This window comes from Podarcis muralis, chromosome 10, assembly GCF_964188315.1.
Source record: "Podarcis muralis chromosome 10, rPodMur119.hap1.1, whole genome shotgun sequence".
In the NCBI taxonomy this organism is placed as follows: domain Eukaryota; kingdom Metazoa; phylum Chordata; class Lepidosauria; order Squamata; family Lacertidae; genus Podarcis; species Podarcis muralis.
In genome coordinates, this window is record NC_135664.1 from 52,566,782 (window position 1) to 52,673,630 (window position 106,849).

Below are 106,849 nucleotides of genomic sequence, written 5' to 3' on the forward strand. Positions count from 1 at the left end.
AGTGCAGTACCCACAAAAAAGTGATCAAAGGGGGACACCGATTTTCAAAGAATTTTCATATTCTAATTTATAGGTGTGAACACAGATTTAAAAATAAATCACTATCGTTTAGATAGAAATGCAGTACATCACCCAATAGTGGGGAAACTGGCATTGGTTCTCATAAAACGAGCATTGTGGTACCTCGGGTTACATACGCTTCAGGTTACATACACTTCAGGTTACAGACTCCCCTAACCCAGAAATATTACCTCGGGTTAAGAACTTTGCTTCAGGATGAGAACAGAAATCGTGCAGTGGCGGTGCAGCGGCAGCAGGAGGCCCCATTAGCTAAAGTGGTGCTTCAGGTTAAGAACAGTTTCAGGTTAAGAATGGACCTCCGGAACGAATTAAGTACATAACCAGAGGTACCACTGTAGTTGTATCATGCATAGTCTCAAAAGCTATCAAATCTAGATTCTCACCATTATCTTTCCTTTGTTGGGGTATGCTAATCTTGTCACAATTGTGACTTCATTGACACAAGAGGTAGTGATGACTACTATAATTTGGTGTGCATTGGGGGGTTCCTCCAGATGTCGATAGAGTCCAACCCCCATCGCCCCAGCCAGCATGGCCAACGGACAGCGATGAGGAGAGATATAGTCCATCAACATTTGGAGGGCCACAGTTTCCTCATCTCCAAATCAGACAAATGAATGGAGAATAGGTTTGGCAGTGCTTACTAGCAATGACGGCTATATGGCAGCATGTCTCTGAACACCACTTGCTGGAGAGCAAAACCAAAAGAAGGCTATTGCCCTTATGCCCCACTTGTGAGATTCCCAAATGCATTTGGCTGCTGCGAGAAGCAGGATGCTGAAATTTGGTCTGATCCAGCAAGGGTTATTATACACACCCCGCCAACTGTGCAGAGGTTCCCATACTTACTGACTGTGCCATCTCAAAATGAACAAATGCACAGAGTGAAAAAGAAAAGGTGTGTCATTGTGTGTGTGTGTGTGTGTGTGTGTGTGTGTGTGTGTGTGTGTGTAGGCAGCATGCCAAGAACAGTGTCTGCCTCCAGGTATGTCCCATGTGCCCGTTATAATGTTTAATCCCTGTCTTTTTAAATCCAGGAATGAAATAATTTATGGAATGAGGTTTGGATCACAGTGTTCTTGAGCAGTGTCCTTGACTCATAATATTGCTTTATAACCTGTCTTTCCCATTCTCCAGGGCAAGCAAGCATTCAGCATTCTGAATTTCCTGTCCTTTTCATCATTTCTTGTCTCTCTCACAGGGTTTTACATTTTTTTAAGTTAAAAAATAAACAAACTAGAACAGAGAACATAGCTTGCTGGCTGCATTTGCAAAGCTATTTTTTTCCTGCTTGCATGGAAAATGCATGCTCATAGCCTAGAACATAACCACAGAGCAATAAATCAGACTGATGACACATCCTGACACACCCTGGATTTTTGCAAATGTAAGAAAAACACAAAGGGCAGCCTAGCTTTAATACTTTTGGAATAATTAGCATACCAGAACACCAATTCTTGATATGCAACTGTCAACAGATCAGCCTAGGAATAGCATTTTCCACGATGAATAATAATGCATTCTGTTTACATTTTGAATACTAATAGGGGGGTTTTCTTTCCTGAAAGTGTTGCACAGTATGCTACTTTAAATGTATGTTGTTTAAGTATTTCTATATCTAAAACTGTTCGTAATAGCCATTAAAATTTCTGTTAGGCCACTGGTGGGCCAGCTGTAGCTGTGGTGGACTGTAGCTGCATTGTCTTGGAGTGATACTGTGTTGGGGGCATTGTGGGAAATTAAAATGTGACTCAGGCTCAGCTGCCCTTTGTGGGGTTGCAGGGGCAGTTTCTTGATTCATTTGAACTGGGAAGCTATGAGTACCAGTTTTGGAGTATGCCAGGATCAAACAACTTCATATCATGGCTTAACATTATGGTTTGTTCCAAAGCTAGTAACCATAGTTTCCCAGTTCAGATGAAACAGGAAACTATGGTTAATTGAAGGCTTCCTGGTTTATTTGCTTGTGTCTTCAAGGAGTGAAGAGGTGTTGCGAGAAGGGCAAAGGGTTCATTCATATCTTTTTTAATTGAGATATGCTTGCCTGAGTGCAGCAACTGTTTTGTTTTGTTTCTCTACCATATCTTTCACCCGTGCCCAAGTGGGAGAAAAGAGGACTAGGTAGTTTGGAAGGGATGGTTTCAAAATGAAATTAAAAAGGAAATAGGATGGTTATGCAAGACTGAATTATGTCTGCCTGAAAAGAACTGGGATAGTAACTCAGATTTAAATTTCACTGAGTTCCATTGGGATTACTCCCAGGTGAGTAGCAGGATTCCAGCTACAGCCTCACCTTACCAATGGTGTTAAAGAGGGAGAAATATTTAAATCAAATGTCTGTAGAGTTGGGGGAAGCTTGGAGGGCCACGCAAAGGGCCTACCCCATTGTGCAAGAAGGAACCCTTGTTCTGGCTTCCGCTAGCATATTGAGTTAGTTGAATCCAACCCTATACATTTAGGATCTACCTCTTGACTCTAATCTTTTAAAACTGATTTTAATGTTCTATTTTTCTATTGTTATAGTTGACCCTGGGACCTCTGGTGAAGGGCAGTAAGAAATATTACTATGACTGCTATTAATACGAAATCCATGCCATATGTTCTTGTGTGTTAAATAAGAAGCAGGTATAGTTACTTTGTGCAAAAAACTATAAAAACGCGTTTGCCTCAATGGAAAGATTTGCTATTAAAAATAATCAAATACAGGCTGCATGCTGTTCCTTTGCTCAGTTTGCAATAGACTCTGCATTCCAGGTGGGATAGTTTTGGAGGAAGTAGCTGACGTCCTAAATGCAGACGTTCCGTGCTGTGCTGACCCAGCAGATCCACCCAATAATTATAGAGGCAGAAGGAACCAAGAGACATCTAATCCTCAGTGCTCAGATGAGGCCATCCAGTCTTCCTCTCTTGATCATACTGTACAAGGGAAACCACTGATCATTCTGGGCCAAATCTGGTTTCTTGAGTTGCACCTTGTATAATCCCTCTCCCCAAATTACACTTATGAGGCTGTGGCATACAGAGCCAAGCCATTGCACTATCTTCTAACCCAGAATGGCATATACCAGGGGTCAGCAAACTTACCGTGCTTCGGGCCAGTGTCTCCAGCGCCGATTGCACGGCGGGCTGGAGGGCGGGGAAGTGCGTGCCCATATGTGTGTGCACCCACTATTTCCAGTGCACTTCCGGTTCGGAGGAGCACCCGAAATAGCTTGTGCGCATGTGCACGGGCCTCCTCCAACCCGGATGTGCACTGGAAATAACGCTTACGCATGCACACAAACTATTTCCGGTGCTCCTCCGACCCGGAAGTGGGCAGCCCCACAGCGCAGCACCAGAAAGAGCGGGTGGCGGCAGTGGGTGTTGCCACGGGCTGGATAAAGGAGTCGCTCGGGCCTTATCCGGCTTGCGGGCCTTAGTTTGGGGACCCCTGGCGTATACTGAGTGGCGGCAACTTCCCCAGGTCTCAGATAGAGAAGTCTTGCTTGAGATTCTCCTAACTATAAATGCCAGGGATTGAACCAGGGGATTTCTGCATGTGAAACATCTGCTCTACTGTAAAAGGCAGAATAGGAAAACGGATGGGCACATACCCTCCAACATTCCTTAAGATGCAAATGGGGACATTTCCCTCAAAACTAACCCTCCTTGGCTCCCCATTTTTGTACCCTCACTCACAGAGCATTTCCTGTCAGAAGAGAGTCCTACCACCACTAAACCAACGGGACACAGCACACATGCCTTCCACCACCCTGAGAAAACCCTTTACTGATTTTTTATTTTATTCATTGGTAGATTTACACACACACACCAATAAATGTTAGAAAGGGGCAAGATTAGACGTGGACAAAGCACTGAAGAAGTTGAACCTGGGCAGTCATAAACAAGCACCAGTTAGTTCTATGGAGATTACCTCAGGAAACCATGCATAGGATTGCAGTCGTGATAAACCTAATAAACGGGGTATTATGCCAATTATGTCAACACAGCTGCCTGCGGTTTTTATTATCTTTGGGGCATGGCTATGGGGCTGTCATGATGAGCTCCTGTTCTTCAAAATATCGCACTACACCACATTTTGCTTGTATGGTCACAGCTACTTCTCATGGCAAGTTTTAGACTGGACAGTGGAAAGCCACTGAGTATTTCAATCCCACAGAAGAATGAGAAAGACATGCATTCGTAATAGCTACTAGTAGCAGATCACATTTCACATGCAGGCGGCAGACTGACCAAAGAGGTCACGCTCACAACTGCTAATGATGAGTGGCTTAGAATTAATCTTGCAAAATGTGAATCTGGCCAGATAGCAACAAAGACTCCTAATTGACTTGCGGAGCTTGCTAAAATTGCTGAATTGCCATAAATGTGACATGAAATATCTTCGGAGAAATCTGGCTTGCATTCATTGGGGAAATTTTTTAAACATGTTAATATCTAATAAAATCAAGAGCAGAGGAGGGGCAGAATGCAAATGCCATTTAATTTATTACATCTGGCGCCTCACATTTGATTTGCTATCAAGTCTCTCTTTTGGCAGGCAAGAAAAAAATTGCTTGAAGTGAAGGGTAGTGCTGTGCCTTCACTCACAAAACACACAGCAAATTTTTAAATCCCTTTTAGAAATAGTAATATTTGGAATGCTCCAAATATGCTACTTCTATTATATTTAAATTCAGTTAATTCAGTCTGAAAGTGCAAGTGGTTTACATTTTCCAGTGAATTAAAGAAGCATCTATGTATTTAACACTTATAGAACATAAAGGTATGTTGAATATTCACCATCATAATCCCCAAGCACTTGTCTCTACCATATGGAATAGAGAGGTAAAGGAGAGAACAGGTCATGTACGCTAAAAAGGTGGGGGAGAGGGGAAATTTCAGCTGGGACAGCCTTACATGTAGCGTCAAGAATCACAGAATCGTAGAGTCAAAAGGGACCTCGAGGGTCATCTAAGTCCAAACCCCCACAATGCAGGAATCTCAACTAAAGCATCCATGACAGATGGCCATCCAACCTCTGCTTAAAAACCTCCAAGGGAGGAGAGTCCACAACCTCCTGAGGGAGTCCATTCCTCTGTCAAACAGCTCTTGCCGTCAGAAAGTTTTTCTGATGTTTAGCCAAAACCTCCTTTGCTTGTAATTCCTGAAATTCCCTCTTGTACGCCTGTGGACCTAAGAGCAGAGCTTCTGGATCAAGCAAAAGGCCTGTCTAGAACAGCATCTTCTTTCTCAAAAGCAGGCTGAGAGCAAAAGCGTTTCCCCATGGCTGCTCCCAACAACTAGTCTTCAAATCCCAGCAGGAGACCATAGACATCATGGAGCTGCCGCTGATTCAGTTTCTCCTCCACAGATTTCTCTATGCTTCTCACCCTAACCTACCTCACAGGTTTGTTGTGAGGATTAACCATATGCCACCTTGAGCAACTTGGAAGAAAAAGGTGGGATTTGATGCAGTAAATAAATAGCAAGTATCTGTGGATAACTAAACTTACCACGGCCTGGGCCTATTACGTCATATCATTACACAATCCTCATTACAGAGTGATTGTGGGCAAGTAGTGCTTGGTCGGTTAAGGCTCTTTTATTATTTCGTTTAACAACTTTTATATGCCACTTAATTCTTTTTTTAAAAAAAGAAGTCTAACTAAACAGCTTACAAAAATACTCAGATTTCTTGAAACTTGTATCTAAGGGCTCATCTACAAAGCTCCCGTTTTGAGCTCAGCCTGTGCATACACAATCTGAGTCCAATTGAACTCAATGGACTCACACCCAGCTCAATTATACATAGGATTGCGAACATTGTCCCTGAGCTCCAGCAAACCCAGTGTGCACAATGAAGGCTTAAAAGAGTTAGTTTGTGTAAATAACTATGTCAGTCAATCTAAGTTATTTGCTGTATCCTGTATTTACAAAATCTGCCTACAAAATCTGCAGCTCAGCCAAATCGATTGATTACCGGAAAAGCTGTTAAAGAGATAGTCCCAGAATGGAACTGCTTGTAAGCTGCAGCTGCCAAATGGGTTAGGATCTGTAGCTAATCCATGATTTACATGTCCTGCCTTTGTGGCAGAGGCTGTTGCTAAACCACTCCTCTTGCAAGAGGAAGCAAGGTCTGGCTTGCTTAGAGCCGTGGCCGGGGGGAATCCAGATCACTAAGTAGGCAAGCTGTACCTTGTTAGATCAATACCTAGCCCGATAATGTGCTTTTTGCATTAGTGTGCTGTTTTGGATACAGCAGTGAGTGAGTGAGTGAGTGAGTGAGTGAGTATCCATCCCTGGTCAAATAATCCCCGACAATACCAATTTGTGCTATTGCCAGTTTTCTGACTAGGTCTTTGTGGGTGCAAGTCTAGCAGTGGGACTGGACTGGTCCAGTGAGCAACTTTTTACATGGTTCTTCCACCAGCTAAGAAAGGTTTGTGCACAAGTAATTGGCCCGCAGATGGATTAGGGTACATGGCTAATAGCCATAGCCGTAGAGGACAGTTCCCAACCCCTTTCCATTTAACATCAGGAAACTTCAGTATGAAGCTGTAACAACAGCTGCCCATGGAAGATTGTAATAGGTTTTGCTCCACTCTTCTCTCCAGGAGCACAGCATTAAGGCAGGACCTATACGGTAGTCTTATAAACTTCTCTTGCTGCTCAACCTGCCTGGAGGATAAGGGGATTAGTGGCTACGAATCATGATGGCTATGTTCTAGCTCCACTGTCAGAAGCAGCATGCCTCTGTATCCCCGGTTGCTGGAAATCTCATGCGGAAAGAGTGTTGTTGCCCTTGGGTTGTGCTTGCAGGCTTCCCACAGACATCTGGCTGCTCTCTGAGATTCAGGATGCTGAATTGGGTGGGTCTCTGGGCTGATGCAGCAGAGCTCTGCTTATGTCCTTATAGGAGTGTGCTCTCTACCTAGAGACTGCAAGGCACACAAATGCATGCTCCTTCTCATTCGGAGGGTAACATGAATCTGGGTCCTTTATGTAGTGCATTTTGCGCAGCTGCTCCCATAGGGCTATCGCACCACAGATCCCACAACTTCTCCAAATCACAGGTACAGGAGAGTCACTATCTGAACAAGCTGGTGCAATGAAGTAGATTTTAAAAGATCGTGCCCATTTCTAAAAGACAGTTTTACTTTTTGCTTTCGTTAAGTACACATGAAGTACACAAAGTTTTACCAACAACAGTGGCAGTATTCAAGAAAACAGTTATAGGGTATCTCAAAATAGATTTTATGATCCAAATAGATTTTGTTTATGATCCATTATATACAAACAGAAATTTAGCTGTATGAAAAGGAGGGATTTCACTTGAGAAAGAATTCAACAATGTAGCTGACATCATAAAACCAAACCAGTAACACCCCTTTCTCACAAATTTTAAATGGCCATAGAATGTTATCAGTGAAAGGCTTAGTGATAAACATTTTTGCCAGGCACCTAAAGTTATGTAACAATGGCGCCAGGTGAGTCTCCCTGGGGAGAGCAGTCCACAAGCGGGGAGCCATCCCAGAAAAGGCCTCTCCTCCAGACCTCTCATGGAGGAGACACTTGAAGGAAGGCCTCATATGATGAGGAGGATTGCAGGGTCCAGGTCAGTTCGTATGGGGAGATGCAGTCCTTGAGGTATTGCGGTCCTAAGCCATTTAACGATATTGGTTAAAACCAGCATTTAGAATTGGGCCTGGATGGGTGTAATGTGCTCAACCCGTCTTGCCCCGGTGAGTAACCTGGCCACTGAATTCTGCACCAGCTGAAGTTTCTGAACTGTCATCAGAGGCAGCCCTACATAGAGCTCATTGCAATAATCTAACCTATCAGGGATGGGAGTATTTAATCTTTGATTTATGGACTTAGGGGAGCCACACCAATCTGCAGCTCTGGGTAAACAGAATAAAGGAAGGTAAGTGAAAATTAGTTGCTTCTTAGAAACTGCACTAAAAAAATCCTTCACAGGCTTTGTTGCTCATTTCTGTACAAGTCTGGAGAGGTGATGCATTGCGTGCCCCCCCTACAGAAGAGGGCTTGCAATGAGGCTGCTACATGCTGCAACTCTTGGGCTATTTCATAGCAACGATCTGAGGAAGTGGGGAAACAAATGGGAGGAACGCCTTCATTCCAGGAGAGGAAAAGTCTCAAGCTGTGCCAGCAAACTTTCCATCACTGCCTACCAGAAAAGGCTGGTTTTAGGCTGCGACTTCATGGAAGCATCTTGAGCAATGCCTTGCCAAGCAGCAGCTTGATATGGGAGCCCAGCCCACTGTTGGATCCGTTGCCGTAACATTCAGTCACCGCCAGGAACTAAGCAGTTCTTCACTCGCCCCGTCGACAGGGGCGGAGAGGTAATGGACGCATTGGCTGGTTCTTGCTTCCTAGGCTGCTTTGCTTGGTCCTTCGGGAGTTGGTGACGAACGCCAGTCTCTGGCAACGGGCGAACAGTGGGAGGGCTTAACCTCAGCATCCGGATTGGGTGATATCTCCACCTGACCTCTTCGTCACAGATAACGTGGTGAATATCTATAAAACAAAGAAGGACGGGGGTAATAAAACAATTGGATCATGTTGGAGAGGACTTTTATGTTCACGTCAAAACTCAGGGCTACCCTCTGCCATTGGCTGACCCTAGGATGTGTGGTCTTGGAGAACCACTGCTAACAACTCAGTGGATGTGAATCACAAGAGGGAAGGGGACCGCTGCATTGAGATCCTGCCTGCAGGCCTCCATTAGGCATGGCTGGCCACTGTGAGGACAGCCCACGGGTTAGATGGCCCTTTGAGCTGACCCAAGCTGGGCTCTTCTAAATTCTAGACTTCTTTATTAGTGTGCATTATAAAGCTGCACCAGATGTTTGGGGATGGGAATGACACTCTACCATGCAGAACTTTTTCTACCCTCCATTATTGGAAGAGCCGTTAAAATTACACTGGATGCTCTTGCATCATAACAGTCCCGTTTTCTTGCCCTCTTTCAAGGCTTCGGACCCAGCAAATTGAAAGAAATGAAGGGGAAGTCACGTGGCTTCCCACCACAAGTGCCTCTTATCGTTGTGCAGGAAATGAAGGGGGGGAGGCAGAGGTTTTATTGCACTGCCTGCAGATAATTAATGAGCAGATATGAGTCTGCGGCTCAGAGATTATTTGCCCTCTGGGAGGATGAAGATCTACCAGAGACAGAAAAGGAAGACTCCTGAACAAGTTCAATTGAAATGAATGGGAACTGTGCCTGAGTAATAACTATATTTCTAGTTAAAGCAGGTGTAAGGAGCCTTTGGTTCTCCAGATGTTGCTGAACTACAGCTTCCATCAGCTCTGGCAAAACCAGGGATGATAGGAGTTATAGTCCAGCAACATCTGGAGGCCCAGACTTCCTCCATGGTCTGAGTCACGGCAGCTCTTTGCTGGCTACGAACGGCCTTCACAGGTGCCATCTTAAGACTTTTGCACTTCGGATGAGTTTTAGCTCCTAGTTTAGAGAGCAAATCGAAAAGCAAATTACAGGAAATGTGGTAAGCTGCCTTTAGTTGAGGTTTATCAGACAACTGCTAGCTTTGTTTTGCAGACATATAAGTCTAGGTAGGAGGATTACAGGAAATCAAATCCACTCCAGTCTAAATGGTTCAAAGCAACAGTAATTAGCTAGCATCAAAGTCATCTCTAAGGGGGAATAAATTGAGAGCAGAACAGAGCGCCTGTACATGTTAGCCATGCAAATAAGCCTGAAGCTCCTGCAGAAAAAAGCAAGGATCTCAATGTTCAGCCGGCTGAAAATGCTCTGTATGCAAGGAGAATCATGAATGCATCCACCCTTTGAAACAGAAAAAAAAATCCAAACTCAATCAGTTTTTAAAATTCCATTATTTGTATTATTAATTATTATTATTATTATTGCTGTTGTTGAATGGGCCATAGCTTAGCGGTAGGCTGTGTGCTTTGCATGCGTAAGTCTCCAGTCTCCATCCCCTACATCTCCAGGCAGGCATGGGAGAGAAGGCTGCCAGAAACTCTGCCCCTGGCCAGTGCAGACAGTAATGAACTAGATGGGCCAGCAGTCTGACTCTGCACAAAGCAGCTTCCTATGCTCCTATTATTATTTTAATAGAAACTGCAATCATTTTCGTGAAACCTTTCGTCCTTTAATTTTTGTGGCTTGCTCAACATATTATGAGGATGATTATAGTGATATATTAGAACAGCTTCCTCTGCACATTTTGTAGCTCCCTCTCCCCACTGTGTTGTTTTTAGATACAGAGGGTTATGAGAGAGAAAAGTCAGTGTGTACAAATGTGAAAGGAAATACTGCAAGTTATTTCTAAAGCTGGAGCTCTGAAGGAAAGTCCTTGCCTCACTGCTGAAGGGTTCTTGCCCTGGCGTAAGAGGCTCAATTGTGCTTTTGCACCTGATATTGTGGCCCTTCCAATCCAATCCAACCCATTCGGATTATGAGTGCCTGGCGTTGTTTGGGAATTCTAAGAACCACCCACCAAAAATCAGTACATTTTTGAAAGGTCTGGTCCACCATCTTGATTCAAAATGGCATCCAACTGTACCTAAACACAGATAACTATGGGACAATCAACTTTCTAAAATATACAGTAGATTCTGTTGCAGCTCTCCAGGGTTTTACAAATGGAATCTTTCCCAGCCCTACCTGAAACTGGGACCTTTTGTTTGTTTCGCTTGTGCCCTGCCACAAAGCTATGGTACTTCCTATCTCAATGCAGCTGCTCATACAGAAAGAGTACATAAGACTGTTGCCTTGAAAACAAAATTGCTCCAGCAATCCTAGGAAAGGAGGCAGCTTTTTGTAAACCAATGCCACATACTCACCTCTGCACAGACTGGATGGATTCCTATCGTGCTGTCCAACTGTTCTTTTGTTATTCCACATTTTATGGCTGCTGCAAATCCCTGGGTTATTTCTCCTGCATTTGGACCAAGCACATGGAAGCCAATCACACGCTCCTAAGGAACAAGGGGGACAACAAAAGCTTTTTAAAAAAATATTCTTTGAGTTTTTACATTGATTAATTGAATACACTGTTCCATTCGTTCTTCAAAATATGCTATCTTACACACAAATGTAAACCAAAATAAATCAAAATTTCTTCGCACATGACTTCCCTCCATCTTATTGTGGCTTCTTATTTCTTCCTTAGCTTTGTAACTGTGTTGTTTTCCTTACTGCACTTATCTTACATAATATATGCTATCTGTTATTTACTTTGCAAAGTTTAATCGAAACACATCCAAGATTTTGTTTGAGACCAATGTTTTTCCAGGTACTCTTTAAAACAGTCCCACTCCTTTTTAAACCTTTGGGTTTGGTTGATTTCTAATTACTTCTATCATTTTTGCTAATTCCAAATATTCACACAATTTGATTTGCCATTCTTCCTTCGTTGGTGTCCTATTCCCCTTCCAGTTTTTAGCAATCAGCATTCTTGCTGCAGTTGTAGCATATAAGAACACCCCCCTTTTATCATTTGAGATATCAATTGTCAGAATGCCCAGAAAAAAGGAACAAAAGCTTGACTCGCTGTGGCCTGAAACAATTACTTTCTTCAGACTGTCCAATACCTGAGAGAACTGGCATTAAATATGTTTCAACCCCTTTTTTTTGTATTTTCATACCTGTCTTAAGAGACACATTATAATCCAACTGTTATAAATCCAGAGGTTCAAGTATACCAAAAATGTCAACAATAAGCTTGTGTGTATGTGTGTAGCTTGCTCTGTTATAACTTTCCACTTTTAACACCTATCTGTTGGAAAATAAATTTAATTTTGAGGGGAAAACCCATGAACAGCAGGGGTCTCAGCTATTTTTTTCACTACCGTTAAAATATTCTACAGCAAAAGCCACTTGACTGCCAAAACTACAATGTGGTGACTTAGATCATGATCTATGTGCATTAGTTGGCTTAACCAAGGAATGGATTTTTGTGAAAGAAACAACTTCTGTTCAGTTCTGCTATTGAAAAATCCTTAGGCTAAGCATCAGCTCAGAGACATCCTGTTGTTTAATCCTACCATTTTGGTTTTTCCACTTGGCTCTTTGGTTCCAGTGAAGGATAAACGAGATCTGACCAGCCTGAAATCTGGCACACTACTGGTTTGGATGAAGCATCAACCTATGGTTTGGTGCTATGTGATCAAGACAGACTGGACCTTCAGTCTAGCACAGTCCTTCCTGCCTGACTTCCCTGGGGGTCGAGGCAAGCCACGCTTTGCCTATTTGTACGCAACCCATTCTGCCTAATCAAGAAAGGAGCGGGGAAAGGGCATGTGAGAGCCTCAGGCTCAGATCTGTAACACTAAGCTTAAACTAGGGAGTGGGGTGCACTCATGGAAGCAACCCCCTTGTCCTTTGCCCCTGCACGTCCCTGCTTCACCCCTGAACCTCCCAGAAGGAAGAGCCTCCTCGTGAATAGGAACCTCACCTTTACAAGCTCCCTTCAGAACTTCCTGCTGTGCAAAGGAAGGGCCAGGGGTGAAGGGAAAACGCCCAACAACATAAGTTCTCCTTCCCCAGCTTAAACCCTCAAATGCTCTTTTTGAATGCTTGGATACGGCTTATGGCAATGTGTGGAGGGGAAATTCTAGTACAGTGGTACCTCGGGGTTACATACGCTTCAGGTTACAGACTCCGCTAACCCAGAAATAGTACCTCAGGTTAAGAACTTTGCTTCAGGATGAGAACAGAAATTGTGCTCTGGGGGCGCGAGGCCCCATTAGCTAAAGTGGTACCTCAAGTTAAGAACAGTTTCAGGTTAAGAAAGGACCTCCGGAACGAATTAAGTACTTAACCCGAGGTACCACTGTACTGACTGCATCTATTGTCTAGTTTTCAACCCAAGCAGCTGGGCCTGAGGAAGGGATTCAACATAGCGCTATGGCAATTGCCAGCACAAGCATTTCAGCTTGCCAGATGGAATGATCCTCTGCCTCTCCTTTCCCTACACGCTGCTCTGGGGGAGGTCTCTCAACTTCACCCCAAGCCAACTGGGGGGAAGGGAGCCCCATTGTGCTAGTGGAAGTCCTTGCACAGGGCTCATTAACTGAATCCAGCCCTGAGTACTTGGCTTTGCATTCTGAAAGCAACACTAGATATGGACACATATGAACAAAATCATGGACCAGTAACCCTCCAGTTGTTGCTGGACTCCCAACTCCCAGCAGGCCCTGACAGTATGGCTAGGGCTGATGGGAGTTGTGGTCTAGCAACATCTTAAGTGCTACAGGTTCCTCACCCTGTAAGCCTAAACATATCGTTTATGTTTTTCACTGTAGCCCATGTTTAAAATGAGCAAAATGAAGGCTATGGCTAGGATCCAGGGCCTAAAAAGGGGGTTGTTTTTTTAAAAAAGAACTCCCCCCCCCCTTTAACCAATATGGTTCTCTGGCCTGTCAGAAATTGCTTGTGAGGCATCCCTCAGTTTCAAAAGCAGCTTGAGATAAGAACACAAGCATCTGCTTTCCCCACAATCCTTTGGACTCCAGCCATTATTACAACACGAAAACTAAGGCATCAACAACTATTAACCAGATATTATCTTGAGCAAAGATAAAAGAGGACTGCCGCTTAATGAGTGTTAACATCTAGCCAAGGTGTTATTAATTCAGCTACAAAGGCACTATAATTTAAGAGTTGGATTTGTGGGTGTTTTTAAAAACAACCAGTGCTTTCAAGATAACATCCGTGTTTGCCGCAATGAAAGGGAAGCGCTTTATCCCCAAGTCCAAGTGTCATTATAAATTAAGATGCATGAAGTTCACACAAATTCTGTCAGCATTCCCAGTACCGTTTTGTCAGAAATTATATTGTAATATATTACAATGCATACAAAATCAACACTTTTTTTTAAAGAAACCTCCTTGCTCCTCTAAAATGCTGATAATTCTGAAAAATAGTGCCATGCTATGGTTACCTGATCAGGAATATTGCAGATGACCTTTGCATAGCATCTGTTGTTGTCCCGGGCTGGGACAGTCCATTCAAGTGGCCAGAAGTAACTGTGGTAAACCTGGGAAAGCAATGGAGACATTTAAGTGTCTGTGGAGATTTTTTTAGTTTCTGAAAGGCATTATGCAACAGCAGTCCAAGGGGACTGGGAAGAGCAGGCAGGGCAATGGCACTCACCTACCTTCCCAATGCTAAGCATCGATGCTACTTCCAGAGTGGGAGTGAGGCATGAGGAGCTCAGTTTGGTACAGGTGTGGCACTTTGCCCCTCTCGGGAACTGGCCAGAGACACTTGGCACTGAGAAGGCAGCTGATGAATGTCAACAGTGGCAGAATAGGACCTCTCCCTGAACACTCACAACCCCTGGACTAGCGAGATGCTTGCCAAATGGTGAGAATGCACATCCAAGTAGGGTCTCATGTCGGGAGCGTTCAGCGCATTATAAGCAAAATGCATCTCCTTCCTGTTGCTGCAGCTTGATTCTGTGTTGTGTCAAGAATAAATTTTTATTCTTCTTCTCACAGGCCTCTGACTAATTAAACTATCTATGGCCTTTTAAAGTGAGAGGGGCATTGTTTTGTTTGTTACTTTGTTATGCATTTTTGTGTTTTTATATTGTAAACTGCCCTGTGATCCTCTGATGAAGGGGGGTATAGAAATTTTAATAAGAGGTGCACTGATAAGTTTGCTTCTATATGTCCATACTGATTCTTTGAATTTGCTTCCCAGGCTTATTAAATATGGGGTGCAGGGCTCAAACATGGCTCCCTCCAGCCAGCTCTTAGGCACGTTTGAATTTACACAATAGCCTGTGCAGCAGCTACTTATCGGATAGTGTTAGGTGCAGAAATACCAACAAGGTGTGAGAAGAGGGATGGGATTGGTATGGTGTCACAAAAGGCACTGGAGTCTAAAGCATGTCAGGGATGCTTCTAACATAAGCACCTGACCAAATATGCAAGCTTGGTTAGGGCAGCTCCACACTGTAAACAGCACAATATAACTTTTGATACATACACCTGTGTTTTGCAGGCATTTCCCTCAATGAATAGATTTAAGTTTGAGTAACTTGCATCAACATTTCCCCGCATTTTTAGGCCTTTTATCATGTCAGACCACTGGGTGCACTGGGAGCAGCGCTACCTGCTTAGGAGTGGCAGCAGTTCTTCGAAGTGTCAGGCAAGGGCCTTTCCCAGCCTTACCTAGAGATGGGGGGAATTGAACCTGGGCTCTTCTGCATGCAAGGCAGATGTTGTACCACTGAGCCATAGATACTACTCTGATGCATTCCTGGACACTGGCACAGAGATGTTTATAAAGATGCAGGCCAGTCATCCACACAGGCTCATGGCTATTGGCACCAGGCTAAGTGACGCAACTGAATGATATGATTGTGCAGCCAACCTTGAGAAGGACTAGCTTATGGTAAAGGTAAAGGACCCCTGGACAGTTAAGTCCACTCAAAGGTGACTATGCGGTTGCGGCGCTCATCTCGCTTTTCAGGCCAAGGGAGCCGGCGTTTGTCCACAGACAGCTTTCCAGGTCATGTAGCCAACATGACTAAACCGCTTCTGGCACAAAGGGACACCGTGAGCACATGGAAAAGTTGTTTACCTTCCCGCCACAACGGTACCTATTTATCTACTTGCACTGGCGTGCTTTCAAACTGCTAGGTTGGCAGGTGCTGGGACAGAGCAACAGGATCTCACCCCATCGCGGGGATTCGAATCACTGACTTTCTGATCGGCAAGACCAAGAGGCTCAGTGGTTTAAACCACAGCGCCACCTGCATCCAAGATGATGGTCCTACATACACACACACACACACACACACACACACACACACCAAGGGGCACAAGATCGGCCTTGTGTTACACAATATATTGATACTATATTTTATACAGGATTGTTAGGCTCACCTCAATGTTATCCACCCCAAATGTCTCTATGGCTTTTTCTTCCGAGTAACCACAGGCGCCATATTCCAGAGGAGTGAATACCGTGGTGGGAACATTCACGTAGTCACACTGTCAAGGAAAAGACGCTTTTATATGAGTGTCACACTTCTGTTGGCATCAGTAACAAAACACTGGGGTAGCTTCAGCAAAGGCTGGTGGAGCTTACAAGGTGCTTCTGTGCGGCTCACCTGGGCTGCCGCTTTACTGAGATGGAGGAGGGGGAGGTGAGGGGAAGGCAGCACATGGTGTAGGTGAAGTGGTGCCAATCGGCTGAGCTCCCCCCCGCCTCCAGTAAGCTGTGGAAACACTCACTGCCAGGAAACCAGGTACACAACACCACTCCCCCTTTGCTGCCCCCGCTAATGGTGGGTGAACGTGCCCTGGAAGCAAGGAAAACACTTTTGTTTGCAACAGGTTTTTTAAAATTCCGTAAGACTAAGAAAACCCATACGGATAACAAGGCAGACTCTCACTGGGCCAATGCACTATCAATCATGTAAACAAGAGTGCATGAGGGGAGACGGGGTGGCAGCTTGCATTATTATTCTGACTGTGGGGTGGGGAGAGGTTAGTTTTCTTTAAAATGCATGAAGATAAACCTCTTGCTCACCTTTGTGTTTGCGCCACCATAAAGCCTCCGTACCAACAGCCTCCCTGCATGGATTGCCACTGGCGTCAGTTCCAGCTTGCCTTCCAACACATCTCCAATGGCATAGATATAAGGTACATTAGTTTGCTCCTCGTCGTTGACAGGGATCTTTCCTGTTCTACGAGAGGGAGAAAAGAGGAGAGGTTCTTTCAAATCAAACTTTGTACTATTCAGACTGTTCCAATGCCAGGGCAAGAGTCCATGCTGTGTTCATATTGGCTGTGGCAGGATCTGTGATTCAGATAGCAAAACCTGATGCATCTCGCAGACTTATCCCAGTGTCCTCAGAACAATGTTTCATGTCCACAGAGAACAGGCTTGGACCCAAATGGGAATGGATTCAAATTACATAGCCATTTGCACATAAATTCAGGCAGAATGTGGGCTGCCAGACCACTAACTGCACAGATTATTGTCAAAGTAGGGAGAGATCACTAGGGATCCAGGACCTCAGTGCCTTTTAACAGCAGCATGGAAATGAGAATTTTGCAAAGCCCCCGTTTCCTTTTATTGAAGTGCTACGATGGAAGCATCACCTTTCACATCCCCCCCCCCCCTTTACATAACTGCTAAAAACATAGGAGCACAGGAAACCAACATATACTGAAGTCAGGCTAATGGTCTCTCTCACTCAATATTGTCTGCAGCTACTGGCAGTGGCAGCAACCCCAGGGTTTCAGACAAGAGTCTCTGCCAGCCCTACCTGGGAGACGACAGGGACTGAACCAGGGACCTTCTGCATGCAAAGCAGATGTTCCTGAGTTATCTCATTCACATTCACACACACACACACACACACACACACACACACAGGAGCCCCATTATGCAACCAAACCGGAAAGAGTACACAGTACAAAGGGTATAGTTCACGGTGGTAACCAACATGAATTTTTTTTAAAAAAAATCTGGACCACGAAACCAGCAAGAGCGAAATAATGCAGAACCCTAGATTGCAGAGCTGTTAATCATTTACATTCCAATTACTGCAAAAGTCCACCCTCTTTGCATGTTCAGTAATGAGATATAGACATATATCAGGCATAGAGGGTAGAGTTCCTCCTTATTTATTTATTTTATTTATTACATTTATATACCTTTTCCTCCAAGGAGTTCAAGGTTCTCCTCCTCCCCATTTCACCCTCACAACAACTCTGTGAGGTAGGTTAGGCTAAGAGATGGTGACTGGTCCAAGGTCACCCTATGAGCTTCATGGTTGAGGGAGGGGATTGAACCCTGCTCCCCCAGGTTATAGTCCAAAGTCTAACCATTATGCTGCACCGGCACTCTTATTGCAACAGAACTGCATTGGAAATTTACCCCCCCCCCAATTAAATGCTTTAAGTCAATCCAATTGATGTCGTAAAAAAACACCACATAGCCACAGTACGTAGACAGTCAAGAGATTAAACCTTACTTTTCATTGATCTTCACTCCAACTTTCTCCAAGCCAATTTTTCTTGTGCAAGCATCCCTCCCTATAGCCAGCAACACCTGCAGAACATCAGTTTTTGTGTTAGTCATATATCTCCCAGGCAGTGACAGCAGGTGCCCATTGGGGCTGGTTGAGTAGAAGGCAGGGAGGTCAACAGTAGGTGGCGCCAGAGGCAATGGAAGGTGGTGGTAACTAATACTTTTGCCCCCAACCTCCTCCCTGCTGAGTTCTATAGAGCCTAAAGAAGAAGAAGCTGATAGCCAGTGTCAGTCTCTGGGCTAGTAAATAGGAAGGGGAGGTCAAGTGAGGGCAGACTGAGGCTCCTGGGGCAGTGCTTCATTCTCACTTATGAACCAGCCTCCACTGCTCCTGGAAGCTTAGGTGTCTTTAGTTTTTTAAAGTATATTAATTACTGCATTAGGATAACAACCAGAAGATCAACCAGAATCCAGGATCCCATGCTACAAATTTCAGTGTGAAAATTGTTCATGGAGGGCTGGTTTGCGCAACATCAACAGATGAGAAGCTGCAGCCTTGCAATCCCATAGGGAAATGACTATGCGGACCCAGCTGTACCTAGCCGCAACCAACAGCTAATTCCACAGCTGTACCAACATCTTCTGCAGCAGCTGCAATCATGTGACTAGCTAAACACCCCTCCAGGTACAGCCCAGTTCACAGCTAGCTGTGTTCCCCCACAGAATCACAAGCATGCTCTTCAAGTGCCTTTAGTGGCTCATGTGATGAGAAAACCTGAGCATCTGAATCAGCAAGTAAACAATCTCTCAAAGCCATTCAACGTACGGCCAAATTTGCAACAGAGAAGACCAGCACAAATTACTTACTGTATTGTATTCCCCTTGAAGTACTTCAGAAGAGTTTTCTGTGGAGTGAGAAGTGACTCTGAGTATTCCGGGAGTTCCTTCCTGGATCTGTTCAATCTGCAGAATTTTGAGCATTAAAATATTACCTTGGTGTCTCAAGAAGTAGATGCATTGGATCAAACCACAAATGCATCCAATACAAGTGTATTTTTAACTTGGGATGTTGTTGAAATAAAAGGGAGTTGTTGAAGAAGGCTCACTAGATTTATGGAATGGATCCTACCTATTTACTAGAGCTGTTTCCCCTGAACAAAAACAAGAGATTTAACGAGAAGGAAACAGACTTTTAAGCTACTCACATTTAACCTAAAGGCCAGTGCATATTTTATTATTATTCTAGTCCGTGACTTATTAATCGCTTTCTAAACGCCGCCTCAAGGTGATTTATGCAAAACTAGAACACAGAAAAAATACATACATTTAACACAAGATTTAAACCCTAACAAGTAGACACGCATGCTAAAGAACCATTTATGCAGTTGAGAATGTCATGAATGCTAGATATCTTTATCTATATCTGATCAACATGATGGCAGCCATGTTTGTTGTTTATGTGCCTGCCCTGGTCAAGTAGAAAGTAGATATGTTAATATCAAAAGGACATGTGGGTTGAACGGTGCCAAGACCATTCTCCATTTTACCTCCCCCTACAGATCCAGGCACATAGAAAAGCACCTGGGATAACCAACAGCAGCGATGTTAAAATTAGACCTCCTCTTCCGGTGTTAATAAAATCACACTACCTGCATTTAATATGTGAATGGGAAAGATCCATGATTTAACAAACATGGCTGCTCCCATCACATCTCATGTGACCTTAAATGTGATCATGAATCAACTGAAAAAAGATGTTGCAGCTTTGAAGTCAAGAGGACTCAGAGAATTAGCCCTACATTTACACCACAATCTCCAATGCAATCTGCAAACATCCATCCAGGGAAAATAAACGGCTATACCTATGGCTTATGAAAAATATAAACTTCTTTGCTGCAGCAGTTAAAGGTCCTCAAATTCTAAGTGACGCGCAACCTCTTTCTCTTTATAAATAAGTCCTTTTTATGACAGCTCTATGGCGGTTCTTTTATAACACAGGAAATGAAAACAATGAAAGTGCTGCTGCCACTTATATCACTGATTCATACCATAGAACTCAAAGGCAATAAAGGACAAAGGGAGCTGAGTTCTCGGAACAATGCGGAAATTTAAAAAGGTGTTAATAAATGGAAGCATCACCTTGCGTACACAAGGTAGCTTACTTCCTCCAGTCAAAGAGAGTTAACTTCCTCCAAGTGCCAAGCTTTGGTCTAAAGGAGTTCCTGCACTATCAATAGCTTTGTGCCAAGAAGCTGGTTGGCAAATGCCCTTTCTCCTGTCATTCTATTCAGAACAAGTGTCCTCCTTGGTTGGTAGGTGGAGCAGCCCTTCCTATTATTGAGCCCATTTCACAGAACATTTTGTCTGCCATAGGTTCACTTACTGAGGTATCTTGTTCCCTGCATCAAACACAAACACACACACAAAATCACCTATGTTGAAAAGAAAAAACCCCACAGAAGGAAAACCACTGCCAAGTCTAGCAAATGCAGAGTCAACTCACATGATTACTTCTGCAGGAATTCTGAAGTAGTTCAGATTCCTACAGTCTACACAGGGCTAGAATTATGCTCACTACAGGGCCAGCCCTATCATTAGGCAGAGTGAAGCAACCTCCTCAGGTAACATTATGGCTGGTAGGGAGCAGTGATGTGGCACTGCAAGGGTTGTGTGGGCCTCTAGGCTGGTCCTATGTCCTCCCTAAGCTAGCCTGCTACCTTCAAGTGCATATGTGGACATCTTGTAGCACAGAGGGAGATTGGGTGTTGTTTTTTTCCTGAGGGGAGCAGATAGAGAGGGAGAGGATTAACCTCCCTTCCCCATTTGCTGTGATCCAAATAACATTAAATATAGCACATATAGTTTGACACAGAACTGCACTGGCATTTTCAGAAAAGCTTCCTATTTCAGAACTCAACCTGCTCTGCAAACCACACGCAGACATGCAAACTGGCTAGTCCTTCATTTTTTTCGGGATCTGAGCACATCTATCCCATTTCAGAAACACAGCACACCTCACTGCAGAAAGGACAATAAAAGGGTGGGGCTATACATGGGTGGCGCTGTGGTCTAAACCACAGAGCCTAGGACTTGCCGATCAGAAGGTCGGCGGTTCAAATCCCCGCAATGGGGTGAGCTCCCGTTGCTCGGTCCCTGCTCCTGCCAACCTAGCAGTTCAAAAGCACGTCAAAGTGCAAGTAGATAAATAGGTACTGCTCCGGCAGGAAGGTAAACGGTGTTTCCATGCACTGCTCTGGTTTGTCAGAAGTGACTTAGTTATGCTGGCCACATGACCCAGAAGCTGTCTGTGGACGAACGCCGGCTCCCTCGGCCAGTAAAGCGAGATGAGCGCCGCAACCCCTGAGTTGTCCACAACTGGACTTAACGGTCAGGGGTCTCTTTACCTTTATATGCTGCTTAAATGTAGCCAATCTCCTACTTTCTCAACCCAAGCAATGGATTTAATTTATGCACACAAAAAAGAAGCATTCACGTTCTCTTTGGTTTGTTTGCTTAGCAAAAGATGACCAGGTAGTGTTTTTAAGAAGTAGTAGTAGTAGTTGTTGTTGTTGTGTGTTTTACTATCTGGTGTGCTTAATAGGAAGCACAGAGGAAATTTGTTGCATTTAATGTTCTTGTCTTTGAAAAGCTGAGAGCATATCCTAACACCCCACAAAACAATTATCTGCTATAGGAAAATAATTCCTGATTAAAGGAAATGCATGCTAACAATATCTTTTCCTCTCTCTCTCTCTCTCTCTCTCTCTCTCTCACACACACACACACACACACACACACACACACCCTCTGTGAGAACTCCCTCACAATTGCAAGAGCACAGATGGCACAAGTCATCTTTTAGCAATGGAATCTCATGCATGCCTACTCACAAGTAACCACACTGAGTTCAATGGGGCTATTTCCTAGGGAAGTGTATCTGAATGAAGCAAAAAAATTAGCCTTTTTAAAAAAATGTTCTTTTGCTGCACCTTGGGCAGAACGGAATGGCTTTTCCAAATGTTTTAAACATCTTTAAAATATTTTCTGGTGCTGCTCAAGAATTTTGTTGTGCTGATCTTATTTCTTGGCTGCTGGAGCTTTTATGCTGCATTATTTATATTTTTTTTTGTTTCCATCATGTATGGCTAAATTACAGTAAGCAGCTCAGAGTGTTTTGCTATTGAGCGGCATGAAAATATTGATAATGCACAAATTGCACGCATTTTAGAGGGAGACAGAGAGAAACAACTAACTGCTGGTGCTATTATTAGCATGGGGGGGGAATGTAATTCATGCTTTTTGTGCTGTTGCAAGGGGGGGCATGTGTGTGTACATCTTTTGATGTTTGTACTGAAGAAAGAAAAATGAATTTAAAACAGATGGGAAAAAATATGTGTTGCAGTGGTTACAGTACAGAACGGGAAGCTGGGAGACTGGGGTTCAAATCCCCACAGCTATGCTACTCAGTAGGTGACCTTGCACCTGTCACTCAGCTCAACCTACCTCACAGGGTTGTTGTGAAGGCAAAATAGGAAGTGGGAAGAAACATGCATTTCCCCCTTGAAGGAAAGGCGGGGCATAAATGTAATTGTAGAGATAACAGATATATAATAATGATGATAATTTTAAATGGGAATGTCAAACTCCAGGTAGGTTCAAGGGGGAAACTCCCCATGAAGTAGATGTTTTAGGGCCCCCAGACAAAATTCTGCACCGAGATCCGTCTGTTTTGATGGGGGAGGGGTCAAAACAGGAGGGCCAGAGGCCAACTTCTAAGAGTACCTCCAAGCCTGACAACATCCTGCACAGCATGCCAAAAAATCCGAAAAACCAACAGCTATTGCACTATAAATGTGGAAGGCCCTCACAAACGTCAGTGAGATAGCAACCTAATACAGTCGTACCTCGGAAGTTGAATGGAATCCGTTCCAGAAGTCCGTTCAACGTCCCAAATGTTCGGAAACCAAGGCATGGCTTCCGATTGGCTGCAGGAAGCTCCTGCAGCCAATCAGAAGCCCCGTCCAACGTTCGGGTTCCAAAGAACATTCGCAAACCGGAACACTCACTTCCAGGTTTGCGGCGTTCGGGAGCCAAAACAGAACATCACAGCAATGAATCACACACATGCTCAGTGGCAGAGCATGTTTAGTAGGCAGAAGACCCCAAGCTTACTCTCTAGTTCAAAGGATCAGATAGCAGGTGATGCAGAAGCCCGAGACTCTGAAGAACTGCCACATAAATGCAGCAAATACTGGGCTAGAGTGCCCTGTGTGCCAAGATATATAGGCTTTGCAAGGAAATGGTGAAACATGCGCTTCTGAAGTCATAAAACAGAACCCGGATTTATTTGAACATGTTTGTATTAAAGCACATTTTAAAATTACGTGTTTATTGAATGGGTGAGGGCAGCATTTATTATTAACATTTGTTATAATTGCTTTTTACCCTCAAAGTCTCAAAGCAACTCACATGACAAAATGCAATGGACAATAACTATAAGGCCAGAATATTTAAAGCAATGTATAATGCAAAATACCTAAAATGCTTATCCAATAATATAATAATAAGGACAAGTGCTATCCCTCCACCCCTCTTACCTGGCTAGGCACATGCTTCCGAATGAACTTGACACCATGTTCTTCCATGTGCTCCCCTATTTTGTTTGCCATCTCTTGATCAAAGCCCCTCAGGAGAATGGATCGCACCATGACAGTCACATCTAAGCCAAGGCCTGCAAGGAATCCTGCACACTCAAGGGCGACGTAGGAAGCTCCGACCACCAATGTTTTCCCCGGGCAGTAATGCAGGGAGAAGAGATCATCACTGGGAAAACAATAATATGAATGAATAGCCGAGTCAAAAATACAAGGGAAATCCATACAGCTGAGATGAACACAACTGACACTGTTCAAATTACAGAAGGGGCAATAGCTTATTCCATTATGTTTTATCTCTACTTTTATGGTTCATGAAATTTTACACATTGTTTTGCACCCCAGAAGGCAGGAGATATATCTGGCAGCAAACTAACTGGAAGATGAAGTCAGAGCACAGAAGTAGTAGTAGTAGTAGTAGTAGTAGTAGTAGTAGTAATGTAATTTTCAAGGAGAATGTAAAGAATCTCAGAGCATTATCTAAAGCAAGTGGTCACAAATCAACCAGTTTATGAGCTGGTGATGAAATTAATGCATAGTTTACTACATAGTAACCTACATAGTCTACATAGTAAACAAGGAAGACCACAAAAGTGGTACAAACTGACTTCCTTTCTGCACATTCTGCTCTGCAAATGGAAGATTTCACATCAGGAACTAGAAAGTCCAGGGCTATGTCTCACTCCAAGCCTTTCCTGCCTCCATTCTTAAGAGTTACATATGAAGAAGCTCAAATCTCTTTTGACTGGCTGTGTATTTTCCACAGAGAAGGAAGTGGAGAAGAGGCATTTGCTATGCAAAGAAGCCCTCCTGTCACAGTAGATCTTACACATGCCAAAAAATCGAAACCAAAGCAAGAATGGCTCGTCACTTGAAAATTGATATTTTGCCCAAGGAGGAAAGGAGATGCGAGTTTTAAGTGGCTAGCTGTTCTGACACAAAAGTGCTTTTAAGCAAGCAATACATATGTGAAAACTGATGCTATGCCACTTCAAAACTCTATGTTTGAACCAACCCAGAATCACTTCACTCATAACACCTGACACTTACTTTGAGTGACAGCGGGCACTTCCCCCGGGACATACAATAAGACACATTTTAACAGGTTATCTCACCTGGTGATGCAATATTCTTCGTCTCCAGGGATGCCCAGATAACGGGGCCTCTCTCCAGTGGCAATCAGAAATCTTTCTGCTGTGTAAAACTTCTGTACTCCTTTGTTATTTGTTGCCTGTAAATAAAAATGCCAGCAATTTTTAACTGTAAAAGCCTGTGGCTGTGAGCTCTCATTCCGTTAAGCCAGAGGAGGATGGGAGATGTTGCTGGATGCCAAATGCTCTGGGCTAGCAGCCAGATCTAGCAGAATTCTTCATTTGAAGTAGACCACCCAACCTTCCCCAGGAAAAGAAGGATAAAGGCGGCAATTTCCATTACCTTAATTTTGTGCGGCCCGACAAACTCTCCATAAGCGTTTTCGTAGGTGACTTTATTCTCTCGAAGAGAAACCCTGTAGCCCCAGTTCAGAGAGCCAATATAATTCTGAACTGCTTCAGTCATAGTATCCCAGCTGTGATTTATGGCTGAGGATTTAAAAACAAAACAAAAGTTAGATGGCAGTTCAGTCCTCAGCTTCCCAAGGCCTTCATTTTCCATTAGCATGCTATGCAATAACAAGACACACCTGATGCACGGCTGTGTCTCTCCTATTTATAATTAATTTAATTCCCCAAGGTTTGTGGAGTTTTGCCGACACTGCATGGATTTAACAATGTTGGTGAGTGTGGTCCAGCATATTTTGCAGGTGCCGCTGCATAATGCTCTGAAATCATCCTTTAGAAAGGAAGGTCTTATACACAGAGAACTCACATTTGCTTTGCTATTATCACTGCTAATATGAACAAACATCTGATCAGTCTTCAGATACTCCACTTGGTGTCTCCAGCTTTTAGGCAGATAAAATATGTAATCACAATAAAAACTCCTAGAACAGCCTTCCTCAACCTAGTTTTACCTACAGCACCTTTCAGCCACAGTGAATGTGGCTTATGGTCAGGGATTAAGGGAATTGCAGTTCAGTATTTTTTAAAAATAAATAAATCTGTAAGGCACCAGGTTGGGGGAAAGCTATCTGGGAATCCCAAAATAGTGTATAAATTTCGGAGTGTGTGAGTGTGTGTGTGTGTGTGTGTGTGTGTGTATGTAAAGCAGACCTCCATCCCTTTGAATCCTGCTCCCCACCAATGGTCTCTCTACACCCTCCACTCAGGTTAAACTTCCTAAGAGCAGCACAGATTACACAGCCAACATGGGATTCTCTGTCTATACCTTTGTCGTCCAGCTGCCACCCAAACTTGGGCGCATCCTTTATGGCTTGCCCAAGCAAAGCCGTCTGGTGCATCAGCTTCTTTGGAATGCATCCTACATTGACGCAGGTTCCTCCGAGACCTGCAAAAGAAAGGCAACCTTATGAGCTTCATGTGGCAACTCATTATGACAGGACCACCCAGTCATTCAGTATGGCATTCAAATTGACCAGCTGTATAACTTTTGGTCCGTAGGTCATTGGCTGTTTAAACAGGGAAGTTGGCCCATTCTGTCACAGCATCCAGTCCTTCCTCTACAGCAGCAGAGTCCTGCCTTCCCCAGGGCAACTGGAAAAACGCTATTGATCTGGACTTTTATTTCTTCAGTGTATATACTGGGAGTGGGCAGGTAGGCAGATATGAAAGCCAGTGTCAAGCAAGGTGGTTTTGGAGCCTATGTGACTGGTGCAACAAGGCCACCCAATTTTTCAGGGGGAAACTGGGCCCTATTTTGTCTTTCCTCACCCTTCAGAAGCAGCAGCCAAGAACACTCTGGCTGAAGGGAAATACATGGATGATCCCTGTTGCCCCAAAACTCCAGCAAGATAGAAAAGAGCCATTTCTCATGAGGAGATCGGCTGATCTGCATGGAGAAGGTTGCCAGGTTCAATCCTGAAAGCCTGGAGAGCCACTGCCTGTCAGTGTAGACAAGGCTGACCTAACTGGACTGATGGTCTAACCCACTATAAGGTAACTTCCAACATTCATTCCACAAAAGGCAGGGCTGCACTAGGCAGTGGATGAAGCGTCCTCATCATTTTCAGACAAAGAAAATGGAAGGCAAAGGACTCTGTAGCTGATGCAACAAGATCCAAATGTCACTTCCCCAAGTGAGCATGCTAGCCGCAGGGAAACTGTGATCCTATGCGCCGATTTATTTATTTCTCAGCAGTAAAAATGGTACTGCTGCCAAAATTAAACATTTCTATTTCAGTCTTTACCCATCAAAATATCAAATCAACAGATAGCTACAAAGGGTGACAATTATTCTTAATATATATTGAAGGGCGAAAAGCTGACTTGTGCACTGTACGAAGTAGTACTTTATATGTTATGTGCCCTGATTCTATAGGCAATCATGTTCAAGGGTTAGGAAAGGGGAGAAAAAATTCAACATGTACTATGGTGTCCAAGATTGGAAGAAAGTGCCAGATTTGAACGGATGTCTTTATAATAATACAATAGTAATTATCACTGTTATTAGATTCCTATACCATCTTTCCTCCAAGGTGGTGTACACACTTATCCCCTTCCCTTATTTTATGCTCACAACAACCCTGGGAGGTAGGTGACTTGCTCAAGGTCACACGGTGAGCTTCATGGCTGAGTGGGGATTTGAACCCTAGTCTCCCAGGTCCTAGTCAAACACTCCAAGAACTATGCCACACTAGTTACAGATAGGTAGCCGTGTTGGTCTGCCATAGTCAAAACAAAAAAATTCCTTCCAGTAGCACCTTAAATACCAACTAAGTTAGTTCTTGGTATGAGCTTTCGTGTGCATGTGCATCTGAAGAAGTGTGTATGCCACACTAGTTTCCCTAAAGTAGCGAAGGCTGAGAACCATTTACAGTACTTACCCCATCTTGTTCCCAAAGGAGTAGGAACAACAAAATCCAGAACTAAGACCTTCTTGCCAAGTTTGGCAGCTTCCTGGAAATCAAACAAAAAACAACCACAGCTGAAAATCTGCACTCTAAGTAATGGTGGCCAAGTTGCAAAACAAAAACAAAAAACTGCTTAATTATGAATTTGGGGGATCAATATCTAGTATTCACAAAGAGCAATCTTTCTTCCCAAGTGGGTTACAAATTGATGTGGCAATCAAACTTCCTGTTATAACCGGAAAAAACAAATGGTCCAACACATTTTGAATTTGCCTGAAGTCTTTTAGCACATTCTTGGGAGGGGCTTTCCAGGACAACTTCCTTCAATCCTGCCATCTTTCGTGACGAAAAGGCAAGATTGGATTTTTCACGACAATTACTACAGTCATGAGAAAAACACCACTTAGCTGAATGCCACAGGCGCAAAAGGAGGAAGGGAAGGGTGAATGTAACAACACAAACTTTAATTAAATGCTGAAAGATAATTTGGCTGCTCGAATTCCCACAACTCGGTCAAATGATGGGTTGGATCCCATTACGTGGATGGCCCTCAAGACTTCTGGATCACAGGGCATTTTAAATGATGATACTTCTTAAAATTAGCTTTATTGCCATGCAACAAGTGATGTGTTTGTCAAGCGTTGCTGGCATGTGAACCCGGCCTTCGCCCCCAGCCATGGCCTGCATCTTAAGCATTCCAAAGCAGATCATTATGGGTGAATACACTAAACACAAGGATGAGTCCCCAGACCCTGGCTGCACCGCAGAACTGAGTATGGTCCAAATCACATGTTACATTATTCACACTTTTCTTAAAGCATGCTTTAGCTGGCTCCTGGGCTCTGATCTAGAATGTGTTCCTGGATTGGGAAACAGTTGCTCAATGAACCCTCAACACCACCCCTCCCCGGAGTACAATTTGTGCCTAAAAGGGAAAATAGTTGTGTGGGGCAGGATTCTGGGACAGAAAACTGGCCCTAGGCACCATAGCAGACTGAAGAACACCTTCATTGCCAGGTTCCCACAGCTTTAGTTTGAAGAAAAAGCAAAGCGGCTAAATTAAACATGCTTTTTAAAAAAGTATCAACAGTACAAGGTGTATTTTGGCTTTGAACTTCCAATTCTGGCTGGGTGTATCGAAGTGGCAAATCTAACACCCACCAGCATTCATGGGCAGCTACCAGGACACCAGCTCCTTGGCAGGGTCCACTACCACTGTCTCCCCTGGGCAGTCAAGTCACTTACCACAGGGGATGTCAACTGTCGGCCATTTTGTTCTTCTGCTTTGGCCCCAACATAGCCCTGCTCAGAGGAATTGTGGGAAACTAATATGGCGGGTGGCTCTCATCAAGTTGGTACAGACAACAGCACTGCTGCTACCACTGACACCATCCACCAGGTAAGCCCAGCAGGAGGCACCCAGACGCAGGAGCAGGCCCACCAGATGGGCCTTTGCATCTAGAGCCAGCACAACTCATCTCCCAGTCATGGCTGCTGCAGCCAAACACCAGGGGGGTGGGATCTCCTGCTGAAAAGAGCTTGGGGTGTGTCAGGGGTTCTAAATGCCAAAAAGGTGGCCATTTGAGTCACTGCAGCACTAACAAATTTCTTGTAGCATAAACTCTTCCGAGACAGAGAACTGCTTTGTCAGGTGCATGAAGGGTTATGCTCAGTTGTGCACAGTAGTAGTAGTAGTAGTAGTAGTAGTAGTAGAGTTTGGATTTGATATCCCACCTTTCACTCCCTGTAAGGAGTCTCAAAGCGGCTAACATTCTCCTTTCCCTTCCTCCCCCACAACAAACACTCTGTGAGGTGAGTGGGGCTGAGAGACTTCAGAGAAGTGTGACTGGCCCAAGGTCACCCAGCAGCTGCATGTGGAGGAGCGGAGACGCGAACCCGGTTCACCAGATTACGAGTCCACCGCTCTTAACCACTACACCACACTGGCTCAGCAGGAAGCGGCGGCAACACTACTACACGGGGGAATGCTACTACAAAGTGAAGTCAGGAGGCTCTCTACTGCAACAGAAGGGTGTTGCCATTTCACTGTACAAAACGCAAATGCAAGATCCGGATAATAGAAGATCTGATCAGAAAGGGTGTGTGACACCCACTCCCTACTGATAACCAATTGATAAAATATAAACACCAAAAGGGAGACAATTGCTTTCTGTAAGTGAGCTGGCCCAGGCCTGCAAAGCCAAACTGATCCCAACCAACTCTGACTGATACTGTCAAAGCTGCAAATGAATTCTAACTCAACTTCATTAGGAAGCTTCCTTGGAAACTTTTTTCCAAGTCTGGAAGCCTTCAAATGTGGTACAGAGTGTTCAGGGGCACTGAAATGCTCTCCCACTTCTTTCCTCCCTGAGTGTTGCCAGTTTTAATCTGTCATCTGTGATTCTGGGAAAAGACTCATTTCTGAAATCCTACTGCCAGAAGTAGAAAATGTAAAGCTAGATGGTCAATATGAGGCAGATTCTCACATTCCTATAATTCCCTCTCTAGTGCTACAGCTTTATCATTCAACTCACAGTAGGAACTTGTCCGCTGTTGCCTTCTCCTTTTCCCAAATTCATTAGGCTTGCATCAAGAACTCTAGTGCTCAAGCTGGTGATTAAGCATGGTATATTTTAGATGGCAGGCACTACTCATCAGTACATTACATACTTGTGCTCCCAACTGCAGAGCCATCATTTGTCTGCAAAAGGAGCAAAGCCCAACAATTGAAATAAGGCACTCACACTTCAGTGTAATTAATCACCAGCCTGTTTTTTAAGCCATTGACCACACCAGGTATATCAGAGCTCTAGAATGGCAGGAGCATCTTCTTGGAGCACCAAGATGCATAAACACCGTCTAATTATTCCTGGAGATGATCATCAAAGGACGCAGAGAAAAGAGAAAGGAGATAGAGGCCCCAAATGCACTATACATTTAAAGCCGTATCATACCACTTTAAACAGTCATGGCTTCCTCCAAAGACTTCTGGAAATTGTAGTTTGTCATGGGTGCCAAGAGTTGTTAGGAGAGCCCTATTCCCCTCACAGAGGTACAATTCCCAGAATTCCCTGGGAAGAGGGACTGACTGCTACACCATTCTGGGATACAGTCTCTGCCCAATTATCAAGAGCAATGGGATAGACTGGACTCCAGATGGAAAACCTGGTCTTTAGTCAAGAGTAGAAATGTTTCCAGAAAAAGGGGGTTCCAGGTCCATTCTAGAAGGTGGATCTAAAACAGATCAGTGATGTTCCTAGGCTAGAATTTGCCTTGCAAATCCAAGAAGCCCCTGGAGGAGGAAGGAGCTGGATTTGTCATCAATCCTTTTGCAATACTAATGTTAGAGTCTGCAGAGAGAATTGTATCTGCACAAGGCCGTTTTGCATATGGACAGAATGGATTGCAAAATCTTTTTCAGACACCGGATTCTCACTCCTACAGCTCAGAGTGGATCCACTCTTGGAGTAGGACCAAGCCCTGGTTGGCTAGATTGCTTTCATGACCACACTTCTACTTATCATACCTTGGAAGCTGCAAGTCCACCTGAACCCCCTCCAATAACTATCAGGTCGTAGTCATAAGAAGGTACCAGTGCTTGTCCATTCACATCCAGAAGCTTTTTCAGCGTTCTTTCATGGTGTGCCTAAACAAGAGAAAAATAAATGTGTCCATTAAAATGAGCCCAGGATAGCTTGGTACTATGAATCAAATGACAGGAAAAAATGATTATGGCAAGCGGGAAAATCATATGGGGAGAATAAGGTGCACTGGTAGTGTTTAGCAACACAATGGAAGCTGCCTTATACCAAAACAGACCATTGAACCATCTAGCTCAGTGTTATCTACACCAGGTGTGGACCACTTTGGAAAGAGAAAAAACCTCAATAGTGATTGTTAGTTATATAAACCCAATCTCTTCCCTTAAGCCACTGCAGCTGTTTGTCCTTGCTGATAACACTGCTGTAGTGATTACGAGGCCTACAAAAGTAACAACGAATCGTCCAAGCTACAGATGTTAAAACCATGACTATATCCAGGAGTGGCGCTTTAAACATCACTGACTACCTTGCCCCCCAACTCCTCCCCCATCATGTACTAGCAACTACAGAGATTGCAAGAAAAGAGGCACCCATTGTCTGAATTATCAAATTTGGAATCAAAATTCTCCTGCAGGAAATTTGTTGCCTGTATTGTGGATGACTAGGTACAACTGCCATCGCCTTTTGTAAAATTTAATAGCTTGTTCCTACTCTCTGCTTTCCACAATTTGCTATGTGTGTTCCTTGGGGCTGGTGTTGCTGAGCAATAGATGATTTGACCGTAGGGCAGCTGGCTGGTTTGATTATCTTCTATCCTGCTCTAATCCTAGAAATCTATGAAATGAATAGTGAGAGTCCACAGTCAAGTGAATAGAAACATCCTGGAAAAGGGGTGTCCACCTTTTGCCTGGAATCCTGCTAGAAACTGAAAATATCCCGGAGGAAATCCCAGTTTACTACAAGGTAAAGATATTTAGATATTAAGATCTTTCCTTTCTAAAGTTAGGAGCACCCACAGTGTGATGAGAAGTGCAATAACAACTTTACATCAATCTTCCCCCCATGGTGGGGCAGAAGTAGAGGAAAGGATTGAATCTGCCCCATCTCCCCACCCCCTTTTATAACCTCCCTCGACTACTTTTGCTCAAGTAAATAAGTAAATAAAGTCAGAGGGAAAGACTGCAACTCACATCTAGTTAAGCCTTAATTTCATTTTAGAACTTCCTCCTGCAAAACTATAAAGAGAACCTGTAAAATGTTAAAGTCACCCTGTTTAAATAGCAGTTTTGCTGCCCCACTGTCTCTATAGCCAATGCTATGCTTCTCGTAAATATCCATGCCGCCAAATAATTAACAAACCTGAATTGCCTGTTCACTGGCATGGGGATCATATTTGCCTGAAACTCTCTTTCACTCACAGGTTGATAGCTGTAGACACAAGGCACAGAGACAAGTGTACCTACTGCAACCCTGAACCCATCTCTTTGGCATGCACATAAAAAAGCCCGATCAGCTTTCCTGGAAAGGATGGGCAGGGTTTGGCAAGGCGCCAAGCTGCTTGTTGCAGAAGCAGCCATCATTATGTGAGGTGCAGCCCCACTGGTCAACTGAAAAGGCACAGCTCTGTTCAGCTGCAAATAATGATTTGCATAAGTACACCCTAGAAGAACCAATCAAAAGCCTACCCTTTTGTATGCATGCATTTCCTCTACACCAGTTTTGGTATATGCTCCAGAAATGCAGATAAAAATCAAATCATACCGTGCCACGGCCCAGAAGAATTGGACCGGTAAACTATGATTAGCAGCCATTATCCTCCGGTAATGATTATCTAAATTTCACAAATGCATTTTGACAGCTGGGGTTGGCAAAACACATTCCCTATATCTCTCCACTCCGGTTAAAGTCATTGCATCAAAAATTCACAAGGCCTAAACTTCACCAGGAGCAGAACTCTCCCGCCTCTGGATAAAATGTTTCCGCTACCATTGACCTTGGTAGTACAAGAGGATCTCAACAGCAGATATAAGTCAAATTAGAGCAGTTCCAGAGGGCCATGACTTTTGGAAATGAGAGCATTATGATTTATTTATTTATTCCACTCTTCTTAACAGGGTATTTATTTATTAATTAGAAATACACACACACACACACACACACACACACACACACACACACACACAGAGTTTTCCATTTATTATGTATGCATCTAAAAGTGCTTCATAAAATGCATAAAAGCATGAAATTAGCAGCTGTTAAAAATGTCCAGAGATCCCCTCCAGATATCCTTTAAATTGGGCAGCCATGAGATTTGTGTTCTCAATACTGTTCCCACCTGCAAAAGGTTTTATTTTGGGAGGCAGGGGGAGAGATAGGTTGTACTCAATGCCAGTACAACTCAGAGTAGAGTAATTTTGAAGTAATTAGACATGATCAACTTAGAGGCTTATAAATGGGCCTACTGGTCAGTAATCACACAGCTCAAAGATGGAGTTAACTCTTCATTAGCAAGAAGACAATTTCCACAGGCCTAATCATTCTCAGTGTTCTTCCTCCAGGAAAATCCCACTTGCCTGCTTCAGCTCCGGCCTCTTATTCTGGACTTCTCTCTGCCACAGACTCTCCCAGCTCACTAAGCCCTGCTGCCTCTTCAGCTTGCAACACCACCTCTTCCCAGGCTTTCTCCCTCTGACCACTCAATTAAGGTCCCACCAGTCCCTGGGCTCCAAGCCTTCTTCCCTTGGCGATTCCCCAGCTGGTTCCTTCCATCATTCCTCTGCATCCAACCAGTCCCTGACACAAAACTTCATTTCCCGAAGCCTCCTACTGAAATACTGCAACTTTTTATGCCACAAATCTCCCAGTTTTGTCCCACTTTCGCCCTCCCAGATGGCAATGCATGAGAACATAAGAAGAGCCAGCAGGATCAGGCCAGTAGCCCATCTTAGTCCAGCGTCCTGTTCTCACTGTGGCCAACCAGATGCTTGTGGGAAGCCTGAAAGCACTCTGCCCACCTGCGATGCCCAGCACCTGGTATTCAGAAACATACTGCCTCAGACCATGAAGGCAAAGTATATCCATTGTGGATTGTAGTCACTGATAGCCTTTGTCTAGTCCTCTTCAGAAGCCATCCAAGTTGGTGGCCATCACTGCCTCTAGGTAAAGGTCCCCTGCCCGTACGGGCAAGTCTTGCCAGACTCTAGGGTTGTGCGCTCATCTCATTCTATAGGCCGGGAGCCAGCGCTGTCCGCAGACACTTCCGGGTCACGTGGCCAGCGTGACAAAGCTGCATCTGGCGAGCCAGCGCAGCACACGGAACACCGTTTACCTTCCCGCTGGTAATCGGTCCCTATTTATCTACTTGCACCCAGGGGTGCTTTCGAACTGCTAGGTTGGCAGGCGCTGGGACCGAACGACGGGAGCGCACCCCGCCACGGGGATTCGAACTGCCGACCATGCGATCGGCAAGTCCTAGGCACTGAGGTTTTGGGAAGCATCTTAAAAAAAATGATGTATGGGCAGCTCAGTGTAAGTCCACCACTAATGCACTATTTTTGTGCCCGTGACATGTCACAATTATACCTGCAACACAAAAACACCAGCCTGGAGTAGCACACATCATTTCAGCAACTACAGCAACCAGAATGGGAAGGAAACCCTCCACAATTCCATATAAAGGACATTTGTGTTCCCTTGGTATTTTCTGGCTGTTGATATTAACTGTCAGAAAACACCAAGGAAACAGAAAGGTTCTTCATATACTTAGATAGAAGCAACAATACAAATATAATAAGACAAATGGAAATACGGGAAGCACTGAAAGGAAACAGCAGAATGAGCTACACAAGAGGGAGAAAAGGGTATGGATAGTTAAAAAGACAGGGAGATTAAGAGTTTGTCTGGCGTCTAATTGCCTGGCACTGGCATCTAAAAACCAACCACAAACCTGCTTCTTTTGGGGAAGGAATCCCAGTACCTGGGACACCACAGATTAAACAAGTCCTATTTCTGATCACCTCCCAGCTTATCACAGGACCAGCATGAACTGTTAAGTCCTCACATATGATTTCCAGTGAAGAATGCGGGAAGGTCCCAAAGGAAACCCTTTCCCCAGATCACTTCCTGTACTCCTAAGTGAACACTGCACTATAGCACTGCAAACACCAGGAACAGGAAATGGGACGAGATCACAATGTTTGCCCTCGTGCTTTGATCATCACACTTTTCAAGTCAGAAGGGAAGTATGTGGGAGGATATGGCAGGGCCTTTTCTGTTGTAGCTCCTACTCTGAGGTACACATTTGCTCCAGACCAAACTTGTTTGTGTTTTTGTTTGTTTGTTTCGGGACACAACACAAAACCTCTATTTTCAAAATACCTATGAGAAAACTGCTGTGAAAAGGGCTGCTTTTTATATGGGCTGCCATGCATAATTTTCAAGTGACTTTAAAACACGTTTATTGCAAAATAAATTGTGTGTGCTCTCCTGTTACTTGCAAGGCGCCTGAAGCACTTGTTGCTTGGAAATTCTGAACACTGATACCATTAATAAACTGACATTGCTGACTCTTTGGGCACAAATGGAATATGACGCTTCTTTCTGAATGCTTTTAACCTACGACTTTTGAACTCACAGCTTTCAGCACAGAAGCAAGTCACAGGGGTGAGAAGCCTGAGGCCCTCAGTGTAATTTAGGACTCAAATTCGCATCAGTTATAGACCAGCAACATATGCAGAAATCTAGGTTGATTTCTAATCAGCTATGAAGCTCAATGAGCATCACCATCTCTCAGCCTGATGCACCCCACAAGGTTATTGTGAAACCAAAATGGTGCTTCAATTTCTTTGGGGAAAGCGTGGGTTCAAAGCATAGGAAATATGGTAATTATCATTCAGCGATCTGTAATCTCATGGAATGCAAATACTTCCAATCGCAGGAAGAAGCCTAGCACAGTTGCCTGAGTGGCCTCAGAATTCCCCTTCAGATCTTTGTGCTGAAGCAAAACTGGCCTTAACAGAAACTTAAAAACAAACAAACACCTGGTTATTTGTCATTTGCCGATATTATACAGAACAGGAACAGATTAACTTCCCTCCCACCCACCCCTAGAGGAACATATTAATACATGAGATGTAACACAATTGTAGTCATAATCACCCTAAAAAAAGAAACAAAGATGTTTGTCCACAGTCTGCAATGTGTTGCTGGTGGCCGGTAGCCATATTCCTTTGTGTACGCATATGCAATAAAGTCAAACCATTATTTTCTAGAAATTGTCTCTTGTTAACAGGAACTCTGAGGGCCCGGCTTACCTGCACACCCCTTCTCCACTCTAAGCCTTCAAGTGTTCACCCTGAACAGGCCTAAAGACTTGGATGAAAATGCTCCTACCCTTGACCTCAAGGCAACAGTGCACAAGTCAGGGATGAACTTACTGCCAACTGTGCTCACTACTGCACAGATCTATCTACTCCCTGGCCAGATCTCTGTACTTCGGCCATTTCCTGCAATTTATATCCCACCTTTCCTCCAAGGAGTTTAAAGTGATTTAAAGTGCATGGTTCCTCCCTCCCCGTTTTATCCTCAAAACAACCCTGGGAAATAAGTTAGGCAATGCCTGGCCCCAGCAGGTCACCCAATGAGCTTCATGGCTGCCCAGGTCCTAATCCCTACTCTAACTGCTACACTACACAGACTAGAGCAGGCATAGACAAACTCGGCCCTCCAGATGTTTTGGGACTACAAATCCCATCATCCCTAGCTAACAAGACTAGGGTGGTCAGGGATGATGGGAGTCGTAGTCCCAAAACATCTGGAGGGCCGAGTTTGCCTATGCCTGGACTTAAAGGGATATTAAATTTAAACTACAGCACGGGGGCGGCGGCATTCCAATGCACTATTCTTTCATGACGCCTCCCTTTCAAAGCCACGCTGCTTTTTTAAAATAAGTGTTATCGGAAGATTCAACTCTTCCCCCCTTTCCCGCCCCATATGCTTCGAAGTGCCCGCGAGAAAACCTAAGACCAAAACACAGGAAGACGACACGCATTCACTGAAGGAAGCAAACGGTGCTTGAGGCTTTGTGGGGGAGGGAAACCAAGACTTACAGCGCAATCCCATGCACGTTTGCTCAGAAGCAAGCTTCCCGCCCGCCAAGTTCAGTGCACGATCCCATGCAAGTTTACTCACGAACAAGCCCCACGGATTTCAATGGGCCTTTAACTCCTGGGTAGGGGAGGGTTAGAGCACTCCTTCAAACAGGCGTTTAAGGACGCTGGTGAGAGCTCTTTGTTTTGTTTCCAGCCGTTTCCTACCTTCCCAGTCTTCTCTTGGCCTCCGATCTGGTTCTGTCGGACGAAGACGACCGGCACCGACGGCTCCATGGCGACTTCCACGACCGCGACTCTCAGCAGCGGCGCATCTTCTGCAAAGGGGAAGAAAGGAGAAGCACGCCGCGTGCGCGAGGAACGCCTTTTATGACGCTTGGAGCCCGGGGATTGGGGGGGCGTGGCCTCCCGCCTCCCCAGCGCCGCGTCTCGCCAAGTTCCTTGAAGCTCTGCGCTGAGTCAAAGGCAAAGTAAGCATGACTTGCTGTTTCTGTGACTCTCCGCCCGCCCCCCCCCGGCTTCTTCCTCCTTCCTCCTCATTACGTGCCACGGATCGAACCGGACCGAATTCGCAATGTTTCTTTTTTTGGGGAGGGGGGGGGGGGTTAGTAGTAACACGTGGCTCCTCGGCTGCAAGACCCAATGGCTTCAAGTTGCAAGAAATGAGATTCCGACTAAACACTGGGGCGGGGGGGGGGGCGTGTGCTTTCTGACAGCTGTGCCGCAGTGGAACAGACTTCCGCGAGAGGTGGTGGATTCTCCTTCCTTGGGGGGGTTTTAAGCAGAGGTTGGATGGCCATCTGTCATGGATGCTTTAGCTGAGATTCGTGCATTTCAGGGGGGTTGGGCTAGATGACCCTGGGGGGTCCCTTCCAACTCTTAAGATTCTATTATTCTAGTGAGTTCAGCGAGACTGCTTGCTCTTTCTGCTCAGTTCCTGTTCGCCCTGGCTCAAACTCTCCTACACTGCAGACACTTCCTTAAAGATGTTCACATATTATTGAATGCAAGGATCAGACATCCACGTTCCCTTCCATTCTGAGCAAGGGGCAGATGCAAAGGACTTATCTCTGTCAGCGAATAAAGCAGTGCCTGATATAGGTGCCTTTCCCTCCATTGATGGGAGAGGGTGCCTGTAGCATGTTGTGGTCCTGTCTCTTTCTCTGCCTTTAGATGTGGTATTCGTTTTGTGACTGGTGCCCATGTTATCCTGCCTAGATAGCTCAATTGATTACAGCGTGGTGCTGATAACACCAAGATTGCAGGTTCGATCCCGTTATGGGACAGCTGCATATTCCTGCATTTCAGGGGGTTGGACTAGATGATTCTCAAGATCCCTTCCAACTCTACCATTATATGGTTTTCAAAATTCCATATGTGCCCACTGGCTCCAAAAGGATGGCATCTGCTGATTTAAGTGCTTCGACAGGCATTAGCATTGGGGATGGTGTTTAAAAAGGCTGAAAGTTACCAAACAGTTTACATAAAAGGAGTCTGCTGGAACCTTTAACAGATTTATTGTAGTATGCATTTTCATTGACTGAAAGCCCACTTCAACAAATATGTGAGCTTCAGCTGGCAATCAGACAGAGTGACTTTATCATTCTGCATGCCTGAGTTTAGAGGGAAAGATTGAACCTGAAATGTGCAGTCTCTGACATTGTGTGTACAAAGCTCAAATATACACAAGATAAGAACAGCGGCTAATCACAGCAGGAGTAATTAGCAATAATTACTAATTTAGCACCTTTCGTGGACCTTGGTCTGGATTGCATCCTAAGCAAATAGAATAAAACATTCTGATAAAATACAGTTCCGCAATCTCACACTGGAGACTCTGAAAGTATTTTGTTGAAGACTCCCTTGGGTCAGGCTGAAATATTCTCCCACTGGTTCCTGAATGCTACCATTTTTTGAATCAGATTTCTGCTCATTTACATCTCAGGACACAAACTGTACAAGCCAAAGCAAATGTGTATTCTTTATTTCTCCAAAGTCTCTTCTGTCTTTAAAAGCACAAGTATGAAAGCTGTACTAGGGGTATTTTGGAATACTAGCTAGGATCGTGGAATGGATCCATCAGGAACACCACATACCAGCACCTTTTTGATTAGTACTTGTGCTAGAATTCAGATACTATTGTATGTATCTCCTCTAGTCCCTGGTGAATAATTCCCATAAAGAACAAGGGGTAAAGTAACACTGCTGTTTTTCCCTTCCCACGCTTATTATTGGATCACTTACCGTATATGAGGCCTCAGGCGTCATATAAATCCAAGTTACGTATACTTTGGATCACATTTCACAGAGATAAAAGGGACTTGTTTTCAAGTAACTGTGATCAGAACAAAGGTGCCACACTTCAGGCAGATCAACCAGTTAAGGCCTTACATAAACAAGTTTAATGCCTTCAATAACATTGTCTTAAAGAAGCTTTTAAAGGAACACTTCATTTTCTGCTACCTCCCAGAAATCACAGGACACACATAGACACAGGCAAGACCAAAGACGTTGTGTGGATATTTTTAACAGCCACTCCCTTTTTGTTCTGGGCTAGCAGCCAGTGGCAGCATGACAAAGCAAAAACACACTTGTTCAATAGCATGGCAGAGATCGAAAGCTGGGATGAAGAATCTTTTTCATCTTGAAGGCCACATTTCACTTCTGGGAAGCTCTCTGAAAAGCGAGATGAGCGCCACACCCCACAGCTACCTTTGACTGGACTTAACCATCCAGGGGTCCTTTACCTTACCTTTTACCTGCAACTGAAACTGAAACAGAGTATGAGGACTCTGAATGAGGTGTATGGGGTGTGAGGGGAGGGGTCATACCTTTGGTGTGCTCCTTCTGGGGTAGTTTGTCCACCTTTGGTCCCCACCCTGTACTCGGCTCTCACCTGTGACTCTCAGAAGTTGTCAACATGTAACAGCAGCCAAACCCCGGGAACAGCTTTTACTGGCTGGCTAGAGAGTAGCCAGTGGGGTCCCAAACCCTTGGTGAGTTAGGGGCTTCCCCTGCATGTGAAGACAGGCTCTGGCAGATTGAGTGGACAAGACCAATAGTGGGTCCAATGGTCAAGCCGGTGGTTTCTGCACATGCTGTAGAGAGAAGTGAGGGGCAGATGGGGTTTGCCAACCTGGAATAGGGAGTCCATCTAGGAGATGGAAAACTCTAATCCTAAACCTCTGCTGCCTTGCAGAACATCTTTGGGAGGAGAAAAGGCTAAGGTGTAAACCCTACACAAATCTGGAGTGGGGTCCCTAAGACCATTGGATAGCAGCGCTTTGTATGCCTCCTCCTGGCAACTCTTGCAGCCAAGATGGCCAACGTATTGCTCTGCTTTCCTTTGTACCACACCAACGAGGCCAAGGGGAAGGTCTTTTCATCTGGGCAGCCCAGGATCTCCAGACACACTGCCCAGGCTTGCACCCCTAGATGGTCACTCAAACCACTAACATAGCAGTTTGACTTCGCCCCTGGAGGCACACTCCATTGTCTCTTGAGACAGACAGATGCCAATAATGACTCTGAATGTGCACAGAGAGTGGGATTGAATCGTGGCCACTTGTGCTTGCTAACCCTGTTGTCGTCCGTTCCGCCCGCCTCGCCACTCACCGCATCCCCGGGTACATTCAGCATGTCTGAAAGAGCCATCCTGTCTACAGCTGAAGCTAGCAACCCTTGAATAAACATAGCTGTTTGTATGTGCCTTCAGATGATATCCCAAATGAGGACAGGGGCAGTGTCGGTGGGTAAACTACAGTGCTCAGAATTACTTGAGGGAAATTATGTGCTTTGAATGTGCTTTAAAGGTACATTGCATACACAGCCTAAAAGTCACTGTGGGAATTACTTCTTGTAGACATGCCTAGGAATGAGCGGTTAGGCTCCCTGACTGATTGTCATAAGACAGGAGGAAAAGACAGACAAAGAGGGAGGGAAACAAGTATCTTGTGAGCTTCGGACAACTGGTTGTGTAACTTATTAAAATGCCGTGAGAGAAAAGCAGCTACTACTTAAGTATGAAAATGCAGTCTTTCGTAATCTACCCATCACCCCTAAATATGCTGATATAAGATGAAGATCTGGATTCTTTGGAGATCGCAAAGAAATAAACAAGAGCAACCGGACTTGTAAATGAAAATTAAGGTATCAGGTGAATGTTGGGGGAGGCATAATTTGGCTGACAATTAGCAAAATTGCTCCATAGGGGGTTAGCTTAGAAAATAATTATGGTTTGGTGTTTTAAACTGATCTATCGTAGTGATTGTTCTACAAATTGATTTTTTTGCAATAGTTGGACATTCAAGTCTCTTGTCAAGATACATTCACTGTTGATAGAGACAGAGCACTTCCATTTTTCAGGGGCTGTATTAGGTGCCTGGCAGTGAGTGCACGGGCCAAACACATTGAAACTGTGCCAATTCCCGTGCTAAACCCTGCAAGGCAGACTTTTCATCTCCGATTTTCCTCTGAATCTTTGCAGTGGGTTTTACCAGAGCTTTGGGCTGTTTCCCAGAACATCACAGCTGTTGTGATTAATCAACTAGGACAGTTAAAGTTGATTAACCTTAAATTGATTAGTCCCATGAGTTTTAATTGATGAACTGGTTAGCAGCAGCAGTTTGCATATGACTACTACAACAGCCTTGAAGGAAAAGCACACTTTGTCCTTAGGTGTATTGATACATCAGCAGGAACTATCTTGGAAAGGGCATTCTGTTTTGCACTTCTGCAATGTGCCTGCCAACTGCAGTTTTTAGATGCACATATTGAAAATAATGTAACATTTAAAAGAACCATACAACACAGCAGCCACCCTGTTGCCCGATTAGTCTGGGATGTCTGTTCAGTGGAGTGATGAATCAAATGATTAAACTTTGCAGTCCTACAAATTATTCCTTGCCTTCTTGCCAACGGCAAGTAAAAAATTGCCTCTGGGCAAGGACAGGATGCTGTACTAAATAATGCAGTAATGCTACAAATCACCCAGTAATTGTCTAGGTGTTTCATTCATGCTTATGTTCCCGCCCTTAACCTGGAATTCTGGAGATTAAGATTTGAGATCAGGCTGTCTGCCTTAGCCCTGAGAAACTCCAGATCTTCTTTGCATGAGAAAACTTGCCCACTTCCTCACCTGCTTCTCTCCTGAGACAGTGGATGGGCTAGAGAGAAGCTTCTGCCCTGTCTCCCTGGACAGCATTCAGCCTAGGGCTCAGAATCCAGGACAATAATTATTGCAACACTGGTGTGACTATTATTTCCCAAACAGGCAAAGCCCTAAACCAGGGGTGGGTGAACCTGCGGTCCTCCAGACTCCCATCAGCCCCAGCCAGCATGGCCAACAGTCAAGGATGCTGGGAGTGGTTGTCTAGCAACATCCGGAGGGTCACAGGTTCCCCAGCCTTGCTCTGCCCTGAGATGCCTCCTTGGTTGCTCATTCCCTAAATGGAGAAACTGCTGCCAGCTTGGCTCCTAGCTAAGGTGGAGGGTATATTAAGCCAAACGGTGCTTGTTTTCAGCAGTGCCAATGTGTGCATTAGATAAACCAGGAAATGCAAAAATTAAGCTGCAGTTACCCGTTTTGAAATATTAAATTAATTATCAGGTGTGTGTGGTTTTTTTTGGGGGGGGGAGTGGAATTAAAACACACAGGAACCAGGAAGTACGGTACTAGACAAGGAGGAAAGACAACAAAATGTGCAGGTTGCAATTCAATCGCGTTTTCACCACTACACAATATAGCAAGCAGTGGAAGGAAAATCTGATTCTCATCAGTTTCTAACATGGGAGCATGTTCAGATATTTTACAGTGGAAGGGGCACTTTAAGAAAAGTGATTTTAGAACTGCCCTAAAGGGCTGTGGTTTCCTATGTCTCTTTAATATTTTACTATTAAATACTTCCCTATTTGATTTTACATTAATAGTAAAATAATTTTAAAGGTTCCCTGGCTGTCCTACAACCAGATGTAGATAGGAGAATGCAAGAGTTTTGCGTGGCGCTTTTAAGCTGCCACACCTTTTGCACTGTCCAAAGTCTCAGCTACAGCATGACAAAGCAAAGAGAAAGTACCCTATAATTATCATAGCTAGTCTCTAATAATGTTATATGCATGCATCTACATTCATTCCCTCTGCAGTGCATGACCAAACCTTCCTGTTTTCACTGTAGCTGTTTTCATTATGCTGATAAATTCCTGTTCTTGCTGTCTTTTTGTGGAATCTACCTCCCTTTTATGCTCTGTGCCCCAGTGTTTCTTACACCTTTCTCATACAAGACTGAAGTGCCCAACAGTTCACAGAAGTTTGTCTTTTGACTTAAAGAATCGTTAGAAGTTAGGAAAGTGAAAAGAGCTTGACTCGATTCAGCTATTTGACCTAGATATTCAGGAGAGGCAGAGAATGGTTAGTATTTGAAGATAGTGAGATGCAGAAGAGGTGCATAAATAGGTTCAGTCCAGAAAATTATACTTTCCCACTTTGAGAAAGTTGCCACAAAAAGCCTCAACTTCCTGCCTTGCACACTCCTCATATTTTGTACTCATGGGGAGATTGAAAGCATCTGTTCTCGCTTTTCATCTAAACACAGTTCCCCATTGCCAACAGAACTCAGCGAACTGTGGTTTACATACACCATGGTTAATGGGAACAAAATTATAATCAAACCATGGTTTGAGATCCTGGCTTGTTCTCAACAATCCTAGCTTGTTCTCAATAATCCTGGCTTGTTCTCAACAATCACAGTTCCCCAAGTTTGGCCATCACATGGCACTCTAGTTAGCTTAAAAGTGAAAGCTCTTCCTCCTCACAGGACACACACAGAGAGAGAGAGAGAGAACATATGGTGCTGTCAGTGACAATGCCAATAGCAGCTATAATGAAGAGCAGAGGTAGTGTGCTTGAGTGTGCCTTCAGGAGAAGACACACATCATATTTCTAGAGAAGAAAGACCAGCCTGGAAGTGCCCTCATTATATTCAGTCCAAAATTACCTTTCCGCTCCATGGTCAGTTCTCTTCATAAAAAGCGGAAGCTGACTATGCACAGCTCTTGGAGAGCTGTTTATGGTAATCTTGGGCATGCACACGCCCGTTTCCTGAATTACAGTTTGCAGGCAAGTGCAAACCATAGTTTGACCACTTAGACAAGATAGGAAACCAAGGTTTGTAGTTAAATGAACACTAGGCGTTCCAAAGGAAGGAGGGAGTATATGAGTTTGAGGTGCTCCTGCAACCTTGATTGTTCTCCAGTCCTGTGTTTTGTCTTGCTGCTTGCTCCTGCCTCCTCATCTGTCCTGAGGCCCTAACTTTTATTTCCCCCTTGTTTCTGTCTTCAAATTCGTCCTTTAGCCCTGACTTTCCTCTTTGGTTTTGACTCCTGGCTTTGTTCCTCTACTCTGGTCCCCTAGCGCAACTCCTGGCTCCTGGTTTCCTGGCTCATCACAGACCGCTTCCCTGAACAATGTTATTGTTAATTATATGCTAATTAGAGGTTGATTAATTGACAAACAGCACAATTTAGACATAATACATTTGTGATTAGCTTAATTTCCCCTTGATTTAAAAATAATAGGTGCATATGATGAGAACTGGAAAACTATGTAAGATAAATGAGATACAGATTTTGTATCTTCAGTTTTGTGTTAATGAATAAAATAGCCAGTAGCATCAGCTTCTGTAATTCTTCAGTAACTTTAATTTAGCATCCATACTCTTCGCCAACCGAATTCTGCATTACTTTGCATGAAAGCAAACGCATTGCCTTCTTACAGAAGCTGCAAGTTTTACTGCTGAAGATCGTAACATCGTTTTCATCTCTGAGTGTGTGGGTGGTTAACTTCCAGTCTTCATATAGAAATATTACAAGAAGATTAGATAAGGGCGACCATGAACATTATTTATGCTCAAACTAGATGGATGAAAATCAATTACTTAAAAAACGAAATAAATTGGAGTTGCAATTGTTTACAAATAGTAACTATTTCAATAATATAGATATAAGCATATTCTCAGGACAGAAAAACATAATGGAACTCCCACACAGGTGGCAATGAAGGTCACTAACTTGGATGGCTTTGAAAGAGGATTAGACAAATCCATGGAGGAGAATGCCATCAGTGGCTACTAGCTATGACAGCTACCGTAATTCCACCAGAGGCAGATTTAGGGCAGTGCGACAGGTTCTGCCACACTGGGTGCCAAGCCTGGTTTTGTGGGCCCCATTTTATACAAAACCCTTCCAGCAGAGGCCAGACAGGCCCCCTCCATATGGAACATCCAGCATCTGCAGAAGACTTTTTCTTACGCCAGCAGACATTTTAACTGAATTCTGTTTTTATCGTTTTAACTCACTTTCAGTTTCATTGCACTCAGTTCCTCCTGTACGCTACTCAGAGGGTATTACAATTAAACGGTATATAAACTGTTGAAAATAAATAAATAACAATAGAGCCTGTACTTCCTGACCTAAAATGAGACACTGCGATTTAAACTTGCCTGGACTGGCTCCCCTCTGTTGCTGACCCCTGGAAACTTTTTGGACGTAGATGGATTATTTGTGCCTAATCCTGGCTCGTATGACTTGACTTCCCCTACCATTCTTTTGTGTGTGAGACATGGGGCTTCCTCACAGACTATGCCTGCCAGAGAAGGACAAGAACGGACATTGTAGTGTGTGTTGGTGACAAAATGATATCAGGTTTAAGAAGGTGTCATGTTTCCCTTAGGGTGACCGCAAACCCCACCATATGACTTGGATGTCCGAAGGCACCATTAATCATAGTCAGGTGAGCTCTTTTGTACAGCCTCACTAATCTCTGCTTCTTTTGCCTTGTACATGATTACAGTCTAGTTTCCATCATGTGTCCAGGGATGCAGTTGCTCAGCTTCAATTAAAGTTAATAGAGATGTTTTTGTCCAACTAAATAAATTGGGTTTTAACCACAAGACACTTGCAAATTACCCAAGCCTAGCAGCAGAACAGCCGCCTCCTAGCAGGTCAGGCTATTTGGGGAAGGGCCACAGCTCAGTGGTAGAGCTTCTGCTCTGTATGCAGAAGGCCCAGGTTCAATCCCTGATATTTCCAAGTAAGACTGGGAATGTCCCCTGCCTGAAACCCTAGAGAACTGCTGCCAGTCTGTGTAGACAGTACTGAGCTGGATGGACCAATGGTCTGGTTCTTCCTGTGTCCCTTTGTCCATCTAGCACAGTATTATCTACCCCAGTCTTCCCCAACCTGGTGCCCTCCAAATGTTTTGGACTACAACTCCCATCAGCCCCAGCAGCACGGTTGATAGGAGTTGCAGTATGAAACAACAGGAGGGAAGAGCCTTTCCTAATATCTGCTGCCTGAATTTTTGCTCTCTTTTTTGCAATTTTATTTTGATTTTCAAAAGTTAATTACATATTCGGTTTCCCCCAATATTTTAAAGAAATGTAAACTTCCTCTCCACCCCTCTGTGGTTTCCTTGTTTCCCCTTATCTTGCTGCATATTATACCTAACTTCCCTCTTCATCCTAACTTAATACTGTATCTAAATTGTTTTACTGCTGGTTGCAGTTCAAATCCTACTTGCGCGTTAAGCAGACTATTGTTACGTTTCTTCAGATCCTCCACTGCTTATGGGAATTTCTTTCACAGAATGTTGAACTCAGTGGACTTTGATCTGTTCTTTAAAAAGGGCATCATTTTTGTGCCATGTGAACAGAACAAAAGTCAAAGCTTGTAAGCTCCACTCTTATTCATTAGCTGAGAACAGAATCAAAGCATTGGCAGGACCTCAAAAGCCATTTGGTCCAACACCCTGCTGATGCAGAAAATCCACTACAGAGAACCATATCTTTCTGGAATAATAGAATTGTTGAATTGCATTTGAACCTGTCCCTACAACCAGTTCCTGTGACTCAGGCTATGTACACATTAGTACCTTAAAACACAGCAAAGTGGTTTCCCCTGCTGTCTATTAAAAGTCACATTTGCATGCTGCTTTACACTCTAGAGAGGGCGCAGAGATGTCTTCACCCGATGTATTACCAGATTCATTTCCCCATGTTAGTAACTCTTCCCTGCTTCCTGAAACTCCAAGTCACTGCATCTGTCGTCCACACATGCGCTGTCATCTGTGCATGCACAATAGATGTCTCAAATGCAGACACACCGCAACTCAACCACAGCTTATAAACTGGACAGAAGCTGGGTTTGAGGAAATGGCAGTGTTTCTCAAGAAACTACAGGCTATATGTGGGTTGTGGCTAATGTCATGTGTACTTGGCTTCAGGCACCAGTGGCAGGAGTATGCTGGAGTCACAGGAAGTGGGCAATGTGTACACAGCCCAAAGTGACATTCCAAGATATGGTCAATGGCAGTTGGGGTCACAGTCGGACAATCAGAGGGCTGTTTCACCAGGTGCAATGAGTATCAGATGAATCCATGTATCAATTTCATCATGAGAATCTGTCTAGAATTTGGAAATGTAAAGAAAAAGAAGGAACATTTTATCATATGTGGTGGGAATGTAAGAAAGTAAAAAACTTCTGGGAAATGATATATAATGAGATGAAAAAGATGTTGAAATATACATTAAAAAAAAACCCCGAAGCATTTTTACGTGGTATTATAGGTGAAGATATTAATAGGCAAGAATGTTAAATTGTTTTTATATGCAACAACAGCGGCAAGAGTTTTGTTAGCCCAGAAATGGAAGCAGGAAGAAATTCCAACAAAAGAAGAATGGCAGACAAAATTAATGGACAACGCAGAATTAGATAAAATGACAGGAAGGATTCGAAACCTGCGGGACCAGAGATTCACATAGGATTGGAAGAAATAAATGAACTATTTGAAGAGCAACTGTAATCAACAAATTACGCTAGTAGGACTACAAGAAGTTTTGTTAGGAGAAATATATGAAGTATTGCAAAGTAGAGAAAGAATAGTAATATTAGTTTTGAGAGTTAAATGTAATAGTGGAAGTAAGAAATGTATACTAAGTGAATAGATTGGAAAATTTTCAGATGCGATTGATGGAAGTCAAAAAAATGGTGTAAGAAATGAAAGTATGTTTAATTACTGTTGAAAATGATATGTTGAAAAAATAAAAATTATATTAAATAAATAAAAAATAAATTAAAAAAGAGAATCTGTCTAGAATTTCAACACCTTCTGAAGTTTATGCCAACACTTGTTTAAGACAACCTCTACAGCTGCATTCTGCCCCCTTCTTTTCAATATTCTCATTCCCTTGTCTTTTGTCATCATAAGACAGCATCTAAATACCAGCGCACATTTGACCTTCCCCAACACCTAGTGGATGGGGCATCAGGACAAGTGTCAGTCATCACTTCCATTTCCTTCATAGTTGTACACATTTTTATGCCATTAAGTGTCATCAGTCCAAATCTGTCATGTTGTTGTCACCATTAAAATAATGACCCAAAACTTATTTTCAAGCGCAACCAGCTGCTTAGCCGACATTTTCCATTCCTGCCCTCTAGGTGTACACAGCAAGAAGTCACGAGCCTTCAAAAGCGTTTGGCTACCCTCTGCTATATAAAAGGAGGTCAAAGTTTAAGAGTTACTTTGCCATCAAACAGGGCTGCACCATTAAAAATAATAAAATTAAAGTAGGTGCGTGCAGCACATGTTTTTCCTAGGAGGCATGTGGGTCTAAGCACTCAGTAACATAAAGGAGACCTCTTCCTCGTTGCCAGCGCTGACAAATTACAGCTAGGTTTTGTTCAGTAAAAGTAACTGTCCATAGTGAACATACCACATTTATTTACTTAATGGATTTTAAAACTGCCTTTCAAGATAAATTAAGTTCCAAAGGTGGTTTGCAAATTATAGAGCACAGCAATGACAAAGAAGAAGAAGAAGAAGAAGAAGAAGAAGAAGAAGAAGAAGAGGAGGAGGAGGAGGAGGAGTTTGGATTTGGTATCCTGCCTTTCACTCCCTTTAAGGAGTCTTGAATCAGCTAACCATCTCCTTTTCCTTCCTCCCCCACAACAAACACTCAGTGAGGTGAGTGAGGCTGAGAGACTTCAGAGAAGTTTGACTAGCCCAAGGTCACCCAGCCAGCAACTGCATGTGGAGGAACAGGGAAGCAAACCTGGTTCACCAGATTACGAGACTACCGCTCTTAACCACTACACCACGCTGGCTCGCACATATTGCCACTTTTTGTTGTTGTTACTAAGAATCGTAGTTCAGCCGGCATTCTGCACATGCCCCAGAACTACTTGACTCTTTCAGCTTCACTCTGTGCAATGAGTGCAAGACTACTGTCAATATAACGGAAGAACCAAGCATTGCTTCTGAAGCAGGCAATTTTCACATCATCTGTTTTGCTGCCTGTGGCCAAGAGCAGTTAAAAAGAATAGCTGCCCAACAGTTGCATGGATGAGATCCAGTTTAATTCTCTTTCGCACATTAACCTTACCTTGTAGCTTATAGAACTGGGCTACTCACATGGGCAGCTCAAGCTGGGGGAAAGGGCCATCTCTTAATGGTGGAACATCTGCTTTGCATCTAGAAGGTTCCATATTCAATCCTCAGTCTCTCCAGGTAGGGCTAGGAGAAAATCCTGCCTGAATCCTGAAGAGTCAGTGCAGAGGCAATACTGAGCTAGATAAGACCAGGATAAGGCAGCTTCCTGTGTTCCTATTGATTTCGGCCATCGTACCCACAGGGAAATTGCATGGCGTTCACAGCAGCAAAATGTACCTTTCAGATTATGAGCTAAGAGATCTGAGCTCTACACTTGCAAACCGGATTAGATGGTTCTTATAGCTTACCTACACAACACCACACAGGAAACCCGTGGCAGTTGTGGTCTAAAACATCTGGAGGGCACAAGGTTGGTTGGGTAAGAGATTGACATCTCTTCCCTTTCCCAGCTTTGCGGCGCTGATCAATTTCATGGTCTCCTACAGCTGCTTGACATATTTTTTTATGCCCCAAGGGTTCTGAACATGGATTAACCTATGGGTCTGGCCTTCAACGCAATCACCCCAAGCATAAGATGCAAGGCCGCACCTAGATTTCAAGTAGTCTTTGGTCAGTGTTCAATATGAGCTGTAGAGGCATGTTGAGATCACTGTGCTCTTAACTGAGCTAACACAGAGACCCTGCTACTGTCTTAAGCCCTGCTCCATATATATATATAGACATACACACAGAGAGAGAGAGAGAGAGACAGATACATACATACATACACATATATACACATACATATAGAGATAATGTGTGTGATTTTGGGGTATTCTCTCCCCTTGGGAAGGCTGAATGTTCTCAGTGCAACAGGTTTCTTGACAGCATCCATATTGCAATGTTTTGAATTAGAACAAAAGAATATTTAATGCAACCTTTCCAGCTGCCTTCGCTAATACATCAGCTCTTACTTATCACTTATAAAGAGCAGCTTCCGGCTAATATGAGCGGAAACTGGACGTCAGGTGGAAAGGACCAGTGGCAAAGTTCTAGGGCAGGGACTGGGGAATCTGCAGCCTTCCAAATGTTACTGGATGTTGCTCACCCCCCCTGACCACTGACCATGGTCAATGCCAATATGGTGCGGTGGTGAGAAGTCAGGGTTCAAATCCCTGCCCACCCGGTGACCTTGGGCCAGTCACTGTCTCTCAGACTAGCCTAACTCACAGGGTTTCTGTGAGGATAAAATGGGGTGAGGGAGGGCCATGCATGCCATCTTCAACTTTCTGGAGGAAAAGAGGGATAGTCATGTAAATAAACTGGCCATGCTTGCTGGGAACTGGAGTCCAGCACCTTCTGGAAGGTTGGAGGGAATCCCTCTTCTATGGCACAGAACAACCTATTGGACTGACGGGTCTTCCATGCCACAACCATGTGCCTATTATCCTCCTGGCCAGATCTGCAGCCGGATTTTTCCACCTGCTCCACATCTGTATGGTAGCCTGCCTGTTTTGAGTCAGCTCTGTTGTTTTCCTATAGGCAGCTTTGGTGGGTTGCCCCCTGGCCTTTCCTGCTTTCTGCTTGCCATACCCTGTAATCTAGATGAGCATCACAGGTCGCACTCCTCCCTTAGGGAGGCTAAGATGTTAGGAATGTGTGGGTAGATAGCATCTTGCACATCTAAGCTATATCTAGGTGAGCTTTAGTACTAAAGCTACAGTCCTGCTCTAGCACTAAAAGGGAAATTCAGGAGCTGACTGTTGGTGTTTAGCATCTCCACCTTTCAGGGCAACTTCCCCCAAAGAATCTGGGAACTGTAGTTTCCCCCTTAAAGAGCTACAATCCCCAGCACTCTTTTCGGGCAGGTGGCCATGTGCTTTAAATGTGTGTTGGAGGTTCTTGTGCATTGTGCGGGTCTGTCCTCATAGCTGGACAAAACTTGGGTCTTCTATCAAGTGCAGATTTCCGGCAATAAATGTATGTAGCTATACTCAAAAGAGACCAAGTGTGATTATATTCAGGGTAATATAATGTGCTCCCCCAGCAGGGATTGAGCATTCAGTTCAGCTTCTGCCAGTGTTTTAACAACAACAGACTCTCTAGAAGCAGAAGAAGCCTACACCAACTATCCGAATGGATAGGTATTTATCCAGTTATTGTCCCACACATCCAGTAGGTAGGTGGAAGAGAAGTGAAGTCAGCCCAGAGAGTGAGGTCCTATGTACAATAGATGCCTCTGTATAGCCTCATGAAAACAGCTGATCTTCTTAGACCATGTCCAGGTTCCTTCCATCCCCAGTATTTTATATACTGTTTATCCTTTCCCCACCTGAAGTGTTGTGGGTTTTCTGGACAATTTTCCGGGGGGGGGGGGGGGGGGGTCCTAAGATTAGCATAATTTGCATAGCATTTTTTTCACTTACATTAGAACATTGACTGATGCATTGGAGAGTGATCTAATTCCGCATGTCTTGTTTTACTCATATTTAGTAAACAAAGTTAAGCGCTTTGAAATTGTAAAGCTTGCCTAATCCTCTGTTTGCAGTTGGCATCTGCTCATTGCTACTAATGAACTTATGAAACAGATTCACACCCCCCAAAGAAATTAACAACCTGGGAAATTTTCCGGCCCACATCCCTGCCCATTTGTTTATTAAACTGTCATGTCATGTCTCATGAAGCCTCACAGCCCACAAACCACTAATTGCAGATTTGCCTCTATTGCAGGGCTAGTGAACCTGCGGCTGTCCAGGTAGTTCTGGACTAGAACTCCCATCATGCTTGACCATTGGCTATGCTGGCTGGGGATGATAGGAATTGTAGTCCAATAGTATCCACAGGGTCAGAGGTTCTCAGTTCCTGCTCTGTTGTAATGCTGTGTGGCAATCCTGTTGTTTTATGGTAAATATTCCTGATGCAAATCGAACTAAAGATGAATTTCCCCCCACAGGCTTTTAACCCCAAACCAGAAGATTGGGTTTGTGACAACACAGTGTAATGCTTTAAGCAGTTTCCACCACCATGGTGTTCTCCAGGTGTGTTGAACTACAATTCCCATCAGCCCCAGCCAACATGGCCTTCTTGGTTGTGGCACCGACATCTGGAACTCACTCCCATGTGCTGTTTGAGAGGCAGAAGCAGTGGCAAGTTGTAAAAGCCTCCTGAAGATCCATCTATCTGGCCAGTCTTCCAGTGGTTTGCAACCTTCATCTCATCTCCGTGTTTTGTTCTTTCATTGAGTTTTTACTGAATGTTTTATTGACAGTTTCCCTGTTTTTAATTGGTGGATTTCTTCATATTCTTGTTTGTAATGTGATATCGATTTTTCTTTTTCTCTCGTTCATGATCATAACTATCTTTTATGTAACCCGCCTAGGGAATTTGCATACTAAACAGAGTATATAAATATTATGCATGTCCCCCAAAAATAGCTTACAATGGAAAGCACAAGAGAGAGAGAGAAAATAAAGTCAAAAGATAGTGAAGAGGTCCTTTTGATGTACATTGCTGCTCTTAATATTTCCACATTTACTTTCACAGACTTCTGGATTCTTGTGCTACCCCATCAAAGCATTTCCTACCTATTTATAGAATGGAGGGGTGGGTTAATTAGCACTTGCAAGGCACTTTGAAGGTTATAGCTGCAATCCTGAAACCACTCTGCTTTGGTCTGTGGACTGTTCTTGCTTTGCAGAATTTAATTCTCCATAAAGAATAGGACTCAAAAGACCCGTAGCACCTATTGCCTTGATTTCCATGGCACTGCAAACTTTGCAAATGGAGCAAACCTAGGAACCTTGGATTGCAAAGCGGTGAATGTTTTCATAGTTGCAGTCGGCAGCTGGAATACACCAACTAAGTCTGGGATGGGGAAGCTTCCCCCCCCCCAGATGTTGTTGGACTCCAAATTCCACCCGCATGGCCAGTGGTGAGAGGTGAGGGGAACTGTAGTCCAACAACACCTGGAAGGCCACAGGTTCCCCACTCCTGAACTTCAGTTCTACTAACCCTAGTACAGGCCTATAAACTTAGCATTACATGCAAATGCAGCCATATCATAAGAGTTCAGGTTTGGATGGAAGAGGGTGACTGGAATCTAGCCCAACATTGTCTAATTTGACTGGCAATGGATGCCCACCTCCTGCTAGGCTGATCCTTTTAACCGGAGATGACAGCAACTGAACCTGGTTGCTCTACCACTGAGAAATGTTCCATCTCCATACCTCTTCCACCTTGAAGGTCACTTGGTGAGATTGAGACAGTCACTGCCTCTCAACCAGCCCCACACTATCAAACCACGTATTTCACCTACATGTAATAAATGCAAATCAACACACTTTTTTTTGTTTTCACTGCCAAGTTTCCTGTGTTGCATGCTACTGGAAGTTTGCAAGTAAAGCTTTTTGGGTTATGGTGATTGAATACTGGAGAACTGCACCTCTTGAATTCCAGCCTATCATGCCACTGAGAAATATTAATGGCATTTAGAGAGGCTGAGGTCAACACTCATCTCTGCCTTTAGTTCACAAAACCCTGGTGGAATCTAAAGGTAAAGGTAAAGGTACCCCTGCCCGTACGGGCCAGTCTTGACAGACTCTTGGGTTGTGCGCTCATCTCACTCTATAGGCCGGGGGCCAGCGCTGTCCGGAGACACTTCCGGGTCACGTGGCCAGCGTGACAAGCTGCATCTGGCGAGCCAGAGCCGCACACGGAACGCCGTTTACCTTCCCGCTAGTAAGCGGTCCCTATTTATCTACTTGCACCTGGGGGTGCTTTCAAACTGCTAGGTTGGCAGGCGCTGGGACCGAGCGACAGGAGCGCACCCCGCCGCGGGGATTCAAACCACCGACCTTTCGATCGGCAAGCCCTAGGCGCTGAGGCTTTTACCCACAGCGCCACCCGCGTCCCTGGTGGAATCTAGACACATATAAAAAACGTTTTGAAAAATATATATTGAATTTGCCATAGCTCACCATTACCATCTAGTGTCACATTTGTATAATGTACTTTACAGCACACTTAAAACGTTTTATTTGCAGATGTATAACTCAGCCCCTTCTCTTCCCTCAGCTGTCTATCTGCATTATGAAGCTAATAAAACTGGCCTGCCTCATAGGGTGGTTGTAGGGATTAGGAAGTGATAACAACGCAATCATGATTTATGATATTTATTTATATCCTGCCTTTTCCCCAGACTGAAACTCAAAGCAGCTTACGCAAATTAAAACAACACAGATCAAACACAAAAAGCTAAAACCATATAAAAGATAATAGCGATTGGACATGAAAATCACTTAAAAAGTAATTAAACTATAACAGAATTAAAACAAAATGCAAACAAATCTATTAAAATAAATAGTAAAAACTCCACAGCAGTATAAAAAGTGCTTTTCCAAACAAACAAACAAACAAACAAACAAACAGGCAGGTGCCCTTCTGGAGGAAGTGGGTCTTATTCCTAAGTAAACTTATGTACGATTGTACTACAAATGCACTACAGTGGTACCTCGGGTTACATACGCTTCAGGTTTCATACGCTTCAGGTTACAGACTCTGCTAACCCAGAAATAGTACCTCGGATTAAGATCTTTGCTTCAGGATGAGAACAGAAATCGTGCTCCGGCAGCGCAGCAGGAGGAGGAGGCCCCATTAGCTAAAGTGATGCTTCAGGTTAAGAACAGTTTCAGGTTAAGAATGGACCTCCGGAACGAATTAAGTACGTAACCAGTATTACCAACTTCATGCGCTCCAAATCCTAGAATTATAGAGTTGGAAGGGACCCTGAGGATTATCTGGTCCAACCCCTTGCAATGCAGGAATATGCAGCTGTCCCATACAGGGATTGAACCTGCAATCTTGGTGTTATCAGCACCACACTGTAATCAACTGAGCTATGCAGGCAGGATAACATGGGCACCTGTCACAAAACAAATACCACATGTAAAGGCAGAAAAAGAGACAGGACCGCAACATGATCAAACCTGCAACCTTAGACTTATCAGCACCCTGCTCTAACCAAACTGAACTATCCAGGCTCACGACACCCCTCAGCCCCAGCCAGTACATGCTTACGGGGGCTGATGGGGTTTGTCCCCCAAAACATGTGGAAGGCACCGGTTTGGCAAATGCCTGTGGTCTGCAAAACAAGCCACAAACCTAAGTGAAGCACTGCTTTGATTTATCAGCCCCAAGACTTTCAATGGGCGACTTCTTTGGGCTCACTCTTCCTCTCCCTAACTTTGCCTCATGGGGTTGTTGCAGAAGGTAAAAAGGGGGCAGGGAAGGAGGAAAATAACTTTTTATGTTACACCCAGTCCTTTAGGACAATTTTTTTAAAAAAAATAATAATAACAAGCTGATTAACAGCTTTTAAAAAAATCTCTTAAGTGGTGGACGATGTACAAAAAAATAAATATTACTGAAACAGAAATAAAGAGGTCAGGTTAAAAAAATTGAATGAAGTTGAATGCCAACAAAACACACCCACACTAACCAATAAAATATTAGTAAAATGATAACCAATAAAAAATCTAAATGGGAAAGGATGCTAAGTGAACCCGGAATATCCCTTCCGTCACTCCGAACTAAGAGCAAGAAGAAGTCTAGGCTTTACCCACCTGGGGCGGGCGGGGCTTTTGCCCTGGGGTCGCGGCTGGCGGTGCCCGCGGGCGCCTGGCGAACCACTTTGCCCTTCCTCACTGAGCTGCCCATGGCGATGCTCTGGCCGCCCCAGAACTCGCAGCGCCCCCTGCTGGCCGCTGGGCGCAAACGCCGCCGGGAACCCAGCGGGCGCAGCTGGCGGGGCGGGGATTGAGGTCTCTCTCTCGTCTCCCCCTTCGCGCAAGCAGCAGGAACGGAGCCTCCGAGGGAAGCGGGGCCGCTGCAGCCTTGCGGGAGTTTCGCGCTGCCAAGAAGGAGCTACCGCGCCTTCTCTGCCATCGTGCCGGTTGCGATGGCAATCGGATGCCAAACAAATGAATGAAATCCCGGACTAGGGAAGGGAAGGCGCGACCCCTGCTGGCCTAAGCGGCTCATGCTACTATTTCGTCAACGGGAATTTACTCCAGACTCTCGGTGTTTTGTGGGAGGGATTCAGCTGCAAACCAGAACTTTAGGTTTGCTCATTTTGAAGCACGGAGCGCATTAAAAGAGGCTCTGTCACCCCAGCACAACAAATTCCGTTAAACTAACAACCCTTACTTCTTGTGGTTTGAGAAGTGGTGAGGAAATACATTTTAAAAATGGGATGAACAAATGACTAAAAAGAAGATGTGCAAACTCCCCGCAAACAGATCAGGATGTTTTTAGATTATATCTGGTCTTCATTGAGCTTTGTTATTCTTTTTTCTTTATGGTGGTTAGTGGTCTAAACCACTGAGCCTCTTGGGCGTGCCGATCAGAAGGTCGCTGGTTCAAATCTGCATGACAGGGTGAGCTCTTGTCGCTCTGTCCCAGCTTCTGCCAACCTAGCAGTTTGAAAGTACACCAGTGCAAGTAGATAAACAGGTACCACTGCAGCGGGAAGGTAAACATCATTTCTGTGTGCTCTGGCTTCTGTCATGGTGTCCCATAAATGGTTTAGTCCAGTGTTTCCCAACCTTGGGCCTCCAGCTGTTTTTGGACTAGAACTCCCATCATCCCTAGCTAGCAAGACCAGTGGTCAGGGATGATGGGAATTGTAGTTCAAAAACAGCTGGAGGCCCAAGGTTGGGAAACACTGGTTTAGTCATGCTGTCCACATGACCCGGAAAGCTGTCTGCAGACAAACGCCGGCTCCCTCGGCCTGAAAGCGAGATGAGTGCTGCAACCCCATATTCGCCTTTGACTGGATTTAACTATCCAGGGGTCCTTTACCTTTTACCTTTTTACAGCAACCAGCATCCATCTGGAAAGCCCAATTCCAACATCATGCAGAATGGACCTCCTCTGAGGATGGTATCTGTGAGATGCCCTTGTTAGAGTTATGTGAGTGGAATTCCCTGATTTGGACCATGTGCACAGTATGAACCAATAAGCTCTCCATAGCAAGAAAGAGTTCCAAAATTTCACTACAAACTGTCTTTAAACTTGTCACAAAATGTACAGATTGACACATTGCGCTTAAACAACCAGCAATGCAGTCCAATTTTCTTAAAGTTCTTACTTGCTAATATAGGCCAATAACTATTTTCTCTCTGGTCCAGAGAGAGAATCAGATAAGCTACCGGTAGTTGTTTCTTCAATATGCTGGCAGCTTTTGAGAGAGACTCACCCACTACTTCTGGGGATGAATAATCCATTAACAAAAACACTGAAACAAAGGTCCCAACCCCTTGTTGCAGCTTTAACTGCAAAAGCACTTTTTGGCACTTGTTGCAGTTCTCTGCAAAACAGTCATTCTGAAAATGCAAACATCCAATAAGTTTCATACACAATGCATGCAAACAGCATTTTATGCACATTAAACATCTATCTTTTACAGCTCTGTCCTGCAGAGCATAATGATCGGTTGCGTATTGTTGTGGGAGAAATACCCACTCAGGGTTTGTTGCCGGTTGAGTCCATCTAATCTGCCGCCATGACTGGATTGATCAACCAAAACAGAATTTTATTTCTTACTCAAATATGAAATGTACAGAGCTAGGAATCAGGAAAACTACTTAAAATGCTAGACTCTCATGGCAAATTAAAGAACACTTTTATACCACTTTACAAATGAGTCGAGGAATACAGTTGCAGGCAGGCAGATAAAAAAAAAAATTCTCACCAGTCCACAAACTGCCTTAGGCCCTTTCTCAAAGCCAGGCAGATACAGAGGCAAATCACTCTTCTTTGTTCCATGAACTGCTGTGGGCAGCATTCCTGCATTGCAAGGGGTAGGGATAGATGACCCTCAGGTTCCTTCCAACAATTATTTGATTCTATCCCATTTTCAATGTATTTTTTAGCTTAATTATTTCCTGCTGGTCTGGTCAGCAGCTAATTAATCTTTGTTTATGTCTTAAGCATGCATTCTCTGCATGATTGGCTCAGAATGGAATCTCTCTGATTTTTGCTTACAACAGTATATGTTGTAATCAGGTGCATAAAGTGTTGGCTGGTATGTCTGCATTTACTTCATTTATGAATTGCTTCCAATGAAACAAATGGGGATAGAAAAGGGCAATCCAACTTTTAATACCAAGTGGGCCTCCAGAGTACTTCGACACAGAACCCACAGGCCACACTGAATTAGATTTCCATAGTGTAAAATAAGTATTCACAATCTATTTAATATTATTTGATATACACAATTCATGTTTAATTAAATAAATATAATTAAATACACAGTTAGGATATTTAATTATTAAACAAATTTAATACACAAACAGATGTTTGCGCGTTCCTTAACAATACATGACAGATTTATTTATTTTTTTAAGGTTTTAAGATCTTCTTTCTGGAATATTGCCGAGGGTCGCCAAAAAAAGCCTCCTGCGGGTTGCATGTGGGCCAGAGGCCACAGGCTGTACCACCCTGGTATAGAAGATTTTTAAAATCTCTAAACAATGGGATTGAAGTGGCAAGTGATTGTGAAACGTAGTCTGCAGCAATTCAATTAAAGCTTAAACATATGCAAAATAAGCACAGTAACTTCACAATAGCACTAATAATAAGTGATAACACAATCAACTGAATCCATCGTCTCCACCAATCAAATCAAATGCTGAAGGGAGATAAGTATTTTGATTATTCTCCCTTCTTGCCCGAGGGCTCATAAGCCCCCCCAAGCACATTTTGGGACAAGAACATAAGAAGAGCCTGCCAGATTGGGCCAATGACCCATCTAATCCAGCACCCTGTTCTCACTGGCCAACTGGATTCCTGTGGGAGACCCACAAGCAGGATCCAACCACCAATAAGCGCCCTCCCCTCCTGCAGTTTCCAGCAGCTGGTATTCAGAAGGTGGAGGCAGCATATAGCCATTGCGGCCAGTAGCATACTTAGGGGTGGGCGAGGCGAGGTTGGTCCCTGCCAAGGATGCAGAGGCCTGGGGTGTGTGGGTGCAAAAACTGTGCCTCTCCACATCAATCCATCTCCTTGCCAAGGGCACAAGTGGGGTGGCAGCGCCACACCTCTGCTAGCATGGGAGCCAACTCCTAGGGCCCGAAGTTCATTTGGCCCCACATTAAATATTTGAGGGGACTGCACCCCCCAAGTTGATGGGCATTGCATTCAAAAAGTGTGTGTGCACCATGTCATGTGGCTGATTATGCATGGCGGAGGCCCCCCCCCCCAATATTTCATTCAAATTGGCACCCCTGTGCTAGTAGCCATTGATAGTGTTATCCTCCATGAATTTGCCCAGTCAAAGCCCTCCAAAGCTGATAAGACTTTTGAGGTGCCACCACAAGGCGGCAGATCCCCCTATATCCTATCTTCTTTCCTCCCTCCATTTCCTCAACCTTAACATGAAGACTCTCATTTTAAATACTCCTACTTTATGTTGGCTTCTATATGTGGACACAGGGCCGGATTTAGGTTTGATGAGGCCCTAAGCTACTGAAGGTAATGGGGCCCTTTATATGTCCAGCTGTCTTTTTTCAACAACAAATTGTCACTGTTTTTTGTGTTGCATCTATGCTATATGGTAATTTATGGACCTAATAGGTATCTAAAGCCATTTGCACATGCTGCCATGCAACCAGTCCATGCAGAATGTAGGCATCCTATATATAGAAATGAGCAAACCAGTGATATTTTAGGGAGCAGGCTAGCAGGTGACATCATAGGAGCCTAAACAACACCAAACACTGTTGCTGTATGTAGGTTTTGTTTTATTTGTTTTTTATTTTATATTTTGGAAATGTTGTTTTTCTTTAATTTGGGGGGGGGGGGCCAAGAGAGTGGGGCCCTAAGCTATAGCTTGTTTAGCTTATACGTAAATCCGGCACTGATTTTACCCCTGAATATGAGGACGTGCCCTGGTAAAAAAAAGAAAAGAAAAAAAGAGGACACATGGCAATTCTTTTGTCCCTGACGGGGAGGGGGGAGACGCCATTTCAGGTGTCTGCCTCAGGTGCCCAAATATCTTGAGCCGGCCTTGAGTTCTGACAGGAAGACAGGACTCTTCAGACGAGCCCGCGCGCGCGCCCGTGTGTGAGCGCGCGCCGCCGTCACCGCTTGTGACCGTCGGGTTGTTTGTTTGATAGTTTATTTATTTCTAGGCGCGCAGCTGTTTGAAAGCAGGAGGAGGAGGGAGGGAGGGAGGGAGGGGGGAGAGAAGGATCCGGCCAGCGGCGGGAGGGCCGCCCCATCGCGGGAAGAGCCCTCCCGCGAAGGGAGGGGGCGGCGGCTGGCGAGGAGGAGGCGGCGCGGAGGGAGGGCAGGCCGGCTCCGGGAAGCGGTGCTCCGCGCTGGGACTGGTTCCTTCGCAGCCATTTTCTGTCCAACCAAACAGCCGATTTGCGGAGGGAGCCAACCAGGGCCGCACTGGAGGTTTGTGCCTGGCTCCGGCCAATGATTGGTAACCGGTTTCACTGCAGGCTCGAATGAAATGTCCGTCTCCCTCCCCGGGCTCCGGCGTTGCCGCCGCGCCGTCGCTGAGGGGACCAGGAAGTGCGGGGAGAAGGAGAAAGCGAGCGAGAGAGACAGGCAGACAGACAGAGAGGAGGAGGAGGAGGAGGAACCGGGGGGGAAGGAAGGAAGAAAGACCGCGGCCCGGGCCCGCCCGCCTGCCCGCGTCTTTGTACTGCCGCCGCCGCGGAGCGGAGGCTCTGGCGGCCGTTGCTCGGGGCCTGGAGAGGGGAAAGCAAGCGGGGGCCGTTGGCCGAGGCCCCTGAAGGGAGACGGGCTGTTGTGACAGGAGCTGACCCCTGGAAGAGGAGCGGCGGCGGCGGCGGGAGGAGCGTGTCACCACACGCGGGTTGGGGGGGGGAGGTTGCGTGTGTGTCGAAAGGAGCCGCGTTTGCCGCCCGGGTCAATAGCCCTCCCGAGGCGCCTTCCCTCTCCTCTCCTGCTTTCCCAACCTGGGGGTCGGAGGGGACCCCCGAGGTTGAGGACCGACCACCCCCCTCTCGGCCAAGCGCGCGGCCCGAGCCCATCTTATTTTTAATAGGCGCCTCTTCTACTGTTCCCTCGTGGAGGCCGCCCTTCTTTTCCCTCCCTCCCTTTCGCCGCCCCCCCCCCTGCTCCTTTTCTCCTCCTGGGGTGGAGTTGGGTCTATTTGTGCACAAGGGCTTTTGTCTGCTGCTCGCTCTTCTGTTACTCCCCCCACCCCACCACCCGTCTCCCTCCATTTTTTTTTTTTTTTTTTTTTTTGAGGTTCCCTGAAGGGGGAATGGGGCGGCGAAGGGGTCGGTGGCTCCCCTCGCCACCACGTTGGCGATGGTCTGGAAGTCTCTTTCCACACACACAGTCGTCGCTCCCCCCCCCCCATGGTTATCTCCCCCCCCCCTCCCCGCCTAGCCCTTGCACATGGCCGCCTTTCGCGGTCTCCAGAGTGGCTTTGGTTGGGGAGGCGGAGAAACGAAGCTGTCAAAAAGCGCTCTGCACGCTAGAGAAGCTGCTGTTTTTGTCTCGCTAAGTCCTGGTCGCAACGCGTGTGAACCCCAAAGGTGGGTGGGCTTGTGGCTCTGGGGTGCCATTTAGCCGGGGGTGGGGGTGTCATTTTCCTAGCTTCCACATGTTCAAACGTTACCAGTTACTTCTGTCTTGTTATGGGAGGTTTGTCTTTTGTCTTACACACTCGGGCTTCTTTTTCCATCCTCCCCCAGTCCCTTTCCTTGTGAAGTCTCCTTGTCACTGGATCATAGCTACCTTCAAGCCACCATACATGTTAGGAATGTGTTTGTGGAAATCAGAGAACATTGTTTTATAGAGTTCATTTACACAGCCACTGGAATTGTTCAATCCTCAGACTTGTCCCTGGCCCCACCTGCCTAGTGTGAATGTACCCATCAGATTTGAATTGTTTGTGTGAATCCTAAGAATACAAACTAGCTGGCTGGCATGAGTTCTGTGATCCCCCCCCCCCCCAACATAACTCAGTCATAGACCTCTGTTCCGTTTTGCATTCCATAACTGATTTCTCCATTTGTTTTATTCGTCTAGTCAAAAAGTCTGTAAAGGTGGAAAAACAAGTCCAAGTTGCAGTTATGTGAACTAACCCATTTTGAAGACTTACTCTTTTGTTAGGACAGTTTGTGTTTCTCCTTTTAGGTATATAAAGGCTTTAAAAGCACCCAGCAAAATTCTAGAATGAATATTCCCTGTATACAAAGTGTATGTGATCTGTTGGTTTCCTGGGGTTGCCTACCAACACTGAATAGCATTAGCTTAGGCCTTCTGTAAACAAACTCTAGGTAACCCGCAAGATGCTGTATGACAATTCCATGCTGACATGGAATTCTCATGCAGGAACAAGACAGGTTGACAGAACAGATCTTGTATTGGTTGCCTTTGTCTGCTTGTGCAAACTTGAATGCACAACTCTACCAGCAGAATGACAGATACCGCAAGCAGTAAAATACATAGAAAAGAGTACATTGAACAGTTTATAGAGTGTCATGGTGCTAGCCAGCCATGCGCTCTACCACCTATTCAAGCTTCTTTCCCCCCGTTTTCCATCTTCTCTCCCCAGAGACACTCATCATGTTGTTGTTTTTAAACGCTGTTGGGATTTCCCACCCCCCTAAAGATTTTTTGTACTGCAATTTTTGTCCCACCATGCCTGCTGGCACCTCCCTCTTGTGGATGGTGCCATTTTGGCTACATAAAGATTGCCACTTAGAGAAAGGTGTTAATATATAGAATGAGTGCAAAAACTTTTCTGAATAAAAAAGTATTATTGTATAAGGTTAAAGGCCTCTTCTTGCAGCAGTCTTCTTGATTTCAGCATGGCCTTAACTAGCCTGAAAGCAATCTGATACGTTCTAGTACTATGTGCTGAGTAGCTGCTCATGAACCATGCTCATTAAAATCCTGCAACTGTGCCCAACTTGGGTTTAATTTTCTTAAGAGCCACATTCACTTGAAAATTTGGTGAGATGTCCTTGTGTATATTTAGTATGGAATTGTCCTGTAGTTAGATTGGTTATTGAACTGATGGTTGGAAATTCCAAAACAGGAAAATGTTGAAGTAGGATTAATTACTGGTTTGTTTGTTTGTTTGCTTGCTTGCTTGCTTGCTTGCTTGCTTGCTTGCTTGTTGGACACCTACTGAAATAGTCTCAAGGTGACTTATAAACAGTATAACACACACCATAAAACATACAAATGAAACAAAATAAAAGAACACAATTTAAGAAAACAATGCTAAAAAAAACACCACGCCAAATATCTATAGCATAGCTGGCACAATAGCCAGTTATCAGTAGAAAATTAATTATTATTTTTTTTAAGAAAAGAAAAAGAGGGAAAAAAGAAAATTAATTATATAATCAACTCACCAAATGTCTCAGAGGAAAGGAAGGTATTGCCCTGGTGCCATAAATATATTAATGTCTGCACCAGGGCACCTCACTGGGAGCGTGTCCCATGAACAGGAGAGGTACAACCTTGTTGCCACTCTCTTCACCTCTCTTTGATGGGGCACCTGGGCTCAGATGACAACTATGGGGTTCATAGTTGTCTGAACCCCTGCTGTCTGAGGAGATATTCCATCGGGTGTTGGGGTCCCATGCCATGTAAGTCTTTATAGGTTAAAACCAGTGCTTTGAACTAAATTCAGAGATGTATTGGCTGCTAGTGAAGCTAGCCAGAATTAATGTACAGTGGTGCCTCACAAGACGAAATTAATCCATTCCGCGAGTCTCTTCGTCTTGCGGTTTTTTCGTCTTGCGAAGCACGGCTATTAGCGGCTTAGCGGCTATTAACAGATTAGCGGCTTTAAGAAAAAGGAAACAAACTCGCAAGACGTTTCGTCTTGCGAAGCAAGCCCATAGGGAAATTCGTCTTGCGGAACGACTCAAAAAATGGAAAACCCTTTCGTCTAGCGAGGCATTCGTCTTGCGGGGCACCACTGTAATATGATTAGACCGTCTAGACTCCACAGCCGTCAGGCCACTGCATTCTTCATTATCTGCCGTTTCTGAACTCTATTCAGAGGCAGTCCCATGCATAGCATGTTGCCTTATTTTAATCTGGAGGGTACCAGAATTGAAGCCAGGTTATCCTTGTCCAGATAAGGATATAGATGGGGTACCAGCTGAAGCTGGGAAGGGAAGGGCACTCTATTAAACAGAGAGCACTCATGCAGCCAGTGACAGTAATAGAATTCCCAAGCTACAAACCTGTTCCTTCAGGAGAAGTGGTACTCTGTTTGGAATCAGTTGACCACCACTCAACTGGTCAGAAGAATTGTCCCTTAACAGTATCTCTGTCTTGTCTAGGTTAAGCTGCATTTTGTTGCCTCTTTTATTTTCATAGTAGTTTTTCAAAAACAAGCAGAATCAGTGACTTCCATCAGTACTAATCCCCTAAAGTGCAGGTCTTCAGAATGTTGTGTATTTCTAGAGAAATTGTTGCATTTTCACAGTGTGATGTTTTCATATTGCTCTTGTGCTCAATGATTTCCAGAAAGCCAGAACATTTTGCTTTATTTTACCTGACTAATATAGTTATAAAACATAGTGTTTTATCGCATAATTTGAAAGTGACAAATGCTTGAAAATTATATACTGAAAGTTCTCATTCCAAATGACAATTGTGATATAAGATATCTGTAGACAACTAACTGATATTCTATTATAAACAAGACATGCTGGCAGTGGCCTCTTTATAGGCCTCTGTACAGTATCCATCAGTAGGGCTATTTCATGTAACTTAAGAAGGGTCACTTTCAACTCATGAAAGCTCATTTTCTTATTTGGAGTCGTAAGTTACCTCTTCCAAAGAACAGTCTTGGCTAAATGACAATTCCTATCAAATCTGGATTCTGTACAAAAACTTAAAGTAAATTATGTCAGGTATTTTCTTCAGCCTTTGCCTCAGCTGATAACTTTCTTATGTCAGAAAAAGTTGGGTGATTGAAACTTGGTTTAAAGCAAGGACTCTAGGATAGCGGTTGTCATCTTGCCAACAGTGGTACATTGGATCAGATTTAAATAATGGCATGTTAGACAGGAGGAGAACATGGATGCTGAAGTTGCACTCTGTTATAATAGGTAGATCCTTGAGAGAAAGCACTAGCTGTATAGTTTTTATTTAAACTTGATGGTTATGCTGAAGCATAGTCAAAGCATTAAAGAGGTCATCCAAACTTATTAATATTTAACAGAAGTAAACTCAGTATTGTTTAATGAAAAATTGTTGGTAACTTCATAAACATTGTCCCCTATTATACATAATATAAAACTGGTAACATCTCTCAGAAGTATTCAATTATTTAGATAATTAAAACATTTTCAAGTGTAGCCCTTTAATCTTCAGCAGTGTGTATTTTGCAGCCCTTGTATATAATCTGCCTCCCCTGAACCTCTGGCTCTCTGTGGGTAGTTGCCTTCTTCACAGACATAAAGTGTTTTTGGATAATAAAAGCTTCATATTATTCATAAATAATAGAAGTACTGCTGTATTACACTAAAATTCTTCAGTAGAAGGCTTAGTTTGAATAAGCTGTTGCGTGTTAGGCAGTAAAGATCATGTGTAGTGGGCATGCAATACTATTTATATTTTCAAATCTCAAGTATTTGGATCAGAAATATGTACTCAGATTTTTAAGAATATGCTTAGTCAAGTGGAGTGGACTGTTCTAAACTCGGATCCTTTTATTCCAGATGGATGGTGATAGTTCTACAACAGATGCTTCTCAGTTAGGAATTGCTGGAGACTATATTGGTGGTAGTCATTATGTGATACAGCCTCATGATGGTAAGTAATGTATTGGTCAAAGACAGTGTCCATTCTTATTTTCATTTTTCACATTGCAGCTTGCAGACGTGTAGAAGAGACATTACTGCAGCCCTGTGAAAATGTATCATAGTCTGTAAAAGAAGACCATATCATAAGACTCATTCACAGCTCTGTATTAAATTAATAGCTCTTATATGAGACCATTGCTCAGCAATGATAAAATTAATGTATACCATGTAGTACTTGTGTGCCATATGCTTCAATCCTGTGCACATTTCCTTGGGCTCAAGCCGCATGGAACCTAATGGGTGCTATCAGTTGTTGGTCATACTTAAGTCCATTGATTTCAGTGGATCTACGTTTAGTATGACTTACTGGTAGTTGGGTATCACCCAGTGGGACATATTTAATGAGTAGCATTGTGTTGCAAGTAATGTGAGAAAAAGCTCATATTGGTACTGAACCAATCGTTTTATTTTAACAATATTTTAGACAGTTTTAAAAATAAATTTTGTGGCAATCCTTAAGATTACCAGTTCTGTCTCTTGTAGATCTACAATATGTCCTAAAAATCGTAGTTTTCTGGGATCTTGTAATGTAATATCTGTAAACACATAAAGAGTATAAAAGGAACCCTGCTGGTTTCAACTACAAGCCTATCTAGTCCAGCATTGTGTTTCCCACACTTGTCTATGGGAAGCCCAACGGCAGAAGATGACTACAGTCGCACTCTCCAGCAAGTGTTTCCCAACAACTGAGATTCAGAGGCATCATGCCTCTGATCTTGATGGTAGCATACAGCCATGATGAATAATTTCTGTTGGTAGTCTTTTCCTTCATGAATTTATTTAATTTGCTTTTAAAGCAGCATGTATGTCAGTGGACAAGATCACATATTGTGATAGCAAATGTGATATTTTCTAAAAGGGTGTTTAATTTTTTTAAATTTTTACAGTTAAATACATTTAGAACTAAACTAAAAGGAGGAAGGGTTTGGTGGGAGAGAGGGAGAAAGCAGAGGGAGAATAAGCTCTGTCAAACCAGTAGAACGATCTCTTCCTTTTCAAGGGACGGGCATTTGGAGAAAAAAGATGCAAGAGAAACTTGACTAACAGTTACTGTACAGCAGTTGTTTTGATGATGGTCAAAGGCTTTGTAATGGGAGGTGGTTTTCCAAATAAGGTAGGGTTGTCATACGCCCGGTTTCTGCCAGACGTGTCCTATATGCCTGCTCTTTTGGGGATGACCCATAGCTTTGTGCTAAACTACATGCTTTGCATGCAGAAAGCCTCAGGTTCAATTTCTGGCATCTCCTGGTAGGGGCAAACCCTCTCTGAAACCTGGAAGAATCGCTGATGGTCAGTAGAGACAATGCTGAACTAGATGTGTGTGTATGTGTCATACAGTGATAAGCTATGTAACCCTTTTCCCCCCTTCGTGCTCCTAAAATGTCAATTTTCAGCCCGGATTATTTTGACATGCTGGGATCACCCAGGAAGGCCAAAGAATGAGAAAGTGTATATGTTTACTTTTTGTGTACATTTTTAAGGTGGGAATGTGAACTTCTATAGCCTACATATATGACAGGCATTTAAAATGAGAGTTATCATAGCAAAGTTGGCAAATGTGTATTTTTTCCCCTCTCTCTTCAAAATATGGCAACCCTGAAACAAGGTGTAAGTGAGGTTTTCAAAGGGGTACAACATATGAAGCTAATATTTGTATATTATGCTCTCTCTCTTTAGATACGGAGGATAGCATGAATGATCATGAAGACACAAATGGCTCCAAAGAGAGTTTTAGAGAACAAGATATATATCTTCCAATTGCAAATGTGGCAAGGATAATGAAGAATGCTATACCTCAGACAGGAAAGGTAATAACTCAGAAAGAGAGCTTTGCTAGCATTCCAGAATCTTAGATTCCTCATAGAATTTTTTAAAATGTGGCATAATCATTGGGTTGCATTCAGTGGGGGTTTAATACCAAATATTGAGAGCTCCTTCAGATGTGATGTAACAATGAGAGCAGGAAGTACAAGTGCTTTCTAATCCTCCACATCTCCAGCTGCCCAAAACAACTTTTGCATCTGCCTCTCATGGAGGGATTCTGGTCCTAGGTCCCCAATTGTTGCTGGACTACATCCCATCATCCCTGACCATTCTGCATACTGGCTGGTGGTTGCACTTCAGCAACATCTGTGGACACACAGTTAGGGAAGGCTACTCTAAATGAATGGCAGCTTTGGTTTTTCAATTATTATTATTTCTAAAAAACTACTACTCAATTCAAAATTGTCAAACATTTCAAAATTGAGGTAATGTGTACAATTAAACGGTTCTGTTTGGGGTAGCCTTACTGGCCCAAAACATTTTATTTTGTTGGCAGTTTTGCTGGTGTATATAGTAGGGTTAATTCAGATTGGAAACAAGAAATAGTTTGATTACTAGATGATGCTGATGCTGATGATTATTCTAGATTGCTAAAGATGCAAAGGAATGTGTTCAGGAGTGCGTAAGTGAATTCATAAGCTTTATAACATCGGAAGCAAGTGAGAGGTGTCATCAAGAAAAACGGAAGACTATAAATGGGGAGGATATTCTCTTTGCCATGTCCACTCTGGGATTTGACAGCTACGTGGAACCTTTGAAGTTGTACCTTCAGAAGTTCAGAGAGGTTTGTAATCTTTTATTATCGCATGGTGCACTATTTAGAATTGCTTTATTTTAATGTGTCAAGTCCAGGAGAGCACATGGTCAAGCATCTCCACAAATTCAATGCGAAGCTTGAATAATCTAGCATTTGCATTCCCCTTTTGACTCTTCTCCTCTTCCCATATGTTATGCAATGTTTTACTTCCTATCTGGATCTGTCATGTCACAGGTAGACTTTCTATCCTCTCTACCTTGCATCTATTTAACATTATTGTACTTATTCTGGCCAAGAAGAACAGCAGCTATTGCCCACACACTTGCTCTTTTATTTTTATTTATTTAAAAACATTTTTAGGTCACACTTCATATTAAAAGCCCCAAAGCGGTTTATGACAGTGGATTAAAATATTCCTAATGCCTGATAGGATAGATGGGGGGGGGGGGCAGCTGCTTTGTTCTTTGTAATCCCATAATGATGTGGGGACAGATTGTGGTGGCGGTTCTCTTCATTGTCATTTTCTTACTTTCCTTCTTACTGTGGGTAGTGCTAAGGGGCAATAGCAATAAGGAGGGTGAACTAGCAGCAGTGGAAAGAATGAGTCTCCTGAGCAGCTTGATGCAGCTCTGGTTGTTGATTTTTGATTTTACCTATTTATTTCGTTAAGAAGCTACATTGCAAAATGTTTGAAATGAGCACTTAACGTAATGTGTAAAGAAATCTGCAGTCGCTTTCTGTGGCAGTAGCTCAGCATTGCTCATCCCTGCCCTTTGCTCCTTTTCACATTGAATGCTGTTTGTGTGCAATTTGTGCCAGCAATAATTCCTTCTTATCCGAACGGGCTACGATGCACAGGTCAAACTGCTGCAGTTTCAAATGCACAAGTGGCAACTTGGTCTGCTACAGACATGCAACCTCTTGAATCTTCCTAGTTGTTTCTGGTGACACGAGGTCTAGCTCCCACAACCCTTTCACCCTCCTGCTTTTGGCAACCACTCACTAGAAGATATATATGAGAGGTTGTGTTTGCTGAAGAACCATAGACCTCTTGCAATAAAAGCTGAAGGAAATATCACACACCTGTAATTTAAATATTGCTGTTAATTGCATTAACTGTGCTCGGATCTGTCTCTTGAGCTGCCTTTCCACCTTGCCTCATTTCTGTTCAGGGTTAGAATTCAGCTGTAGTGGACCTCCTGAAAACAGCTCAAGGCCATAGGCTTCTGGCACGACTCAGGGGGGTTCTTCACACTTGCTTCTCACCCAAGGGGAGAATTCTGTGCAAATCTCTGGTTTGGCTAACTTAGAGCCTGCTGCATTCAGCCTTCGAGCCTCCAGATTGAGCCAAGCTTCCAGTTTTGACTACACACCTCCTGACTGAATGCAGACTGTGTGACACAGACTGAACCCAGGTTTACTCTGCTTAGTTAGTTTATAGTGTATAGCTTCTGATGCACAGCATCTCCTAACTTTATGTACATAGTGTAAATAGTTATCTTGTTGTTTGAGGCAATATAAACACTTTATACTTAACTCAGTGAGCAAGGAGTTTTCTCTGAAATGGCTAGCAATAACAAAGGAGGAAGATCCTGAAGCTCTGCTGCGCTACTCTGCTGGTTACACTGCTACAGGTGTGATCTTAAAATGTTATCAACATTCACACCAAGAATACAGATAGAATTATTGGTGTACAAAATATGTAGAATTACAGAATTTGGTAATGGAGATCCAGGGTTTGAAAAACCTATTGCGTATAAACTACACTGCTGTTCCAAAAAGTGTGCAATGATTTAAGTGGTTGAAAGTGCTTGTATCCTCATACAAAACATCATTTATGCTTTTTCAAGGCCATGAAAGGAGAAAAGGGTATTGGAGCAGTTACCACAGCAGATGGCCTGAGTGAGGAGCTCACAGAGGAAGCATTTAGTAAGTAACACTTGAAGTTGCTGGGACAGATTTTGCTTTTGATACTTGACACTTGAGATTGGAAGAAGCTTGTCAATATGACCAAGGGACTGCAACCTGCCAAGTACTGCTGCCATGTGGTTTATGTAGAAGTCCATGAATGGTGCACTGAAATGCACTGGAGGCTGTGCTTTGTGGTTGGCACCTTGTGGCTGGTTCATGCACATGTATACATCTCCTGAGTTCTATTTATTTATATTTATTCACAATATTTATATGTCACCCAACAGCAAAGGTTCTTTGGGTGGGTTACGCAACATGAAATCAGAAACGAGGTAAAGCTAGAAAGAGTGAGTAACATAAAAGCATGAAAAAATTATGTATTTTATTAATACTACATTTATATGCAACCTTTCCTCCCAAGGAGCTCAAGGTGCAACCTATGGCTCTTAATCTCTGCCCTGCCACTGGCGCCTCCCACCAGCACTTCCAGCATTTCCCCATTAGAACACTGTAAGGTAGATGAGGATGAGAAATAATTACTGGTCTCAAATCACTCGGTGAGCTTCATGACTGGGGATCTGAATCCTAGGCTCCAGATCCTAGTCCAGCATTCTAACAACAACAAAATAGAAAAGTCTTCACCTGGTGCCAAAGAAATCAAAGTACATGCCAAGCAAGTGTCTCTGGGAGGATGTTTCACAACTGGGGTGCCACCTCTAAAAAGGCCCTCTCCCTATATGCCTCATTTGTTGGGGGCACCTGAATAAGCTTCAGAAGATAATCTTAAGGTTCAGGTGGGCATATGTGAGAGAAGGCAGTTCTTCAGAAAATCTGATTTCAAGACATTCATGGTTGTAAAGTTAACTGTTTAAATTGGGTCTGGAAATAGTCTGGATGCCAGTTCATGGCACAACACTGAAGTAATCTTAACAGCCAATCTTATCGAATAATTTAGCTTGGGGACCAAATGGACCTTTTTCAAAGGTATTACACTGCAGTAGCCCAGCTGGGAGGTTACCAGGCTGGGCCTGTGGGTAACTGTAGGAAGAGTTAAGTTCCTCTGGCTTCCCTAAGATGCTGTTTGTATCTTCAGTGACCATTCTAGATCCAAGAGCACTCCAAAACTTCATGCTAGTGTAACTTCTTTCATTTTCCAAATTCGATGCTGCTGCCACCATTTCATTGTCTTGAGTCTAAATTCCTTGTCTTCACCCGAGTTTCTCAATCTTATCTGGTACCTTTGTTTCTCTGTTTTTAATATGCACCAGTGAAAGAGATTAGATTTCATTTGCAATATCAGGTGGTGTCCTGATACACTGTACACTGGCCATAATACATTTTTTGTTTAATGGTGAGCACATTAAATTTGGTTTGGAGTATCATTCTCTGTGGATTCAGTCCCTTAACTAAACTGCTTTCTTTCTTTTAGCTAACCAGTTGCCAGCAGGCTTAATAACTGCAGATGGCCAACAACAAAATGTTATGGTTTATACAACATCTTATCAACAGGTACAGTGCTTCCGGTTCTTTTTCTCCTGACTTATATTTAAATATTCCCAGTTTCTGTAGCTACAGCTGATAGCAACCAGACAGGTAATAAACAAGTCCAATGGTTCTAAATCAGCACTTGTTTAACAGTTGAACCTTCCAAATAAATGCATGTGCTTCTATTGTAAATTGTTGAAATTAATCTATCTTTGTTTTGCACTCCCTAGATCTCTGGTGTTCAGCAAATTCAGTTCTCATGATTTGAAGATTTGGATTTGGGAACTTGAAAGAGATGGGCAAGGAAATGGGAATGCTGAAAGGGAGGAAAACTTTGGTTTAAAATGGCTGGTGAAAAGAAAAATGTCACTTTGTATATATAATAGCTGTAATGTAGCTGCCTGAGGCTTGACTAATTGAGGTGTGAACTCTGACTCAAACCTTTTTTCATGAATGATTTTAAAAGAAATTGGATTTTAAAGGTATTAAAGTATTTTTGTTTTGTACAAGAGTTTGTTGCTCTGTATAACTCCTGTATGCATTGTATATTGCAATTTACTACTGTCAGAGATTTGTAGACAGTTTCTTATTTTCATATTGAATCATGTTACTTTTGTAATTCAAGTAAACAGCTGGGTAATTAATTCAAGTTTACCCTTTGAATAAAACATAAGGGTACAGTTCATTTTGAATGCAAGTTGCCTTTATTATAAAAAATGAGATTTTGTTTTGTAACTGTCTTGCATGACTAAAGTTGCGTTAACATATTTATTAATATTTCGACTTTGAAAGGGAATTCCTCAAGCGCCAGCAGTTCAAAAGAAGTGCTCCCAGTGTTTTAATGTAATGATTGAATTAATGTGAATCCAGAAGTATCCAGTCTTTAGATCTTAGCATTAGAAGCTTGGGACATAATCTACCAAGAACTGCTTTGCACAAGTTTTCACAAGACACTAACTGTCTTCTGCAGGGCTAGTTCTGTGGATTGCCTGGTGCCCCATAACAGTGTTAACTGTACATTGTAGTGCAGTCCCTATTTCACAACAACTAGAAGTATGTAGTAGAGTTTCTTTTGTTGATTCCATTGACTTAGGGGCATTCGTCTCACTGCTTTTGAAATAAACCCTTTTTAAGTTATGATCTCTCTTCATAAAAGCCAAATTCTCTTTACTCATTTGCAACAGTTTGATAGTCTTTTGGTAATTCATCATTATTCTCTAAACTTCTCCATTTCCATGCTTGATGGGAATTCTGAACTGTTTATAACATCTGTGGAGTGTGTGGGTGTATGCTTGTGTCTGAATGGATCTGAAATGGAAGACTTCAGTTTGCACTTGGCTGGTGTTTTCCCGTCTTTGCAATAAACTGCCATATACCTAAATAATAATACTTAATTTTGTATATGAACAGATTGTGCCAAAGACTGGTACATTTAGTGTCTAGATTGGGGGTGTGTGTGAATATTTTGCTGGTGCAACATTATACTGTTGCTATTAGGATAAAACTGCTAGCTTTAGCCACCCTATAGCTCAAAGCAATTGCAAGGCATAGGGGTGGGGAACCTTGATTCTGTTACCCGGCTTTCTGGAAGCTTTGAGCTATAGTTCTGCTGTTCAGACGCCTTGTACTAGGATTAATTGCTGACTTGTTTCCCATATTTTATGAATTATGTATTGGAGCTAAAAGCTCAAATGCTGCCTCAGGTCCCACATAGCCGAAGAATGCAGGTGATGCACTTGACAAGGCATGGGAACTTAACAAAAAGTGAAGTTGGCCTCAGTAGGACCTATCCATAGCCAGTATGGCCCTTTTCATAATGGAGCTAGGACAAAGCAATTAAGTTATGTGTATGATGAGAATTATATATATGCTGCAATGCTCCCCATAGTAAGTATGGGGAGACTTCTGTAGAAGGACAGAACTTTCATCCAACTATAATTCTTGTCTGATATTTTATATGGAAAATGTAAGTCTAGAACTCAAGTGTTCAGCAGCTTCCACGACAGGGTAGTTAATGTTATTAAAGCACTACTTTCTGTAAATCATCCCCCATAGTTAAATAGGAAGTTAAGTCGAGTGTTTGTTTTTATTCACCACTTGCTTTCAGGAATCTGTGGATAGAGTATACTTTAAAACAAATAGGTATGACACTCTGAAGAACTGTTATGTCTAGAACCCTGATGTGCAAACTGCCATTTTATTTTCCTGGAATATGTCATTATATACTGTCCCTCTTGCTGTTTTTATCAGATGACTCCTGAGCTACTGTGTAAAGCTATCTTGAGTTCTCCAGGAAATGGCATTTCGCCTTGGTAATTTTATCTTGTGCATCGGATATTCTCACAAACAATGGGAGACTTATATTGTGCCACTGCTTTCTTCGTAAGTGACTCAATCCTGACCAACTAGATGAAATTCAAGTTGGTTGAAAAGAGAATAATGCAGCAAGGAAACAAATTAACTAAATGTTTATAAAACATCTGCCCAATCTAATTATCAATGGATTGCAACTGGCTTATTAATTGTGCAGTTGAGTACAGTGGTACCTCGGGTTACATACGCTTAGGTTACAGACTCCGCTAACCCAGAAATATTAGCTCAGGTTAAGAACTTTGCTTCAGGATGAGAACAGAAATCATGCTCCGGCAGCGTGGCAGCAGCGGGAAGCCCCTTTATAGCTAAAGTGGTGCTTCAGGTTAAGAACAGTCTCAGGTTAAGAATTGACTTCTAGACCGAATTAAGTACTTAACCCGAGGTACCACTGTATTACTTATTTCATAAAATTTATACACCACTTGATTGTAAAAAACCTCAAAACAGTTTACACACCATTACTATCAGTGTTGCTGTTTTGTTAGTGCTTATTTGTAGCAGGACACTGGAGGGGATAATACTATACTGAAGGGACATGTAAAAGTGATGTAGTATAGTAATTTCTATCCCCACCTGTGAAATACTTGCACAGTGACCATTCAGTAGAATTTCACTGTCTTGGAGTCCAGAAGGCACATGCTACGCCAATCACAATACAGTAACACTAAATGGGTCTGGCAGTCCCAACATGCTACACTGAGTTCTAATATGGAAGATGAGAAATATATTAAGGTGCCACCTAATCATGTTATGAATCCAGACCCTGCAGTCATGAGCCCCTTTGTGTACCCCCTTCACAGGTTTGGAGGGCATCAGCTCAAGAAGCAGCCTTTTCAGTAGTGGTCCCCTGAGCTTTTGGTTCTTAACTCCAGAAAACCACTTTTTAAAAAGTGTACCAGTAAACATGATTATTAGGACAAATCACTTTATTATTACAAAGAACAATGCTACTTTTGTTGTACAAAATACTGGATTTCTTTGTAGAGACTATTTCAGCCATAAGACAGTAACTAGCTGGCTTTAATCATATCCTCAACATTCCAGTTAACTGACACCATTTTTGTTAAAGTTTATGGCTTGCTGATGTGCTCTACTTCAAAACTATGGTCAAATATTGCTATAAATCATACATAATAATGGCCGCATTCATGTAAATGTATCTTGCCTCAAGAAACAAAGATAACCTTTTGACAGCACTTTCCAACCAGGAAGCCTCTATTCAACCACAGTTTCCCGTTGTTTCCACACTGGGAAATGATCGTTGCCTCTTTTGGAACAAGTGAGAATAATAAACCAACTTCAAGTAGTGGTTTAATATTCTGACTTCTCCTGAAGTTGGTTACCATAGTTTCCTAGTTCAGACAAAATAGGGAACTATGGTTAATAAGAGGCTTCCGATTCTGACTACCCAAAATCCAAAGGGCTTACAAGTGCAACCAAAAGTCTTTTTCATATTGTGGCTTATTAAGTCAAGATATAATCATGCAAATCTGGCCAGTTACTTGTTCACATAGCTATATATTCATTGTCACAAAACATCTTAAGTTAAATGGATGTAGTATGTCATAAATAGCATGGATGTTTCTACTTATAATTTTCATACAAAGTCCATTATTCCTTGAAGTTGCTATAAGATGGATTCAGATTTATACAAGATGTTGCACATACATTTTAACAAATGCAAACAAAAAGAGCATCCACCAGTTTCTCAAACAGCCTGATTTAATTTATATTTTCAGTGAAATTCTAATGGGTCAGATATCCAAATATACTGATTAGATATTTACGCTACACAGAATAGGCCTCAAATATAAAATTTAAAGTGGGATTTATACATTTTAAGTGCTATTGACAGAAACAGGCCACAAAAATAGTTATACAATTGGGGTGGGGGATAGCTACAGAAAACCGATAAGCATGTTACTAATCTCATGTATATAGGGGAAGACTGTAGACGTATGATAAATTATATAAGATCCTATTGGCATAAGCACACTTACACTGAAAATCATGTCTGGATTAACACTGCCACAAATTTACCTTTGGTAGTCATGACATACCCTTAAAAACAAGTGCAGAAACATGAACTCAAAGTGCAAAAATACTCACAGATATACTCAACAGATCATATTGTTAAGTAATGTATCTACAATCAAAAGTTATTCGTAGCTAAGTAGCCACACAAGATTTCTCACATTCTGCCACAGCTTGCCTCCCTTAAAAAAGTTTTTTTTAAATAAAAAAATACACAATTGCTTAAATCCCCCCCACCTTAATATGAAAAGTTTCTTTACAATCCTATGGCAGCTCTAGATCCAATCCAGAGTTGGAAGTAGTGTGTGGTGACCAAGGAGGAGGGAAGCACATTGCTTGTCTATGACAATTCAGGGAAGAACTAAGGTTCTGGCAATAGCATTTATTTTACTATGAAGGCCTTCCTTTAGCTTTGAAGACTGGGTTGAATTCAATGAAGTCACTCCAGCTGTGGAAGAACATCCACTCATGCAATGGAAATTCTCCCTTCCCTGTGACCCTGCACCTCTCAAATCTGTTCTGGGGCCCTGAAGGAAACCCAAGAGCAGATTCAGGGGTACACGGGGAGAGGGGAGGAAATGTCCCGCTGCACGAGTGGAATTTGCTCCACAAGCGCAACGACTGTTGGATATAACCCTCTGACCTTAAACGTTTCCTGAAGTTTAGATTTCACAGCACTAGTTAAGAACAACCTAAATCTTATCTTAGGTCCCAAGATATTCTGTACTCATTGTGTAGCTTGTATAATTTTAATTACCAAGGATATTCAGAATCTTACGGCAGCTTCACATACTTTTTCTGAAGTGGGGAAAATTTTAGAAAGGTTGTGTAACTTGAATGAAATGTTCATTCATTTCACCCTGCACACCTTAGGAAAACAAAACTGACACAGTATTATAAAGTTCCATGACTGATACCTTTCCAACATAAAAATTGAACATGTTAAGTTCTACTGATGAACTCGATGTATAACCCATTTAACTGGGTGTGCAGTTATAAGAGTGGCCTGGCATGTTTAGCTTGATATATAAAATACACCAAGCCTTATATTAATCAATTGACATCTCTCATTATCATAGACACAACTTAATTGATGTAAACCCCCCCCCTTCTTTAGGGAGTAGCCAACAGAAAGTGCTACTTAATTTTTTATCAATTCAAGAACACTTAAGAAATGTTTGCCATTGGTCTTTCATGGCACTATCGATTGTGCTGCAGTACGTACACTGTGCCAACATATCTACTGTGGAGATAGTATTCTACTGTTAAAGGAAAGGCCACAAGTTCTAATGTACTGAATCTCTTGGTCATTTGACCAAGTCTCTTTTCCTTACCGTGTTAGTCGCTGCTGGGGATGAAGCTAGATGAGTTGGGTTTTGCACGGACTTTGGGCAAGTCACATTCTCTCACCTTCAGTTTCCCCATTTCAAAATGGACTACTAGCAGCCTTCCTCAAAGAAGTCCTGTTAGAGTGAACAAGGAATGATTGCAAACCACTAGCATTACCCTATCCACTTTAAGACTGATCTTGTAGATCGAGTACTTCCCCTCTTTAATTTATTAGGCATTGATAGGAAAAAAATGGAAGTGCAAAATTTTCACTTTATTGCACATTTGCATTTAGCCAGGTTTCAAAACAAAAGAATCTTATTTAAATGCCAAAGGATGCAATCCATAGGAACCTGCACAGGGCCCATCCAAATGAATGTAAATAGCACAGCTGTTCACAAAGCCATGTCCCTGTTGGATTGTGCCTTACGCTATATTCACCTAGTGCAACCTTTGACAACTTGGTGACTTTCAAATGTTTTGGACTACAACTCCCATCAGACGCCGCACAGCTGTGGAGGCACCAGGCTGGTGAAGGCTGACTGAGCATACAGGCATATTTCAGCTATTTTACTCTATAATTTGGTAAACAACTATTTATTTATAAAACGGCATCCAACTGCCTCTATTTAGTACACTTGTGTGTTTAGGAACAGATTAACATTCCTATTAAGGATCGCTTCACGCACAACATTTTTGCTACAAAGGTGTAGGGTGAATATGCATAGCCATGTACTCTGCCATAGATGAACATTGTCCTGGTGTCTTTTTTTGCAGTGCACATGCTGTTTTTTCTCTACTCCCTTGTAGGAAAAAAGTGAAGGAGCCTGAAGCGGCTGGCACATTAGTGATAAGATGATCAAGGTAAAAGTATATTAAACAACACTATTAGGATATAAAAACTAAGGCAAAAACAAGCCATTGAGAAAATTAATGGGAAAAGAAAAATGTACGCCACAGAAGCATGCAAATATGTGCAAATTTGCTTTAACTTTAGACCACTACAGAAATTTTCTGGAAACAACACAAAAATGTTACAAAGTTAAATTCTTATTAGTGCAAAATAGCATGAATATGCCACAACAAAGCATACAGTTTTCTTTTCTTTTTTTTTAAAAAAATGAAGCATACATCATGGAGGACTTTAACATGTAAAGACTCTTGTAAACATTCAAAATATCTACAGATTTAACGTTCCCATGCCCACGAGAAACTAAGAGTAGTGCATTTACACTAAGTTTGTTTTTCATAACAGATTTGACCAGTTGAGCAATTTGCATATCACCAGGGGATAGTTTCCAAGATTAGAATGTGTTTACAAACACTAGAAAAATCTTTACAAAAATGAATATATTAAAATATTCTATACATTTTAAGTTACTGTAAACTGAAATAACTTGCCTAGCACTAAGATAACATGATGAATATGGAATATAAGCCAAAGGAGAACAGATCTGCATGAAGATCAAGATGGGGAGTGAGCAACTCCTGCTCATTTGTGATCACCTATATCTCTTTTGCATTTGCTTGAGAGTCTTCAGGGCTGACTTGATTATGTGATGTCGCTTTGTCTAACCAATTGGTCAGTTTTTTGGAAGACTTGCCTTTGCCCTCTGGCATCTTTTCACCATGTCTCTGTTGTAAAGTACAAGCCATGTAATACAGAGACTTAAAAGGCATTGAAGTGGGCGTAACAGGTCCAGCCTGAAATGGCAGCTGAAAGCAGCCCATCCTTGAGAAAGATGTCCACTCATCCCTCAGCTAGCCATCAGCTTAGGCGAAGATATTCTTCTAATTCTTGCTTGGACGGAAGAATGCCAGGGGAACAGAGCACAAGGTCTGCTGCCTCAGCGCAGAGACCAATGCTGAGCTCTTCAGAGACTTCTCCCATAAGAGGGCTTTTTTTCACCTGGAACTCACCAGAACTCAGTTCCAACACCTCTCCAATGGGTACCACTACCATTATAAGAGAACAAGGGAGGTGTTCATGGTGAATTCTGGCACCTCTTTTTCTAGAAAAATAGCACTGGTTGTCGTTCCCACCAGCAAATTTGAATACATGGGAAGAAGGAAATGCATGCTTGATTTTCAAACTGACAAACTCACTCCACTCATTCTCCACAAATTACGGAGAATTTCAGCATACCCTGCCAGAGTTACGGATATTTATTTTATTTAAACACATAAAACCTTCCTATGCTTTTTAAATTTTCTGGTATGGGCAAGTCGTGTCTGGTATGGTGCCTATACAAAGGTCGTGAAAGAAAGCAGTGTATTTGCAACAACCCCTGTGTTAGTAAAGTGGTATAGGGGGAAAAGGGAGACAATTCACATTCATCTGAAAAAGCTTAAATGGTAAATTTTGATTCAATCTATCAGCATTAGGCAATGGCTGTTATGTTTGCAAACCAAATACTTTACTTTCAGCATCTCTAATGTGATATATTTACTGCCATCTTTGAACAACATGTTCTGTAATAGTTCTATGGACTCCAATCCACAAGGATGTGCAAATAACCAGTTTGGGGAAACATTTCTTTCAGCTGCTCCCCAAATAAACCCCCAAACTGTATGTTAAGCTTCTCTGGGGGTTATGCTTCCAGACAGGTGTTTATTGTGGGATTCTCATGCATGCAAGTTGTTGTTGCTGTTGTTTGCAGTGTCCACACAATGTTGTAGGCATCCAAGTGCTTGCCCATATCTCCCCCCTTTAAACTTTGATTTCCCCCTTTTCAAGGAAAATCCAATGAATTACAAAAATCCATTGCCAATAATGCGTTTGTGTTATCTGAATAGCCCATTTACGGTAGTAATTCCCCACCTGGAAGCACCGTAGGTTTGCCTTAAAAACAGTTCAAAGGGAATTCAACACAAGTTTGTGTGTTATTCTTTCAGATGGGCTTCTCTTTGAAAATGGTTCTCGTGCCAAATCACAAACTAGATTTTAAAATTCTGCAAATTTTTAAAATAAAACTGAGCATCTACGTCTACGAACACAGGAAGCTGCTTTATACTGAGTCTGACCATTAGTCTATCTAACTCAATAATGTCTACACTGACTGACAGGGCTCTCCAGAGAGGAGTCTTTTCCAGTTCTCTCTAGAGATGCCAAACTGCACTTGAGTCCTTTTTTTATGCAAGCAAATGCTCTGCAACTGAGCTACAGCCCTTCTATATCTGTTGGAAGCTAATGCAACTGGGGATCTATGTGTTGGGAGCTATTGGAAGGAAGACTCTCCAAAAATCTAGATGCATATGTAATCCTCTGAGTTATCAGCGTGGGACTCTAAAGCGACCTTACTAGATAAAGTGGTCTGAAAAATGCAGCCACTGCAGGTGCAGTTCTGCAAGACTGTAGAACGTTGATGCTGTGAAGTTAAGACAATATCAAATGAAATATCTGACGGAGTTACAAAACGCCATGAGAGCTAACAGCTATTTCACAACTTGCAGCACAATGTGCCATTTCTACTTTGAACTTGATGTTTTCGTTTCTGCAAAGGAAGAGGAAAAAGTTGCTTTAGATTTCCAGCATCCGGAACAGTCATGTTCAATCCGATACAGATAAACCACTTAATATCAAGAGTACTTGAACTTAAAGTCTGGATTTACTACCCTGCAAATGCCAGCTTGCAATCATAACAAACAGTGAAGCCCCATGAACAGGAGATTCATTTTCCATCTCCTAGCCCTGTGAAAGTCTTCTAGGGGCCAAAGCGTTACCTGCAATGGTACAGTGACACCCCACGTTTCATTTCTCTCTGTCAGGGGTAAAGGTAAAGGTAAAGGTACCCCTGCCCATACGGGCCAGTCTTGCCAGACTCTAGGGTTTGCGCTCATCTCACTCTAGAGGCCGGGAGCCAGCGCTGTCCGCAGACACTTCCGGGTCACGTGGCCAGCGTGACAAGCTGCATCTGGCAAGCCAGCGCAGCACACGGAACGCCGTTTACCTTCCCGCTGGTAAGCAGTCGCTATTTATCTACTTGCACCCAGAGGTGCTTTCGAACTGCTAGGTTGGCAGGCGCTGGGACCGAACGACGGGAGCGCACCCCGCTGCGGGGATTCGAACCGCCGACCATGCGATCGGCAAGTCCTAGGCGCTGAGGTTTTACCCACAGCGCCACCCGCGTCCCTGTCACCTCTGTCAGGGGTACACACCTCAAATCACTCCATGGGACTTTTTTATTTTTATTGAAGGCCACACTGCTGTTAACTGTGGGTAAACATTTTTATACATATTTAGCCCAGTGCTTTCTTTCAATTGCATTGTTACCCGCTTCCTCCTTTTCTCCCACAACCCCAGATCCTCATCTCTAAGCAATCTCTATGTTTTTTCTGCAGTATATCTTTGCACCATGCATGATTGTATGTATCTTTTATCATGTCCCCCCATAGAGATCTTTTCTCTCAACTAAAAAGCTTCCAACTCTTTAGTCCTTCCTCATAGAGGTGGTGTTCCAACACTCTGATCCTTTTGGCAGCTATTGGCTGCATCTCTTCCAGTGCCAAGACACTCAATTTAAGAAAGGCGACCAGAACCATTGATAAACAGATGTTCCTACAAAGAGATGGGAGTTGGCTCCATAAAGTCAGAGATGTGGCTTTTGGCCCTTCAGTTTTGCACATCTGCCCAATGAAACGCTGATGCAACCCACAACCCATATTGCGCAACCCACAACAGCCTATGTTGAGCTAATCATTTGGACGAAGTGTCTCATGATTTCCAAACATAAAATATATGCCAGTAGATAATTTGACAATTATACAAATGTATTACTAAAGAACAAGTTCCCACAAACAAACAACCTGTACATATTATAGAGAAAAGTCAGGGTGTCTGAATAAATCACCCCCTTTACCTTGGAGCCATCGAACTTGCGTGGCCGGTCCATATCCCCTTTCATTCTTGGCTGAAATCCTAAAAACTATGGCAGGTTTGGATGTGTGATCAACGTGGGCATTTGCAAGTTGGGCAGCAGTCACTGTACATGAGGTCTTAAGGCCACAATATATTTTCATGAACATAAGCTGATGAGGATTTTCATTCAGCTGGGTGGTTCTTATAGCCAAGTAGGCAGAATATTCCAAGATATTTCCTGAAGGCGAAACTGGAGGTTCCCATGAAAGGTGAATACAATCTGCACTCTGAGGGGAAACGGGAAATTAATTTCACATTGTGTAGGTACTAGCATATAAAGTTTCATTAGTTAATCAATACAGAATAAGATTTATATTTCAGATTTAATTTGGGAGAAGAGAGATTTTAGGGTACCCAGCCATTTGTGAACAGGGCTGTTTCCTTTAATTTCAGGTATGTGAAATCAGGTTACGGTTCCTCAGTAGTGAGGGGGAAACACAGAGCACATGCTTCAATTCTGCACTCAGACCCTGGATAGGCAATTACCACTGGCCCAACCTAGGAGAATGGGCAATTAGTGTTTGTAATGCACAAAAAAGTGCTCCATATATATTTTCCTGAGTAATTCTCTAGTAATCCTCAATGGTAGAGCTATGTTATAATACAAGCTTCTTTTCTTTAACCTGGTGCTCTCCAGATGTTTTATACTACAACTCCCATCAGCACTAGCCAGTATGGCTAAGCTGGCTGGGGCTGATAGGGAACAGTAGTCCAAAAGATCTGAAGGGCACTAAGTTTGGAAAAAATGTAATAATACAGTGGTGCCTCGCAAGACGAAAAGAATCCATTCCGCGATTCTCTTCATCTAGCGGTTTTTTCGTCTTGCAAAGCAACCCCATTAGCGGCTAAGCAGATTAGCACTATTAGCGGCTTAGCGGCTATTAGCGGCTTAGCGGCTGAGCTGCTAAAAGGCTATTAGCGGATTAGCGGCTTTGAAAAGGGGGGGGGAGCGGGGGGGGGGAAATGGCAAGACTCGCAAGACATTTTCGTCTTGCGAAGCAAGCCCATAGGGAAATTCGTCTTGCGAAGCGCCTCCAAAACGGAAAACCCTTTCGTCTAGCGGGTTTTCCGTCTTGCGAGGCATTCGTCTTGCGGGGCACCACTGTATATTACACAATACAGATACGGGGCTGAGGCAGAGACACAGCATCTTGCCTAAGGCCAACCAACGAGTTAATATGCCTGACCTGAAATTGAAATGAAGACTCCTTGCTCACAGCTCATGCTGACAGCCACAATGCTAAACTGGATTAAGATTTTATGCATTCTGAGGTATAGTTCTGTGAGCCAGATTTCCTCCCCTGACTTTTGCTTATTTCAATTTCAAGTCTGCTTACTTTGCTCAGTGTACCTTATATTGCCATCGCTGACTTTTACCAAGAATTGTGAGGTCTAAGAGTGGCCTCTTTAGCTTTGCATGGAACAAACACACAAATCCGCATGACTCTCATTTCTTACCTTGCTAATTTTGACAATGGAAGGTGCTCCAGGAAATCCTGGGATACAGGTCTTAAATTCGCTGACTTTACTGAATGGCCCTACGCCACAGCCGTTAATTGCCGCAACCCTGAACCTGTATAAAGTGCCAGGAGCAAGATCCTGTTTCTTAAGTAAACTGTTGTTTGGAATATCTGCATTATCTACCTAAGTTTTTAAAAAAAAAGCATACAAAGACATATAAATTAAACATTAATTTGATCCATATTTCTTAAAATAATCTAAAGAAACTAGCATGCTATTCCTTTGCGGATGGTGAATCCTGAATGCCTGCTAGGTTCAGCTTCCTTGTACAAGAAGTCATTAGCAATATTAAAGGTGTAAGGAGCACAGTTCAGGCAAACCTGAATGCGTTCAAAGCCCACTGATGTCAATGAAGCAACTGACCCCACCGCCACCCACCATGGCCCCCTCCACATCTTTCCCCCATTTCTTCCTAATGTAACACTCATGTGTCAACAAATGAAACTGACCTGTAGAAAATGTAACTTGAAAAAAGAGACATTGCACAGACTTTTGTAAACCAAGAAATCTTTAATAAAAAATATATTAAAAATAGTAATAATAATGAAGCAACTGACATATATTTAAACCTTTCCCATTGTGGTAAGTGGGATTCTAATGGGCTTAACTTTGGCTGTGCTTGCAGACAAATCTTTCTAGGAGATCCTAGGTGTTGGGGATCTTAAAGTAACTTAGGGGGCAGGAGGATGGGACTTGAAAACAGGTAACAATTGCGAGAATAAAACAGCAATAATGCAAAAACACTGAACTATACAAAATCTAGGCTGATAGTTTATTGAGTGTGGGACTCTAAAGTGCTCCAACTACATACCCAATGCCTATTGAAACAGATTTTGAAATTCCTATGAAATCAACATTTTACTCTATATTATATTGAGGTTTGCGTTTTTATTTTATGTATCTTACATGCTGCTTTGTAGAGCATGGTTCTCAAAAAGCAGATTAAACAAAGACATAAATGTGTTGGAGCCAGGGGGTGAAAAGCCAGCTGGCTTGGCCCCAGCTGGAGCGCCTCCCCTCTCAGCCTTGCTGCTCCAGAGATCCATCAACCTCTGCTCCGACATGCGTCTGTGACTCAAGCTGCAGTGCATACTTGAGCACACATTAGCAGCAGGTGTAAACTACGCAACAGATGAGGCTTGAGGTGTGGATACAATACTAAACTACACATTTATTATACATAAATCATGCCAGCAATCTGTGCTGGAATGTAAACAGACATGTGACATGTAACAATCCACATATCTGCAACAAAAGGTGGCATGGAATTCCCAACAAAATGAATGAATACCAGACACTAAGAAAAATAATAAAAATGTTCAAACAGGGGAGAAAGTCATGTTAGAATATTTTAGAATACGTAGGTAAAGAAATTAACAGTTACCTTGCTGGAAATTATGGCCTTTTCTTCCTGCAACAAATAGAACTGGTTCACTAGAGCACTGTTGCTTTGAAAAATGCCAACATCATACCACCTTCGTTCTTGTTTTCTTGCATTCTGCTTTGGTGGTGAAGTTTTCTGTGGTTTGGAGAACAAGTTCCATTAGAGTATGGATGGTCTGCACAACAAGAAATTGCATCTGCCCCCTTCTCTCTAGAAGTTGTTCTTCTGCTACACGAGTTGCCTAAAGCAGGATTTCTCCAGACCTACAGGGCAAGACTTGACTCCATAATTGCTTTGTTCAGCTACAGCTTTACTGACAGCATTCTCGCAGAGAGCAGTGTTTCTAGAAAGATACTGAAATGACCAAGAGTTATGCAAAATAAATTTTTGAGATTTTAGAATAAAAGCATGTGTTCAGTTAAAAACACTTCTGACTTTCAATTTTGATGGCTAGAAAAAAAATACTCATTTGCTCTCTTCCATGGGTTCTGCTGGCTGGACTAATATAAACATTTTTTAAAATCCTATTTCCTTGCATATGTTTTTCAAAATTGGAGGCCATCATTTGTTAAGCTACTTCACAAACAAGAGAATGTCCTTGCTGATATTTACCACTTGTTACCAACTTCAGCTAGTTTGCCAACTACACCCATTAGTGGACAGGGATAGCTCGGCTACAGTGATCCATGTACTGGTAACCTTGAGAATGGATTACTGCAATACACTATAACTGGGGTTGCCCTTTAAGACTGGTTTAGAAACTGCAGTTCAAGGGAGCACCATTCATTGTCTTGAACAAACCCATTTACTATCAAGCCAAGTTTAAGGTTCTACTGTTAGTTTCTAAGTCCTAAACAACTTGGGATCATGCTACCCGAGGGAACGCCATCTCCCTTGTAGAGCTACTTGCACACTGAGATCAGCACATGCTGGTACCACAATCTTGCTGGCACCACAATATTTTAAAAGAAGAGGGACTTTACAGTGGTAGCACCTACCATATGGAACAGCCTTCCTACAGCTTGTACCTTCTATGTTTGCAACACAAGTGAAAAACTTCCTCATTTACCCAGCTGCTCCCCCTTTCCATTGCAATATTGGCTGTTATTTTTGACTGCACATGCTACCACCTATTGAAGACTATATCTTACAGTAATTGCTGGAATTGGTTGTAAAATGATTTTCATATGGTTTTATTGTTTATGTTATGTTTTAATTGCCTTGTAAATAATAGAATTGTTGCTGTTGCTTAACTCTTTTTCATTTCAGTAGGGTTTATGCAGAAGACACTTCCAGAGGGCTGAATCAGGCATGGAGGGATGGTGGTGTGCATCCTGTTGGGCTGTATATTTAAAATCATGATGTCTAGGTGTAACAAAACTTATGTGAACAAATGGAATACACCAGTGTGATACTGGCAATATCCTTTACTTTAAAATTTCATGTACTTACAGGCAATTGTATAGCTGAATCATTTGGACTAACAGAAGCAACACTTGTTGGGGGAATAGCAATCTCTTTAACTAGAAAAAAATGATATTAAGAACTATTATTAATTCACTTCAACAAATAAAGCTTTCAGCAGCTACTGTTCAAATGTATTTCAAAAAGAAAGCTTCAATCCTATTTTGTGTGATGCACACATAGCTTAATGCTGACTTTCAATTTAGGAAACAGTAAAACTACCCGGTATCAATAGCAACTACAGTGGTACCTCGGTTTACAAATTTAATCTGTTCCGGAAGTCCATTCTTAAACCAAAACCGTTCTTAAACCGAGGCGTGCTTTCCCTAATGAGGACTCCCGCTGCCGGTGCCCTTCCACCGTCTGGATTCTCTTCTTAGACCGAGGTAAAGTTCTCAAACCAGGACACTACTTCTGGTTTTGCAGAGTTCGTAAACCGAATCATTCGTAAACAGGACTGTTCTTAAACCGAGGTACCACTGTATATATAATTATATAGAGAGTATATAACTATGCAGAGTGGAAGGATCAGGTATGATGGTTTGGAATTAATATATATTACTGAGTGAATGGCTGCCTCACTCCTTTTTTAAAATGCTGGTTTTTAAAATTACACCAAGAAGAACTTGCAATACAGCTCTGGCAGGAGTTCTCAGGAGAAAAGATGCTGTTCAGGAACAGACAAGATAAGCAAGCTCTACTTCATACCATGTCAAAGCCATTTATTCCAGCCAGATTTTAATAACTCAGTTCCTATCAAGATCACTGACATTTTCTCATATTATCTAGCAAAAGTATAGAGCTTTAAACAGAAACTTTTGGTTTTGAACCTGCTTCCCGTGTGTGGAAATGTCTCTTACTGCCTGAACTGACAGGCTATTTTACTTCTCATAGCTATGGAAAACCCAACTGCATCCTCCAAAAGAGCATTTGCCCTTGTATAAGGACTATTTTCACTCAACTCAACTTTAGTTGACCTTCATTTATTAAACTGAGCATGTGTTCTTGTCCTGCTTATATCATCAAGTGCATCTCACAGTATTGGCCTGAATATAAGCTGCATTTCCCCCCAAATTTTGACCGTGAAAAGTTAAAGTACAGCTTATATTCACGACCTTACGGTATGCAGCCAGGAGCATGGGGCAAACAGCACCAGGAGCATGGTGAAAATAATAATAATAATAAATTTATTATTATTATTATTATTATTATTATTATTATTATTATTATTAATACCCCGCCCATCTGGCTGAGTTTCCCCAGCCACTCTGGGCGGCTTCCAATCAAATGTTAAAAGCATTAAATATTAAAAACGTCCCTAAACAGGGCTGCCTTCAGATGTCTTTTAAAGATAGGATAGCTGCTTATTTCCTGCAGTGAAGTGGTGCCTCCCCCACTTGTATCCCCCCATCCTCTTCCCCAAGGCCAGGAAGGGAGAGAGCGGGGAAGGGGAAAGGCCACCAGCAATGCGGCACGGTTCCTCCCCGCCCTTCCCGCCCAGTACGCAGCCAGGAGCAGCGAGGAAGGGAGCGGCTTATATTCGGGTATTTTTTCGGGTTTTCTTTGCCCCCCTCCAATTTTAAAGGTGCAGCTTATATTTGGGCCAATACAGTATGTTTCTATGTATATTGAAAGGTGGTACAGAAGCAGCTCTAAGGAAGCACAACTGAGACAGTGGCCCCAGGCGTGGAGTTTCTGGGACATCACAGCAGGTACCACCACTATTACATCCAATGGAAGGCAAGAGGCAGGAGGGCAGATTTTGGCGTCGCACAGGGTGCCACTGAAATCTGAGACACCGAGGTCCATCAATATAAGCTGCCCCATAGGTTCTTCTTACCTAAAGTGCTAGCAGGCAAACATAAAGAGGTGCTGGACTCTTTGGAAGCGGAATGGTTTTTCTCTGCATTTTCAGGTTCCGGGACCTTTACTTTAGTTTCTGAAATTGAAATTTGCACCTACACATGGAAGAACAGTAACAGAAATTATTTAATAATAATTATATTTCACTAGGCTCTCACAGCATAGCCCTCAATTCCAAGGGAGCCCTTCAATACTATGTATCTCACTTATTGCATCTAAGACACAATCTAAAGTCTTCCTTGGACAGAAAGAGCAACTTTGGCAGAATTCTCAATTTATGCATCTCTGCTGCACACTTCAATTAGTCTGTGTCTCACCCGCTGGAAGCAGCAGTGTCCGGGGAAAGCTCTATCAAACATTCTGTTGCTCCCCACACTAGAAGGACAGCTCTTTGATTTGTGTAGTAATGAATCAGTGCATTGAGTCAATGTTGCTTCCATTTCAGCCCCTGCACAAGTTAAATGATGTGGCCTAGCAGGCTCCAGCTCAAGGGACACATTCCCTTCTGGGTAACCTTTGGGGATGCCACATGCCAGTGGCAAACAGTAGGCTAGCTTCTATACACACACACATCCACTGTCCATCCAGGCGAGCAAGAGTAATTATTCCTATTTGTAGCCTTCACATGTAAATACTTACGTTGTTTGGGACTTTACTGAGCGTTTGGCTGTGAAGATCCAGCTTGATTCCTGAAGGAAGGATAATATTAATTTTAGGCTTTGCTGGAGAAAAGAACCATCTTTCATGTAAATGTAAGAATGACCAACAGCAGAATCTTACATAAAGCTTTTAGCTGCTCTGAGGGCTGTTATTCCATTTCGGTTATCACACAAACACATTTTCAGTCCTCATCAATGTCAGAAAGACAAGAATTTTCTCTACGATCAAAACCTCCATTTCTCATAACAACATATTCAAAAGTGAAACATATAATGTAAGTCAGGAGTCGTCAGGTCAGTGCCTAAAGGATATTGTATTATTTTCCCCCACCCTTGATTCCCCCCCCCCCCTTTGGAGGAAACACCGTGCAGACTCTTCCTTCACATTTATAAGGTATAAGGAACATTAAGAATCAGCATTCTCTACTTGCTCCCATACCTGACTGAAACTATGGAAGTAACAGGATTAGTCAGATTCCTGCTCTACTGACATGAAATGACACAAGGCAAGGCAAGGGTGACATGGTGATCTGTTACCCCATCCTCTCCACAAAGTGCATTTGGGGCTATAGCGGAGGAAATGACTTTACTTTCACATTGCTTCAAAAATTAAGACAATTCATGCCTTTGAAAGAATAGCCTTGCAGCTAGATTGCACCTATTATTTATAAATGATTTTTAAAGATGGACTATCTTACCTTGCACACTTGGTGATGGTGCTTCGGGTGCCATGTTAATAGGTATTTCAGCTGTAACAGGTGTTGGCATCTCCAAATTTAATTGAAGAAGATAACCTTCAACAGTAGGAACTTCATCCCATTTAACTTGGAATGAATTAGTAGTAGCTCTGATCAGCTGTACTTGTGATGGTGCTGGTGGTTTCTCTTAAAGGAGAATAGTGAGCTCCAATTACCAATAGGATGCAGTGTTTTAGAACAGGCTATGATTTCTCAACAAAATATTTATCTATGATACCAAAAAAGTCTATGTTCCAACAAGTTATTAAGCAAAGCCAAGACAGGCTCCACCTACTGGTGAATAACCCACTTGCTTCGATCCAGTGCCTAAGCCAATACCTTTTCATTGCTGTAACCAATAAAGTTGTGGCCTTTTCTTGCCCATTAACCATATATCACGTGTCCTTGTGTCTTTATTTCACCACACGGGGGTCGGGTCCTCGAACCACAATATAATGCTGCAACTGTTCCTATCTGTAAGCCCAACCATAACCGTCTTTTTGTCAATAAAACACACTGTTAAGATTGCATGTGTCTCATTAAAACTGGTAGGACTGAACAAACTGAAGAAATCCAGGGATATTAGGATTTTAGCCACATCATGGCTTTGTCTATCAGGCTACAGACATTTCTTTCTTAGGGCTGGGTCCTCCCTTTGGGAAGTATATGCACAAATGAAAATTGCAGAACAAATGGCACAGGTTCCTTACCCAAGTAATAAGCAATTAACCACCTATCAAGAACTCCAGTCCACAGCCACCAGGTTGCCTACAACTTACTTGTGTGAGAAAAGAAACCTTTGGTCACAGCCAGCCTTACAGAATCTGGGTTGTAGAATTGATGTTATGTTTAAATCAACCCTAAATGTGGACTTCCAGAATAAGGATGATCCTTACAAATTTCAGTTACACAATAACAGTGTTTTTGAAAGTTTTGAAAAACCAAATGCATGTAACACTCAAACAAGCTATAACAACCATCTGTAATGTTACTGAAAAGCATTAAGCAGGTACTCACCAGTATCTAGATACCAAAGATCCTTGCAGCAAACCTGATTGTTCCAAGCTTTTCTGTATCCATCTCTGCCACTCCATATATACAGACGAGTGCCAACTATGACAGCACAGTGGCCAGCCCTTGGGCCTGGCAACAGGTTATTTTTGTCTTCCTGGCAATCTCCTATCAGACCTATCCATTCTGTGGTATCTAAGTAAATAAAACAGACAATCAAAATCAGTGTCCAAAGATAGGATTTTTAAAAATCTTACATTATTTTACTGATGCACAACATCACGTAAAATTAGCAATCTATAAAACGGATATGAGCAGATATAAAAATTCAAAGACAAATCTCTGCACATAAGTTTTTTTTAAGAATATGAAATTAGTCAATTTATTTTCTGTAAATTCTGAATCTTAGCTTGTCAGCCTTAGATCAAAGAGTCTATTTGGCTGGTTTTTGTTTGTATCAAATGTATCTTTCATTGGATAGAGACTGGGATGTTGAAGAAATGTTGTGCTCCTGGCTGGTTGTGTATAACAAAACCAAGTAGGCTATCATCTATTATAAAGAAATAGACTGAAGTGCAATCATTGGTCTAAAACTGATTCCAACTTCAAATATTTTGCTTCTTCCTGTTGAAACCTGAACATTTACTTGATTGCCAGAGGAGACAGAGGATATGGCAGAAGCCCCACTATGCAAGGTGCCACAAGATACACTGGCAAATGGAACTGTTCTACTAGCAAAGCTACATCCGTGAAACTGCTGAAACACGGTGGTGTTGTGGAAAAGGAGCACATGAGCCATATCCTATATCCATCAATCAACAGCCACATTCCTGGCAATGGCACAAACACCAACCATGGCACAAGGAATTTCACTGCCACTGATGTTGAGTGTGTTCCTAATATGTTCCCTTGTTGTTGTTACACCCCAATTAAAGAGCACTGGTGAAATTTACAAAGATGCTGCAATGGCTTGCCATTTTTCCTCCACACTTGTATGTTTTGGTTGTGCATTTCCCCCCTTCCCATTTTGGCTCAGAATGTGTAGCAGAGGGAAATCTTTTTTGAAGTCAAGGGCAGCATTTCTTCAAGGACTATTGAAGGCTAGGAATTTTTTTCCCCTCAAGGGCCATATAAGCGGCCAGCACACAACTGGCCTGGACCACCACTTTTCCTCTCTCCCTCTGCCCATGTAGCAGCAGTGTATCCCACCCCTGGAATATTTGGTATAGAGGACTGCTCTGTAAATTAACAACAAATGCAAAGGTATACTAACCTAAGTTTAGGTAAGAAAATGAGCCAGTACATTTCCATTCATCTTGAGAAGACACATTATCATCTGTGCTCTGTGGAACCCATCCACCAAAAATGTACATTCTGCAAATATAAGGGTGTTGTGGGAAGAGACAAGCTAATTTATTTTCTAAAGCTTTTTTTTCTATATTAAGAACATAATAAGAGCCTGCTTGATGAGAAAAGTGATCCACCTAGGCCAGCATCCTGTGTTCACAGTGGCCAAACAGATGGCTATGGGAAGCCCTGAGGCAGAACCCAAACACAAGAGCATTCTGCCCTCTTGCAGTTTCCAATAACCAGTATTCAGAAGCACACTCCCTCCAACCACTATATTAATTTCTCTGACAATTCTTTTTTTTAAAAAGCTGTGTTTCCTTTGCATTTACTAATTAGAACTTGACTCCCCTGCCACCTCCTTCCTCCATGCCGCACTTAATTAAAAAGCTATAGTTAACATAGGATCCCTATAATTAGTTTTCAAAATTAAAATAGTAGTTGTTAACTATCCAAATTATCTGTGTTCTTACAAAACACAATCTGAAAACTGTCTCAGGAACAGCATGTAGCTACAGACAATCATTTATAACATGGTTGACCATTTTGGGGTACATTTAATGAGTTTTGGAAACTGAAAATTTATAGCTGGCAACCACATGGAAAGCTAATCCTGTTTAACAAATGGAAATAATGTACTGCAATGAAAAGGTATGGTAACATTTCTCTCAGCAGATAGCTGGACGTTACATACACTGTCTTCCCACATGTTTATATCGCAAGAAGCAACCACAAGTAAAGAGCTGTTTGTAGCTATCTATTATCAAGCACTGGAATGTTACACCAAATACAGTCCCACATAACAAAACCATTAAGTACCTTTAACCAATCTGTTGGGTTATTTGTTGCAAAATGGAGTGGGGGGGTATAGGATTAGTAAGTAAAGTAAAAGGACCCCTGGACTGTTAAATCCAGTAAAAGGTGACTATGGGGTGCAGCATTCATCTCACTTTTCAGGCCGAGGTAGCTGGCATTTGTCCACAGACAGCTTTCCAGGTCATGTGGCCAGCATGATTAAATGGCTTCTGGCGCAACAGAGCACCATGGTGAGTTCCAGAGAGCATGGAAATGCCTTTTACCTTCCTGCCACAGCGGTATCTACTTGCACTGGTGTGCTTTTGAACTGCTAGGTTGGCAGAAGCTGGGACAGAGAAACAGGAGCTCATATAACATGACAAAATGCAGGGGCTTTGTGAATGGCATGAGAGAAACTGTAGCAGTACTGAAATGAGTGGGATGTAGAACTAATCAATCCCTTGCATAGAAACATACAAATGAGTGTGTGTGAGTGTGTGTGTGTGTGTGTGTGTGTGTGTGTTATGAAGATGCTCAATTCTATCCATCAAAGGAGACATAAGCATAAGCGTCTCACAGTTTACTTATGCTAGATTTTCATTAAGCTAGTAAGATTTATTCGCAGTAATAGAAAACCTATGGCCTTCCAGATCTTGCTAATCTCCAGCTCCCATCAACCTCAGCCAGCATGGCTAATCACAGGAGGCAGCACAGGAGTTGGAGTCCTGTCCAACATCTGGGAGACCAGGTTTTTGAACTTTGGTTTAGAGACATATGTCCCTGTCTTGCTCTAAACAGAAGCCCTAGGAAAATATAAAATCCAACATATAGTAAGTGATGTGATAGGAAAGTCAGAATCCTGCCCTTTCTGTTACTGGACTGCTCTGATGTTTACATTTTGAATGTCATGCATACATAAGTAGCAGATCATATGGTTCAAGTGGTTCGAGGCCTACACATGATAGGGTGGGCCTACATTCCTAAGAAGCTATAAAAATGGGACATCCAATGTGTGAATATTTGGGGGATGGAGTCAGATGGGTACAGTGGAGGAAGGTGGATCAGCCGGCACAACCCCAATCTCCCATGCTGCATTGGATCAAATATCTAAATACGGCTGTGGCAGTGTTAAAATTGCATTAATAGCCCCTGAAACAACCAAACATATCAAGTTCTTATCTACAACAGGCCTTAATTTCTACACATCTCAAACTTTTATTTCAGCTAATAAAGAGCAGCTTCCAGACATGTCATTTATTAGCGTTGATGTTTTAAGATATTTTTTTCTAGTGACATTGTGATTCATCACAGAATTCCTTTTTAATGCAGTCATTTATACTATGCTCAATTCAAGGCAAGTCTTCTCTGTTAAGCTACAATACTGCAGCTCTCACTATTAATAGAAGGGGTTGCCTTTCCCCATCCCCCCACAAAAAGATGTTAACTTCAGGTAATTTAATGCAGAGAGTTAAATATTCCCAAATAAAACAGTGAAAAGTTTCCAGGCATTCAGCAAAACGCAAGCAATATGTTTCAATTTCCACAATTAAGTCTTTCAGCCTGTAGCAGAGCGTTTCAAAAAGCACTTCACAGTTTGCACTTCACAGAGAAGGACACAGGCAGGATCCCTAAATACAAACACTACGGTAACAGTCTCCTACTAGGTGTACCTTTCTATAGGTGAGCTTTTAACAACAGACATACTTGTTTCCTATTACATTGGCTGTATGGAGACTACGGGGAAGTGGCACTGTCCCTTTAATTTCTGGTTTCGACCAAGTCATTGTTTCTATTAAGAAAAACGGAGGGGGGACAGAGAAAAAGAATATTTTTTGTTTATTTATTTCATAAAATGTATACACCTCAAAGCACTTTACAAAGAGACTCAAACAATAAAATTATCAGTAAAAACATTTAAAAGCAACTATTTAAAATATTTTTTTAAAAAAACAGAATAAAGTAGCAACAGATAAAAACATACATCAACATTCTTTATGTCTAAGTAGGCTTGTCTAAACAAAAATGTTATTAGCAGTTATTACCAAAAAGATTACAGCAGGGTTTACTTCCTTGAATATTTATGAACTATACCCCAACAAACTATCGTGCATCTTTTAGATTTCAGGAAACACTGTATAAGAGCTAAGCATAAACAGTTTTGAGAAAGATCAGAGAAGCCTTTTGGAATATATGAATGCAGGTACTAGGGGTTATATATAAAATATGTGAATTGTAGATATAACAAGTAAAGTATTTGTAGCTACTTGATAATATTACATTTTAAATTATGAAATTTCCTCTCAATTTCAGGTGTTACAGAAATCTGTAATCTCCCACAGATTTTCCAGGACTGGTGCTCACTTGCTCCCAAGTAATTTTTATGGAGAGTGACAGCAAAACCAACAAAATATTGTTAATTTTGCACTGCCTCATCACCTCTCAAAAAGGATCTACAGGAACAGTCTCTATTGACTTTTATAGATCTCCTGCTCATATAAATCTTTCCAAGATATGAGGACTGCACTTGGGGTGATAGGTCTGTGCCATCCAGATTCTGCCTACAATTCTGGAGTAATGAACCTTGTTCCAAGTACCGTTTTTGCAAGGACAGCAATAGTTTTAGGACAAAGATTTACAACCTCCATCAAAACGTCAATTGAAACTATTTTGTTTTTAATTATACAGGTTCGTGAACAAGGATTTTAAAATGCACTGCATGGACTCTCCTTTACCAGATAAGCACTGAATATTTTATCACATTCTTGACAAACAAATGCAGCTTCCGTTGCTGCAATGTGTCAGAACATACTACAAATTGAGCTTAAAAGGGTGTTTTTTTCACACCTTTTATAAGTTCTTGCCTAAAATATTCAGTTTCAATGCAGTCAATTGCTATTTGGGGGGGGGGGGAATGGTATCACACATATGCACTCGACAAAGACCCGGGACTAGCTACAGCTCCTTGTTCAGAATATACATTATAGCAAACTTGGATGTGTTGCTGTGTACTGTGTGAAACAGCCCTAAGGCAGTCACAGTTCCACAGCTGCCTCCCAACACTGCAATTAAAGCTGCAAACCCTTCGCAACCAATCAGTTTTCAGCATGTAAAAATACAACAAAACTTCACACTTGTAACTTCACTGTACTCACCTATGTCAAGCTCCCAAAGGTCATTAAGTCGACAGCCAGACATCCCTCCAAAAATAAACATCTTTGGGTTTCCCGAGTCTTTTCTACAGTATATAACAGCTGTGTGGGATTCTCGGGGTGAAGGCAGCACTCCTTTGGTCACTGGAATGCTCCAGCCCATGACGCCTGAACCATGCTGTAGCTCCAGTTCATAGAAATCATTTAAATATCTAGATACATTAGAAAGAAACAAACAAAAGGGTCACTGACCTCTTTATGGAACTACTGCAAGGAAACTGTAGCCTATCAATACGGTTTTACAACACTGCCCACTAACAAAACTGCATGTGTTTTTGCAGAGCTGGCTAAATTTGAGAAAGAACGAAAGAGGTATCACATTACTTTGGAATTCTCTTTTCCTGTAGATTTGCCAAAGCTAGTCTGTGGGTTGCGTCCAACTCTGTATAGATCCACTAAAAGCAATGGCATTGCTAGTCATCACTAATGTAAGACCATTGATTTCAGTGGGCCGACACAGAATGTGATACAACACTCTCTACCTCTCTACCTGAAGTATTATTCTTATTTAAGTTGCCTTAAATAAGTCTAACCAACCAGGGTGGATTTGATTTAAATCAAATTGATTTAAATCACTAGTCAGTAAGGCTAGATTTAAATCATTTTTTTACAGAAAGACTCATTTTTACTGGTATAATCTTAATATTTACAACCATATGAAGGTTTCATTTTTGGAACAATAAATTTTCAGTAGTTTTTACAGTTATATCAAAAATTACTGATTTGATTATACTATTATAAATACATAGACAGATAATTATGAAATTATGGTGAGGTTTAATAAGTTAGCTATTTATATCTGGACAACTTTTCTGCTGTACTTTATTGGAAGGAGAAAAATAATCATTTCCGTAATGACCATTTAAACGATTTATTTAACTAAAACAATAACATTATAGCATATATATCCATGTTTTTTAACCGATGTGGTTAAACATTGGGGGGGGGGACTTAGACTGAGTTTTGACACACATGAAAAACTTAAAACAAATCCTTATTTCCTGATGAATAGCTTTTGGACTATAATGTAACTTAAATAGAAGACTATTATTTTTCCTCCAAAAGAATTTCATTTTAAAAATCCAATTTAAATTAAAAAATCATTTATTTTTATCCATCCTGTAACCAACTAACTTGCAAACTGAAGTACACACAAAGATGCTACAACTTAGAACTACTAAAGAGAAACTAATACTTCTTGAGATTTTACTGATTACAGTTTGAAGAGTTTCTATAGCATCAAAGCTTTTATTGGATTAATGCAACCTTCCAAAGTCACTATCACACCATTCTTTTTTATAACACATTTTAGTAACAAAGTTTCAACATAAAAAGTTCTTAATACTGACAAACTAGCATTCTTTGTTTTGTTTTTGAATGGCAAACGTACATTAATAATCCAAAGTCCTAGAAGTTAGGGTGATCAAATTTCAATAACTGGTTGCTAAGCTTCCTCTTCAATGCACAGACTCCCCTTTTAACATCCTTTACGCATGCTATATTCTAATCACTATTGCCATAGAACTGTTTCCCTCCTTTTAAACTGTTCAAATATTAGTTCCAAACAAAGAATTCCAAACATTCTGTTCCAGTTTCATCAGCATACCTGGGAATGTTATTGTTCGTGTCTTCACTTTCATTTGCCAACCCACCAAATAGGTAACACCTGTTGCCGTACAGGGAAAAGCTGTGGCCAAGGCGAGGGCAAGGTGGCAAGCCTGTTGATGGGTGCTGAGGTCTCATTTTTTTCCACAGCCATCGACTGGCCTTGAAAACAGAACAGGAGCATGTTAACCTACATCTGCTCATAAGTCACACTTAGTGGCTTAGAGGTCAAAAAAATGCTTGCGGAAAGGGACCGTCTCAATCCCCCTACACCTGGAGTCTCCTGAAGAGGCTCTCAAGCGGATCAGGTTGTGCAGAATTCTTCAGTTAAAGAGACATGGAGACAAAAATCCTTTCCCACTTAAAACTTTCTTACCAGGTTATCTTATCTTTAACAGAGGAATCATCATATTTTGATATTCTAGTTCACACATTAACAAAGTAAAATATGTATACAAATTCATGACAGAATAACCTGCAGTTAATGCATTTTATCAATTTCTCCTGATCTACATAAGAAAATGGAGAGGCCTGCTCCCTTTTCCAGTGATCGAAGACTTTGCTTATTTTATCGTCAGTAGAATTGTGAACGGGGGCTTTTTCAGTGGTGGTGTCCAGCTTATGGATCTTCCCTAGAGGTGCTTGCCTAACAGCAACTTTACAATGTCTTCAGGACAAGACAAACATAATTTTTGTTTACCAGACATAGGCTGGCGGTTATAATCCATGAAAATCACTTACTGTTTCATTGTTTTGTTTTTGTTATGATTATTTATTGCTATAAAAATGTTTTAAATAATTAACAGTGTAATCATTTCTACTTAGAGGTAAGTCCCATTGAGTTGAATGAGACTTACTCCAAGGTAAATGGGTGCAGGATAAACATTCATGCTTCACATGAAGTGCCAGATCGAGACTTGCTATTGGGAGCATTATATAGTGTGTACCAGTTGTCAAGAACATATTCTTAAGCACTCTGTGTCCATTTTTAGCATAGGCAAAACAGGTACCTGCTAAAAACATAAGATATGTGCAGTGCAATCCTATACTTCAATAGAAGTAAGTCCCATTGAGCTCAATGGAACTGAGCAAACATTTATAGGATTACGCTATAAATTATCCTATGATTCTCTTGGGACTCAGCTATACAGCTGCAAATAAAACAATTTAATTGTGTTTTCAGTGCAATATACAAAGTGACACTAGATGGCGATGGTGAGCCTTTTTCTAAAAAGCATTTTCAGAACTGTTTTTATATGTGTGCAAATTCCATCTTGGTATTAGTTAAATGTATCTGGTTTCATTTGTTTCTTCTCAACTAGAGAAGTGATTTTAGGCAACACCATACCTGTAATTCATATAGGTCATTACTATATCTTCCATATTCAACCATTCCTCCAAATACTAGTATTCTGGTACCATCACAGACAAAACCATGGGCTGCACAGCCTGGTGGGATATCTCCTCTAACAGCAGGAAGAAACCATTGGTTTGTAGCTAGATCAAAACACACAGAAAATAACATTTTTGTAAACAGAGTAGATAGCCTGAGGTCTGAAGCTTGGTACAGTATTTTTATTCTGAACAAGAAACCAAAAGGTAGATTTAAATATTAAATATCACAATGAAGAAACTTCACTGTTTAACAAAGGGAACTGATGCTACATTGCTTAACACTTTAACTGGGTGTTTTAGAGTCTATATTTTCAAATAAAAGTTTAACTCTCTAGACAAGGATAGCATAACTGAATATTCCCTACTTTCCACCTAAGGAAAAAAAGATTATTCAGAAAGCGGAAGATCTAGAAGACTTCAAGTAAGAACACCAATCAGTAAGATGTATTTTCTCACCTAAGTCAGCTATCTTGAGCCAAACACATACAGGCTGATAAACAAATCACAAAAAGGTTTGTAGTCAGATAAAGAGAGATAGGACAAATCTTAACAGCACCTCATTATCCTCATGTTATCTCCTCCTTGTAAGGTATTTCTGCTTTGAACACTATTTTGAGTATCAGGAGAAGGGGGAAACAGTCAGATACATTAAATAAATAAACTGAAAAACATCCTATTCCTGCCTCATCTGATTCCACTTTCCTTTTCCTAAATAATCATACTTTTCATATACAGGCCAATTATCTTCACCATAAGGAAAAAAAGATACCACTGCTCATTTGCAGATGTTAGCTCACAGCAGATTTTAAACATCACATTATCTCGGGCCAAATTAAAAAAAAAACTTAACTCAAGTCCTGTATCCTCACTTGTGCCTAAGCACAAACTTTTTTCATAGACAGACAACTCCAAACCTTTCGCCTTTTAATATACTCAACTCTAGCAAAATCCCCTTTCTGCTCTCTCAGCACAAGCATCCACTTCATATCCAGCCAATACATACCCCAAACAGACAGCTGGACCATCACAACCCACACTTTGTGTAGCTTTATCCTCCACCTGTTCACTGGCCTAAGGAGACATCCAGAAAGCTTGGTACCCCATTCCTCAGTTTGAAAAACACCACCACAGCATAACTTTCCACACCTTACTATATATGCACACCATCTCCACAGGGTACACAAACTTCATCTTCACATCAGACTCCACATAACAAGCTCCTAATGCAGCCTCAAATACATGCACATACCCCTTTCAGATACAACACTTTGCCACATCCACATTGTTTTATAATGCCTTGCTGTACATTTATATAATATTTTTATTTGTCCCCTCCCCCCACAAACCTGGTCAGTTTTTGTTGAAAAGGCAACTTGCCTACAGAAATATTACACGGCCCTTTGGCGATGAACGTGGAGTGTTTTGCAGAACTCCCACACTTTTGAAAGCAAGCTTAGCAATGAATGCTAATTGATTAGGAAACATTTAGCAGGGCTCCATCATGCTTTTTTACATTATTCCACTTCTCAACACTGTATTCAGCCATATATTATTCTCTTTGCACCTACCTCACCTATCCTTTCTCATCTGCAGCCTTACAAAAACCCTTTCTCTCACACACCTTTGGTAGACCCAAACACAGGTCATTGTTGTTATTTTCAACACAGTACTATTATGATGTTGTTGTTTAGTCGTGTCCGACTCTTCGTGACCCCATGGACCCCATGGACCAGAGCACGCCAGGTAAACCTTCAACCACCATAAACCTTCCCACTATGATGATCTGACATCTGATCAGCACACTAAGCTATAGGACAGAAATAACTCCATCCCTGGTGGAAGGACGGTATATTAAAAGGGCAAAGCTGGCACAGGAGGAAAAGTTAAAAAGAAGCACGCCCTCGCTTCTCTTTGCCAGCAACTCCCTTATCAACAAATGTCCTTCCACCTAACACAACGCACGCAAGTCAGGTAAAGTCATAGAAACATACACCCAGCCTCTCTCTCCATCCATCTTCCTCTCTCTTCATCCAGCCCCGGCGACACTTTCCCAAAGCCGAAAAGCTCGGCTCCTGCAGCATCCAAGAGGGCGAACAAAGGATGCCTCACATTTATTTTGATTTCTACCCCGCCCTCCCAACGGCCGACCAGCGCTCCCCCAAGGGCCTCTCAAACTGAACATGCAAGAGACGGAACAAAACAGGAGAACAGCCAGGGTTGCCCCGGATCCAGCCGCCTCAGCCTTGCTCCTTTTCCTTCTGGGGACCATCCACGGGGATGCCCTTGAGCGCGGCGGAGCTACAAATGCCACGGGGGGTGGGGGGGGGCGCTACACGGCAGGCACCGGCAGCACCTGGGCCAGGAAGATGTCGTTGCCCTTGCCGTCGTGGTGGCGGCTTAAGCTTTCGGGGCGGCACCACGAGAGGCTTGTTGGGGCGAGAGGCTCTCTCTGCCCCGCCGCTAAGATGCCGCCGCGCTCTCCTCTGAGGCAAATACTCTCGGACAAGACACACCCCACACGAGCCCTCTTCGGGGCGGCGGTCGCCCTCACGAAAGCGGCGCCAGGTGCCTCGCGAGTCCGGGTACCTGAAACAACCGCTCGCCCGCCCGCCCGCCCGCCTGCTTTTCCCTCAGTCTCTCTCTCTCTCTCTCTCACTCCCCCCGCTTCCCGCACACCCCGTACCGGTGTTGTACACGTGCAGCTCGTCGGCGATGCCTTCGTTGCCTCCGCCGAAGATGATGACCAGCTCTCGAATGGCCACGGCGCGGTGCCCGTGCCGGGATCGGGGCACCGGCCCCGTGAAGGAAGAAACCCGCCTCCAGTTGAGGGCAGCGGCGCCCGCCGCCATCTTGTCCCCCCGCTACCCACAATGCGCCGCGGCGAGGTCCGAAGCGGCCGCTGGGGACGAGGAGTAAGCGGAGGAAAAGAAAAGGCGGGAGGCGGAGTGGGCGGGGGGGGGGAGGCCCGCTGGAGGAAATAAATAATTATGATTATTTATAAATAATTATGATTATGAGGAGGATTCAGTGTTAATACGAGAGAGTGACATTATGACTGATATAATATTGCAAGTTGCAACAGTAGCAGCAATATACTGTATATCGGTTTTGTTAACGCGGGTGTTTCTTTGGTCACTCTCGATTAGAACCGCATTTAATTAATGCTATTATATCGCGTTAAGAGTACGTTGGTATGTTTAGCTATTTAATTTTCCGCTTTAAACTCTTATGAAACTGCGGGTTATTCAGTGAACCATTTCCATTCTTTTATATGAAAAGTTTGTTATCTTGATTGCTTAATTAAATCAAATGAGCAAATTAATTAAGTTAAACGAGCAAATTAAATGAATTTGGATATGCAGTCGATATTAAAAAATAAATTTAAGAAACCACAGAAAGAGGGTGAAGGAAGTCAGACTTTGAAATGTTAAATTGATTGTAAAACTAATGAAATGTATCAACTTGAAAAGTATAAATAAAAACTTTTTTTTAAAGAGTCCGTTGCATGAAGAAAAAAGATTTATAACTGTAATGCTTCATTTTCATTCGTGTTATTATCACTGTTATGAATGTGTTGTTGATAATAAAAATCACTTATTTGTGCACAGTTTTATCTGTTGCACCAAGAGGACTTCTCATTTCTCCCTTTTGGGTTATCACCTTTCTTTGGGGGGGGTACGATACCCCAGCCTCAAGGCCCTTACTCATTTAATTACCTCTCCCTCTCAAGGGGACCAATGTGATTTTTAAAAACTTTTAAAAGCTCTTAACCCTTGCTTTTGAAATGAGGTAAAACTAATGTGCTAAAGCTCAGTCTCGGCATCTGCTACCACTGTCAGCACCCAACTCTGCAATATTTGCCGTTGGGTTTTTTTATGGTTTTACAGTGATCCTGTTTTTAACTGTGCTGCTATTTCATCTGTGTTGCAGGCCAGTCCGGATGCTTTATGAGCAGAAGAGGGGTCATAAATAAATAGTCATGGAGAACTGTTGAAAATGCCCCTGAGCAAGTGCAGAGTGCAATTTTCCTTATCACACGAGGAGCTGTGGGAAATGGTGTTTCTAGATAGAGTACGTATGTCTTTTTTTCGAAGGAATTAAAGATTGAAGAAAATGTGGCCTAGTTTGTCTGGAGATAAGATGTGCTCCCTAGAATCTGATAACTTGTCCTCAGTGCCTGCTTGCCTAGGGCAACAGCTGCCTCACATGTGCTGCACTGACTGACAGGGCAATCAGTCAGATGAGCTGGCAGGAAGTAATACAATGGAGACAGAGATACTTGGAACTTTGATCTGCATTGCCTGCACAATGACAGCTGGCATCAGATGTGTGCACTCTTGCCCAATGCATTATATAAAATTATGCCAATCACTTCCATATGCCTTTGTATGAAGGGGCAGATATCCGTGTTGCAGCAAAGTGCCAATACACATTCACAGCACACTGTGCTCACAGCCTGTGTGTATACATACTTTGCTACAATGCAGCCACTACTGCATATATTACTTTAGGGAACATTCATGTGGTATGATATTTCAGACAGCACTTTCATTTAACAGCAAACAGTCTCGCATTCAGTTTTTACATTGCTGTGGGGACCAAAGTGACTGTAGGAAACTGCATGGGAGGGATAACCACCGTTTATAAATTTTTATTCATTAAAATATTTTAATCCTGCCTTCAGCATAACATGCTGGAACAAGTGCATCTCAACTTTAAGCTTTGAAAAGGACAGATGGGGGGGGGGCAGGAGAGATTCCAAAGGCAGTGTGTTCCAAAGTCTGGTTGTTATCGCTGAAAAGGCCTTCCCTTGTGCTCCCATCACTGCACCTCTGACAGCTAACAAAGACCACGACCTTGTGCAAGGATCTCAGTGTGCTGTTGTTTTTTAAATTGGGAAGGTCCTTTGATATCCTGACTCCAAGCCATCTGAAGCTTTAAAGGTATAGCAAGGTACCTTGGGAGAAAAGCAATGACAAACCTAGACAGCATCATAAAAAGTAGAGACATCACCTTGCCAGCAAAGGTCCGTATAGTTAAAGCTATGGTTTTCCCAGTAGTGATGTACGGAAGTGAGAGCTGGACCATAAAGAAGGCTGATCGCCGAAGAATTGATGCTTTTGAATTATGGTGCTGGAGGAGACTCTTGAGAGTCCCCTGGACTGGAAAAAGATCAAACCTATCCATTCTTAAGGAAATCAGCCTGAGTGCTCACTGGAAGGACAGATCCTGAAGCTGAGGCTCCAATACTTTGGCCACCTCATGAGAAGAGAAGACTCCCTGGAAAAGACCCTGATGTTGAGAACGATGGAGGGCACAAGAAGAAGGGAACGACAGAGGACAAGATGGTTGGATAGTGTTCTTGAAGCTACCAGCATGAGTTTGATCAAACTGCGGGAGGCAGTAGAAGACAGAAGTGCCTGGCGTGCTCTGGTCCATGGGTCACGAAGAGTCGGACACGACTAAACGACTAAACAACAACAAGGTACCTTGAATTGATCTTGGAAACAAACAGAGAGTCATGGTAAAACCTAGCTAATGCACTCGGAACACTTTTAAGGGCAGGCCTGTATAGAGAAAATTGTAATTAACCTAGATGTGAACAAGGCACATATATTTATTCCTGGAATTCAGAGCAATATTATGAGTTAGAATCAGAAGTGGAAACCTACCTCCATTGTGGAAGCTAGGAAGCCATTCAAGTGGTTTATCGAGGAGAGTCTTTATCACAATTCCTTCCCTTTCTCTCTGACTTTGATGTCAGCCAGTCTTTACTTATTTTTGGTCTTTGACCACAGTCCTCTTTCAGGAGCCAATGCATGCTTTGGGCTGATCCTTTTTCCCACCAGATGCATCTGTCAGGTCTTATCTGTTCACTTTCAGAAGGGTGGACATAAACAGCTGTTTGTTAGGGCATACGTTGTTATGTTTAAAGCTAATTGATCCTGCACTGGCACGTAGCAAGGAGAGCTTTGTATGGCCTGGTAACATGTTAGATCATGTTGGTTCAATGAAGATGTGGAAAACATGCCTATGCCCATTTCCTTTCAGCTGAGCTCTTTCTACCAGGGGAATAATAACCCAAAGTGAGCGAGAGAGACTTCCACCCAGCTCCCTACCATTAGGCAGAGTCTGGTTGCTGGGAGACAGTGCCAACATTTTCTTGGCTTTCCCCCTCTGTGTTCCCACTACCTATGTTAACCATGGCCTGGCCTGTATACCACCTGTTGGAATGGGGGGAGGGATTTATTCAATTCACATTTAAAGCCACATTTATCAAATTTGCACTTTCTGAACCAGTATGAGAACCAAAGCATAACTACTGTATCCTCCAAAATTGACACTTACCCAGTTTTATGTTGCAGTTCTCCAACCAACCAATGTTTTTAAAAATGCAGATATTAGGTGAAAGTGTGTAAAAATGAAAATAACACCCAAAATGCATTATACTAGGGGAAATTGCTTGTAAAAATGTGTACATTGGTCAAAACTGCATACAAAAATGTCTTTATTAGGAGAAATCCACACTGAATTGCTGAAGAATTTTCATGAGCAGAATTTAAGACTGGAAAAATTAGAAGCTGTGA

The 106,849-nt window shown here is 42.7% G+C and overlaps 3 protein-coding genes and 1 long non-coding RNA gene across 8 annotated transcripts; 2 read left to right on the plus strand and 2 right to left on the minus strand.

Annotated features, from left to right (window-relative positions):
• Window positions 1-7,196: 7,196 nt before the first annotated feature.
• TXNRD1 (thioredoxin reductase 1) lies at window positions 7,197-37,674 on the minus strand. Its single transcript, XM_028746980.2, has 14 exons — window positions 37,542-37,674; window positions 31,212-31,331; window positions 27,659-27,731; window positions 26,044-26,163; window positions 25,153-25,298; window positions 24,834-24,949; window positions 23,662-23,887; window positions 18,932-19,027; window positions 18,069-18,145; window positions 16,616-16,772; window positions 15,967-16,074; window positions 14,013-14,108; window positions 10,912-11,046; window positions 7,197-8,601 (listed from the first exon to the last, which is right to left on the minus strand). The coding sequence occupies exons 1-14, from the start codon at window positions 37,608-37,610 to the stop codon at window positions 8,539-8,541; spliced, it is 1,602 nt and encodes a 533-aa protein (XP_028602813.2). The 5' UTR covers window positions 37,611-37,674; the 3' UTR covers window positions 7,197-8,538.
• LOC144328999 (uncharacterized) lies at window positions 37,674-48,420 on the plus strand. The gene is made up of 3 exons (XR_013394402.1): window positions 37,674-37,804; window positions 46,060-46,119; window positions 48,006-48,420. It is a non-coding gene; the product is annotated as an uncharacterized LOC144328999 (long non-coding RNA).
• Window positions 48,421-61,060: 12,640 nt separating this feature from the next.
• NFYB (nuclear transcription factor Y subunit beta) lies at window positions 61,061-73,755 on the plus strand. Of its 3 annotated transcripts, none has more exons than XM_028747335.2 (7): window positions 61,061-61,218; window positions 66,498-66,591; window positions 68,319-68,449; window positions 69,052-69,249; window positions 71,073-71,151; window positions 72,563-72,642; window positions 72,849-73,755. In XM_028747335.2, the coding sequence occupies exons 2-7, from the start codon at window positions 66,498-66,500 to the stop codon at window positions 72,879-72,881; spliced, it is 615 nt and encodes a 204-aa protein (XP_028603168.1). In that variant the 5' UTR covers window positions 61,061-61,218; the 3' UTR covers window positions 72,882-73,755. The 3 variants fall into 3 exon arrangements, with proteins under 3 accessions (XP_028603168.1, XP_028603169.1, XP_028603171.1); XM_028747336.2 differs by lacking the exon at window positions 61,061-61,218 and adding an exon at window positions 61,325-62,336; XM_028747338.2 differs by lacking the exon at window positions 61,061-61,218 and adding an exon at window positions 62,358-62,940.
• Window positions 73,756-75,899: 2,144 nt separating this feature from the next.
• Window positions 75,900-103,141, minus strand: HCFC2 (host cell factor C2). 3 transcript variants are annotated; one of them, XM_028747334.2, is made up of 15 exons: window positions 102,946-103,141; window positions 100,216-100,364; window positions 98,869-99,029; window positions 97,206-97,414; window positions 95,758-95,842; window positions 93,185-93,285; window positions 91,918-92,106; window positions 90,862-91,047; window positions 90,144-90,193; window positions 89,482-89,599; window positions 87,630-87,700; window positions 86,178-86,312; window positions 84,731-84,916; window positions 83,214-83,499; window positions 75,900-81,848 (listed from the first exon to the last, which is right to left on the minus strand). In XM_028747334.2, exons 1-15 carry the CDS (start codon window positions 103,109-103,111, stop codon window positions 81,823-81,825), a joined length of 2,118 nt encoding a protein of 705 aa, XP_028603167.2. In that variant the 5' UTR covers window positions 103,112-103,141; the 3' UTR covers window positions 75,900-81,822. The 3 variants fall into 3 exon arrangements, with proteins under 3 accessions (XP_028603167.2, XP_077791156.1, XP_077791155.1); XM_077935030.1 differs by lacking the exon at window positions 102,946-103,141 and adding an exon at window positions 102,254-102,836; XM_077935029.1 differs by lacking the exon at window positions 75,900-81,848 and having other exon boundaries at window positions 82,341-83,499.
• Window positions 103,142-106,849: the final 3,708 nt, after the last annotated feature.

Coding starts and splice junctions, on each gene's coding strand:
- TXNRD1 (XM_028746980.2), bottom strand. CDS start 37,610: ATGGAGCCGTCGGTGCCGGTCGTCTTCGTCCGACAGAACCAGATCGGA. Junction 23,888..24,833: donor GAAGAATATTGCATCACCAG/GTGAGATAACCT, acceptor TTGTTTTCCCAG/TGATGATCTCTTCTCCCTGC. Junction 16,773..18,068: donor GGAGTGAAGATCAATGAAAA/GTAAGGTTTAAT, acceptor TCCCTCTCGTAG/AACAGGAAAGATCCCTGTCA.
- NFYB (XM_028747335.2), top strand. CDS start 66,498: ATGGATGGTGATAGTTCTACAACAGATGCTTCTCAGTTAGGAATTGCT. Junction 71,152..72,562: donor GCTCACAGAGGAAGCATTTA/GTAAGTAACACT, acceptor TCTTTCTTTTAG/CTAACCAGTTGCCAGCAGGC. Junction 72,643..72,848: donor ATACAACATCTTATCAACAG/GTACAGTGCTTC, acceptor TGCACTCCCTAG/ATCTCTGGTGTTCAGCAAAT.
- HCFC2 (XM_077935029.1), bottom strand. CDS start 103,111: ATGGCGGCGGGCGCCGCTGCCCTCAACTGGAGGCGGGTTTCTTCCTTC. Junction 100,365..102,945: donor GCTGCACGTGTACAACACCG/GTACGGGGTGTG, acceptor GTTTTGATCTAG/CTACAAACCAATGGTTTCTT. Junction 86,313..87,629: donor ATTCAGCTATACAATTGCCT/GTAAGTACATGA, acceptor TCCAAACCACAG/AAAACTTCACCACCAAAGCA.